This window comes from Marmota monax, unplaced genomic scaffold (assembly GCF_021218885.2).
Source record: "Marmota monax isolate L192 unplaced genomic scaffold, Marmota_monax_Labrador192_F-V1.1 WCK01_AAM20220418_F8-fsc00393, whole genome shotgun sequence".
In the NCBI taxonomy this organism is placed as follows: domain Eukaryota; kingdom Metazoa; phylum Chordata; class Mammalia; order Rodentia; family Sciuridae; genus Marmota; species Marmota monax.
Window position 1 is genome coordinate 222268 of NW_026692824.1, and position 144025 is coordinate 366292.

Genomic DNA, 144025 nt, shown 5'->3' on the forward strand with positions numbered 1-144025 from the left:
CTCACAAGAATGGAATGGAGAATAGAATAGAGAACCTGTCTAAAATAGAACCATTCTCACCTCTTTCCCCTTCCCATTTGCCTTTTTCCCTCAATAGCTCACACCATCTTGATGTCAGTCCTGTTGTTCAGATAGTTCAGATGTATCTCTCTTGAGTTGAACCCCTGTAAGTCCAGCTGCCCACTTGACATCTCCACTTAGACTTCAAATCCAGGATGTTTCACATCAGGACTGTCATCTTTTTCCATCTGAACCTGTTTCTTCTCCTGCATCCCAGTCATCACTTCTAGTCAATTTCATCTCAACAGTTCTTACGTCCATCTGCTTCTCTCCTTTCCCACTGTTTCCACCTTACTTGAGGTCTGAGTGTTGCTCATTTTTACTGTAATAGCTTCATCACTATCATATCAATAGTAATGTTATGCAGATAGATTATGATGTGATAACCAAATCAAAATCTTAGTGATAAGAAACAGGTTTATCTCTTGCTGTTGGCACATGCCTATTACCATCTATCCAGAATTTTTGCCATGTCACTCTTTCTCAAGTATGTAAACTGACAGAATAACCTCCATTTTGCTTTTTGTTTGTTTGTTTTTCCAGGTTTAGATGCAATTTAATAATAGTTCACTTTCAAAATAAAAGTTATCGTAAGTGAAACCATGAAATTTCCTAACACTTGCTTTTAATACATTGCACTAATATTTTAAAACAACTCTGAGAAACCAATATTTACAATACATGGAAGATTTATGAAAAATCTGCCATCGGGTATATTCTTGTGTGTATATATTTGTATATGTAGAACCCAAGAGATTACATGAATGAGGAAATAACAGTCTATATGTCATGTCTTAACAGCAGAACAAGAGTACAGGGTGTGAAAAATTTCAGAGCATGGGGTCTGGAACAGGAGCAGACATCTTGTTTCAAAATTTAAAGTTTTCTCAGGACTGAAGTCAAAATCTTAACTGCCATAGAAAAAGAGAAGCTTTTCCAGCTTTAATTGTTCATCTGCATCAGAAAGTCCAGTATCCCTGAGATAGGAACCACTGCAATATGAAGGGAGTGATAGGTTCGTCCAAAGGAAGATTGTTGCTTAATTTGGACAACTTGCCCTGGTCATTGGGTATAAACTTTTGTTTCCCAGCCTAATGCTTCACGGCACCAAGACATTTCAGTAATGGTTCATCATAAACCCAGCATTCATGGAATAACTTTGTCTCCCACTGAATTTCCTTCTCTTTCCTTTCTCGAGCTTCTGCTCTTTGTCTTTCTTCAAGTCAGTGCTTTGCTTCAGTTGCTGCATCAATGTCTCTGATTTTTAAATTGAAAGTGACATCCTTCCAAAGGCAGTGGGACTCATATTCATTCTGATCTTCCAACTTCCTCACTTTCTTCTTGACTATAGGCAACTTCTTGGTATCTACAAAGACTGTATTTTCCCCTGTTGTGTATTTTGCTTACATTACACCATTCCATTCCCCTTTAATTGAGCAAAAAGACTTCTTGTCATTTGGAGAAAAAAATCTCAGCAGTAATTCTGTGTTTCTTGCCTCCATAGAAAGGTTTAGTGTGGAAGATGATATTTGCACTATAACCAGTTTTGGAACAATTAATATTGCATTCTCCTCCTAGTTCCACCCAGGGCACTGTGAGGTTAGACCTTCCATAACCATTGGGGAATGTGAGAATGTAATGCTCATCATAGTCTAGCCATGAGACACAGCCTTTCCCTATGATGTGCACCCCAATTGACATCCCAAGGAATTTTGATTTAGTCCAGATATGAGCATTGAATTGGATTTTCTTGTTAAAACAGTCAGCATAAAAGGCTGAAATGGGTGGATGATGGGAAACCTGCTCAGCCACTTTTGTTACACTGTTTTTGGAAACCCAGGGAACTGGTCCTTCTGAAACTAGCTCTGTGTTCTCTTCAGTGTCATTTGGTAATGTCCAGTGACACTGAAAGATCTCACCCAAAATGGCTTTTTGGCAACCAATCCTTTCCTTCCTGCATGAAAGGCGGAGAGGTACCATTTCACAACCTGAACCATTCGATCCCTGGGAACTTTCTGGTCACTAATGCTCACAAACAGGTCCGGATGTGCAAAAAAAAGTCTGCATACATCTCTAAAAGAGATCTTCTTTCAAGAATAAATGCTGGAAGAACTACCTTAGTAAGATCCATTCCAAGCCTAACCTGTGACAAGAAGTGCATGATAACACTCTTGTGCTCTTCCACTGATCCTGCCTCCCCATCATGGTCTCTATCAGTGATGTGAATCAAAAAGGTCAGCATCACTTGTACCATTGGACATGGAAGAATTCAGTGATTCTGTGGTATCTGGGCGCTTTAGGCTATTTCACAAACTGCTATGTGTCAAGACTGAGGCAGAACCAGAAGAATCTATTAACCGTTTTGGGGATGATGATAGAATTCATCAGCATCATAGAATTCATCTTCACTGCTACAGTTAGAAAACTCTGGAACTGTATTTGGAGACAAGGTGACATGACATGGAGAAGTTAGACTGCTACTAGGTGGTGAATGCCAACTGCCTGTACTATTTCATGTTGGAGTCTGATGATGTCCCAAGGTAGCTAATTCAGGTTCAATGGGTAAGGAAGACAGACGCTGCTCTGACTTACAAAACTGAGCTGGTTCTGGAGGTAAGACAGTCTGGGAAGGCATTGTGCTGATTACAGGTTCCAAGGGACTGGGTTGATATATTGCATCTACAGGATTAACAGTAGTTTTAGCAATCTGCAGCAACACCATGCAGTATTTAATAGATTTTACCATGCTGTTTGTTGTTTCTTTGAGAGTTTCAATTTTCTTTCTCTGTTCATCATCTTCACAGTTTTGAAGCTTGTCATCAAAAAGCTTTAGTTGTTCTATCAAGATTTGTAAGGTAAGCATCTGCCTATGTTAGTTTCTTGTCAAAGTCTTGGACACTAGGAACAAATCCTGAATCCAAACCTCCGCAAGCGGCCAGCAAGAAAGCCATTCTCCGAAGCCCCAGCCCTGGGTGCCTTCTGGGGCGGGAGCCGGGGGCTGCTTCAGCGCACCCCTCTTCTACTCCCTCAATCAGATTCCCGGACCGCGGTAGAGCAGGCGGCCTAGCCAGAGGTTCAGCCCGTCCCCCGGAGCACCGCGTCGCTCCGCCTCTATTTTGAATATTGCTAGTTTTTAGGGCAGAAGGAAAGAGTAAGTGTGACAAATGGTAAACTGACACTTAAACCTTCCATCCAGAAGAGGAAAACACTCCAAACACTTGTCATTTACCAAAGCAAATCTTGTGGCCACATCTAATTTCAAGGGCAAATAAGCCAACCATGTGCCAGGAAAAGGCCAGAAATATTTGATATGAATGACTACTAACTGCCTTCTTGCCTCCTGTTTTGCCCAATTCTTGTTATCTATACTGCCACCAGAGAAATCACTCCAATATACAAATTTGACCTTCGTACTCTCTTAGCCAAAAATAATAAATGGATTCCATGTTATTAAACATAGAACCCAAACTCTTAGATCAGGCTCCTGCTTTCCTAATTTTACCATTCCAATCTCCTATGACTGAACCACCTAGAATCCTGCAATTTCGTGAAACTACCTGCAAGTCCTGAACCACACCAAGCTCTCTGTCACCTCTAGCCTTTTCTGGAAAAAAAAAAAAAATCTCCCTTGCAATTCCCCTCTACAATCAAAAAATAAAAAATTAAAAGATAAAATAAAAATAAAAAATAAATCACCTTTTATTGTCTACCGCCCCAGTCAATAGTAAGGAATTGAAGATCAGGACTTAAGTTTCATACACTTTTATATTCTAGTGTCTGGCACAGTACCTAGCACAATAGGCACAGTCAAACCTCCACATCCTCAGGTTCTGGGGTTTTGTTTGGTTGGTTGGTTTTGTGTGTGTGTGTGTGTGTGTGTGTGTGAGAGAGAGAGAGAGAGAGAGAGAGAGAGAGAGACTGGGGATTGAACCCAGGGCTTTGCATATTCTAGGAAAGCAATTTACTACTGAGCCATACTCTCAGACTCTGAATGGTAACAAAAAAAATCACATACACGATTTGGAGATTTCCACTGAGGAGTAATTGCACAAGGAAGCCTGGAATCTTCCATGGAAAAACTAATTCAGGGAATTCCCTACCTAGAGAGGATGTGGATTCAGAGAAATGATGCCCTTTCAAAGAACTTGAACAACAAATTTGGACTATAGACTTCTTTCTCTTCCCTCCTTAACTGAAACTAAGGAAAGAACTATTCCAGACTCCCTGAGTGTCCGCATTCCCAAATATGGGAAGGATTTCTTCTTGGAGGCCTGACATTTTTGCTTCCTAATGTCCATGTTAGAGAGGATGCTCTTGTTCTTGTCATAACTTCTCTCAAAGACAGAATTTTTTTTTAATACCAGAGATTGAACCCAGGGGCGCTTAACCACCGAGTCACATCCCCAGCCTTTTTTTGTATTTTATTTAGAGACAGTCTTACTGAGTTCCTTGGGGCCTCACTAAATTGCTGAGGTTGGCTTTGAACTTGTGATCTTCCTGCCTAAATCTCATGAGCTGCTAGGATTACAGGTGGGCAATACCACGCCCAGCAAAGACAAAATATTCTTACCTTGTTTGCTTTTTAACAAAATCAGAAGCCAGATAAAAGTGCAGAATTCGTTGTTTGTTTGTTTGTTTTTCCCCAGAACTAGGGATTTTGATAGGTTAAGAAGATGGAACAAATGGCACAGAAGTCCATGAAACTCACATGTTGCCCCAAGCTGATGGGTGGCTCCCTTCTTTGAGTAAAGCCCCACAAAAAATTTCTCAAAGTGCTTTGAGGATGAATAATGCTTTAGAAATATAAATCAAACTCAATCCAAAACTACTTTGAATTCTTATTTACTGAGGGTTGGAGTTAAAATTCAGTGAAAACAGATTGGTTGAATGAAAAGCATGGCAAATTCTCTCCCTAAAAGTCACCAATATATGTGGACAAAATAAAAACCACCATTTCAGGACTCTAATTTAACCAAAGGCATTTCACACACAGATTTATCAGCAAAGCCCATGGGGCTTTACTGGCTTAAAGCACACTTTCCAACCAATCATGACTGACCAAAAACTTTGCTTTCCCTAGGGGAATACCAGGAAACCAAACTAAAAATAAATAAATAAATAAATAAGGTGGGGGTAGTTCAATAGTAGAACACATGCTTAGCATGCACAATGCTATAGATTCAATCCAAGCACCAAAAAATAAAATGATGAAATTTCTTTTAAAAGATGACTAATCACTAAATGATTATGTAAATGGCTACACACAGCAAGGGAAACATATTTCATAGAACTTGTCCATAAAAGTAATTAAACAAACAAAAGTAGCAACAGTTGCTATCTCTTAGAAATAGGGTGATTATAATTTAGACATGATAGTTTTATCTAAAGTGTCCAATTTTAATGTTGTAGGGACAGACAAGGCAAAGCATTCCAGCCAGATTCAGAAGGCAAAGCTTTTGCTGTAATCAAATAATCCCCTGAACCCCAAGTTAAGGTATTTTCAGAATTTTATACCCAATATGTAAGGGGAGGGGCTCAGAAGTTCACAGTTTGCAGAAGTTCACATAAAAGCAAATTTTTCTTTCACTGTTTTGGGAAAGTTAACCCTTCAAGGATAACACCTGAGAAGGGGACAGCTTCTTCTCCCCTTTCTTTCCTCACCCTGCCAGCTATTATCATGGAGCCCAATTAGTAACTTCTCTTATCTTGGAGAGGTAGACATCTCTTTTATTGCTGAGTAATATTCCATTGTGTATATATGCCACATTTTTTAATCCATTCATCTACTGAAGGGCATCTAGGTTAGTTCCACAGTTTAGTTATTGTGAATTGTGCTGCTATAAACATTGATGTGGCTGTGTCCCTGTAGTATGCTGTTTTTAAGTCCTTGGGTATAGAATGAGGAGAGGGGTAGCTGGGTCAAATGGTGGTTCCTTTTCCAGTTTTCCAAGGAATCTCCATATTGCTTTCCATATTGGCTGCACCAATTTGCAGTCCCACCAGCAGTGTATGAGTGTGCCTTTTCCCCCACATCCTTGCCAACACTTACTGTTGTTTGTCTTCATAATAGCTGCCATCTGGCTGGAGTGAGATGATATCTTAGAGTAGTTTTGATGAATCTCTGTAATTGCTAGAGATTATAAACATTTTTTCATATATTTGTTGATTGATTGTATATCCTCTTCTGAGAAGTGTCTGTTCAGGTCCTTGGCCCATTTGTTGATTGGGTTGTTGTTATTATTATTATTATTATTATTTGCTTAGCTTTTTGAGTTCTTTATATTCTCTGATATAAGGAGGCTGATTCATAGTGGGGTAGGGAGGGGGAGCATGGGAGGAATAAAGGAACTCTAGATAGGGCAGAGGGGTGGGAGGAGAAAGGAGGGGGCAGTGGGTTAACCAGGATGGTGGAATGTGATGGACATCATTATCCAAAGTACATGTATGAAGACACGAATTGGTGTGAACATACTTTATATACAACCAGAGATATGAAAATTTGTGCTGTATATGTGTAATAAGAATTGTAATGTATTCTGCTGTCATTTATTTTTTAAAAAATCAATTTAAAATTTTTTTTTAAAAAAGTAGACTTCTCTATGAAGCTCCAGCTCAAGGCTAGAGGCCTTGTTTACACATTTCTACAAACTACTATACTGGATACATTTTGTGAAAAACTAGTAAGGGGTGTTCAGCACCTGGAGTGCCAATTTCTTCCAGGCCAGTAGCCAAGTAAAATAGAGCAACACAAAAATAGGAAGTTTATCCACATTGAACACTTTTGTAGAGACTCTTTTGTTGACAGTCCTAAAATCAGCCATGGTGAAGATTTCTGGAGGAATCCAGTTAAGATTTTCTGTGGAGAAAGGGGTGCCACTAACATTAACAACAAAAAATATGAAACAAGCAAAGAAATATGAAAATGTGACACATACATGGGAGGGGACAGTCAATAAAACCTGTTTCTGGAGATCCCAGATGTTGGACAAAAATACTTCAAAAGCACTTATTAAATATACTTGTAGTGAGAAACTAATGTGACTCCATTTTTAAAAATAAATAAATAACAGCAGCTTCTACCTCAAAGCCTGTCCTAAGGAAGGGGGCGTAACCCTTGTCCTTGGAAAAACCCACAGAGCACTCCTAAGCACATACCCACTCTGCTGAGTTGTTTGTCTGCAAATAACAGGAGAGGTCTGAGGCGCCAGGTGTCCCTGACTCAGTTAGGCTAGGTGAGGACCCATAGCAACCCCCCTAGCAACCTCCAATCAGTATGAGACAGGGAGAATACCTGGAATGCCAGATGACCCCCAAGTAGTTTATGGTGGTGGATAACAAGTTGGGAAACCATGTAGTTTAGCACGTACACCCCTCTTGGCCTAAACCAATCAGTTCAAAAGAATCCCCTTCTTGTACTAATCAATCACCCCTACCCATCTTGTTCCCGTCATTGAATGTGCTAATCAATGTTTGATTTTCCCACAGTATGGAATGATTTGCTGTGTGATGTAGTGAGGCATAGAGTATCCCCCCAAAACCTATAAAATCTCACTGAACAAAGGACCAGGACTCACTCCCTGGGACCACTGCATTGGGAACGGTTGTGAGTCCAGGCTCGAGCTTCAATAAAGACTCTTGTGTGCTTGCATCAGATTTGGCTCCTGGAGGTCTATTGGGGTCCCACCAATCTGGCATAACATCAGGGCCTGGGGTTGTGGCTCAGTGGTAGAGTACTCACCCTGCATGCTTGAGGAACTGGGTTTGATCCTCAGCACCACATAAATGTAAAATACAGATATGGCGTCCACCTAAAACTAAATATATATATGCAAAGAAGTAAAGAGATAATATCAAAGACTCAGCAAATAAGAAATTTCATTATAAAGACTAAAACAGGGAGCCAACCATTCTGGGGACCGCCCATTTTATCCCAGTTGAGAACGCGCACAGAGCAAGCAAGCCTACCCGGGAGCGCGCGCACGCGCATGCACGCACCCTCGGCCAGCCCTGCCCTGCTCAGGCTGGCGAATCCCTTGGCGGCCAAGCGGTCCTCTAGGCTGGGAAGGTGAAGCCAGGAAGGTGAGGAACCAGAAGAGCCTGCCAAGGCGGTGGGTGCAGATTGTTCAACCCTGAAGAGTGCGACTGAAAGGAGCAGGGCGCCGAGGTCCGGATGAGGCCAGTGGCTCAGAGAAGATGGAGGCCGGGCAACCTCTGCCGGTGCTGCGCTCGTTCAATTGGCCTGAGCTTTCCCGGGGCATCTTCCTCAACTGCAGCCCCCAGGCTGTGCTGCTGGTGTGGCTTAACTTCCGCGGTGAGCCGCAGCCCTATGGGACGCTGCAGCCGGGCAGCACCTCCGCATGCACACCTCCCGAGACCATATTTGGCTCTTCAGAGGTGTAGGAACACACGGTGGGCTTCTGGTTATCTGAATTATTTGTGCCATCTGCCACCGTTGATGGACAGCCTACTTTTGCCAACATCACACTGCCAGTGTATACCCTGAAAGAGCGATGCCTCCAGGTTGTGCGAAGCCTAGTCAAGCCCAGAACTACAGGAGACTGGACATCGTCGGATCACTCTGTGAAGATCTGGAAGACCACCCCAGTGTACAGAGAGACTTGGAGCGGCTGACACAGGAGCACATTGCCAATCAGCAGTTGGAAGAGAAGACTGAAGACAGTTGAAATTAGCATTCTTACGACTCAGCTTTTCAGGGTACTGATGAGACTTGATCTAGATAATAGGACTGGTCGCTTAATCTCATTGCAAAGTGCCTTATTCTTGGAGTAAAATATGCGCCGTTTCTTAATTTCACTAGGAATTGTGATGTTTAGGGGCAAACATCACAAAGTGTCCTTTAAATAACTGCCCTTTTTAGAAGTACTCATCAGGAGAAAGTAGTTGCATTTTCGCACTCTAGTAAGTCAGTAAAGTTTCAGGGTAAGGATGTTTAAATAAATAATCAATGAGAATTGCAGTGTATTTTTAATAGCATGTGATGGTGTCTGCTCTTAATGGATTGTGGTTGATATCTATCTCCCATTTTAGGAAAATTGAAATGTCCTTAAGGCAGGGACAGGTTTCTCATCTGTTTAAGGCTCCAGTGTCCAGCATTTTATGAACAAATTTCTCCTTTTATTTTATTTATTTATTTATTTTTTATTTTTTATTTTTTTTTTGGTGCTTGGGTTGAATCTACGGCATTGTGCACACTAAGCATGTGTTCTACCATTGGGATTCCCCCAACCCTTATTTACTTATTTATTTATTTAGAGTTTGGTTTCCTAGTATTTCCCTAGGGAAAGCAAAGTTTTGGATGAGCCATGATTGGTTGGAAGGTGTGCTTTAAGCTAGTAAAGCCCCACCCTTTGCTGATAAATCTGTGTGTGACTTGGAAAATGCCTTTAGTTAAATTAGAGTCCTGAAATGGTGGTTTTTATTTTGTTCATAAGTATTTGTTGGATGGACAAACCATTGGATGCTTTGGTAGAAAGTATTAGAGGATTGGCCTCTGTTGGGGAGAAGTGGGAGGCCTTAAGTTGTGAGTAAGCAAAAGTCTTAAAGGAAATTATTTTTACAGAAGCAGTTTTTCTCAGTTTCACACTTTTCTTGGTCTGCTCTTATTACAATGTTGTTTTGTTTAAGTTTCTAAACCAGGACTGGATTTTGTAACTTGATATATACACAATATAGCAAAAAAGAAATGTCCTCGGGTTTAATTCTAATATTAAAGCACTCCTGTATTGTAAATAAATTGCTCCCAAGTCTGATATTTTCTATTGCTTTCTATAAATTCATAGCATTACCATTTGGATTTGGTTCAGCATTTTTCTTCAACAGAACCTAGTCACACTTTTCACCCAGGTAGAGGAGAGGCTGAAGCCCTCCATCCTTGGGCCAGAGTGGGTAGATGGAGAAGCCTGAAATGTTTTATAGTTTAATAAATGTTCACACATCCTTTCTTATAAGCTGGACTTAGTCATTAACTCAGATTCAATACTTCTATCAGACTTTTTGTAACAGTTTAAAAAAAATCTTCCTAATTGAGAAAATCTTTAAAAAGAAAAGTAAAAGAAAGTTCTCTGTAGATACACTACTTAAATACAACCATGGTTAACTTTCTGAACCATTTTATTTCAGCTTCTCATAGGGCATATTTTGGTTGGGTAGGTGTTTTGTTGGTTTTGTTTAAGGTGTTGTGTCTAAGGATGAAATCCCTGGGCCTCCCACATGGTAGGCAAGTGCTCTACCTTAGCCCAGGTTGGTTGGTTATCTTGATAGAGTTACTATCATACAGTATACACAGTTGTTTGTATCCTATTTTTTCTTTAACTTTATAATTTAAATATTTTCCCATGTTATTTTAAGCTTTTCATAGACATTGGTATAGTCTTCCTTTTATAATGAATGGTTGGGATATTGCTTAGCATTATTAATTTCTTTGGACACAATCCCATGATCTAAAAATCAGAGTGAAGCAAATTAAACAAGCTCTGCCATTTCCCGACTACCCTTTCAGTGACACCCAATTTTAGTCCCTTCTTTCAACATTCAACAAATAAGCTGGCTTTTTTTAAGCATATTATAGTTTTTATTCAATAACACCACTAATATTTATTTTTTTATTGAAATCTTGGGTAGAGAGACATGTGAAGGCACAGGGTTGCATTTGCTGACATAGAACTTGGCTGAGTAAGATCAAGAGTGGGATAGGGGGGGAAAAATGGGATAGGGGGGGGCTGGGGATGTGGCTCAGGCGGTAGTGCGCTTGCCTGGCATGTGTGCGGCCCGGGTTCGATCCTCAGCACCACATACAGACAAAGATGTTGTGTCGGCCAAATAGTAAAAAATAAGTATTAAAAAAATTCTCTCTCTCTCTCCCTCTCTCTCACTCTTTCTTTAAAAAAAAATAAATGCAAAATAAAAAAGTGTATTTAAAAAAAATGGGATAGGGCGGGGATTTAAAGAAGTTCAACATTGGTTTTATTTTTTTAAGTAGTTCAACATTGGTTTTATTTTTTAAAACTATCTTTGTGTGCAAATTAGATTTCATTTTCCTCTTATTAAAACACAACTTGAATACTTTGTTTCTGTGTTGTCTAAGAAAGGTTGAAAACTTGTATCATGAGTCATTTATGTTTTTCATTTGGAATCTGTGATTGTATTAAATGTATTGTTGATGGCTAAGCTATGGAACCAACCAACCTAGATGCCCATCAACAGATGAATGTACAAAGAAATTGTGCTATATATACACAATGGAAGATTACTCAGCCATAAAGAAGAATGACCTTATGACATTTGCCAGTAAATAGGTAGATCTGGAGAATATGTTGCTAAGCGAAATAAGACAATCCCCCAAAACCAAAAATCGAATGTTTTTGCTGATATGTGGAAGCTAAACCACAATAAAGCAGGGAAAAGGGGAAGAAGAAAAGTTCAATAGATTAGACAAAGGGGAATGAAAGGAAGAGAAGGGAGATGAGGAAAGGAAAGACAGTAGAATAAATCTAGCATAATTTTCCTATGAACACATATGAAAATACCTAAATGCATACCACCGTCATGCCCACCTACAAATATGGAGTTGTAATTAAAATAACATATATCCTATGCTTTTATAATTTATCAAAATGTATTCTGCTGTCATGTATAACTAAGAAGAACCAATGAAATAAATTTTTTAAAAAAATATTGTTGAGGGCTGGGGTTGTGGCTCAGTGGTAGAGTGCTCGCCTAGCATGCATGAGTCTCTGGGTTCAATCCTCAGCACCACATAAAAATCAAATAAAGGTATTGTGTCCATCTACTAAAAAAAAAAAAAAAAAGTATTGTTGAGACTGACATTTCCTATTTTGAATTTTTGTAAAAAGCTGTTTTTTAATACATTAAATGATACTAAGTAAAGGTGGGGAGGAAGGAAGAAACCAAAGGAGAGACTAAATAGAATATCTGGAGTTTAAAAGTGCAGTAACTGAGATTTTAAAAATTCACCAAGGTTAGGAACAATGGTGCACACCTGTAATCCCAGTTACTCAGGAGACAGAGGCATGAAGATCACTAGTTCGAGGCCAGCCTCAGCAATGTAGCAAGGTCCTATCTCAAAATTTAAAAAGGATGGGGGCTGTGGCACAGTGCTAAAGCATCCCTTGGGTTCAATTCCCAGTACCACAAACAAACAAACAATAAATAAATAAATGGTTGAAAGGATGTGGCTCAGAGGTAAAATACTCTTGAGTTCAATCCCCAGTAATGAAGAAGGAGAAGGAGAAGGAGAAGGATCCAGGAGCCAGCATCTGGCAAGGGCCTTCTTGCTGCATTATCCTATAGAGAAGGCAAAAACACAAGAGACAAAAGGGGGGTCAAACTTGCCCTCTTATGAGGAAATGTTCCCACAATTAAGGCATTAATGCATGAGGTCAGAATCCTCATAACTTAATTACCTCCCATTAGGACCCATCCCCTAACACTGTTGCACAGAAGTGTTAAGTTTCCAATACACACTTTTGGGAGGACACATTCAGAATTCAAAATATGATATTTTCTTACCAAACTTCCAGAATTTCAAGCCAATCCCAAAGAACCAAAAGTCGAATGTTTTCTCTGATATGCAGATGCTAATTCAAAATAGAGGGGAGTGAAGAGAGGGGATGGGGTAGGGGGTAGGAATGATAGTAGAATGAATAGGACATTACCCTTTGTGCACGAATGATTACATGACTATGTACATCATGTACAATCAGATGAATGAAAAGTTCTCCATTTATGTATGATGTGTCAAAATGCATTCTACTGTCAGATATAACTAATTAGAACAAATTAAAATATATTTTTTTTAATTCTGGAATTTCATAGAGAAAAAAAGATAAGATATTTTTAAATTCAAAGTTTTCTTTGTAACATAGAAGAAGCCAATAATTCTGAGGTAAAGCCCAATCTAAATGCTGAGATATGAGAGTTTCTTTTCTTTGTGTGTGTGTGTGGAGTGGGGAGCAGTATTGGAGATTTAACCCAGGTCACTTTACCAATGAGCTACATCCCCACCCTATTTTTAAAATTTTATTTGAGACAGGGTCTCACTAAGTTTCTGAGGCTGGCCTCACACTTGCAATCCTCCTGTCTTAGACTCCCAAATCACTAGGATTACAGGCACTCACCATTACATCTGGCTTAACGATTTTTCAGTAGTAAATACAGATCCTCCTGATACTGTCTCATCAGATCATATTCAAAACCTAAAGTTCAACTGTAAGAGCCTAAATGTTTATATGAAACAACATATTGAATGAAACTGGTACCATTATTCAATACTTGGTTAACATAAATACCATTACTTCATTACCTAGTAGTTATAAAATAAAGCATGCTGTTACTTTGCAGGAACAAAAAGATTATAAAGGATAGGGGAAATTTTATGTTCTTTTTAGATATCTATACAAATATGATAAAACTGTTAAAATAAAAAACAAGAAAACTATACACTGCCCAGAGTAGTGAATCCCTTCAAGGAAGAAGCAGTAAGGAGGGACAGAGAAGTGGACACAAGATGGAGTCAGTGGTTTGTTCTAGATCTTGGGATCCATAGTAGGTTAATGAGTATGTGGTGGATCATTAGTGATATAATTTGTACTTGTATGATGTTTATTCTTTTTGTGTATTAAGTTTTGTTAAAAAATACAACTTATATTCCATTGTCATATATAAATAAAATTAATTTTTAAAAATTTTAAAAATACAATTTACAAATATTTATGTGCCTGCCTTTGACCCAGAAATTCTACTTATAGAATTGTGTGTTGGTATACTTGTATGGTATAAAATAGCAGATGTATGAGGATACTTACTGCAGTATTATTTTTAATAGCAAATTATTAGAAATAAAATTAATAAGAGAGTAGTACAATAAGTAAAGGTACATACAGTGGAATATGTATGTAGCCTTTGAAAAGAGGTAACTTCAAACACATTAATATGGAACAATCTCTTCGCAAATGAACCAAATGAGGTAATATGCCTGTATTGTGTTCTAAAAGTAAGGACATTACATGTTTATAGTTATTTATATTTGTACATGTGCCAATTATCAACGTATTGGCTCTCCACTCCAAATTCAACTTCTATAATTTCTCTGCATTAATGGACAGAAATCCTTCAAATATTTCTCCTTTGTAGTAAGTAAGAGAGCTCTGGAAAAACATCACAGGAGAAAGGGGCTTCTCTTCTGAATCCACTGTTGCCAAGTGCAGGTGTAAAGGTAAGCTAGTTATGTTCTGCCCCTTCCATGTGTCTAGAATACACAGCAATCCCACAGCCCAACCCAGCTGTTGATCATCTTCCTACAGCCAACTCAACATAGACACCCCGTGCTACAGATCTCTCACCCACAGTTCCATCTGATCACCTGCAGCCCCAAAAGATTTTCTCCTACAGCTCTCCCAGCTCAAAGAGGACCACAAGTCCTCCCAACTACGGTGGCACTCAGACTCTTTGTATGCCAAGTATCCTCTTGCCAACTGTGGATTTCCTGCTTTATCAGAACCTGTGGACCAGCTCTGAACTAGAAAAACTATAAAACTTTTCTGCTATTCCAGTAAGCTGCAACTACCCCTTCTTTAGTGTAGTGTGAATTCTGCACTGGGAGAAGGAGCTAAACTCTCCCTCAGCCCAAGAGTATCCAATAGATTTATCTTTATACCATATAGTCTTTTTTAAAATTTTTTGGTACCAGAGATTGAACCCAGGGGCACTTAACCACTGAGCCACATCCCCAGTCCTTTTTTGTATTTTATTTAAAAACAGTGTCATGCTGAATTGCTCTAGGGCCTCACTAAGTTGATGAGGCTGGCTTTGAACTCACAATCCTCCTGCCTTGGGATTACAGGCATGTGCCATTGTGCCCAGAATTATAGTTACTCTTATAGTATAGCTTAACAATGCTTTATATTAAACTTCCTGTTTGAAACACTGTGATTTCTGTCTCCTGACTGGGCCTATACAGTATAATAAAAATAAAACATTGCAAGAATATACACCAGTATAATTTAATGAAATAAGAAACTGGTCACAACTGTTACACCTAAGAAAAGGGAATAGTTTGAAGAACAGACATGGGAGGGAAATATGCTTTTTCTTTATGTGTGTGTGTGAGAGAGTAGCACTGGGGATTGAATTCAAGGCTCTTTCATCACTGAGTCCTTTTTATTTTATTTTTTTAAACATTGAGATAGGATTTTGCTAAATTGCCCAGGCAGGCCTCGAATTTGTGATTCTTGGTCCTCAGTCTCCTGGATCACTGAGATTACAGATGTGCACTACCAAACACCCTAGCAGGAAATCTATTTTTTTAAGTATGTCCTTGACTGACTTTTGAATGTTCCAGCTGTGCATGCTTTACCTATTCTAGTGTGTATGTGTATGTGTGTGTGTGTGTGTGTGTGTTTGCATGTATAAAAGAGAAAATTTTAAGCTGCTATAGGCTCAGGACAGAAGTGGCTACAAATATATGCCCCAGTAGGAATCAGTTGCAGTGCTTATTACTAATGGTCAGGCAAAATGGCCATAACAAAGCAGTAACTAAAATAAAAACAAATTTAAATTTATAAACATCTTGTTCCTTATCCACTCCCAAAGTTGCTTTATCCATGAATATTGTATATGCCACAAAACTATCAGAGATTACTAATACATCCCATACTGTTGTGGTTTATATATGAAGTGTCCCCCCAAAAAACTCATGTGTAAGATGATGCAAGAAAGTCTAAAAGTGAAATGATTGGGTTATGAGAACCTTAACCTAATCAGTGCATCAATCCCTTGTTAAGAATCAACTGGGTGGCCACTGTAGGCAGGTAGGGTGTGACTAGAGGAGGTGGGTCATCGGGATATGATTTTGTGGTATATATCTCTCTCTGCTTCTTAGTGCCTGTGTTCTGGCCTGCTTTCCTTTATAACACTCTTCTGCCATGATGCCCTGCCTCACCTTGGGCCCACAGCAATGGAGAGGCTGTCTATGGACTGAGATATGAACTTTTCCTCCTCTGAAATTGTTCTTGTCAGGTCTTTCGGTCACAATGACAAAAAAGTTGACTAAAACACATCCTATAATATAAAGCCAGAAGAATTTCAAAAAGCTAAATTTGGGAGAGAATCAACAAAATGACACAAACCTGAGATCATCACTGAACTGGCTTTGTGCTTGTGCTTATAACCACATTTGAAAAGCATCTATGTAAAATCAGAAAAGATAATGCAGTCAAGGGCTGCAGAATAACGTGGTGGCCAAGGAACTGCGATACTGTGATGTAAGAAATACTTTATCTCTTCTCCCAGATTCTGGCATGGAGCTCCTGAAAATTTGTAATTTTCTAAACAATAGGAATGCTAGGAGAATCTTTATTTCAAAACTAATATTTGATCTTTGACCTTGGTTTCTGACATAGAACTCCTTATCACTTGGAATTTTTTAAATTTGTTAAAAAGAACATCTTTTGGGGTTGAGATTGTGGCTCAGTGGTGGAGCACTTGCCTAGCCTGTGTGAGGTGCTGGGTTCAATCCTCAGCACCACATAAAAATAAATAAATAAAATAAAGGTATTGTGTCCAACTACAACTAAAAAAAAAAAAAAAAAAAAGAACATCTTTTTGTCCTAGTAAGATGTCACTTGAGCTCCTGAATGGGTCCTAGTCACCAGAAAAACCAAACCATGATTAGAAGTTTAGAACTTTCAGCTCCACATCCCACATCCACATCCTGGAGAGGGGCTGGAGATGGAGTTAATAATAATCCCTGCATGATGAAGCCTCCATGAAAGATTCCTGAACTATGGGGTCAGAAAGCTTCCAGGTTCCTGAACACATGTAGGTGCTATTCTCCACTCGGCATGTCCTGGATAGAGCATGGAAACTGTCCCTTCCCACATTCCTTACTCTAAGCATCTCTTCCATCTGGCTGTTCAGCTACATTTTGTATAATACCCTTTATATTAAACTGATAAACCTAAGAGCTTTCCTAAGTACTGTGGATCACTCTAGCAAATGATTGAATCTAAAGGAAGGATTGTGGGAACCCCTGATATGTATCCAGGAAGTCAGAATTTCCAGAGCCTGGACTTAGAAATTAGTATTTGAAGTGCATGGCAGTCTTGTGGGATACCTTAACCTATGGGATCTGACTCAACATCCAGGTATATAGTACAGACTTGAATTAAGTTACAGGATGTCCAGTAAGTGTCCACTGGAGAATTTCTTGGTCAGTGTGGGAGGAAAAACAACACATTTTAGTGAACAAAATTGTCAAGGGTTGGGGCTGGGGTTGTATCTCAGTGGTAACGCACTTGCTTAGCATGTATGAGGCACTGGGTTTGATTCTTAGCACCACATAAAAATAAATAAAATAAAAGTATTGTGTCCATCTACAACTAAAAAAAATTAAGAAAAGAAGAATTGTCTAGGGTTGAGAGCATAGTGGAGAAAACAGCTAAGGGTTTTTTATTTGTTTGTTTTGGGTTTTTTTCCTGTTATACAGGATCATGACCAATTTTGCAGTAGACAGATTGTCTTGAATTTGACTCTTAGGCCTATAAATTCTTACTCAGAATATGGCACCAATATATAATGTTTGTATATTTCTTGCACATTGGGCATTCAGCAGCAGCAGCAGCAGTTAAGTGGTGAATGGAAACCCATGCTTTTGGGCCCATCTGTACCTCCCACCACCATAGCCACTGCTTTCGTGAGCCCATTGTGCAGCATTGGGGTAACCTATGCAGAGGCTGGTTGAAGTGAAGTACTCATTCTCTTACTTGGTGGTTTAGTGCTTCTTCAATTATGGATGTGCCCCCATGGGCATTAGCATACAATACAAAAATACTCACACTTTTTTTGCATTTTCACAGAATCATTCATGTGTCTCTTCCCTGAATTTTATTTTTTGATCTTCCAAACCTTCTCCTTCCAAGCCTTTGGTCAACTAGCTAAGCCATTTGCCACTGTCTATTTACATCTGTTCTTCCATTGAGCCACTTCTCCTTCCAAACAAAACGTATAGCCAGGTGCATCACCCAAAGCCCTGTCCTTTGGGAAGATTTCCCATTACTATTGTCTTCCACAGCTACTTTTGAGTGAGGCTATAGTGCAGCAGCAGTCTGTTTTTGTTTGAATCTTATTTATTTATTTTATGTTCTTATTTTTTGTTATTTTATTTATAACTGTGAAGTTCATTATGACATGTGATACCAGTTTGGTGGAGTTTGGGAACAGGTTCTTGTTCCCAGGGTTGAAGAATAAATACTGGAGAAACACTGAAGCAAGCGTAGCAAGCAAGCTGTATTTAGGAAAGTGATAGAGGACAGACTCCACAAAGAGAAGGAGGCCTTGGAACAAAAAGCCAAGGGGAGAGGGTGCAACTAGCTTTCTTATAAATCCCAATACCCATGTCTTTAATCATTGTCTTCTCTTTCTTCCCTGTATACATGACTAGAAGCAGGAGCACAGGAGATTAATTGATCGTAACCCAGAGTGTCCAGGAACACAATCCCAGTTGACCCAGCAAAACGATTGTTCTTTCTTTGATAACCAGTCATCACTCTCTTGCCCTCCATCCTTCATTACCTACACTGACTGCCTGTCCTTTGCCCCTGCCTCAGTTTGCTGAGGAATGGGACATATCCTGTCCACTTAGGCCAGGCAGGGCCGTAGCCAAATTGCTTTTTGGCAAAGAAAGCATGTGGGGGTCAGCATAGTGGGCCTATTTTATAGAATAATTCTCTCAACCTCATGTTCCCACCATCCTCATCTGTCTGTTTCCTAACACATGTATAGAATATAATTTGCTCCATTTCAACACTCAGTTTTCCCCTCTCCCTCCCCTTCTCCCTCCCCCTACCATCTTCCCCTACTTTCTTGGTCTTCCTTCTATTAATTTATTGTATTTTAATTGATATATTATGGATATACATTAAAGTTGAATTTATTGTGATATATTCATACATGCACACAGAATGATATATAGAACCAGTTTCATTCTGTGATTCCTCCCCCTTCCTGTACCTTTTCCTTCCCCCTTGATTCCCTTCCTCCAATCTTTTTAGTCTTCCTTCTATTTTCATGGGATCACATCTTTTTAAAAATTTCTCTCCAGCTTATAGGTATGAGAGAAAGCATTCGACCTTGATTTTTCAACATATTAATGCAGACACCAACTTCCTTAATGAGACTCCCAAAACTCAAGGAAACAAAACCAAGAATCAATAAATGAAATGACTTCAAATTAAAAAGCATCTTCACAGCAAAGAAAACAGTTTAGACATCCATGCAGTACCCCTATGAATGTGGATTGTGCTTCCCCTAGAACCAAAAGACTATCAAGTATCAGTGGTGTTACCATCAGTGGTACAAAGTACAATAACTTGTCCTTATTTCAAAGGAATGTCCTTGCTAGGAGTGGTGTCACACACCTGTAATCCAAGCTACTCGGGAGGCTAAGGCAGGAGGATCCCAACTTCAAGGCCAGCCTGGGCAACTTAATGAGACCCTGTCTCAAAAAATAAAAAAGAATACCTGGGAAAAGTGGTGCATACCTGAAATCCCAGGAACCAGGAGGCTAAGGCAGAATCTGAGAAAATCTGCCAGTTACTCCTCTGACAGGTGATTAATATACAGAAAGTATAAAGAATTCAAAAAACTTAACACACACACACACAAAAAACCCACAAATAATGCAATCAATAAATGGACAAATGCCAAGTGCAGTGGTGCACACTGCAACTCAGGAGGCTGAGGCAAGAGGATCACAAGTTCAAAGCCAGCCTCAGTAACTTAGCAAGACCCTGTCTTTAAATAAAAAATAATATCAGGATCAGTTAAGCCAATCTATATAGAAATCTTCTAAATATTGTGCCCCTTACCTGAATGCTCACTTTTACTCATTTTATTAAATAGTCACATTGATTACCCAATATCTGTCATAAACTATAAAATGATAAGTTAATACAGATGAACAATACATGGCTCATAGTTTCAAAGTATGTGCTGTTCAAAAATGGAAACCAAGAAACAATTATAACAGCACTCCATGTGTTGCAGTAGAGTTAACAAAGGCATGATGGCTATAGAAAGAAAGGTGTTATCAACACAGAATGCTTTAAGAGAGAGAGTTGGCACTGGGTTCTAAAGTATTTTCATGAAACCTATTCAGTACACAAGTGCATGTGGGTGTGGCACTGACAGCCTAGGGAAGATGCTGAGTATTTTGTATTATTTTGTTTGTATACACCTTTTAAATTTGAATTGTGTTGTAGATAGTAAGATACATGTCAAATGTGATTTTATTAAGAGACAAATACTCAATTTGCGTTCAACAGTGTAAGAAACCCTGTATTCATTCGATTAATGTGTGTTTTAATTATCTATCAGTACCAGCCATTCCAGGAACATTAAAAATGGTATCTTCAATGCAAATAAATAAATAATAGAGTTGGGAATATGGCTCACTGGTTAAGGGCCCCTGGTTCAATCCCTAATACCAACAAACAAATAAACAAATTATCTAAACAGGCATTTCTCATCCTCCTGATGTGAGGAATAGCTTACAAATGGCCAGGAAATATATGAAAAACGTTCAACATCCTTAGCAATCAGGGAAAGGCAAATTGAAACTATACTGAGACTTCATCTCACCCCAGTTAGAATAGCAATCATCAAGAGTACAAATAATATGGGCTGGGGTTGTGGATCAGCACTAGAGTGCTTGCCTAGTATGTGTGCAGCACTGGGTTCGATTCACATATAAATAAATGAATAAAATAAAGGTCCATCAATAACTAAAAATTTTTAAAAAGAATACAAATAATAACCAGGCACAGTGGCACATGCCTGTAATCCCAGCAATGTGGGAGGATCCCAAGTTGGAGGCCAGCCTCAGCAATTTAGCAAGATCTTTTATCAAAATACATAATAAAAAGGGCTGGGATGCAGCTCAGTGATAAAGCATTTCTGGGTTCAATCCCCAGTACCAAAAAGAAAGAAAGAGTACAAATAATAATAAATGCTGGTGAGAATGTGGGGAAAAAACATACACTCATACATTGTTGGTGGGACTGTAAATTAGTATGACCACTTTGGAAAGCAGTATTAAGATTCCTCAAAAGACTGGGAATGGAACCACCTACAACTCAGCTATTCCACTCCTTGGTATTTATCCAAAAGAACTAAAATCAGGGGCTGGGGATGTGGCTCAAGCGATAGCGCGCTCACCTGCCGTGCATGCGGCCCAGGTTCGATCCTCAGCACCACATACAAACAAGGATGTTGTGTCCACCGAAAACTAAAAAATAAATATTAAAAAATTCTCTCTCTCTCTCTCTCAAAAAAAAAAAAAAAAAGAACTAAAATCAGCATACTATAGAACATGAACACTAATGTTTGTTTATAGCAGCCCAATTCACAACAGCCAAGTTATGGAACCAGCCCTGGTACCCATCAACCGTCAAATAGATAAAGAAAATGTCTTATATACATGCAATGGAATTCTACTCAGCCATAAAGAAGAATGAAATTAGGGCATTTACTGGTAAATGGATGGACTAGAGAAAAATATGCTTTAAAAAAAAGCAGTCCATTTTAAGCTCAGACCAATGTCTTGAACTGAACTAAAATTAGCATTTTTTTCCCTCTGTAAACTTGTCATAAAGTACCTCTCCTTCCCACTAAGAAAGATTATAGGTGCTTATAAACTCTTGACAAGCCTCCCATCAGGAAGGATATCTATTTCCCATCCTCTTGAATCTATGACTGGTCTATGGCTATTTTGACCAAGATAATGTGACAGAAGTGACACCATGCCAGTTCTGGGCCTTGCCTGTAAGAGAACTGGCATGGCTCTTGGAGTCCCAAATCACCATGTAAAAAACTTGACTTTTATGCTAGAGAGATCATTTGTAAGGTCCTGAGATAATATAAAGACAGAAAGGTCAAGATGAGCCCAAACTTGCAATAAACCCATCAAGGTGCCAGGATGGAGCAGTCCATCTGTCAGCTGAATACCTCCAAGCGATCCCAGATGACCCATCATGAAACAAAAGACTCGCCTAGCCTGAATTCTTGGCCAATTATACTGTGGGGATACAATGAAGTTGTGGTAGGTTTAAGCCATCAAGATTTGGGAGATTTGGGGCTGGGGATGTGGCTCAAGCGGTAGCGCGCTCGCCTGGCATGCATGCGGCCCGGGTTCCATCCTCAGCACCACATACAAACAAAGATGTTGTGTCCGCCGAAAACTAAAAAATAAGTATTAAAAAAATTCTCTCTCTCTCTGTTTAAAAAAAAATTAATATTTGGGAGATTTTATAATATAATAATAGATAACTGGAACACCTCCCATGAGCCACTGATGAAAGCAAAGGCAGAGATCCTGAGGCAACAGTATGGACAACATGAGGATCTGGGCCACATGCTTATGCACCTCACTTTTGCCCTCCAGTTCTGCTCATGCTGTATCTAGAATGTACTTCTTCTGTATTTCAATGGATGATGCTATGGCCGTGTGACTTTTTCATATTGATTGGTTTGACAGTACCCAGGTAATCATAGGCATTTTGAGCCTCATAGTCATTTGATGCCCCACAGTCAGGAATCCTGTCTCTTATAAGACCCAGTAGCAAGCTGGGAGGATTTCCTAATGGAGTACACTTTTCTAACAGCATAAACTTGAGGTCTATGTTGTGATTTTCCTTTGGTAATGTCACACTGCATCTTTTACCATCACTGATACCTCTAGTATCTAGTACTCTAGAGTTTGTTAGATCAGCTAACCAAAGTAGCAGGGCTGTGTAGAACAGCCTAGAATAACCACAGAACCCTTCCTGCTCTGGGCTCCAGTCAGTTACTAATGAACACTTCCATGCAGTAACCCTATGAATGTGGAATGTGCTTCCCCTAGAACCAAAAGACTATCAAGCATCAGTGGTGTTACCATCAGTGGTGCAAAGTGCAATAACTTGTCCTTATTTCAAAGGAATGTCCTTGCTAGGAGTGGTGTCACACACTTGTAATTCAAGCTACTCAGGAGGCTGAGGCAGGAGGATCCCAACTTCAAGGCCAGCCTGGGTAACTTAATGAGACCCTGTCTCAAAAAATAAAAAGGAATACCTGGGAGAAGTGGGACACACCTGTAATCCCAGCAACTAGGAGGCTAAGGCAGGAAGATTGCAAGTTTAAGGCCAGCCTTTGCAATTTAGCAAGATCTTTGTTCAAAAAAAAAAAAAAATGCAGTTAGGGTCAGGGGCATGGGATGTAGCTCAGTGGTACATACCCTTGGGTTCAGTCCTCAATACTCAATTAAAAAGAAAATGTCCCGGGGCTGGGGCAGCAGCTCAGTGGTAGGGCGCTTGCCTAGCATGTGTGAGGCCCTGGGTTCGATCCTGAGGACCACATAAAATGAAACAAACAAAGGCATGCTATCCATTTACAACTCCAAAATTAAAAAAAAAAAAAAAAAAAAAAAAAAGAAGAAGAAGAAAGAAAGAAAATGTCCCAACAGGCTCCAGACTACTAGATCTCTAAAAATTTTAGAGATGGCCTTGAATCTCTATAGGGTTTATCTTCCACCCACAGAGTGTTTTGTCTTACCAATGGCCCCAACATACTTACCTTTCTATCTCATTCTGTTTGATTAATGCAATATCATCTATATAGTGAAACTATGTGATGTTTTGTGGAATGTCCAGAAGGTCATGTCTAAGAGTATACTGGGGCTAGTTCATACTGCCTCATGAAGCTGATTTTTAAATTTTCAAGAACTTTTGAAACCAGTTGTTAAACAGCCAATACAAAAAATGGTTATTTAAACTTACATTCAAATAAATTATATTTTAAGACAAAGGTAAAAAGTACTTAAACTCATCATTTCCTAGTTATTTTACCATAGTTCACTGTTATCTATGCTCTTGTGGTTATTCACATCTGTAATGTCTGTATAATAAAACTACTATATAAAATACTGCATAGTAGTATGTTACTATGTGTCTCTTTTCAACCTTTTTTTTTTTTTTTTTGAAATGTCACATTGACAGTTTAAAATTGGCCATGGTGGGAATATTTTAGACTATGAAAATCGTAAAATGCTACAAATCAAAGCTTTTTTTTTTTTCAACCTGGAGTAGCAACCATCAGTATCCTTGTCTCTTTGGGCCACATAGTCCAAAAAATCACAAATGTGAACTTATATCTACACTCTGTAAATGTAAATTGCCTCTGGTCCTCTTTCCTGATAGTATTTTAACAGAGCATTCATCAGATTGATGGTTGTGTAACATGGACCTGGAACTATGTTAATAAGACAAAATGACTGCAATTATTGCTCTCTCTTGGTTTAGTTTGTGGTAGCCCAGTCATCTTCCAAGATCCATCTGGTTTTTGTAGTGACTAGACTGGTGAATTAAATGGGGCATATGAAAGGGACAATTAGCCCTGAATCCTTTAAATGTGGCATCAGGCAATCATTTATTTTTATCATAACATTGTTCTTGATTTACTGCATTTGTGGAGAAGGGAGTGCAGATTCAGGGCATCATTTGGCTTTCCCCACTTTTCTATTACTCCATACACCAAAGACCAATGTGGAGATCCTGCCAACTCCCTAGTACAGGCATCGCAATTATGTCTTAAAATAGGCCAATGGGTACATTCACTTGATCTGGACCTGGGCCAGCTGGGCCAGCTGAGCCCACAGGCCCCAGCTGTAATGGAAGAGAGGTATGGTAATGACTCAGCTGAACCATATGAGAGTGAGACTAAATGCTTTAAGTATTCTTATAGCCCTAGGGTGTTATAATTCTGTTAGTATAGTGTGGTCCACCTCAGAAGTGTTGAATGGAAAAATAAGTAGGTCAGTGGATCCTAGGCCAGGCATGGTACTACACACTTGTAATCACAGACACTCAGGAGACTAAGGCTGGAGAATTGCAAATTTGAGGCCTGCCTCAAGCAACTTAGTGAGACCTTTTCTCAAAATAAAATATGAAGGGCTGGGGATGTAGCGCAATGATAGAGCACTTGCCTAGCACACACAGGCCCTGGGTTCAATCCCTAGTACTGAAAATAAACAAACAAACAAAAATGTGGGGTCCTGAGTAGGTGAATCAGAGGCTTGAGGGGGAGAGTTGGATGCTGGGAGTCACTGGAAGTAGAAAGGAGGAGATGCATTGTCCTTATTCTTACTGTCGACAGAGAGAAGCAGTGAGTGACCTTTGTACCTACCACTGTGGTGACGACTCTTGCTGGCATATTTTCTATAGATATTCCCCTGCCCCCTTTACCATCATCAGTGGCTAATTAATTGTCTGTGGGCTGTGGAACCCTAGGGTCTTAACAGAATTAATGAGTTCTTTCTCTCCATGGGATGAGAGTCCTGGGATTGCTCCCTCTACCGCCACACAACATCAACCTACCTAACTCCAGTATCACTAAAGCAGAAGCCAACTTCTCCTTGACTGAGAGGGGTGGTTGGTAGACCTTCTTAGCAAAGAGGTATCTCTGGCTTCTCTTGGCCTCATCTTCCCTGCAGAGATAGGGTGGGCTGTGGTTGGCGAACAGCCAACATACTTCGGTTCACACATCAGCTTGGGTGCTTATTAACTATATTGCCTAAATTTTCTTTGCCTCAATTTCTTCATATTAAAGGAAAGATAATACTAACACATAGAGTTGTGAAGGACAATCAGAGGTATGCTGGTAAATGTTTAACAACCAGTTGGGTTGGGGGAGGCAGAGCCAATTTGTAGTGATGTCCATTTCCATAGTGTAAATACTCCTCCTGTAGCTGATTCAAGCTACCAATGGCTTAATAAGTATCTCAAAAAATTTCTGAAAATTTAATAATCAAAAGATAGCATGAGCCAGCTCTAGCACATCACATATAGAAGTGCTTCAAAAGTGCTTGCTAGTAAATATTAGCAATTCTTGTTAGAACCAGAGATCTAGTTTCCCAATGATGCCTATTCTTCTTAATTTTCAGTTGTTTTGTTTTTCAGGGATAGGGATCTTATCCAGGGTCTAATGCATGCTAGACAGGCACTTTACCACTGAGCTACATCACCAGCCCTTTAGTTATCTTCTTGATGTCCAAGTGGAGACTAAGTGCCAGCTACGAGTTTTGTCATGGTTGTTTGCTGGCAGCAAAGAGATTTTTCTTTGATTAACGGTAAGTAAAATGGTTTTTGTTCTCCTGTGAGCTATCAGTTTCCACAACAGTGAGGCATCATATTTGGAGTTAGAGGGATTTTTATAAGACACATTTAATCAACCTGACAGATTCATCCCTCTAGCTCTGGACGGGAACAGGTCATGGTCAACCACAGCTCCCTAGTGGGCTCCTTCCCTCTGGGCTTTTCTGAACGCCCAAGACTGGAAAAAAGTCTCTAGAATCTTATCCTGGCACTTATTGACTAGGTGACTTTAGAAAGTTGTTATCTTTTCTGAAACTGTTTACTCTGGTAAAACTGGAATAATATCTTCTTTGCAGATTGCTATGAGAACCAAAGGTTCAGGGAGCTGCTTAGTACCACACTTGGCCCATAGGAAGCACTTAACATACAGTAGCCACCAATAGCAATGGCAGGTAATGACTATGGAACTATCGTAGACCCCTTTAGGGAGGATCCCTAACCCGGATCTTCTCACAATCCTGGTACTATGGTCTCAAGAAACAAATAAAAGCACAAACCAATAAATGAATGTATATGAAGAAGAATTATTATAAGAAAAGTAGTAAATGAAAGAGTTTAAAAGAGAAAAAAGTACAGAGTCCCTAAAACGGATATAATCTAAACTGGGTGCATTGGCAGATGCCTGTAATCCCAACTACTCCAGAGACTGTGGCAGGAGCATCACAAGTTTGAGGCCAGCCTCAGCAACTAAGCAAGACCCTGTCTCAAGATTAAAAGAACTGAGAAGGTAGCTCAGTGGTAAAGCACTGCTGGGTTCAATCCCCAGTACTCCTTCCCACCCCCACCCCCCAAAAAACAAGATGTAACCTATGAATATCCAGAAATAAGGTAGAGAAAGAGAGTGAAGTAAATGAATAACCAATTTAAAGAGAATAACCAATTTAAAAATGCAGAAAACTGATTAGGATAATAGTTGACCAATGAATAAGAAATAGTTGGCTATTGTTTAAGTTGCATACAAAGAATTATATATTTCAAAGAAAACAAATGAGGGGTGGCTGCTGACAGGCATGGAGTTTCTTTTGGGGTGATGTGAAATGTTCTGGAGGTAGGTGGTGTTTAATTACATAACTGGTGAATATACTTGAAAACTCTTAAGTTTGGTATGTAAACTCTATCTCAAATAAAAGAAAGAGAGGAAGAGAGAGAATTAAAAATTCAAAGCCAGGCACAGTGGTGCACACCTGGAGTCCCAGCACTTGGGAGGCTGAGGCAGGAGGATGACTTGAGCCCAGGATTTCAAGCCCAACCTGGACAACGTAGCAAGACCCTGTCTCAGCAAACAAAGGAACACATTCAAAAGGTAGTTCTGTGCTGGAAGTGGAAAATTAAGAAGTCAGGGAGGAGTACATAAGAGCTTCAAAGACTCTGAAATATTTGTTCAGTTCCTTAACCTGGGTGGTGGGCATCACACAGATTGACTTCGTTATTTTTAAGACCAAGCACAGTACTGCATACCAGTCATCCCAGCAATTCAGGTGACTGATCGCAAATTCACCTAAGCAATTTAGCAAGAATCTGTCTCAAAATAAGAAATTTTAAAAGGCTGGGGATGTAGCTCAGTGGGTAAAGTATCCCTGGGTTCAATTCTCAGCACAAAAAAAAAAAAAAAAAGTTATTCTTGTTCATAATGCTATGAACTCAGTATTTTTAACATGTATGGGGCCATTCTCACCTCCCGCTGGTAAACTTCCCTTGGAACTAAGCAATTTTCCTAATCAGTCAGCTGAGTGACTTAGGTTGCTAAAGAGGCCCGGGCAACTGAATTGATCTTGCTATGAGTGTGGATCTCTTAAAATGAAAGAAAATCTCTCCCATAGATAATGCATTCTCTCTCAGATAAGCTCCCTTGCAAATGAAGTATAAAATAGAATATGAAGTTCTACAAAATTCATCCAACCAATAAGGAAATAATCAAGCTGACAGAAATAATATATATATATATATATATATATATATATATATAGAACATTCATTCAAAATATATTTATTTGCTATTTATTCCAACAAATAAATTAAGAACAACAGTTAGAAAAGCACTCAGAACATCGGCACCCAATAAACCTCTGCTGAAAGAATGAGTTAACGGATCCACATTTGACATCAGCCTCCTTTGCCCTCACTCAAGTCAGAAGCACCAGCACGAGGTCTCTGACCACTGTCCACCACATTCCATTCCCACTAGACGTTTGACCAGGAGTGAGCATCCAGAGTGTTTTTACAAAACAAGCTGGAACACACTAATCTGACACACTCATCCCTCTAGCTCTGAACAGGAACAGGCCATGCTCAACCAAAGCTCCCCAGTGGGATTCCTCCTTCTGGGCTTCTCTGAACACCCAGGGCTAGAAAAGATTCTCTTTGTGGTTGTCTTAACTTCCTACCTCCTCACCCTGGTGGGCAACACACTCATCATCCTGCTGTCGGTGCTGGACCCCAGGCTCCACTCTCCAATGTACTTCTTCCTCTCCAACCTCTCCTTCTTGGACCTCTGCTTCACCACAAGTTGTGTCCCCCAGATGCTGGTCAACCTCTGGGGCCCCAAGAAGACCATCAGCTTCCTGGGCTGCTTCATCCAGCTGTTCATCTTCCTGTCCCTGGGGACCACTGAATGCATCCTCCTGACAGTGATGGCCTTTGATCGCTATGTGGCTGTCTGCCAGCCCCTCCACTACGCCACCATCATCCACCCCCGCCTGTGCCTGCAGCTGGCAGCTGTTGCCTGGATCATCGGATTGGTGGAGTCAGTAATCCAGACACCAGCCACCCTCCACCTACCCTTCTGTCCCCACCATCAGGTGGATGATTTTGTGTGTGAGGTCCCAGCTTTAATTCGGCTCTCCTGTGGGGACACCACCTACAATGAGATCCAGATGGCTGTAGCCAGTGTCTTCATTTTGGTTGTGCCACTCAGCCTCATCCTTATCTCTTATGGAGCCATTACCCAGGCAGTGTTGAGGATTAACTCTGCAAGGGGCAGGAGGAAAGCTTTTGGGACCTGCTCCTCCCACCTCATTGTGGTTACCCTCTTCTACAGCTCAGTCATTGCTGTCTACCTCCAGCCCAAAAATCCCTATGCCCAAAAGAGGGGCAAGTTCTTTGGCCTCTTCTATGCAGTGGGTACTCCTTCACTTAACCCACTCATATACACTCTGAGGAACAAGGAGGTAAAGAGGGCATTCAGGAGGTTGCTGGGGAAGGAAGTGGAGCCCAGACAAAACTGAGGGAGTGCTGATCAATCTGCTTTAAAACTGAAAGAAAAGGGGCTGGGGATGTGGCTCAAGTGGTAGCGCGCTCGCCTGGCATATGTGCAGCCCAGGTTCAATCCTCAGCACCACATACAAACAAAGATGTTGTGTCCGCTGAAAACAAAAATAAATAAGTATAAATATTTTTTTTAAAAAATTGAAAGAAAAGGGGCTGGGGATATAGCTCAGTTGGTAGAGTGCTTGCATGCACAAGGCCCTGGATTCAATCCCCAGCACCACAAAAAAGCTGGGGGGTTGGGGTTGTGGCTCAGCGGTAGAGCACTTGACTAGCATGTGTAAGGCACTGGGTTCTAGTCTCAGCACTGTATATAAATAAAAGAATAAAAGTCCATCAACATCTTTAAAAAAATTAAAATTTGACATGATTTCATCAGGAAGATTGAGTTTTGCAGCCCTCTGTCTTCTTCACACCCATCTTTTCACAGCAATAGATGATTTTGTGTGTGTGTGTGTGTGTATATGTGCATACACACTCATACAAGAATACAAATAGGGAGATAAGTATCTATGTAAAACATTTATCATGAATCAAATATTTTCTTTTTCTCTATTTTATTTTCAATGATTTGCTCTCACAATCATGTTCCTAATGTTATCATTTCCATTTCTAATTCCCCTCCCTTGTCATATTATCACTATTTCTCCATCTCTAGTTCCTACCCTATTTTCTTTGCTTCTCTTTTTTTCCACTTACTTATATATGTCTGGTTTATATTCTCATTCTGATTTGTCCTCCAAATATTAGTAAGAGAGATGGGCAGCTTGTAAGTTCAGAAACTCACCCAACAACACAGTATGAGAACTAAATAAATTCCAGGACCCCTGACATCCAGTCAGGCAATTCTCAAATACACACTGTTGTTTTCACACACAAAATCAGATACCCTAGTATCCTTAGGCTTGAAGCCAGCACAGAGCCTTGGGAAGAAACTTTAACTTCAGTCCTGGCATTTCTTCTTTACAATGCCAACAACAAGCTCAGGGAAAAGTCTTCATGTTTAGGCAGGCAGGATAATTTGTACATTGAGGATTCTGGTGCCATCTATTGGCCAAATGTGAAATTGCATGTGCCATCCCTGGCTCACGACCTGAAACTTCATGAACATCAGCACACACTGTGCTCTGCTCAGACAGGAACTGTTTTATACCGATTATGAGATTCCAGACACTATTTAATGTAATTTCCACACATTTATGCATTTAACCCATGTAATAACAATATGAAGCAAATAATACATCCTTTTTCAGAAGCAGAAACTAAGACACAGGATTTGGAACCAGGAGAACTGACCAGATTCCACGTTCTTAGCTCTGCCTGTGGGTACAATTATTCCCCTCCCAGCCCAGGTGAGACACCTCAATTCCTCAACAAACTTAAGAGCATCATCCCAGTCTAGCAACACATGTACCATGGTCACTCCGTTTTGAATCTCAGAATACGTTGTAGCTTTTTGGGTTTTGTTTGTTTTTAGTACTAACAATAGAACCCACTTTACCAGCCCTTGTTATGTTTTGAGACCGGGTTTCACAAAGTTGCTCAGGCTGACCTTGAACTTTTGATCTTCTGCCTCAGTCTCCAAAGTTGCTGGAATTACATGTGTGTGCCACCATGATCAGTTGGAATAGTTTTTCAAATGCTTCAAATCATCATCCCATGGCAACAAAAAACAAGAATCCCTTGTAAGTATTTTTACAACTCTGTGCTCCTGCCTTCCTCTGTACTCCTGTTCTTCCACAAGATTTCAGGCTCCCATAAAGCAGAGAAAAATTTGCAGAAAATTGGCACCTGATTCTATGGATAAGTGAGTGAGCAAATGAATGAATCTTACCCTCCAGAGAATGTGTAAATAGTTGTGGAGTCCTAATCCTACAGATTCCTCCACCTAGCTTTTCCATGGAACTGACGGCAATACCAAATTCTATTTCTAAGCTGGACATGATGATGAACACCTGTAATTCCCAAAAATCAGGAGGCTGAGGCAGAAGGATCTCCAGTTCAAGGCCAGCCTGGTCAACAGAGACCTTTCTCAAAATAAAAAAGGGCTGAGGATATAGATCCAAGGTAGAGTGTCCCTGGGTTCAACCCCAGTATCACACACACACACAAAATAAGTAAACATGTACACACACACACACACAAATACACACACTTGGGTTTTTTTGGGGGGGTGGGGGGGGAGTGCTGGGGATCAAAGGGCCTCAGGCTTGCTAGGCAAGAACTCTACCATTGCACTATACTCCATCACCAGTTTTTTTAGTTTTATTTGTGTCAAGGTCTTCCTGTTGTCCAGGCTGGGCAAATTCTCCTTGAGTACATGCCAACAAAGAAAAATGAAAATTCTTGTTTCATTTCTAGTCCCTACATAAAATGGCCTTGATCCAACATTTACCCTGTTATCAGTCCAGAACAGCAGCATTAACTCTATTCTAATCCTAATCTTCATCCTAGCCATTCATGTGTTAATCTTATTTTCTCCTCAGCCTAATTATTAATCTTAAAGTAAGGTCCTCATTTTATGTTTAATAATTCTAATCTCAGCCCCATAAGCAACACTAATGTTAATTCTACTTTTCAAGGCTCTTATGTAATACTGTTTCTCAAGACCTGCTCCATCTTCTCTCACTGGCACCTAGAGACCTCTACTTTTTCCTTCTGTTTATCAGCTCCCTAAACCCAGAAGCTCAACTGTTTCTAGATGGACTCTAGGGGAAATACAACAGAGAATTAAGTGAAGCAGTTTATAGGAATCCGTTTTAATGAAACCTGCTTCATTAAATAAATGCTTTAACTCAGGCATTAGGACTAACAATTCTTATTCTAAATTCATCCAGTATCCATGTGAAAAGTTATACATTTGATACTCTAGAAGAAAAAAACCCATTTAAGTTTATTTAATCACAACCCTAAACAGTAGGGACAGTCAAAGACATATCTCCAGCACAGGTAGCAGTAACACAACTGAGTTGGGAGCAGATAAAAGGTTAAAGGGATGTACAATAAAAGCATATGAAGGCTGGGGCTTTAACTGGGTTCGATCCTTAGCACCACATGAAAATTAATAAAGATACTGTGTGTTTAACTAAAAAAAAAAAATGCATACGGTGTGAGTGCTTGGAAAGGAGGTGTGGTTGGTCAGAGAAGTCTTCATAGAAGTTTGAATCATGGTGGATAACTAAATTAATTTGAAATATTTGCTGCCTACTGTATAGAAAGGAGTAAAGGCAGGGCTTATACATGTTACCCATTAAGATGGGGAGGTGTGGGCTGGGGATGGCTCAGTGGTAGAGTGCTTACCTAGCATTCCTGAGGCACTGGCTTTGATCCTCAGTACCAGAAAGAGATGGGGAAGTGTACAGGCCCTATACACTGGGCCCTCTGTGCTAACCCCTCCCCAAAGTTTTTTTAAATTATTTATTTACCTTAGTTTGTTATATATTACAGCAGAATGCAGTTCAATTCATATTACACATGTAGAGCACAATTTTTCATGTCTCCGGTTTTACACAAAGTAGATTCAAACAGTTCGTGTCTTTAAACATGTACTTAGGGTAAAAGATGACCATCTCATTCCACCAACTTTCCTACCCCGACTCCTCCCTTCCCCAACCCAATTTTTAACAAGCAATTTACATACAGCTCTGCCTGGCTTAAGTCAACAGGATATGTTACATTCCTCAGAAAACAACAAGTTATTTGCAGGAGGAATGTAGGCCTGAAATTCCAAGAACACAAGTTACCCTAAAGGGGGAGACTTTTGTGACCTTTATGCAGACCGGATTCCAGAATTCAGGGAGATGAGAATTCCCCCAAACCATAAAACCTGTAAGAACAGGTTCCAATTAGAACCAGTTATCATGGGCCAAAGTGATCTAGAGTTGTCATGCATAGTGGAAACTTGAAAGTCTGAAGTCACCCTGCCATCAGTCAAAAGTTAGGAAGTAGACCAGAGCAGAACTCTCTGGAAACTTCCCTGAGACCCCAATAGAAATAGGAGGGCAGGAGAGGCACACCATCCCTGTCTTCTCTGTGACCCAGTCTCGCCTTTGAGAGTATCCCCTTTTTCCTTTCCATATTCAGCAGTAAACTCATGCCTGCTACTCTGAGCGATGTCTGAAAGTTTTCTGGCATGATTGCAAGAACTGAGGTGAGAGAGGGCTGCCATGGCTGACTCAGCTTGGTGGCATGGTATCCTGTAACACAGGTGGAAGCTACTCAGTCATTTAAATAGATAAGCAGGGAAAAGATAATGAAGGGTAACTGAAAGCCACAGGGAGGCACATCTGACAGATAAGTACCTGGAAAATGGAAGCTTGATATGTTAAAACCTCACCCAGCCTTAATAAAGAAAATATTATCTCTTGTAACCAAGTATCCAGAAACTTTTTTATCACCAATACTAAGTCACAACCCCCAACCTCCCCATAGCCAAAACATCAACCCTCACAAAGAAAGCTTGATGGGAGTTATTCAAAAGATAAAAAACTGATTAAGGACACTGAGTCAAAAAGAGGGGAACTTGATAACAACCCCATTAAGAGGACAGGAAATTGAGGCAAAAACAGGGGACTCAATTTCCTTAAAAATTCCAACTCTGAGCATAATACCTCTCTCTTAGAGGTAGTCCATGCAGTTCACATACTGTCAAAAAAAAAAAAAAGTCTAAAAGTGGACTTGGGCAGGGCTCTGTAAACTTCCCCAGCTCCCAATAAAATCAAAGGGCAGGATTCCTTCTAATAAGACTCATGCCTGTAACTCTGAGCAACGGGCCTGAAATCTTTCCAGCCTAATCACAGGAATCTGGGGTTGAGAAGCCGTTGCACTACTTGTTTCAAGAAGGCCCCAGCTATTTAGGAGGCTGAGGCAAGAGGATCCCAAGTTCAAAGCCAGCCTGGGCAACTTGGTGAAACCCTATCTCAATAAATTAAGGAGGACTGGGGATGTGGCTCAGTGATAGAAGGATCTGGACTCCATCCCAACACTGCAAACTAAGTGGGGGAGGGTAAGTATAAGGAGTTATGCCAGGGAGACAAAGGATTAAGTAGGAAAGTATTTTAGAAATGTACAGAAGTTACTGGATTGGATTCAACTAAAAAAGCGGGGGATGGATCCCCTCAAATGTTTCAAGCCTACAGGATTTAGGATGCCAGAAAGCATGTACTTAACTATCCACCTAATATAATACTTGTGTTTAAAAAAGGAACTTTATTCCAGAACCTTGGGGTTTAGCTGAGGTTCAAGTCAGGTCACTAGCCCACTGACAGGGTCCAGCTCCTGTAGTATCCCGCAAGGACCCAGCATGAAAGCAGCCTTCCCAATTTCTTCAATGCAGAATATCACACCCCTCCCCACCTAGAAGAGTACCAGAATAGCTGCTTCAAAATATGCCTCTTTAGCATATGGATTGAGCTAAAGGTCATGAGAACCAAAGGGCCAGAGAGAATGCTCTCAAAACAGGGAAGAGATTTTTCCTTTGGTAAAGGAAATTTACATTTGTAAAGGTATAATTTTATCTATGGAGAAAGCACTAGCTCAAACCTGCATAACAAGCATCACTAACAGAGCTTTCTACCCAGAAGCCCCACCCCCTTCTGCTTTGCATAGCCTAAGACAGTATAAAGCCCAGATTGTTACCACCACTTTGGTACTAGTGGTAGTCCCATGTTACCCAGCTTGTACTGCCTAGGTGACCTGGCTGAATTTTACCCCACCCTAATATTTGAGAACAAGATGTCTGAAGGCCAGAAGTCCCTCTTCAGGTAGGCTATCAAACAACATGCTAGGGAGAGCATCAAATGATCTCTAACTTCATTATAACCTCATCTGCTTGCTAAATGACAACCCTCCCCCCAGCACCATGACAACTGATAACTGTGCTTGAATTCTCAGAAAATCTCCACCCATCCCCAGAAGATATCACCTCCTTCTCCTTCATTTCTTTTGCCCTATATCTATAATCTCCCAACCCCCAACAGGTAAGAAGTTGCTTTGCAAGTTCATCTCCCACTTTTCCTATTCCTGGCCAATAATCAAGTCTCCTCCACTGCTCAATTGGAGCTTAGGCTTTATATTGGTTCAATAATTCTAAGAGGTAAAAAGGATCCAGCCTTTGGGGTCAAAAATTGGTAATATCACAGAGTGTAGTGGTACATGTCTATAATCCCAATGGAAGATCATAAGAACAGCATCAGCAATTAGTGAGCCCCTGAGCAACACAGGGAGACCCTATTTCAAAATTTAAATTTTTTTTAAAGAGCTGGTAACATAGCTCAGTGGTAAAGTGTCCTAGGATTCAATCTTTAGTACCACAAAAGGGAAAAAAAAAATGGTAATGCCATTTGTACACATACAAAGCATGTTAGTAAACTTCTATTTTGGATTTTGGCACTAGGAATTGAACCCAGGTGTATTCTAGCACTGAGCCACATCCCCAACCCTTTTTGAGACAGGGTCTTGCTAAGTTGCTTAGGGCCTCACTAAGTTGCTGAGGCTGTTTTCGAATTTGTGATCCTCCTGCCTTAGCCTTCAGAGTTGCACCACCATGCCCAGCTTTCTCTTGTTAATGTCTTTTACCAATCTAATTTACAGGGTCTCAGCTGGGGACCTAAGATGGGTAGATGGGTAGATAGGCATAAGAAAAAGATTTTTTCCCTCTCCAATACCCTTTGACACACACACCTCAAGAAGCACATGCATGATGCATAAATGTTCCTCACGTTGCTGTACCCACAGTCCCTAGAAGTGTCCCCATATAGGCTTTCACCTGTGTTCCACCGCAGCTGCCAGGATGCTAGGTATCATCTGCCATGAATCATTACTGTGGTTCCATAATTCTAAGAGGTAAAAAGGATTCAGCCTTTGCGGTCAAAAATTGGTAATATCACAGAGTGTGGTGGTACATGTCTCGCTCCAAGGAGCATATAAGTGGATTCCATATTGTTTAAGTATTTTGAATATCACCTATTAGAAGTCCAGCTATCATGTGATATGAAGCCCATGTTGATTGCCCTTAAGTTAATGGACCATGAAAAAGCAAAAAAAAAAAAAAAAAAAAGAGAATTCTCTGCTCAAAAATCCCAAGAAGAAAAAACAGTTTGCCTGTCTAGGATGGCCTAAAACTAATAAGGACCATGGGAGGATCCATAGTTGACAGGGCCATCTTCAACACTGTAGACAGAAAGGCCAGGTATGTGACAACAGCTGGCCCTGAAATTTCCACAAGGAATAGGGGGCCTCATAAAAGACTGAATGCCAGCAAATAAACAGACTGGGGTGGTCAACTTTGGAGGAGACAAGTAGTGGAATGAGCCATAAAGAACACTGGCTTTGGAGTAAGCAGGTTAGACCCATGGATTATTTTCTTAAAGGAGGCTGCAACAATATATTTATCCCACTCCATGTGTGGTGTTTATGGTGTGATAAATTCTGTATTTCTACCCCGTGAATCTGACACAGGCTTATAACTATGCAGACCAATAGGGCAGAAGCCCTGCTAGTCATTTCCAAAGCTTCAACAGGAAAAAAGATAATACATACTCTCTCATTCTCTTTTCTGTATCTCTCTCGCTGACACTCACCTTTAGAATTCAGTCACCACATCATAAAGAATCCCCAGGCCACACAGAAAGCCACGTGTAAAGGTTCCAGCCCACAGCCCCAGTCCAATTCTCTGCTGAGCCAAAACCCACCTTTCCACACTGAAGGAACTTTCACATGACTCCAGTTCCCAGTCTTCAAACCTTCTAGCCACTGTGGAGTAAGTAGCCTGTCTCAATTTCTGACCCAGAAATTTTTTGTTGTTTAAGTGACTTTGGGTAATAGGTTACACAGCAACTGATAATAATGCACAGTTTAAACACTGATTTTTTTTTTTTTCTTATTAGCTGTATGACACTGCACAGGATTCTTTCTTTCCCAGGCCACAGTCTCCTTGCCATCTATTGAGCATAACAACCCCCTCCCGCCAGGGTTGTCCTGAGCACTAGAGCTAATGACAGAGATGCCCAGTGTTCCTGGTTGGTCTCTTATACTATCTCAGTTTTTTATTTGTTCATCTTCACTGGTCATCATCCCATCTTGGGAACATGTGTCCCATGCAAACCATCTTGTTCACTTCTCTGCTTCAGTGCCTAAAAATGCACCCACCACAGCATCTTGCCCAATCAACACCTGTTGATGGATGGAAAAGACAATGAAAATCACACAAGAGCAAGGTGTTCATGAAATGCTCCCTAGTGAGGCATAGTAATGCATGCCTACGGCCCCAGGGGCTCAGGAGGCAGAGGCAGAGGCAGGAGGATCTCAAGTTAAAGCCTGTCTCAATAACTTAGTGAGACCCTGTCTCAAAATAAAAATTTAAAAATAGGCTGGAGATATGGCTCTGTGGTTAAGTGCCCCTGGGTTCAATCCCCAATACAAGAAAGAAAGAAAGAAATGCTCTCTATACACAACAGGAACTAGGGCAGGGAGGCAAGAGACCAACACAGAGGAGAGCAGAGAATACCAAGTCCTGGCATGCAATCAGGAGTCTGGGATGTTTTCAAGTCAGAAAGAGACCTGATGCCAAAGGGGGAGTCCTACCCTGAAGCAGTGCAGGCGATGCAGAGCCTGCCTCAAGACAAGAATGAGGGAAGCAACTAATGCCTGAACTACAAAGCAGTAGCCTCACTGCCCAGCAACTCATCCCCTCACACCTTTTGCATCAGGCACCTCTGCCAGTTCTACTATTTGGCTTTGTTTCTGCCCTCCTGCTAGCAAAGAGTATCTGGTTCACCCTAAGCCACAGAAGAACAACTGACCCTTTATTTATAATTTACACCCCATCTAAGTGCAATGCAAGTTTGAAGAGGTAATTTGGATCTTTTAGGTTCTACCCAGGCCTGATACATAGCTCCTGCTGCTGTTTCTAAAGCCAACTGTTCATTTTCACGCTGCAGGTTTCTCTACCCCATAGACTTCTTCCCCTTTCCTCGAGAATATTCCACTGTGGGAAGAAAGGAAACTCAAATTAACTCCAACTGATCTGAGGTGGATAATCACAGTGAAAGGTTTTTCAAATACTGACCTAAGATTTAAACTACCCATAAACAAGACAACGAAATGACAGGGTCCAATCACCCTTACAGCTCTTGTGCAAAAAAGTGAGATGAAAATCAATGCCCAAGTGAAAAGGAAAAGTTATCTCCAAAAGGACACAAAGACTTATAAAGTTCCAGGCAATTTTTTTTTTCTCCCTTGGCCATTTAAATTTTTTTTTTTTTCATTTTGATTGCAAATTCTTCCCAAGATGATCAGACTTCCTTAAACAAAGATGTATAAGGTTGGAAGCACTCAGGCCAAATCATCCAAAACCTTTGAGCAGTCATCATTCTTTTGTTCTAACTTCCTGGGAAGGAAGAGTGCTCACATCTGTTCAGCCACCTGCTCCAGGCTCCCAATACATACCCACACTGTCAGGGAATCCATGAAACAGTAGTGACAGAGGTTAGCATTTACCCAACATATAGCATGGGCCTGAATGCATAATTAACCTAGTCCTTGCATCCACCATATGAAAAAATATATGGCTGTAGTTACTATTCTATCTTCACAAATGAGGGCATGAAGAATAAAGATAAAGGATTTTTTTTTTAACATATAGTGGGATCTGATACCCTAGCAGTCTGATTCCAGAGCCCACACTTTTAACCAATAATGTCATCTTTCACTAATCTCATCCTTAATCATGTCCTACTTTGCCCTGCTAAGTCCTTAGTGGATCAATAAAACACCTCTTTCCACCCCTTTGCTTCAAAGCCTTTTCATTAACTTGGAGCTCTCTGAGCCTCCGTCCTTGGATGGGAGCCGGCTCTGTTCACAGTACAGAGGGTGAGGTGCTGAGTCACACTGTTCACTGGTTTATTGAGATTCAGGAAGATCCTTCCTAGAGAGACACCACAGTGTGAAAGGGGCGCCACCTCCCGCCCCATAGGTCCATCTGTCCATCCAACAGTCAGAGGTACCTTCCATGGTCGGAATTCTCTTCATCTATTCACTGGAAACAGTTCCCCAAACCTGCCCCCATTTTTTTTTTTTAGATTCCACAAAAAAATTAAAAAAAATTAAAGGGAGCAAAAAATCATCCTTGAGAGGATGATTGTGTGTGCAGATTTGAGGGTGGTGCAGGAGTGAATACCAAGGAGGGAGGGGGAAGTATGAGTGGAAACTGAACATGACAAGCAGACAGTGAGGATGGCCCTAGCAAACACGGATTGGGGGAAAGTGCATAATAATGTGCAGGGAGGTTACATATGGCTCTGCTGGAAGAATACTGTGGTCTTAAGGTGCAAAGGGAAGGTATAAGGGTACATTGAGGGTAGGTACACAGGGAAAATATAGATAAACATGAATGTGTGCAAGTAGAAAGACAAAGTTTAGCATGCTAGACAAATGGAACATCCTACCCAGACCCACTTGAGGCAAACCCATGACCACAAGAGGAGGACACATAGCTGTGACTGCAGCATGACAAAGCACATGGGTCAAGCACACGTGCACAGGAGCACCAGTGGCACAAGCAAGAGAAGAGCAGATGCATAAGAATGAGCACACATAGAGTAGAGGCAAATAGCATTCAAGCTCTGGGGGAAAAGAATGAATCCCCAAAAGAAGCAAAATTTAAAAGGAAAACATGGGAACATGTGGAAGGGCTAGTAGGATTGAGAGGAAGGGAATTATGATGGAGAAGCCCCTGCTGGGGTGGAAAGAGCACTAGTGGGGAGAGACCCCTGCTGACAGAAGCAGAGAGAGCATAGCACAAACAGGATAGGAGCTGCAGGGTTGCCGTGGTAACTGGACAGAGGGCTGTCATGGGAGACAAAGATGTAGTGAGGCTGCTGAGGAGTCATGACTGAGTAGCTTCAAGTGAGGCACAAACTAAATTATAAAATTGTGAAATAAAATTATATCAATGAATAAGATAAAAAGATCTATTTCCCAGAGTATTTGAAGACTCAAATAACCCCAGGACTCACAGAGGGACATGAATTTACAAGAGATGGAACTGACAGCATGTTCTTTCCAACTGAGGATAGGGGTCCCCTGCTTCCAACCCAGTTCCCCACCCTCTCCCCTCTTCCTTTCCCTCCCCTACTGGCCTGTCCTCCCTGATACCCCTTCACTTGTAAAGCAAATGGACTCGACTCCCATCACAGCTAAGACGGTCAGGGGGCTCTGGGGGTCCTCTAGGTAGGCCCCCAGAGGGATCTGGGGGTGTTGGGGGATGGCGCCGGGAGCGGAGCTGCTGCCGAGACTGGAGCTGATGGCGCAGTTCAGAGACTCGCTCCTCTTTCTGGAGGAAGAAACACATTGGGAGAGCAGGAAAAGGGGAGGTCGTGAGGCAGGGGAAGGGAAAGTGAAGAGTGGGTGGGGGATAGAATAAATTGAAAGAAAAAAATTAAAATGTGGAATCAAGAAAAGAACATAACAGGAGCACCAACAAAAGAAAAGAGATCAGGAAAATGAGATTAAAACAAAAGGAGAAAATGGAAAAGAGAAGAGTCAGTACACAAAGGCTCTAATAAAACACATGGATATTTATGTAAACCCAGTTGGAATATCTCCCTCTTTGGCACTGAACTAACCCCTAACTGCAGCTTGGGGCACAGTGGACACTGTGGGCACCTGCCCAGACCTCCTTTGCTGTGGGCACATTTAACACCCAGCTGTGAGTATTGGCTGCTAATGGTTCACAGCTGCTTCCCGCTGACAGCCACCCCTTGCCTCAGAAGTGTCAAGTCAACAATGCAGCTCCCACTCCACCTGATCAGATAAACACTAGATTTTAGCTAAGACAGACTATTGCTCAATCCTGTTCCCTTCCCTATCCTGCTCCACTCACTCATTCCCTTGCAGGGTTTCTGAGACCCTCCCTCCATAAAGCATGAACACTTGAACCTACATATCAGGCTCTACTTCAGACAACCAGACCTAAGTTAAAGTCCTTCTGGACCCTGGCCATCATCCACATACCTCAGCAATGATCTTTTCCAGTTCACGGTTTTCCTTCTCCAATAAGCGGGACTTCTCCTCCTCATTGTTGTTGGTAGATGACCCTGTCTTCATGGTGTCCTGCGCCTCAGACTGCCATTCCCCTCGGGTGATAAGCCTGCGCATCTGAGGGCAAATGTTTGGGCATGGGATGGCGGAGCAGGGGCTGTGTCAGTGATCAGAGGGTGGTGGGTAGGAGTAGGAAGGAATGAACAAAAGAGGAACAAGCTAGACCCAATACAAGGGAAGGAGTGGGAGGAGGGTTCAGGGAAGGGCAGGGAACAGAGTCCTGGGAAGAAAGGATATAAGGGGCATGGGACTACAGAAGGAGGAGAAGAGTCAGAAAATCACCTTGGTGTGGAATATGATATGTCAAGAAATTTGTAATGTTTTGAACAACCCACAATAAAAAATTAAAAAAAAAAAAAAAAAAAAAAGAAAATCACCTTGGGCACAAAGAGCACAACCAGAGTAATATAGGAAGAGAACACGATGGCAAGAGAAGCGAAGGCAAAGGCTGCATCCTGTTGGCTGGACAGAATCATGGTGACAGGGGCAGTGATGAGGCACAGGACCTGGGGATCAGAACATATTTAAAGAGACTCAGATCTGCAGGCTCAGATGTGATCTACTAGAGTCTTCTTCCCTCAGGAAGGATCCTATGAGGATGAGATCCTGGTGAATTTTCCATAAATCCAGAATCATTCTCAACTCTAGATTAACAAAAATGCCAAAGCACAGTGGTGCATGCCTGTAATCCTAGCAACTCCAGAGACTGAGGCAGGAGAATTACATGTTTAAGGCCAGTCTCAGCAACTCAGCAAGACACTGTCTCAAAATTTAAAAAAATAAAGAAAAAGGGTTGGGGATGTGGCTCCATGGTAAAAAGCACCCCTGGGTTAAATCCCCAGATCCAAAAAAGAAAAAAAGAAAATTAAAGTTAAAATTTTAAAAATGCCAAATAAACTGCGCCAAACAAGTCCTCAACTCTAGGTTAACCCCTCTCCCCAAGCAGAAACTCCCAGGATCTCTCTGCACCCATTCAGTCAGCCCCTGGGGACTCCTGGGAGGAATAGTGTACTCAGATTTCATCCCACGAAACACAGACAAGCAATTTAACATCTCTGCTTGTTTCCTCACCTATATATCTATTTCACTGGGTAGATGCAAGAAAATTAATGATATAATATCTATACTTAGCTTTGTAAATCAGACATAAGCAAACTTTTCAACACCTCCACACAGTGATACCAGAAATGGTGCCTGATTCTCCCTAGGCCACCACATCTCAGTTGCCATCCATGATCATCATACAGGATCAATGCCAGGTATCCAGGGAGCTTACCGCCACATTGTAGATGGCCATGCCAACAGCCCTGTGATCGTTGATCTTCTCAGTGGACACGCTCTTGGTTTCATAAGCCAAAAAGATTCCCAACAGCAGCAGCAACCCCTTGTAACCATAGAAAATACCTAGGATAGCAGGAAAGGGTCACCTGGGCATCAAGGACCTTCATGCTACTCACTCAATCTTTGTCCTCTCTCTTTGCCCATCACTCACTAATGCTCCTTCTTGGAGCCTCTCAATGGAAAGGGAGATCTCCTCTCCAGTCTAGCTCCTCTGACCTAGCAAGCACTCCCTGTGATGAATGGACACATTTCACACCAGAAAATGGTGCTCATCAATATCTGTCAGTCAGGCAAAAGTCTGATTGGCCAGCAGGAAATGGGCCAGATTAGGCCATATATAACGTCTCACCCCTTTCTCTCCAGGGGGGAAGATGGCTTTCCAGGCTAAGGGCATATTTACCAAGTGTGGTTACAGATCAAAGAAATGTTAATAAGGCCAAAGGGAGCCTAAATCCATGCATGACCTCACAATCCTGGTCTTACTTGAAGAAGGTGACCAAATACAGATGGGGGTCAAGCCAGGGGATGGGGTTATCTCCACTGATAAAGAACAGAAGTTCTTCTTAATCCCTGCTTTGTATCCTAAGCTCTTCATAGCAAAGACCAGCTCCCCACTATTCTCAAAAAAGATTAGCACAATAACAAAGAGAAGAACAGTAAAATTGGTTGACAAGCTCTCTGTCTCTTCTCCCAAAGACACTTTTCCCTTCAAACCTAATGTCCTTGCCCATTCCTCCTGCTTCTGCTGCAATTTGCCCTCCTCTCCTCCACATTCACACACCAAGCCATGTATTCATCTTCTTGGAGCTGCAGTGCTCCAGCTGGGGCAGAATAGAGACGTCAATGTCTTCCTTCGGTTCCTCCTTGGCAAAAGTCTAGGGGAGAAAAGGGACCACAAGGAAGATGGATGGTTGCCCTCCTCCCCTACACTCTCCATGTGTAGCTTTGTCCCTCAAGAATACACACAACCTTGGGGACACTGACAGACAGGGGCTCAGCCTCCTGACCCCAATACCTCCTCTCAAGTGGTACCTCAATGGTCCGGTGCAAGGGGTCCACGATCTGCCAGATGGCAAGAGTAACGATATCCATGCCCACCAGCAGGCCCACTGTGGCATACAGCTTCCAGGGCTCCAGAGTCTGAGCAAACATTCAGAGAAGGCAGGTCAGGAGAAATTCTCTAAGCCCCTAGAGCCAAGGAGCAAAGGCTGGAGACTGAGAAGCAACTCACCTTCCTCCACTCCTTCTTTTCCTCCTTCTTTGTGAAGACTGTATGGACCCACCAAATCTTGGTGAACATGGAGCCATAGCCCAGACTAAAACCCAGGCCTAGGAGCCAGAGGCGGGCCTAGAAAGGGAGAGAGGGCTCAGACAGAAGCGGGCAGGATAGGAGGTAGGGCTTTGGTGAGGATGTTCAGGGCTGTAGGAGGGAGTGTGGGCAGTTAGCAGATGACAAAGCAGGCAGGACGCAGTCACCAAGTAATGAGGTGTGTGGGGAAAAGAGCACAGGGCAGGTCTCCCTACTTCCTACCATCCCTCTCATCCATCTTATAACTTCTCCACAACCAGAGCAATTTTACTAAAATTACTTGATTATTCCCCCAATGCCTACAGGTGACAGCCTAAACACCTTCAGATGTGACAAGAACCCTTCACAACATGATCCCATCCACCTGTCCGGACTCATCTCCCAGGCCCTCACCTACTGCATGCTCTAGCCACAATGACCTACTAGTGCTCTCCTATCTACTCTCTTTTATATCTTTGCTGGACACATGACATTCTCTGTTCCTGCAATAACCTTCCTTTATTTCTCCAGCAGAGAAATCTCATGCAGGCTTCAATACACAAAGGCCACCACCTTCATGAAGCCCACCCAGCTACTCTGACTGTAAGCTGCTTCCCTTCTTTGCTCCCACAGCACATTCTGCAGATCCCAATTCCTGTACCTCTCCTACTGCACTGCAGCTAGTTATCTCCCTTTCTGGCTGCACTCTGATTCTACTGGGAACAGATAATTCCTGATGAACTGCATACATGTGAGTGCAGATGCCATGTGCATAGTACGTGATCAGTTCAGGAAAGGGAGCAGAGGAAAGCAAGAGTACGGATAGGCAGAATCAGGGGGAAGCGTGGGTGTTTCCTGCAGCATAATAGAGAACCACTCAAATATCATTGTTGAAGCCAGCCTTTTCCCACAGCCTCAGAATCTTTCATATACTTAAAGTCCCAGAGGCCCTCCTCCCTGTGTGATGGCACCCCTTCCCCCACCAGCTCTCTTAGCTGACAACTTAGACTCTGCCTTCATTTTTCTAAACCCCAACAAAGGCTCCCACAGGAAGCCCACAGTTCTGGTACTCAGCCCCCACACCACAGACGAGCCACAATTCTTCTTTGTGCAGACCCCCTTCCTTGGTCCTCAGTACCTCCCTCCTCCTGGTACTAGCAAGTGAACTGCAGAATGGAAAAGGTCTAGAGGCCCAGAGAGAAGGGACAGAGCCAGACAGAGACCAGAGGGGTGATGACAGGAGGAAGCAACAGGGACAAGAGTCAGGGAAAGATAAGAAGAAGGAAAGGCAGGGAAGTATACATGGTGGAAGGTGCTCCTGAGAGGGGTGGGAAACCACATTCTGCAAGGTATATGCCCTCCTCACCTGACAGACAAAAGGGAACTGGTTTCTTCCGATGTGGTAACCATCCAGACCAAGGGGAAAGACAGCAGCTAACGCCAGTGAGCAGCCCACGGCAGTCAGATTGTTCAGGTTGGGCTGGGAGTTCTGGATATAACTAGGGCAGAGGCGGAGAGGGTGGGAGAGGAAGAGAGCAGAATTACCCCTCTTCTCCAAGGAAGCTCAGCCCTCCAAATGTCATGCAATAGCATGACCTCAACTCCAGGGCCGTAGGACTACTAAAAGAAAGGTGGCAATCTTGAGAGACAATGAGCTGGCTCATGGGGCTGAAGATGGAGCTGTAGAGGGCTCCCCTAGCACAGGCCCTCTCAGAAATACAATCTATTGCTCTAGAGCCCAACATTGTGTTACCTAGCCCCAGAGGGGTTTGTTTTGTTTCCTTTCTTCCAGTTGGCTGCTTTGGATCAAGGGTGGGGGTTACACCTGGATCCCCCTCTTGCAATCTCAGTAAGTCCAAATGGAACCTTCTATAACAGATGGTTTTAGGAATAATAAACTCAGGTTTTAGTGTCACTCCCTCTAAGGAGCATGATCACTACCTTAGAGAGGCAGACAGGACAAGGATCATGGGAAAAGAGAAACTTACCGGACATGGGAGTTATAGATGTTAAAGGACAGACAGACCACAGCAAGGACAATGCCCAGGCTGGAGAGAACGGAGACGGAGATAAAGAGTTTCTGTGACAGGAAGCGGAATGTCTTGATGACCAGGGTCTGGTCAGCTGGAGGGGACCCTCCTGCATGCACAGGGAGGAAAAGGGTAAAGAAGAGATAATGGAAAGGGGTGAAGGACAAGGATGCCGGCAGAGGACTTAAGGCCCTCATACTCTGCACAGGTGTGACTGGCAGAATGAATGCTCACAGACACTGGGGCCCTTGGGGAGTAACCGAAATAAATGAGAAAGATATAGTGAATGCTGGGGCATTTCACCAAAGTTGCAGAGTCTTGTTTTGTTATGATTTGTTCTTCCTGCTTCTCTGTTTTTCTTGCAGCAAACAGCAAAGGAAAATGGGAGAGGAAAGAAGGGGCTAGCTAGCTGAGAAATAAACTTATGAGGTCTCTTATCACCAAATCAAAAGCTGCAAAAGACAATTACTCCGTGAGAAAGCTAAAAGGGCCTCAAATATCTAATGTGGCCTTCTAACCTTAGGCAAAACAAACAAAAAGAAACTAGTCTGAAATCTTAACCCTGGCAGAATGATATTCCCTAAAGTGTTTTTCAGTTATTATGAAGGGGAAGTTCAAATTTGTCAGAGTTCACCAAAAAAGCTAATTGCAATTTGCTTAATTAAAAAAAAAAAAAAAAAATTAGGCCATGCAGCATTTATGGCAGTACAGAACACTGTCCTAAATTCAAATTTTATTAAAAGAAAAAAAAAATGAACTCTAGCAGTGCTGGGAACAAGTAGGTTTTGTTGGGCAGGGCCAGGTAGCAGCTGCTACCTTCAATAGGTACTAACCCCCTTCTTTTAGCAGTAGGTCCTTCCTTTTGCCCACCTCCAGGATCTTTCAATTTCTTATCATTTAGCCCACTAAGTACACTATCAATAATTGCTCACTTTCCCCTTTTTTAAAAGTACATTGTAGCAGATGACAATGATCTGAGGTTTTGTGTCCTCTTCTATAGTTTAAGTAATGTTTTCCTGACAGAGACAATGAGACAGCTCTAGGCTTAAAGTAGCTGGTTCAGATATATCAAGGCACCAGGACATCTGGAAACCAAATGGAGTTTCCATTTCCCACCCCCTGCCCGCCCCCTGCCTCTAATCCCCAGTTTCCCCAGCAGTGTGCTATTAAAAATAGTACTACCCACCTCCTAGTCCCTCTCCAAATACACCAATCTCCTCTCCCCTCTTGGAGGTTATATTTGCTCTCTCTTAATCCCTGCCTGTGGCCCCTTTCCCTGCCACATTTCAACCCTATGGAACCTACCACCCCACCCTCATTCAAATGCATGACCATTCTCCTCAATTATTCAGAGGGATTAAAAGAAAATATATAGGAGAGCACTTACCAATCCACTTATCTGTTTTGGACCAGGAAAGATCATCCTTGGTGCTGTCATAGTAGCCAATCTTTTTGTAGCTCCCACCTAACAAGAGGAGTGGCCATTGATAGGTAAAAAGCCATGCTGGGTATTGCCAACTTACCACACTCCTAAAGCTGCTTTTCTTGACTGCATGTGACACTATCTTTATCTAAGCAACTAAAGGACACCTGGAAGGACACAGAAGTTGCTTGAAACAATCTCACTTACAAGCAGTATAGGAGCTGGGGTTGTAGCTCAGCGGTAGAGCGCTTGCCTCACACATATGAGGCCCTGGGTTCAATCCTTAGCACCACATAAAAATAAATAAATAAATAAAAATAAAAACATTGTGTCCATCTACAACTAAAAAAAAAAAAAAAAAAAAAAGCAACATAAGGTGGTAGCTGGGTGCAGTGGTGCATGCCTATAGTCCCCACAACTTAGGAGGCTGAGGCAGAAGGATGGATAGTTCAAGGCCAGCTGGGTAACTAAGCAAGGCTCTATATCAAAATATAAAATAAAATAGGTTGGGATGTAGCTCAATAGTGGAGTGCACCTGGGTATAAAACCCAGTACAGAAAAGGAAAAAAAAGTGATTCCTAAGGCACTTGAATTAACATCTTATATGTTTAAAACTCTTCATTGAGGAAGGCGCCACAGTATGTCTGCCACCTATTCCACTGCCTCACAGCTCTCTCAGCAAGATGTCTCTCACTCTGATTCTGGCTTGGAAAGCTTTAAACATATTTCCGTTTATTCTCTCATGATGGACAGAATCACAGAATCTATTTTCCCAGTGGCTTTCATTTTAATTTTAGAAATTTCTCTCCCGTTGGCTTGGGTTCTAATTCCTTGGATAAGTTACATCTGCCTCTTAAAGAGCCACTATGTGAAATTCGGTCACTCCTAATATTTCTGTTCTAAAACTGTCCCAGTTAACATAACTTTTCTTTCGAAAGCCAATTCACACGGCTTTCACCAATGAATCCATTCCCTCTTGTCTTGGATACAAAGAAAAGCTGAGAGAATGTGGGAGTTCGGGAGGAAGGAAGAAAGAAACTTTTCACAGAAGGCCAAGAAATAGCTCTCTTGTCCATCCCATAAAAGGCTGCAAGTGAGAAGGAACTGAAAAATTAACTCACCAAAGTTCTGCAAATACTTAAGTATGCTAAGTTATAAGAAAATTCAATCCAGAAAGGTCAAACTACAGAAAATTAGGAATGTTACATAGCAAGAAAATTCAATGCATTCCCTTTAAAAAACTAGCAGGTTTCCTAGATTCAGCTTTCCTTGCATCTTTGAGGAGGCACTGACAGCTCCTACAGGCTTCAGAAGGGAAATTTTGTTTTCTTTTTTTCTTCATGTACTGAGGATTAAACCCAGGGCCTCAAGCATGCTAGGCTCTACAACTGACTTATATTCCCAGCCTTTCAAAAAAATTTTACTTTGAGACAAAGAGTCTTGCTAAATTGCCTAGGCAGGCCTCAAACTTGCAATCCTCCTGCCTCAGCCTCCAGAATAGCTAGGATTACAGGGGTACACCACCACACCTATTAGAAGGCAAACTCTGAGACTGAAAGAATAGAGAAACGCTGCTTTTAATTTACATGCCCTTAAAGAACACAACTCAGCAAGAAACCCAACTCTATTTAAGTCAGGGTGGGGAACCAAGAATTGAACTCAGGGGCACTTGGCCACTGAGCCACATTCCCAGATCTATTTTATATTTTATTTAGAGATAGGGTCTCACTAAGTTGCTTAACGTCTTGCTTTGCTGAGGCTGGCTTTGAACTCGTGATTCTCCTGCCTCAGCCTCCTGAGCCGCTGGGATTACAGGCATGTACCACTGTGCCCAGCCCTACCTAAGCTTTTTATTAATATTATTTAAAAGCTTGTTGAACACAGTTGAAAGAGAAAGGCAAGAGACGAGGCACCAGGCAATCTCGTGATGTCTTGAGTGTTCTTCCAAGTAGGGACCTGGCCCAGTCCCAGCCTCCGCCACCACCACCCTGCACCTCCACCCCCATGCTCACCCTGTAGCTGCTCGATAAGTGTCCATGCCATTCGGGAGCCACTGGCATCAAACACCACATGGCCCTGAGGGGGAGAAACATGTGGAGGAAGCAAAGGGGATAAAAGCAGGAGTGAAAAGAGAACATCAGGGACTTTCTGACTCCTTCTGTTTTTGATGTAATTGAGCTTCTGAATGAATACTATTTATGGCATTTGCCTGCATATAGGACATACCCCAGATGCCCATACCCTAGATTTTAGAAATATTATTCTTTTGAGAAGAAGCTTCACCCGTGAGATTTGAATGGGAAAAATCCCCAGACAGAACACCAGGAGACCTGGCTTCCAGCTGTGTGGCCTGAGCAAGTCACCAAATCCCATTGGGCATTTATTTTCTCACTTTAAAAGGCATAAGGAGATAAACTTTTGGGTTGTTTCTTCTTTTAAAATCCTACAGTTCTCATCTGACTCATAAATACCTGGACTTGTCTGAAAGAAATGAGAGGAAGGGTCGAAAAATATACAGTTTTATTCTTTTGTAGTCTTTTGTGGGATTTTCTGGTTTGGGGATCCCCACTCCCCTCCTCTAAGACTAACTTCTGCAGAGAAGTAACTGAGAAAGATGGGGAATGCATGCTTCTAAAGGAGCCTCTGAGGGGGTGTCTGTCGATGCGAGGACAGGGGAGCATGAAAGGGGCTATAACTCACAGAGACACCCTCAAAGGACGAGGAGTTCATTGCCCGGTAAATTTGGTCGGTAATGGTTTGGTTGTTGTAGTTGAAGTCCTCCAGGCGCACACCCGAACGGCCACCTCCTCCAGATGTCTTGTTCAGGGCCAATGCCAAGGCCCAGATGGCATCATAGGCCAGCGGTGCTTCCTGGAAGCCACCTGTCTCTTCAGGGTGTCTTTTGAGTCGCTTGGTTAGTTTCTCCACAAACTCCTGGGATGTCTGGGGAGAGAAGAACAAGAGAAAAGGATTGGAATGTGTGTGGGTGCAGGGGGAGGGGACCATCCAATTTTGGCTCAAACACTTCGACTTGAGCGGATGGTTTGTGTTCATGTTGTCAGATGAAGCATATGTACATTCAAAATCTCTAACTATGCCCATGTGTCTGTCTTAGGTTTGAAGCAACTAGACTAGAGCAGAGATTAGCTGAGCCCAATGGTCTTAGTGTGTATAGCTGCTAGCTCAGAACTACAAACAGAGAAGTCTGATGAATAAACACTCTGGTAATGAGTGGCAAAGGAGAAAAAGTAGACATAGAGTAAAGGAAAAAACACAGATATTGCAATGAAGAGTTGTGACACTGATGTCCTCTCATCCTTCAGACTCTCAGTAGAGCTGACCCAGGATCTAACAGCTCCTCCAACACTGAAAGTTCCTAAAAAAGGCAACACCCACAGCCTTTGTCACTCTGCTTGTCAACCAGGAAGATTTTCTTCAGTGTGTTAACTTCTTGCCATTCTAGTTGCCTTTTAGAGATTTTCCAAAAAACTGAGAACTGCAGAAATATCCTTCACACTCTGTGTATGTGGTGCTGAAGATCAAACCAAGGGCCTCATGCATGCTAGACACCCTCTGCCACTAAGCCACATCCCCAGTCCTGCCCTTTACACTTCTGAAGTCCATCATTCAATCCTACTCACACCACTTCTCAACACTCAATATTTTTCAAGAAAGCTGAAAAGAATGATAGTTCCTTTAACTCTTACATAACAGGTCAAGAGACCTGACTTTGCATACTTGATTTTAACCCCGTTTGGTTTAATAACCACAGATGGTTAACTTGAAACTACCTTCTGTATAATGGAGAAAATCTCATCTTCCTTTCCTCACCTCCCAAAAAGACATAAGCAAAGGCTCAGCAACGACTTGCTTGCAAGGCACAAATAATACACAGCAGCACTACACAAATGACTATTTGAATTTGGAATGTATTAACAGAAGGAAGGAAGGAATAGATGAATAAAGAATAAACAAATGTTCTCCATGACATGACCACATTTTTTTTTTCTATTCAACTTTCTTGAAACAGCCTGAGATTTGAAGACACACATGGGCTCAGGCTCTACTATTTCTGAGAACAGAAACCAAGTTTTATTTCTTTTTCTTAGCACCATAATGTACAAACAATAAATGTATATTAAATTAGGATAGTGAAAATAACTGTGCATGATACTATAAGGACAGAAGCATGCCATTATACATTTTTTTCAAACCCACAGAATATACACCACCAAGAACGAACACTTCTGTAAACTATGGACTTCGGATGACTACAATGTGCCAGGTTAATCAACTGTAACAAATGTACCATTCTGGTGGGGTCTGCTGCTAATGTGGGAGGCTTTGCACATGTAGAGGTATACAGAAACTCTCTAAGCTCAATTTTTCCTCACACTTCAACACTGCCCACTATATGAGATTGAAACCTTAGAATCACCTTTGACCCTTCCAAATCACCAAATCCTCTTTCTTCTTTTATTGAGGTGTTTCATTAGTATCATCCCTCTCTATATAGGATGATGATGATGATGATGATGATGGCAGCAGTGGCTAACATTATAGTGTCCTTACTGTATGCCAGGCACTTTTCTAAGGCACACATATCAATGTATTTGATCCTCAAACCATTCAGTGAGGAAGATACTATTATCCCTATTGTGTGAAAAAAGAAAGTGAAACATAGAAGCTAGGTAACTTGCCTAAAGTTATACTGCCAGTAAGTGGCAGAGCTAGGACTCAAACCCAGGTAGTCTGGCACCAAAGTTTTATTTATTAATGCAACACTGGGGACTGAACCTTGGCATAAAGTGCTCTACCCATGAGCTTCACCTTCAGCTCTTTAAAATTTTTATTTTGAGACAAAGTCTCACTAAATTGCCTTGTCTGGCCTTGAACTTGCAATCCTCCTGCCTCAGCCTTCTGAATAACAAAGTCTATACTTTAACCCTCTACCCATACTCCTTCTATACACTGAAATGCCTCTATCCAAGAGCACCTGCTCAAAGACAACAGCTAAACTGAGACTTTCTGAGTAGTCCTTCAGCTTCTAGGTCTATCTAATCCTCAGTTCAAAGTAAAGATTACATCAGAAAATCACCCAGATGGGAAGGGATTAATCTGCTCAGCATGATACTATCCCCTGCCCAGATCTTCAAACTCTCAGCTCACCTCTAACACTCCTGGCCAAAGGGAGCACTGGTGTCCCTATTACTAAAGCAATGAAAAAACAATCTTTCCCCTTTCAATCAGCAAAGATATGGTTATTAATTTCCAAAGAGAAATTTTACTGTGCTGCTGAGAAAAACTGAACAACAAAAGTTCCACAATTCACAGAAATTAGTGAATTAACCAAGTGCAAATTTATGATCCTCATTTTTTATAAACAGCTCTGTCTGGTTGGCTCCATGTGTGAAAATGGATGCTTGACAATGATCTGTGTATCCTGAGGTAGGTTTTTAGTTTGTTTTGTACCCAGGTCTGATGAGATCTCCTTCCCAATCAGGATAAATTCACAATCTCATCTCCAGGTATGCCACCTCCCATCTTCCCCTCTAGATCATAGCTACATTTCTCCAAAACCATTCTAATTCATTCTCCATTTATTTATATTGTACCTAAAGATTCTTTCTCTATATCATGATTTCTCAAATCTCCACACTATTGGCAATTTAGACAGAACAGCTTTGCTGTCAGTGTTGAGCTGTGCATTTTAGAATATCTTTTTTCCAGTACTGAGGAATAAACCCAGGGATACTCTGCCACTGAGCTACATCCCACCCCTTTTTATTTTTTTGAGACAGGGTCCAAGTTGTGCAGGCTAACCTAAAACTTGCAAACCTCCTGCCTCAGCATCCCAAGTAGCTGGGATTACAGGTGTGTACCACCACGCACAGCTCACATTACAGAATGTTTAGAAGCATCCTTGGTCTATACCCATTAGACACTATGAGCAGCTATCCTTCAGCGAAGCCCTCACCCCAAGTTGTATCAATCAAAAGTATCCCCAGACATTTCCAACCTCTGGTTAAAAACTACTACCCTAATAGTGGTAAAAGTGTGATTTCCAAAGAAGTAACATCAGTATTTCTGGGAACTTGTTAAAAATATAAATTCTCAGGCCCTACTCCAGATCTTCTAGGGGAAACAGCTCAGAACTTCTAGGGAAACAGCTTAGTAGTCTGTGTACTAACTACCTTTGCAGGTAGTTCTTTGGAAACTAAAGTTTGGGAAATACTGATTTAAACAAATGTGAGGCCATTCTGTGGAGTGAAAGCAACTCAGCTTCTTTATAGCTCTGTCCTGCTTGTTTCAATCCTTGCTTCTGATTCACTTCTCTTGGTGCTATTTGATTCCCTAGGCAGTTGTTAGGGCTGCTTCTATTCCTCTATTGAAAAATCTTGGCTTCTCTACTTGGTGTTTTAGCCCAGTGTCACTAGAAGCCCTATGGTCTAGAAGGCAGGCACCATCTTCCTCTAGAGTCCAGGAGCCAGAAAGAGACCTTCTAACATCCTACTCCAAAGCTCAAGTGTCCCTCTATATCTGTGAACAATTCTTGGCTTTCTGTCTGCCTGCTCTAGCTTCCTGCTATGAGACAGCAGCCATTATTGGCAGGTCCTGGGCTCAGGATACCAAACAGTCTTCCCATCTTCAACAACCAGCACCACTAATTCCTCAGTTCTGGAGGATGACTCACCTTTCCAGTACTCTATAGGGAGGTGAACCTCCAGAATTTTTTCACTCTATTTTTCAAATAAGATACATTAAACATAGAGTTCCCTTTAGAAAGTCCCAGAATAGAGTCTATGATCAGAGTCCATGAGGCAGTTCACCACTCATCATAATTCACTGACACAACCAACTTCCTAAATTATTATTTCTCCCGTGCTCAAAAACTGCCATCAGCTGAACAGTGCTAGCACAAAAAAATACAAGATTTCAGTCAGGCTTCATGCTTACCCTAGAAGTGATGGAACAGAGCAGTTTGGAATTAGATTCAATTAGGAGGCAGTTCCAGCAGGACAACTCAGTAGCAGCATGGAACAAGTCACTAAATTTCTCTGAGTCTTAATTTTCTGGTATATAAGATGCAAATAATAAATATACATCAGAATATTGTTTAAAATCTGATTTTAAGGGGCTGGCATTGTGCTCAGCAGTAGAGCACTCACATAGCACGTGTAAGGCCCTGGGTTCTATCCTCAGCAGCACATAAAAATAAATAAATAAAATAAAGGTATTGTGTCCAACTACAACTAAAACATAAATATTAAAAAAAAATCTGATTTTAAATTCCTAGTTTACCAAATAAAATCAATTGCTACTAAAACTCCTTTAAATAAACACTTTGAGGATTTTGCCATCATTAGTTCACCCCTAGCCTTCTCTCCAAAACAGGCATTATATACCTTAGGATGTACCTGATATAATAAGTAGACATGCTGGTTACCCCATTGAGCTCACTAAGATTTCTGTGCTCTAAGATGTCGTGCTGAGCAGCAGTGAAGCTCTTCCCCCACACCCACACCCACATCCACACCCACTTGTGCTCCCACCTGCAAGCCTGCCCCAGTCCTCCCAAGTCAGGCAATGTGCTTCTAGTTCCAACTCTGTCACTAACCAGTTATCTGGGACTAAATGATTTAGTCATTTTTACATCTAAAATTCTAAAAAAAGAATCATTTAAAAAAAAAAAAAAATTAAGATCCAAGCTAATTTCATCATGAGTGAATATTAAGCAACTCTAAGATACTAATGTAAGTCACCAAAAAAATAAAATGCATTTCTGCCCAGGAACAGTGCTTTGGTAAAGGTGTGCTTGCATATACAAGCGTCTATATTATCATTAACGCCTCTCCCTCATTTGACTTCACACCAACTGCTCCTTGTTTCCATGGTAACAGCCCTTCTACTCATCAGGGGCCTACTGAACATACCACTCTTATCATTTCTCTCCCTCCCTCTCCCTCTCTCTCTCTCTCTCCTACCCAAGAAAAGTCACAACAGAGGTAGAATCCACAGGAGACATGATGCTAACAAGCTCAGAGTGGGCACAGACCCCTTTGTCTTCATAAGTTCAAACTCTACACCCTTCTCCCCTCCCCTGAGAAGCTCCCTCAGTCTCTTCCACCCACTCCTCCCAGGTGTCAGCCTCTATGCCCCATAGTCTCACCATGTTAGAAATGCTGCGGGTGTTGGCAGGGTTCAGCATGACAATCTCAGTGGTGATGTGGCCCTCTACTGCCTCGGTCATCTCATCCACTGTGCAATTGATTGACGGATCATAGATTTTGAACCAATTGTCAGCATACCACCCAATGAGGAACCAGACATACTTCTTCCCAAAAAGACGTTCCTTGTACACCTGCACACAAAGAAGGCGGCTGGGGTACAGTTTAGGGCTTTTTTTTTTTGGTGGGGGGGGGGCTGTTGTTTTTTGTATTATCTCAATGGTAGCTATTCAGTCTATTAGAAATCACAGAAGAGCAACAGAATAAGTAAAAGAAATGTACACGTCTTAAGGCTGGGGCATGTCTCAGTGGTAGAGTGCTTATTTAGTAATCCACAAGTCTTAACAGTGATAGGAAAGTCTCAAGTTCCAAGTTCTTCCCCAGACCCTCTGAGTAGCCTTTCCAGTCAGTCAGAAGAGATGGCATTCATGGACTACTCAGGGAAGTTTTTTTAAAAAGGGAGGAAAATTAAATATAACATGTGTGCAGGGAGTGTGTGGTGTGTGCAATTTGTGTGTGTGTGGAGAAGGGATAAAGTCAGAGCCAACAGATAGAGACATCATATTAATCATCACCTCAGATCATTTGCTATTAATTTCAGCAAAGATGCAATGAGGAGACTCTGGGAAAACACCAAGGCAAGAAGCCCACCCAGTCCCCCTCCCTCTTCAGATTCCAACTTCACCTCACAAAAAACTTTCCGGGCTTCAGTCTCATAAAAAAGTCCCACGATGATTCGGGCATCTTGGCGCTATAAAACGGAGACAGAAACAGAGCTCCTGAGGGACACCTAGGAGCGCCTGAGGGGCTAAGCCAGGCGCTTTCACAGCTTTGATTTCCCATCCCAGAGTGCTTAGTGCAGAGTAATGTTCAATGGGCAGTGGATAAATGTCAGCTGGAAGATGGAGCTAAATCTCCCCAGGAGACACTGCTGCCTCACAGAATCAGTCAGTCCCCACCTGACTCTCCTTTCCAGGAGACCTTGGTTCTCCAACCCAGCCCCTCCACAGGCCTAGCCCACCACTCCTGGCCAACCCACCTTCAGGTTTTTGACAGGCACGGCTGGATCTGAGAAGAAGCTCTGGCGGAAAGTTATCTCAATTCCAGCCTCCTTCACTCTTTCCTCTAGGTCATCCAGAGTCTTGGGTGGGAACGAGAAATGTATAAGAAAAACATGGGGCGTGCGATGGGGTAAAGCAGAGATGTTAACTGCCTTAACTGGGGACTGAAATCTCAAGAGTGACAGAGCAGTGTTCTGAACCTTCCTCCAACCTCTCTGTCCCCAAAGCTAGAAGAGTTCAAAGGAAAGCATCTGCAGTCTTAGAAGGTGGCTTCCCAAGTGGAACCGCACATAATGAGCCCTTCCTCAGGTCTGTGTCTGAAGGAAGCCACTCCACTGACCTCACTCCTACCACTCACCCTACTTCTACCCCTAAGGGGAAAACAGAAGAACCCAAAAAAGACCCAGAGGCAGGTAAGCAGACAGACTAAAGGATCAGAGAACAGCCTGAGTCACTGAGAAAAAGTGAGGAAGGAGGATTAAAGGGCCACTGAACATTCGAGTGGGTGGAGGACCCAAAGAATACAATAGAGGGGAGGGAGCAGACTGCTTTCTTTGGATGTAGAGCCTTGTATTTCTTCTCTATTTCCACAGATTTCCTGAGGCTCCTTCAACCTCTATGTCTATGGGCATTTCTCTCCCAGTGTTAACTACCAGACCTATGTCTCTTGTCTGTCTGCATCTACCTCTCGCTCTGTGCCCCATCCCCCTCCCAACCAGTAGCTCCACCTCTCTGTCCCCATTCTCACACACACCCAGTGTCTTTAGAATCTACTACATTCCTGGGTTCCTATTTTATATTCCTTCTCTCCTCTTGACTCAATTTGGGATTGAACCTACTTTAACAGAACTGAATGTCATTTTGAGCCTATCTGTCTGGGGAATACAGCATCAAAAGGAAAAAGAATTATAATATCAAAAAAATGGAGAGGATCCCAAAAACTCAACTCACTCATTCCCTTAGCTACGGAAAGTACATGCACTTAACCCACTTGGAATGGGTTCTCTTTCAATAAAGAACCAAGATCTTCCCCCACAACGAATGCTATGTCACATCTCTCTCCATTGACTTTGAGTCGATGCCCCCTTTTACTTTCTCCCTCGTCCCTCCTCACCGAAGTGAAGACCTCTGTGGTCTGCTGAATGGTGGCAATCTTCTTCCAGCCCCACTTTTCAAAAAGTTTCACTCGGGTAGGATTGTGGAGAGTGGCTGATGGATGTGTTCGGAAGAATGTGGGGAAACGCTGCCGGTTTGACAGGGCTGGTGAACTGGAGCCATAGGAAAGCTAAGGGGACAAGGAGAATGGACTCCACTGAGGGCTACTAAGAATTCCTTTGATCCCTTCTTTGCCTCTAGAGTTTTCTCCTCCACTCTCTCCAAACCTCCTCACTTTTGTCCTAGGAAAAGTGATTCTCAAAGACCCACACACTCCTCACAATTAGGATGCTCCTTCTCTCATCTAACTACCCAGTTCCTTCTGATGAAGACTGAGATCAGCTTAAGTATGGTTAAGCACTGCTGCTGGGAGGCCAACCAGCTCAGGTCTGAAGAGGGTTCTGGATCCTGGAAGTAGGTCCCTCCCTCAATCCTCTTAAAACCCAAACCTACAATCCTCCCTTAGTACAGCCCAAAAGGAAACCACCCCCACACCCCTTCTGACCCCCATACCCTTGCTTACCACAATAAGGTTCCACATCCTGGCAGCCTCAGCCACAAGCGTGGAGACAGAGCTGCAGCCGGGCATGAGGATGATCTTGATGGGATCATTGTAGAGCAGTTCATACAAGTACTTGGTGGCTTGGCCTGGGTCACACTGAGTGAGGAAGGAAGGGTTGGGGAGCCCCTCAGGGCTCTTAACCTTCTATTTCAACTGTCTTATCTTTCTTGGACAACCTAGTTCCTTCTTCAATTACCCACTTTCATCACTATTACCATATTCTTCTCCCTGACATCTCTTCTTGTCAAGTTTCTTGCTTCTCCTCTTTCAATTACCTCTATTCTCTGTCTTCCATCTGGCACTGAATCCCTCTCCTCTCCTGCATACCCCTATATCAGTATTCATGGATATGTTTCTTTTCTCCTTTAGTTCATCCGCTGACATCCCCAAGTCCACCTCTCCTGTCACCCCTGCCCTTCACCCCATGTTTTTATGTTCCAAACATCCCTGAGAAGAAAAGTCTGCAGAAACACAAATTCTCTCCAGGTTCCCAGACAGCTTCCTCAAAAATCATATTATGAAATTTCTTCCTTCACCTCTAAGAACTCCCTCTTTTCTCCTTCATTTTTTTTCCTCCCTCTTTTCAGGGCTAGTGATAAGTAAACAAGAGAGAACAGGAACAAGACCAGTAGGGGGTCTGCTCAGCTCACCCATCCCCTCCTGCTGGGCCCTGACAATTGACAGGTCCATTAGAAAAAAAAAAAAAAAACAACACTCAAGGGTAGAAGTAGGAAAGAATCTAAGATGAGGAAAGAACAGGGAGAATAAACAGAATGGGGATCTCAAGAATGAATGATTTCAGGGGTGTCTAAAAGAGAGGCATGGCACTGTGTAAAGTAAGTAATGCAGAAAGCTAGAGAGGAAAGGGAGGCTGGGAGGAGTGGCAATGGGGGGGAGGGAGAGACAGTCATGGGTCTCCCACTGCCTATTCCCCTCCTGCTGAAATGTGACATTTCAGAAGCTGCAGGAGACCCAAAGGAAGTGGAGAATAAATGGCAGCCAGTGGGGAGCCTGGGAAGAGGGGAAACAGACAGGAGACACAGGCAACTGGGGAGGGTGAACTGGGGGGGGGGGGGGTACAAGTAGAAAGGAAATAAAGAAAGCTCCCTAGAGCCTGCTCACTCCCCACTGAGGCCTGACATTTGGGACACAGTGGGAAGTTAGAGTCCAGAGAGCCAGGGGAGCCAGGGGAAGCTGGTGGAAGCTAGAGAACACTGAGCCCTGATGCCCACCCCACCTTCACCCCCTGCTCAGGGTATTGCTCAACTGCTTTGAAGACTTTCTCTTCATGTCTCCCATTTGGGCATCTCAATATATCTTTACTATTCTGGGGTCCAAACATCCTGAATTTTCTCAGCATCTATTATTCCAGATCTTGCCCCCAGCTTCTCCAAAGCCTCCTCAGTGCCCCTCTACTTCCTGTCTAAAGAAATGGTTAATAAGAACATGTGGACATCATGGCAGATCCCCTTTCCATGAAGTTCTCCCTCTTCCTATTGCTCTTGCAAGGATCTGGACTTGCAGGCAGAAAAGAGGCACATTCTAGTGGACACATTCCAGTTTCTGCCTTCTCATCCCCTCCTTGTATGCCTCTGCTAACTTCTCTAGTTGCCTTCTCCTGGGTCCCCCAGCTGCTCCCCAACACTTCAGGGAATCACCTATCATGGTGGGTAAATTCAAGCTCACAGACGGGCCTCCCCTACTTCCTTGTGATGCCCCCTCATAAAGCCTGCCCCCATCTCTCCCAATCTTTTTCCCCCACACTCATACCCCTGCCCCTGACCAAAAACTCTCGAAGTCTCCCAAGTCTGACCCCTCAGATAGATGTGACCCTCTATTTCTCTTCATGCCTTCCCTACCCTAATACCTAATTCTTTTCCTGAACCCTGCTGCTCTTTCCATAGGCATCCTAGTGTTAGCTACAACTCAAGCAGAATTTCTGTTGGTAAAAATGTAGATAATTCTTGGGATTCCTCCCTGACCCAGGAGTTAGCATCTGTATTTTTAACAACCCCTCTGGTGATTCTTATGTATACGGACATTTGAGAAATACAGAGAAGGTAACAGTCCAAAAGGATTTTAAGCTCTGTCTCCAAATGCCTACCAATCCTTATGCTCTCCTCTCCCCAAGCACCCTGCCTGCAGCCCCACTTCTATCCCCTTTCCTTTTCCCCCACTTACTTTAGATATATATTGATGTTCTAGAGAATGGATATAAATCCTCAGCACACTCCAAGTGTAAAATCCCCAAATCTTCACCCACTGTACCCTACCTCCCTAACCTAGTCCCTTAAATCTCTGGAGCCACATGTCAGAGAAATTTAGGAGGATCCCAAATTTCCTTCCTTCTCTGTGTCATACCTTCTCCATTACCCAATTATTCATGTAGGGGAGTGGGAAGGTAAAGAAATCTTATCAGAGATCATCCCTAACACCCCTAGACCCAAATTTCCTTCCTTTCCCCTCTTCCTTCTCTCTCCTCTCTAACCCTACATCTCACATCTAAAGGCCATAATGCTAAAAGAGAAGATAAAATCAGGACCCCCAAGCTCCACAAGATGCCCCAGGATTCCTCACTATCCCCATCCTGCCTCTTTGCCCCCCTCCCCCACTCCTTTCTTTTCTGTTCTTTCCTCTCCCTGTATTAGGGATTCCTCTCCATCACCATGTTATGGTGGGGGCTCTTCATGTGGACCCCTAATCCAATTTATCCTCCAGTGTCTCTGTCCACCTCTAAACCATTATCCTTCCCCAACAGCTATAAGCCATACATTCTCACAGTCCAGGAATCTTCAACAGGACTGGGGATGGAGGGATAAGGAGTCAGGTAGGGCTAGAAGCTACCTTCCTGTTTGTTTTGATAAATAAACTAGAGCTCTCAAGTCCCTCAAAATTTTCTCATTCTCTCCCTATTCCTTCCATCCTTAACATACACCACACTTACCTTGTTACCATGGTAAATGTAAACCCCTGATACAGCTCCCCACCTCTGACATTCCCTCCTGCCCCCAACCCAGTCCTGGGTTAGTTTACTCCCTCAGAAGGCCAGTATTAGCTAGGACCCTAAACCCATCACCAGTTTTCTCAACACCCCTGCACTTCCATGAGTCTCTCACTGCAGGGCAAAGGGTTTGCCTTACAGCGTGATTAACCATGATTAACCATCTTGAACCCCCAGACCCTCATCTTGAACCTCCAGCCCCTGATATTCTCCCCAAGCTCCTGCACTTCCAGTCCGTCTCCTGCTAGTCACACAAGGGAGGGGTTTGCCTCCCAATCTCAAAGCGACTCAGACTCAGGCGCTAACACAGCTGGCCCCTTGCCCCCTTAAGCCCCCACCTCTCACCCACTCCCTTGTCGGGTGCTACCTTGCTGTCGTGGTGGATGAGCTTGAGCTCATAGTCCGGCAGGATGTCCCTGCGGCTATTCACGTCCTCCAGCGCCATCTCCACCGCGGGCTGGCAGGCCTGGCCCCCTGGCCAGCCCCCGCTCATGGGAAACAGCGCCCCGATGTACACTGCGCGTCGTTCTGAGGAGGGGTGCGGGGGGACCCTCGTGTGAGGCCGTGGGAGATGAGGGGAGTGAGAGGCCCACACTGGAGCCACCCCAGCTGCCATCACCACCAGGAGAGGCAGTGGCCACCCCACTCGGGAAGAGGGGGCCCCGGGACCCATGGCAGGGAGGGGGCGGGGGTGGCAGCTTGGGGAGCTGGGAGCTCAGGGGGGACACTTTTTCTGGGGAGGGCTGCTGAGGGGGTGTCGGGCAGGCACCTCCATCCCCGGTTTTGTGGGGAGGAGGGGGCTAGGGCCCCCAGGGAAGCAGGGAAGGTGGGCTTCCTACTCCCGCCACCGCTACCGCCACCGCGGACTCTCCTCGCGGACTGACTGACCGAGGAAGGGGAGGAGGAGGGAGATGTGGGGCTGGGAGGGGGCTCTGACGTCACGAGCGAGCGGCACGGCAGTGGTGGGGGGGGGGCAGGAGGTGGGGCGGGAGGAAGGGGGCAGGGATGAAAGCAAGCTCGAGGTGGGAACCACAGCCAGAAAGGAGGGGAGGGTTAGGGAAAGAGGGTGCAACCTCTCGAGGTATAGGGATGGATGGAGGAAAGGAAGAGGTTCACCCACCCAAGGGGATATTAGTGGGAGGAGAAAAGAGGAGATGGAGCGTGCCAGGAGGGCAGGGTGGGCGGAGGGAGCAACGCGAGAGGCTGAAGCAGCGAGAGAGGGATGGGGAAGGGAAGGAGAATGGGACAGGACAGAAAAGGGGCTGGCGTCCGAGATCTGAAAGGAGATATGAACTGAGGGTGCTGAGAGAGGGATAGAGGTGGGAAGAGTTTTGGAAGATAGAAATGGGTTAGGAAGGGAAGACTGGTATAGAGGGCAGTGTTGGGGATAGAGGAAGGGAACATGGGGCAGGTAGATGAGAAAGGGTGATGGGAGACAGAACTGAGAATAAAGAGGAGTATAGGAAGGAAAGAATTGGGGGAAGCGTGAGAGGCCCTGGCCAGGGTTGGAGGTGGGTGAAATGGGCTGATGGAGTCCATCAGGTGAAATCCTAAAAAGGGGGCAAGCAGGAAAAGGTTCCAGAGAAGGTCGGAAGGAACCCCATGGGGAAGACGAGGTGGAAACTCAGGTTCACAGCACGCTGCCGCCCCCTGCCGGGGCTCTGCCATTTGGCCAAGAAGCAGAATCTGGGAGGAGGTGGAGCCCAGGGAAGTGCAGCCAAGCAAGGAGATGGGAGGGACCGCGGAAAACCGGGACTGGAGGCAGGAAACAGGTAGGGAAAGAAGGGGACGGTCGCAAACGGGTGGGTGGGGGGAGGTGGGTGAAGGAGGACATCCATAGCCTAGGGGCAGAACTCCTGCGGGTGGAAGGTGAAGACTTAGGGGTAAAGGGATTGCTGTGCACGCGATTAGGGTTTCTGATCTCACCTGAGTGTGGCGTTCGATTCACTGGCAGCAGGAAAGACCGGGATCAGAGAAGAGTTACCACTGGCGCCCAGCTTCCCAGGCCTGATCCCCAGCCCCCTCCCACACCTCTCCATGCCGAAGACGGGGGAGGGCAGAAGCCTGCGATTCTGAGGGGAGGGTGCCTGGGGATAAGAGCAAGGTGGGGCTGGGGGTCAGGACTTGTTGGTTTTCTTCCTTTATTTTTCATAGGACATAGAAATTGAGACAGGAGGAGCAACAGTTAAGGCAGGGACAGATTCTGGTTTTGTAGAGCCTGAATATTACAAAGTATAAGGGTCTCTGAGAAAAAAATTACAATGGATTTTAAGCAATTACTGTTAAAATACCTAGTTTTTGCAATTTTGACAAAAGTGAAGTAGCATGTGAACACATTCTTAAAGCCCACTACATTATTAGAGCACAGGAAAAGGGCCTGGTAAGTGAGGAACCCTGAAGCTTAAGCTTTGTTAGCTTAAAAGTAAATCCACCCCTGGATAGGACAGCCATTTCCGGGATGGAATGGTAAACTAGAAGTGGAATAACTTGAGTTAATTGAAGAAAGACAAGGCCAAGGATCTTGAAATAGTCTACAGAGTAGCAGAAGCATGAGGCATAGGAATAGATGCCTACATTCTAGAAGAGAAGACTGCAGAAGGAGAGTTTGAGTGCCCAGAAAAAGGAGAAGTTTGCAGAACTAGATGGCAAAAAAGGTGGTAAACACAAAAATTATTCCCTCAGGGAATGCTGGAAATTGTCTAGGAGGGACAGAAAAGGACTATAGTCTTCCCATTCCATCTCTGAGTTGTCAATGTTCTGATAATTCTGCACCCAATTTTAAATCATTTTACCCTGATATATTTCCACTCTTGGAACTCCTCTTGCCAATTTTTCTACATTGTGCATGACTTTATATTTACAAAAATTCAATTAAAGAATGAATGGTGACGAGTCAATTCTAGAAGAGGGTGATGCATACAAAGTTCTAAATTTAGAGAAAGCGAATGGATCTAGGGAAACTTGGAGTATTTAAACCTTGTGAAGGTAAGGGAAGTTTCGATTCATAAAGGAAAAAAGAAAATGTAAGTCCCAAGAACTGGAAGCAGGGACTTTACAGAAAGAGGAAAGCAAAGAAAGGACATCCCCCAACATAGGGAAATTGAATACTGGGGATAGCAGAAGTTTGAGGCAAGTGGATGGTGGAAAAAATTGGACTTTCATTTTTGCCTTCCCAAGGCCCTCCTCCAAGTTCTTCATAGGACCCCATCCTTTCCCACCATCTATTCCCACTCCACCCCGCTCCCTTTCTTGCACAAGCATCCTCATCAGCTGCATGCAGGCAGCTATTCCCCTCACCCTGGCAGTGGGGCTTGGGGGTGCTCCACTGGCCCTGACTACAGATGCTCCGGGAGCTGCCCACCAGATGGAAGTCGGGGTCACACCGGAAATCCACCCGGGCTCCGTCCAGAGCTGGGAGGTCCCCACCCGTCAGGAAAACTTTCCCATTTTCCAGGGTCAAATAAGACTTGGAGCAGATTCGGACTGTGGAGAGATAGGAAAATGAGAAGAGATGCAAGTTGGAGAAGGCTTTTTTCCCTTAACAGAGAGCAGGGGGCTTGGGTTCGATCCCACAGTATCTTACTCTACAGAAAATAAGCTGTGAAAAGGATTAGCATCCCTACCTTCTACTCCCCCCTTAACCCTGAAAGCATCCACACATTCTCAAAAGAAAACAAGAAAAAGTATTTCCATTGTAGGAACCCAAGATGGAGCTATAAGCACACAAAATGGGATCTCTCCACAATCCACTATAGTGGGCGGTTCTCTATCTTTGAAATGTGTGGATAACTTTGAATGCACAATCAGATTTGCTTTTCTTAATATAGTTGGTTAATATTAAATTGTCTTTTGTTCCCTGGGCATATAGTCATTGGAATGGACAGGTGTTGGGCAATGTATTGAAATCATTTTAGCATTTTTTTGGCATAATCTGCTACTAAAAATCCTTAAAGAGAATAGCATAAGACAAAAAAATCAAAGTTATTTCATCCAATGATCACTGGCCTAAGGAAAGGATGAAATGAAATGTGCAAGCTGCGTGCTTTGCCACCTCTAACTACCCAGCAACATCTTACATAGTAGTTGTTCATTAAATGTATTTGTAAATTTGGTTAAGCTGACTTGGAAACAGTAATGCTAAACCTAAGGCAGGAAAAGTAATTAATGGTCTTGAGAAGGGGTGGGGCCTCCCAAGGCTACTCACCACAGCGGCTGGGTGTGTCCATATCTGTCCAGGAGCCGTTGGCCAGGCACTTGCGCACCTTGGGCCCCACCACCTCGCGCTCCCCCCGGCACACATACTCAATCTCATAGTCCACCGGCAGGAAGTTGATAGCCTTCACCTGGTCCCGAGTCAGGCCCCGGTACCTGATGCCCCCTTCCCAGGGAGGGTGTATGATCTGGCAACCTGAAGGGTGAGTTGGGGAGGCAATACTGAGAGGAATGGTGGGAAAGAGGGAAAGCCCAACTTCTGCTGGGGAGGCAGGGGAAAGCAGGGTGTGGTCAGTGGACTGGCTGGGAACTAGGGGGAGGTTAGGGACTAGACAGCAGATGAGAGTGCAGATACAGAACCCTGAGCTAAAGGACAGTGAGTAATGGGCTAAGTTAAAGCTGACGACAGAGCCCACCAGTTGGGAGGGAATAATGCTGGTTGGGGGTAATGGAGAAAAGCAATTAAGAAATCGTAAAGGATATGAAATATGGCAGGAGCTTGGTTTAAAAAACGGGGGCTAAACGAGGATATTTGATTTAAATTAAAAAAGAGGGGGACCTTACAAGACCATCTAAGTAATAAAGTGGGGCCAATGTGGGAAAGGGCAGTGGGTCTGAGAAAATGATTCGGGGTCACAGAAAGGTGGTATAGCCTAGTAATGTGGGGCAGAGAAAGGGGGTGCTAAGTAGTAATGTGGGGTGATAGAAAGGAGGTCAGGAGTAGTATAGTGGCGCGGAGTAAGGGTTGGCTATCAGGATGCTCTAGAGGGCTGAGGGAATAGTGATGAGGAGCAGAAAGGAGGAGGTGAAGGGAAAGGGTAAGTAGGGTCGGATGAGGGCCCGAATCACCGAAGGGTGCACCTTCTGAGGTGGCGTTGGGGGTCTGCGCCCCGCCAGCGCCCAGGGGGCGGAGGAAGAGAGGCGCCAACAGCAGCAGCAGCAGCAGCATCTAAGTGAGAGGCGACAGTGAGGACCGGACCGAGCCTCGCCGGAGCGGCCCTGCCCGACCCGACCTGGCCCGGCCCGGCCCGGGGAGGCGACCTGGCCTCCCTCCGGAAGCCTTACGAGCTCCGACCCCGCTCAGTTTAAGGACGAGGAGAGCGCCCAGCGGAGGAGGCGGGGGCGGAGCCCCGCACAGGGTGGGGGGAGAGGAGGAGAGAAAGCCTGTCCCCACCCTCCTCCTGCCTCCCTCGGCCCCCCACCCTCCCGGGACTCCACCTCTCACCACCTCCTCTCCCCCGGCCCCCGCGGCTCGCTGGAGCCCGGTTTACCCACGCTCCCGGGTTCGGCCGCCTTATCACTCCCCGTCTCCATCCCCGCAGTTCCTCTCCCCCAGCCCCGATCACCGGCTCGGCCCTGCGCCCGCCGGCCCTCCCCCGCGCGCCCCTCTCCAAGCCCTGCTTCCCCGGGGCCCTGGCTCTTACCTCGGCGCGCCGGCCCAGCTCCCCGGCTCTCCCCGGGCCTCAAGGCCCCAGGCCCGGCCGCTCCTCCCCGCTCCCCCCTCCTTTCTCCTCCACCTTTCCCCTCCTCCTGTCCCTCCTCCCCTCGAATCCGGGCTTCAGCCCAGCCAGGGTCTCTCCCCTCCTCTCTCGCTTCCCCCAAACCCCACCCCCGTCTCTTCTTCCCCGGGGCGGCGGCGGCCGCGGGAGCGCGAAGCCGGGAGGGAAGGAGGCGGCGCCGGGGACCGGGAAAGCTCTCGGGCGGAGGGAAGAAGGAGGGTGCAGGGGAAGACAGGGCGGGGGGAAGAGAGGGGGAGACCAGGGAGAGGGCGCCTCCCACAACCCGAGCCCCGGGAGCCGCCCCGGATCCCGGCCCCGCCCTGGACCGCCCACAGCGCGGGGGGAGGGAGCGGTGGCTAGGCGCGGGGCTGAGAGGTAGAAGGGGGAAACTGGTGCTCACGCGCACGGGTGGGGACAGAGCACCGCCGAGCGACCTAGGGGCGAGACTGCTGGAAACCGGGGTGGAGGTGAAACGCCCCCAATCAAAGACCAGGGGAGCTGGCGCTGAGACGGAGCTTAGGATGAAGGTGGAGAAAGACGGTTGCACAAAGAGAAGGCAACACTGGATCCTGACGAGAGGAGAGAGGGAAGAAAAAGGCCAAGGGCCAGGAGGAGAAGTGAGACCAAGGGAGAGAAAGGAAAAGCCAGGGTCAGAAAGATACCGGGGACGAAGGGGGCCGCCGGGAGCTAACTAAGCACGAAAAGAGTTGGGTGGGGGAGAGAGCTGGAAACCAGAGCGACTCCATGGTACAACAGCTCTGCTGCCACTCGCCTAGCCTGCTCGGTGGAGTGAAGGGCTGGGGCTGATTGAAGGAGGACATCAAGGAGAGAAATTAAAATACAGAAAAGCGCGGGGTAAGGAGGTCATAGGAATAGAAACCTCCAGATGGGCGGAAGCCAATATTCTTGACTCCAACAGAGCCTGGCAATCAATAATTCTTGTCTAAGTTCCAACTGGAAGCTCTAAAGATGGTAGGGAAGTGCAGGCCTTTTGACAGCTCCTGAAGGCGTGTGCAGTGTTGTTACGGTCGTGGTTGTTGATGATTATGGACCTGAATTTGGGCAGGGAAAGGAGAAGAACAAAAAAAAGAAGAAAGAAAGCTTCCTGGCCAAATGCTGAGAGACTGACTAGAACCTAGAACCCAGGCTCTCAACCTTCAACCCTTTTTATAAGCATTTTGTAATGACCCTCTTCCCATCATGAATTGAAATTCATAGATGGTATAACTTCCCTACATACATGACTTAAAAAAAAATCACAATGCTTCCCTAGCTGTAATATAAAGGGGGGATGAAAGAACAGTTACTTGTAATAAAATAACATAAATATTATTTTAATGTGTGAGTGCAGGGCCCAGCTTCACTACATGCAGGGGGATGCTTGCACCCATCCATAGATTCACAGAGATGTAACTGCTACCAACACAAGCTAATACAGGTGCAGAGACGGTGACTCAACTACCTCCAGCATGTTGCCATCAATGAAAAGACTTAATGAAATGTTGAGCAACTCCTGGTAGCGAAGTCAATCTTCTCTACATTCACACAGAACAGTAATTGCATTCCTAGAAAGTTCACTTATATTTAGACCAATTTTTTTTTTAAATTGTATTAAGTTCTAGACTCAGATAATTAAACATGAGTTTTTACGTACATGAATGTCCTAGGAGACTTCTGAGAATCTGGATGAAGGACAACTCTTCATTGTGCAAACTGTGCTTTGAAGAATAGCTTATGCCCATGCCCTGCCAATAAATGACAATAGTGCCCCCCTCCACCACTGTAATTACAGAAAGGAAACCTGAAGTTTCAGAATGTTCTCTAGGGAGAGGTTGAGAGCCATTGAACTAGAAAAGAACAGAAGACAATGGGAAGGATTTCTAACTACTCAAAATGATAGTCACCCTCCTCTGAGTAGCCTGTCCTCTCAGCAGGACAGAACCAAATAAATATAGTTATCAACTAAGTTAAAATTATTAACACCAGGGAAAATGTCATGATGATGAGAAGTTTCCCATATTGCTTGGGGAAGTTTCCTGACTGCCCACTCTGCAGACTGGTCTGTCTGTCTGGCAGTACACTATCCCTCAGTGCTCCTGTTTGCTCAGAGTACTCACTTCCTAGACTCAGCAGTCCATTCTACAGGGGAGTACCTGAGCATGTGAACTCCCAGGAGCCACAAACCAGCTTTCAAGAGCCTTATCTAGCCAGGCATAGAGTTACACACCTATAATCCCACACTTCAGGGATTGAAGCAGGAGGATCACAAGTTCAAGACCAGCCTGGGCAACTTAGACCTTGTCTTAAAAATAAAGGGCTGAGGATATAGCTCAGATGGTAGAGTGCTTGCCTCACATGCAAAAAGCCCTGGGTTCAATCCCTAGCATCAAAAAAAGAAAATTAAAAATTAAATAAAGGGGGCTGGGGCTCAGGCTCAGAGGTAGCACACTGCCTTGCATGTGTGAGGCAATGGGTTCGAATCTCACTACCGCATATAAAAATAAAATAAAGGTCTATAAACATCTAAAAAAATTAATAATAAAATAAAATAAAGAGCCAGGAATGTAGCCAGTAGAGCGTCCCTGGGTTCAAACCCCAATACCACACACACACACACACACACACACACCTACCTTATCTGGTCATTCATTCTTGCAACTTGTTTCTGGCTTCCCTGAAGTCTTTCCTGGAATGAGGGATATAAAAGAAAAGACTCTTCCTTGAAAAGATAGTCCATGAAATTGAAAGTTCAGTGATATTCATTGCCATACTGCTGATGCTAAATCAGAAAAGGAAACAACATCAATGTCCAAATCACAAACACTGACTCCATAAATTAGAATGTGCCCATTCAAATGAACAGTTTTGAAAACATGTCTGAAAGAGTATCAAATGATATTGATATGGGAAAGTGTGAGAATTTGGGGGAGGGGAGATAAGATATGGGATATGTACAACTATGGTAAATACAGATGTTAAAAAGCTATAAGAAATGCAGAATGTCTTCTTTGATATAAGGGGGGCAACCCAAAACAGAGCAGGGAGGAAGAGCATGAGAAGAAGATTACCATTAAATAGGGATGAGAGGTGCGTGGAAATGGGAGAGAGAAGGGGAATTGCACGGAAGACCCTCATTGTTATGCAAAATTACATATAAGATGGTGTAAGGGGGAGGGGGGGATAGAAGGGCAGCACAATACAATAGACACTAGTATGGCCCTATGTATAAATGTGGCTGTATAACCAATGTGATCCTGCGATCTGTACACGCAGAAAAATAAGATTGATTACGTACCCCATTTGAATCAAATGTATGATATGTCAAGATCATTGTAATGTTTTGAGCAACTAATAAAAAAAATTTAAAAAACGCTAGAAGAAAATAGATCATTGCCCCTGGGTTATGAATTATTGTATAACTTTTTTGTTCAACATTTGTTCAAAATTTTCACAAGTGTGAAAATTACAAATCATTTTTAGAATTTATTTTTAAAAACCTTCCCATGCAAGTTGAATCAATGTAACCAAAATCTATTATTCACTGGGACAGAGGCATCTGAGACTGCAGACAGGGGCTCCAATTATGCTCACAGTACAAACTGCTCACCCTTTAAATCCACCAGTAGCTTTAATTTTCTCCTTTCACACTTCTTCATTTTCCAATGTCACTTTCAGGATTCCTGGTCCTATTTCTTAGAACATTTATTGAGGTCCTCCTTACCATCACCACCACCACCCTACTTCAGTATCCTGACTCTACCCTCCCCAGAGCCAATTTGTTTTTGTTGGGGGGAGGGGATGATATGGTGCTAGAGATGGAACCCAGGACCTCTCACAGCTAGGCAAGTGCTCTTCCACTGAGTTATACCTCCAGCCCTCCACTTCCTTCTTTTCCTTCACATCAAACAAAACTTTTCTCTTCTAGAAAGTTCCCTGGGCTGGATCCTATCCTCCTCTCAAAACTTTGTGCATTTGGCAATGCCATCTGCTTTTAGAGTTTTACTGTGGTGTATGGAAATGGTGGAGCTCCTATTCAGATTGCTTGAGAATGGCTAATTTTGTTCATTTTATTTCCCATACTTTCCTTCTTCCTCTTTTCTGCCTAATCTTCTGCCTACCCCTGAGAGCCTATAGCCCAGAAATTAATATTGCAGAGCCCTGAAAATATATTAATCAAAGTAGTTCAACTTATTGATGATCAGCTAGATGCTAGGTACTCTTCAGGGAACATCTAATTTAATTCTCACACAAAGTAGATATTCATGTACTTAATTTGGAGCTAAGTAAACTATGATTTAGAGAAAAAAAGCAAGTCAGAAGTCACACAACTATAAAGTTAACAGAGTCAATACCTGATCTCAAGTCCGTTAGTCTATTTCTAAATTCTTTGCACTGAATTCAGAGATTTAATTTTAAGACTCTCACCAGTACCCACCACAAGGCATTCTCTATCAAAACTCATACTGTTCTTCTGTCTATACTTCCCTGCTGCTTTCTCACTTGAAGTAACAGTGGCCAGTTTATGAACAGAAGATATATGTGTCCTGTCCTATTGAGGTTCCTGTCTTCAGGAACAGTTATCTAACCTACTTAGCACCCACCACATATACACTGTGGTGGAGATCAAACCCACGGTCTTGTGCATGTTAGGCAAGTGTTCTACCACTGGATAACATCCCCAGTTCCTCTACACAGCTCTTGCTATTTAGAAAAATGTATGAGGCAAAGGTGTTATAAATATCAAACATTGAGCCAATCTCAGAGACTCACAAGGCTGAGGCAGGAGAATCTCAATTCAAGGACAACTTCAGCAAATTATCAAGGCCCTACCTCAAAATAAAAAACAGAAAAGGCTGAAGATGTAGCTCAGTGGTAGAGTGCCCTGGGTTCTAGCCCTAGTACGGGGGGGGGGTGAACACTGAAGTTATTTAGACTCTAGGGTCACTCTGGCTTTATAATAAGGGCTTAAACTCTTTTCATCATATTTTACTATCACTAACACTTTCCTATTTAACTCTTCCCCTCATTTTTCATTTGTGTGTTTTCTTTCTTCCTTTCTTGATAGAAGTAGGCACTCAGAATGACTGAGCCAGGGATTTGGATATAACTGAGTTGATAGAGTGCTTGACTTGCAAGCACTAGGCCCTGGGTTCATTCCCTAGCTCAAAAAGAAAGAAAGGAAGGAAGGAAGGGAGGGAGGGAGGGAGGGAGGGAAGAATGACCAATGACTGGGCCAGAAGAACAAAAAGGATTGAGGAAAATCTCTACCAAATCCCCTCAATTGTTCTTCATGCACAATTCTAGTTTGGTTTTTATCTTAGTCTGTTGGGCCACTATAACAAAATGTCTTAGATTGGGTACCTTAAAAAAATAGAAATTTATTAATGACATTTCTACAAGCTGTAACTCTTATCCTCAAGGCACCAGCAGATTCTGTCCGGTGAGAGTCCACTGCCTCAGATGGTGCCTTCTAGCTCTGTCCTCACAGGTGGAAGGGGCACACAAGCTCCCAGGGGCCTCTTTATAAGGACACTGATCACCTCCCAAAATGTCCCACCTTTTAATACCATCTCATTGGGAATTGGGTTTCAACAAACTAATTCAGGGAACAGACACAAACATTCAAAGCATAGCAGGTGTACAATTCTTGACACTTTTAGTCTTGGTTCTTTGTCTTAGTACAGGGACAGGAAATTACAAAGTTATTGCTATTACATCTGCACAGGCATGTAAAGGAGACCCTTGTCTGAAATTCACAAAGCTTCAGTAAAATAAAAAAGCCACATTGTGATAATACCTGTTCTAACAGTGACCTTCCCCACTGACAAGATGCCCAGTATCTCTGCCACCATCTTAAGAGTACTCAGAGTCAATAAACAGATTGCAAACTTGACACTGTGAATTGTCTCTATAAATAATTTCTCCATAAGTAAACTATTATTTATTTATTTATTTAATACTGAGGATGGCTGTGAATTTGTAATCCTCTCATCTCAGTGTTCCAAGTCCCTGGGATTATAGGTATATGCCACTGAGCGTAGCCATAAGTAAACCCTTATATAAGTGAATGAACACAATGTAATTAACCTAAGCAATAAAAAGGAAAGTAGTAAGCTTATTTGTCTCTTCTTCTACAATTTGAGGTACATGAGGTCAAGTTAACAGAAATGATTCGATTCACATAAACACAAGTTATATGAAATTGCTACTATCGTAACTATTAAAAAATTAGATTATTTTAAGAATTCAAAATTTAAAAGTATTGCGTTTAATTAAATAAATAATTAATTGTATATTGATATAAATATATATAATTATTCCCAATCTGAAAAGCATATGTATCATAGCATGTGCAGTTGATTGGTAGAGTTTTCATTTGTTTATTTTATTGTAACAGATTTCTCTCTTTCATTGTGTTCAACAGAGGTACCTATAATGATTGTTCATTTGTTCAAAGCACACTAGGCAAATAATACTCAGAGTAAAAAGATGCACTGCCCAGATTTTTCTATGAGAAGTTTACAGGATGCTGAAAAATTCATCACTTAATACAGGTATGCAGATCTGAAGCCCACAATAAGCACAATTATATTTCTGTATTAAAGGTAAGACTTTTGGTGTACACAAAGACTACAATAGCTTCACATTTGGTTTTTCCACAAAATGAATGTATGTCGGGCCAGATTTTGCCACCAAATGTGTTAGAAACAAAACTTTAAGTTTTCAGCATATTGAAAATTGCAGAATTGCAGAAAAAGGATGTGTGGGCTGGGCATGGTGACCTATGCCTGCAATCCCAGTTACTCCAAAGGCTAAGGCAAGAAGATCTAAACTTTCATGCCAGCCTGAGCAATTTGAGAGATGCTGTCTCAAAATAAAATCAAAAGGACTGAGGAGGTAGCTCAGAAGTAGAACACTTGCTTAGCATGTGTTCTGGGTTCAATCCCCAGTACTGAAAGAAAGAAAAAAAAAATGTGTGGAACTAAGTTTACAAACATGAGAAGATATTTACAAATCAATGTTTTGGAGTCAAATGAACAAATTTGAGGCAAAAGACTGGAAATTCTATCCATGAAAATACCATCAAACTGCCAGCAAGGATTCCATCAGGCCTTAAATGAAAATCTAATTGCATCCATACCCATGACCCTATTACACCAGGGCAGATGGGTCCTGCACTATCCTAGAGAATAACATACACCATTTGGATCCTAGCAGAGGAGAAAGCCAGGAACAGATGTGAAGCAAGAGCTTCTTTTAGCAATTGAGAGTAAACAAACACCTGCTGAATTTACTCTTCCTTCCCTATCTTTCCAAACCATCATTCTGAAATTCTAAAAAGCCCGCATGACTCACACACACCTTCAGATGCTTTCAGTATTTGTTACACTTAGATCTGCACAGAAACAGAATACCTTAATGGTGCATAATTTACAAAGAACTCTCACATTCTCCTAATTGTTTCAGCTGTTTCTGTATGGCAATATCTCCACTTCTCAGACAAGAAGACTAAAGCTCAGATAAAGGACCTGCCCAAAGTCCCATGGCCAATAAATAGCAGAGCTGGATCTCAAAGCCAGGTCTCCCTTGCTGGCTATGCTCTAGCCATTCTGGCCTGATTGCAGATTGTTTTGTGTGTTTATTTTCCTGGTACTGGAGTTTGAACCCAGAGGCACTCTGCCACTGAGCTACATCCCCATTCCTTTCATTTTTATATTTTGAGACAGGGTGTCACTAAATTGCCCAGGATGGCCTGGAACTTGTGAACCTCCCCTTAATTGCTGGCATTATAGGCCTGTGCTACCAGGCCTGGCCCAATTGCAGTTCGTTAGACTTGCTCAAATACTTTCAACTCAGCAACCAAGCACACTAGTTCTCTCTGTCTGGATATGCCCTCCTCAGCCTCTTCCTCAAGCCATCTTCATGTGAACCCAGAACACATGCTAAGGAAGTGTTCTACTTCTGAGCTACCTCCTCAGTCCTTTTGATTTTGAGACAGCATCTCTCTAATGGCTTAAATGTCACCTCAATGAAACTTTTCCTGAATTCTCCAGGGAATTAGACCCCTGATACCCCACATCCTTCTAGCCACCCTCATAGTACACATCATTCAAAACCTTTATCTCAGCCTGCACATGCCTGTATTCCCAGTGGCTCAAGAGGCTGAGACAGGAGGATTGTGAGTTCAAAGCCAGCCTCAGCAAAAGCGAGGTGCTAAGCAACTCAATGAGACCCTGTCTGTAAATAAAATACAAAATAGATCTAGGGATGTGGCTCAGTGGTTAAGTGCGCCTGAGTTCAATCCCTGCTACTCAAAAAGAAAAAAACCTTTATCTCAGTAACCAAGGATGTAGTTCCGTAGAATAGAGCATTTGCCTAGTATGCAGAAGGCCCTGGGTTTGATCCCCAGCATTACAAAAAACAAACAAACCAAAAAACTTAGTGGTAGTTAAAATAATTACAGAATTATTTATTTATTTATTTATTTATTTATTTATTTATTTATTTATTTATTTTAAGAGAGAAGAGAGAATTTTAATGTTTATTTTCTAGTTTTCGGCAGACACAACATCTTTGTTTGTATGTGGTGCTGAGGATCGAACCCGGGCCACACGCATGCCAGGAGAGCGCGCTACCGCTTGAGCCACATCCCCAGCCCCGGAATAATTTATTTAATATCTTCCCTTCTGACTGGCACTAACTTCCACGAGGGCAAGAACCTTGGATGTGTTGCCCACTACAAGAGCTGTGAGGTACCTGTCACCTGGTTAGAAGCTTAATAAAAGAGCAACCAACCAGGGCTGGGGATATAGCTCAGTTGATAGTGCTTGCCTTGCATGCATAAGACAATAAATTTAATCCCCAGCACCACACACACACACACACACACACACATACACACACACAAAGATCAACCAACCAAAATGCTTTTCAGACTCAAAGATTAGTTTTCACACCACTTTCCAAAACTATTAGCCTCCTATAAATGTTCTGAGCTTTTGTCTTCTTGTCTGACAAGTGGAGAAAGAGTTGAAAGAATTACAAGAGAGAAAGAGAGTTCTTTGTAAATTATTCACCATTAAAGTATTCTGTTTCTGTGTAGATCTAAATGTAACAAATAGTGCAACCAGGTAGTTCTTTGTCAAAGGTATTATTTGTCAAAATCCTGCTAGGTGTTGGTGAAATGGAAAGCTTTTTCTATGGTTCTTAATAGTGACACATTCTGCACACAAGATACTGTATAAAAATAATAGCATTTATTTTGCTATAACCTGTTTGGGGTGTGTAGATTGTTTGGCTCCTTATGACATTCTCTGACATCGATATTATTACCTCCATTTCATAAGTGGGTAGAATGGAACTCAACACATGTTTAATAATCTGTCCTATGTCTTACATATAATAAGCAAAGATGAAGACACTGGCTCCAGAGATCCTGCTCAGCTCAATGGGCAGCTTTGGGAAGCATCTCCAAGTCATCCAGGGGTCTGTCTTCTCAAGAGTCCTCTGTGCATATTTGATGCTGCTGTGGATGAATACACTGGGTAATCATTACCTGGTAAGAGTTTTGTTGGGAATAGATTCACCCTGCCATAGAGCAGGGCTTTGGCTGGGTTGCAGACAGAGTCCTCTTCAGATACTTATCTAGCATTTATCTGCATTTTCTTTTCATCTTTATTTATTCACCCTATTTGTAGATGTTGTCACTTTGTTGTCAATGATGTTTGTGTGCCCCATATCCTTATCTTACTACTCAGCCAAGGAAGCTTCCTCACCAGCATTAGGCCCAGCAGGAATTCTGTGCATCCCCCTCCACTGCCCATGAGTCCTCCAGTGGCTATGCAGTTAAGATTTCTAGTGCTTGCATAAGTTCTACTCCATATGGCAGCAGTAATGGTAACACAAGTTGGACTACTAGTACAGCCAGCTATTACTAGGAAGAGGGTCTTATCACTCTTCTTGCACTCTCTTTATTTTTTTAAATATTTTTTTTAGTTATAGATGGACACAATATCTTTATTTTGTTTGTTTATTTATTTATGCATACATGCATGCATGCATGCATGCATACTGGGGCTTTGTGCATGTAAGGCAAGCACTCTACCAACTGAGCTATATCCCCAGCCTTATTTATTTATTTATTTTTATGCAGTGCTAAGGATTAAACCCAGTTCCTCAACACATGCTAGGCAAGCGCTCTACCACTGAGCTCTACCCCAGCCCTCTGCTTGCTCTCTTATAGCGTCCATCCAAGGATCATTCTCCTTGATCTTTATCCTAAGATCTTGCTATGAAATTAGGGATGCAGGGGGAGAATTTCCATCTGTGCCTGGAGCCAACTTTTATTCTGTCCAGATAACTACAAGTAGGATGATAGAGTATAAAAAAAAAAAAGGATATCATAATCTGATGGACCATAAAAGGAAACTTTACTTTCTTGTCTCTGGTTGCTGTCAAGTCACCAACAAGGCAGACTGGCCAAGGAGTCTTCTTTCATCCTCCTCCTGTGCTTCTTCCCTAAATTCTAGAACTGAAGACTTGCCATGCCCAACCCAAGTGAAGCCACCAGGGGGAAAACATAAAACAGCAGGGGGAATGTACCAAGCAAGTGTCCCTGAATCTATTAGCTTCTTATCAACATTTTTCTAAGGAGATTGGGGGTAATGTTGCCCCTAATTCTTGAGGCCTATGACCCAAGAGTACAAAGTGAGCTGGGGTTAATGTGTGGGAGGGAGGATGAATGAACTCGTGAGAGAGGACAATGAAAATGTTTCAAACTGCGATAAGCCGGCCTTCTGAAACTGTTCTTGATTTTAACTCCTGAGAGATTTTCTCCTCTGGGCACTAACGGGTCTCACACTATCTCCAAATTATTTTTTATATATTTATATTTTTAGTTGTAGATGGACACAATACCTTTATTTTGTTTATTTAGGTTTTTTATGTGATGCTGGGGATCAAACCCAGTGCCTCATGCATGCTAGGCAGGCAGTCTACCACTGAACCACAATCCTAGCCCCAAATTCTATCTTGAAGTTATTTCAGTCTTAGAGAAGAAAAAGTTTGGAACTTTTTTCAGAGAATCAGTTTGCTTTTAATTCAAGGGCAGGGTGGATGTGTCTTTGAGTGAGTCCAATAAATGTAAATTAGAAATAGAATTACTTTGTTTCAAAGAGATTTATAATAGAATAAATTTCTATTTATCAAACTTCAGGTTTATCAGATGAAATGTAGATTATTCAATTTATAAAAACATAGTTATAAGAAATTTTTATACCACATTGTAAAGTACACCTATAGTCTAGCCTGTTTATTTATATGTAGTCTTTTTCACATGTATTTTCAGTGGAGAAGTAAAGAGAATGCTGAGGGTTGTGTTTCCTTACTTGTGGGGAGGGGAATGAATAGGTTATTGACTTGCCCACTTTTCTCAGTTATGTAATTGTTTCTTAGACAATGCAATTTAGGTTCATTTATTCCAGAAAAATGAAAAAAAAAAAAAAACAAACTAGAGGGCTGGGGGAATAGCACTTTCCTAGCATGATTGATGTTCTGGGTTTGATCCCCAGCACCACAAAACAAGCAAGCAAGCAAACAAACAAACAAACAAATCTAAAATCAGCTAGACAGAGTGGTGCAGGCCTGTAATCCCAGCAACTCAGGAGGCAGAGGTAGGAGGATCACAAGATTGAGGAATTTAGTGAGACCTTGTCTCAAAAAGGTGTGTGTGGGAGGGTATTGGAGATATAGTTCAGTGGTAAAGCACCCCTAGGTTCAATCCCCAGTACAAAACAAACAAAAAACACTAGAATCAAATCTGCTGCAGCATCCTAGAAGCAGCAGCCATTATAGTGAGCAACTTACCCTCTCTGATTTTCAGTTTCCTTACCTATTAAAAAATAAAAAAGATCAGGCCAAATGGCATCTGCCTATAATCCCAACTACTTGGAAGCCTGGGGGAAGGCTAAGGCTGATGCGGCAGGATTGCAAACTCAAGGCCAGTCTGGGCAATTTAGCAAGACCCTATCTCAAAATAAAAAGGCCTGAGGATGTCATGCAGTAGCAGAGCATTGCCTAGCGCGTACAAGGCCCTGGGTTCCGTCCCCAGTGCAAAAAAAAAAAAAGCCAATATCATGAGCCTTAACCAAGATAAAGTACTCTATACACTGAAAAAAAAAAATAGTAATTTTTTATGAGAGAGAAATTCATAGATATGATCCAGGCCTCTAAGACACAGGGAAATCAAGGGAAAAAAATGTTTGTGTATAGTGTTACAAGCATAGGAGGCATTTATTGAATTTTTGTGGTTGATTTAGAAACAGAAATATGGAGTCTTTTGAATTTCCCAGCCCAGAATATGTACTTTCTCACTTCCCTCCACCAATAACCAAGATGTCAGAAGCAGCAAGCTGAAAGATGCTCTCCTTTTTCTTTCAGGAACCTCCTTTCCAAATCCTATACTCAGATTCTTGGGTCTTCACCATCTCTGAATGCTGCTCCAGACCGTAGTCCTGTAATAGTCAATATGTACCCCACTACAAGCACTCTAAGATTTACCAAGCATTGCTTTAGCCTCTTAGTACCTCACTTTCCCCATTCTTAAATAGGAATAATAATATGTACTTCCTGGTGTTGCTATGGGGATTATAGGAGATACTCATGTATGTAAAAGTGCCTAGCCCACAGGGGCTCTCAAAAATTGTTAGCTCTGACAAACAAAATAAATGAAATACTATTTTACTCACTAAGGGTTTGTTAAATACAAAAAGGTAAAAAAAAAAAAAATCTGATAAAATCAAGTGTTGACAATGAAGTCTGATATATATGCTGTTAGCATGAATATATATTAGTGCAACCACTCTGGGAAAGAAATTTATATTATAGAGCAGAATACAAATAAGAGAAAAATAATTAATTCCCCTTCCCCTTGGATTACTCTCCGGTACCTCACGATAGATATAGGAGAGATATCCTATAGCATAAACACCTGGAAAATCAGGCCAGTTGGGTAACCTTGGGTCCTGGATCTTGCTATGACAGTAATCACCTGGCTGACTCATTATATCCCCTCTGGCCTTGGTTTCTTAAAGTGAGAATAAAATTAGTTTATCTGATTATCTAACATACTGCTGTGAGAAACAGATACAATGGTAGAAACATGCTTAAGAATGTAAAAATTTCAAATGAACACAAATTAGTACTCCTTCAATTGGCATTCAAATGGTATGTTTTACCACCAAGTCCTTGGATGTCCTTAGAGGTGAGTGAATTGGAGTGTTACTATTTCAGCAAGTAAAAACTGTGTACAACTTTTTTAATTTTAGTTATAGATGGACACAATATCTTTTTTTTTTTTTAATTTATTTTTATGTGGTACTGGGGATCAAACCCAGTGCCTCCTGCATGCTAGGCAAGCGCTCTACCACTGATCCACAACCCCGGCTCCCTAAACTGTGTACAATTTTAGGGAGTGATTTTTGTATGCTGTGTCTCCCCCTCCCCTTTGGCATTTCAATGAATGTTGAATTTTCCAGCATCCTTCCCTGTGCCTGTGACCAAATTCAGAGCAATAACTTACCTTAACCATTAGATGGCACTAGTTACAAAGGAAGCTTAGATCTCTTCAGAAATTGACCATTTCTAAGGAACAAATGCTTTTTCAAGTTTGTTTGTTTTTTAAAAAATCATTATTATAAAGGCCATATGCTCACTGTGAAAATATGTCAAGCAGTGAGCGCAATAAAAAGTAAATACTCCATTTCTGGTGAGCCTCAAGGAAGTCTCCTGGCCTTGATTTGAATATAATAGTATACAGCCCTGAGGAACCCCAATTAAGCAGAAAGCTGTGCTGGGCTAGTTGAAATGCCTGTAAATGTCTCAAGGCCATCCCAGAAGGATAACCAGAACAAATCCTAGATCACTGTGCCCACCCCTAATCACCCACATATCCACATTCAACTCCACCCACAAATTTTAAGGGTTTGAGTTCCTTTACAGTTTACCAGGCTCCTTACAAAGTTCTCCTGCTTCTCTGAGTGACAGTAGTAACATATTAAACCAGTTCAAGCCTTATGGTATTACTAAACCAGTAACTGAATCAACAGTGTCAAGAAGCATATTTTAAAAATTACAGGCAAATATACATATAACTTAACATAACAGAGGTTTTTTTTGCCTTCCACAAGAACTTTTATGGGATAAACCTGTAACTATGTGTGAGTTTTTTTGTTTGTTTTTAAGAGGTACTAGGGATTGAACCCAGGGCTTCATGCATGCTAGGCAGTGCTCTACCATAGGGATACATCCCAGCCCTTTTTAAATTTTATTTTGAGATAGGGTCTCACAAAGTTGCTCAAGCTGGTCTGGAACTTGCCATTTTTTCTGTTTCAGCCTCTGAAATGGCTGGGATTACAGGTGTACCCCACAATAACCAGCTACACTCACATGCCTTCTTTATCCATTGACTTGCCAATACCAACCATTCAGAATGCTGCAGAGAACCAAGGGCAAATGGAAACCAAATTACTCTGATTAATCAAAACGGCTGTTGTGAAAAATGACTAAGTGTGATTTAACTTGGTTATGTTCAATATTTTTAAATCTTGGTTGTGTTCAATATTTTAAAATCAGTTTTCATGTCTGACACTGGGAAGATTATTGAGTAACCCCCAGAGCTGAGTGCTGTAAGTCCAGAAGCATCTAACAGATATAAAGAGATGATGGATTGCCACTGGTGAGAAAAATCAATGTGTCCTCTTTCTGGAGCAGAAAGGAAAATGACACAGGAAGGAGGATTCAGGTCCTGGCTTTTTAGAATCTTGGAAGCTGTGGAAGTGGACATGAGTAAAACCACTAAGGGAAAGTAAAGAAAGATGGAGGAAAGGCACTAACTCAGGCAGTCACGGCAGCACACACCTGTAATCCCAGCAACTCAGGAGGTTAAGGCAGGAGGATTGCAAGTTTGAGGTCAGCCTTGGTGAGGCCCTACACAACTCAGTATCTGACCCTCGAAAAGCAACCAAAGCTGTTTTGTGTGGTTCTCTCCTGACTCTCCAATACTTCTCCAGAGGACTAGGGATATAGTTCAGTGGTAGAGCCCTTGCCATACATGAGAACCTGCGTTTGAATCCCAGCACTAGGAAAAAAGAAGACTTCCACACATACCTGAAGTTGCTCATCAGGACTCAGAGTTCTTAATCAAGAATCAAGTGAAAAGTACAAACCTGATAGTTTGTACTGATAGTTAACAAATTGGTATGATCGGTCAAGTAAAAGTATAAATATTGACCTAGGACCTCAGTGGTAGGGTGCTTGCCTAGCATGTTTGAGGCCCTGGGTTCCATTCCCCAAAACAAACAAACAAATGATAAGTAAATATTGACCTAGAGGTGTTAGAATACAAGAAGGTATCTTCTTGCAAAACCGCAACCTAGAGATTTAAAGGTGTATGTTTTAATTTATCATTCGTTCTTTCAACAGACTAGGCTATGTCAGTCCTCATTATTTTCATTACTCTATTCCTAACAAGACATATGTATGCCTTATGGGCGAACATTCTATGTACAGGTTCTGTATAACAGTTGTTTTTTTGCTTTTTTGTTTGTTTGTTTTGGAGAATCAGACATAGGCCTACCTATGCACTTTATGTACCTCCTCTCATTGAAACATTGAAATCTGTCACATGAAGTGACCAGTATAATCCCCATTTGTAGATAAAGAAACTGAGTTTTCTTTAAACTATCTGCAGGAGTTCACCAGTCTTTTTACAGGACAGCTAATTAGTGTTCCTTCATCATCTAGAAAAGTGTGGAGCAGGTATTTGCATCTGAGCATTCCAGGCTTCTAGTAAATATCCTATTATAAATGCTGATGCCAGGTCCTCTATATTCTGAAATAAGGATATTATAAGTCTTTAAAGAGCTCTAGAAACTCTAGATTACATAATCAATCCCTTCATATAGTTTTCCCTGCTAGGGGAACAAACACAACAAGAAAATCAACTGTGATTGCCAGGCTTCATGATAATAAGGAAAAGGACAGTTGCGCAGCTTCAAAATAGCCATTAATACACATTCCTCATGTTCGAGGAGCCTCTAGTGAAAGAAGGGCCATCATTATGTGGATCCTCCTCCCAGGGACTGGACTAGGGTGCCAAAATGGCCACTGGGTCTTCCTGTTCCAATACTATAGGATGCAGGCTTCTGGGCCAGATTAAAAGAAAAAAAGCAGCTGCGGAAAAGCAGGTAACCAAGGGCAGAGGGTGTAAAGTAAAAGGACAAAGGCTTTGCCAGTAGGGACTGAGGTTCCAAGCACCGCGCACAGACACCTCACTCAGAGGGTTTGTGACCGCTGCTTCTTCTCCTGCCCCCAAGCCTCCCTGCAACCTATTACTGGTGGTGAAGTGGTTGAAGTGTTGCTGGGCAGACTTGGGAGCACCTCCTTCCTTACCTGCAAGATTCAGCAGTCAAAGTGGTGAAAAGTGAAGATGACAGGGAAATGGAAAGGAGGCATGGAAGAGCAGGAAAAGAAGTGGATTTAAAAAAAGGGGGTGGGGGGAAAGCTTAGGGTATTCTAAAGAAACTTCTGTTCTATGCTGGCGGGAACATCCAGGAATGGGAAGCTCACTCCAGCAGTCCATTCCCACCTTGGACAGCTCTGGTGGAGAAAGTCATCTTTGGACTGGGCTGAAATTTGACTTAGATAGGCCTACAGAACTATCTAATGCCTCTTCCACACAACATTCCATAGCACTTGGTTAAAATCCACAAAACCCCATTCCTATTTAGGGAGTGAGGTGGGAAGGGAAGCAAACTGATTTCATCAGACTCATAACAAGCTGAATTCTTTCCCTTGAAAATATGAAAATATTGGTGAATTTCAGAATAATAACGGGGAACACACAAAAAATGAAAAAACTGCCAGACACAGTGATGCACACACCTGTAATCCCAACAATTCAGGAGGCTGAAGCAGGAAGATCGAAAGTTCAAGGAGCTTCAACTGAGACTCTACCTGAAAATAAAAATAAAAGGGGTTGGGGAGGGGCTGTAGCTGTGGTTCAGTGGTAGCACACTTGCCTGGCATGTGTGAGGCACTGAATTAGATTCTCAGCACCGCATATAAGTAAATAAAATAAAAGTCTATCAATAACTTTAAAAAAAATTAAAAAAAAAAGAAGGTTGGAGAGGTAGCTCAGCTCCAAGATGATAAGCAAAGTGACAGTTGCCCAGTTTCAGAATGGCCAGTTCAATCCTCAGTAGAATTTATTTATTTACAAAAATAAATAAATTTTAAAAATTAAATAGTGCTGGGGATGTAGTTCAGTGGTAGAGCATCCTGGGTTAAATACTCAAGATCACCCCCAGCCTGAAAACAAACAAACAAAAACATGTTTTTATTTTTCTAGGACTCCTAAAGCATCTGGCTAAGTGGAAACATTTTGTAGTCTGTTATTCTCAGTGGACTAACCAGAATAACTTAAGTACACAACTATTATGTGACCACGACAGTTGCATAAGGTCCCATGCCTACAAGGGGACACTAAGTTAAAATGTTCTGTGGTCACAGTCACATCTTGGAATTCTTTTTTTTCCCTGGCACTGGAGATTGAACCCAAGGGCACTCTATCAATCACTGAGCTACAGTCATAGCCCTTTTTTATTTTTAATATTTTTAGAAATTTATTTTCTCACAGTTCTGAGACTATAAAGTCCAAGATCAGTGTGTCAGCAGGGGTAGTGTCTGGTGAGAGGGGCTCCCTCCTTGAATTGCAGACTTCTTGGTAGATTCTCAAATGTTCTTTCCTCATTGTGAATGCAAGATAGTGCATTCTAGTGTGTATTCTCTCTTATTTTTTTAACATTTATTTTTTAGTTGTAGTTGAACAAAATACCTTTATTTTATTTTTTATGTGATGCTGAGGATCAAACCCAGGTCTTCACACTGTAAGGCTAGCACTCTACCGCTGAGCCACAACCCCAGCCCTATTTTTTATTTTTTGAGATAAGGTCTCCCTAAATTGCTCAGACTGGCCTGGAACTTGCCATCCTCCTGCCTCAATCTCCCAAGTTGCTGGGATTCTAGGTATGTACTTCCATGCCCAGCTACACCCCAGATTTCTGTATGTGGCAAACCTGTTGGCTTCATTTTGCTGGTGGCTTCTCTCCCTTCTCTTATATACATCAACTTTGCTCAATAACCATGCCATCCAATGGACTTCTCATCATAGCTCCAGGAATCCATTCTCTTTCAGGAGATATGAGGTATCTGAAAGCACAGACAGAAGTAAGGTGACTCATCAGGTGCCCTGTAGTGTAATGGCCACAGATGCCAATGCTGAGGCTAGAAAGCCTGGCTTGAAATCCCTGTTCTGTTGCTGCCTAGTTGAACAAGTTACTTTACCTCTTTTGTTCCTCAATTTTTTGAGGAATAAAATATTTTAATGTTTGTTTTATTGTTATGAAGATTAAATGAGTTAATCTATATAAATTGATTGGAAGAGTGACACATGGAAGCATTCAATAAGGTGGTAGGATTTTTGGTTTTGATTTTTTTTTTCCAGAGATGTTGTGATTTCCCCAAAAGGGTTTTGATTGGCTGACTAGTTCCTGATCCACTCTGACCATCCCAACACTCCCATTCTTCCACCCCCATCCTGATCTCTCATCTAGCTTTTGACAGCTGGCCTGGTGCTGAACCATTACAAACACCCTACCATCCCTGCCTAGAAAAGCATCTTCTGCATGACTCACCTACTGAATATGCATCATGGAGGCAGAGCATCCCAGGCCACTTGGGTTCTGGAAAGAGAATTTCCACTTGAAAGGAAGTCAGCAGATACATTGTGCCTCCTTTTCACATGAGATTCACTCCCCTGACCTTGACTTTCAAGTTTAGGACTCCAAATTAGCCAAACCCTAGTTATGCCCAAACTCATCTATCTTGCAGGGAGAAAGAATAAGCAAGTTTCACATTCAGCTAACTATAATCTATCCTTCTAGCCTGTTATGCCTGTGTCAGACAAAAGCAAAAATGTATGCCCCACACATGCTTCTACCCATTACTTCCCAATGTTACCTTCTGTGTGCCTGACTAACTTTTTGTGATGATAGAAATGCTCTACATTTGTGTTGTCCAATGTGGTAACCACTAGCTGGGGTGCTATGAGCTTTTGAAACAGCTTATGCAATCAGGAACTGAATTTTTTATCTTATCTTGTTTTAATTAATTCTAACTTTAATGGCTCTTTGTAGCTAGTGATTACCATGTTGGACAGCTTGGCTTTAAATTGTCTATCCTTCTCCTTTTTCTTATTTGATGAGGCATTCTTGCTTTAAGATTGGGAAATAGGGCTGGGGATGTAACTCAGTGCTAAAGTACTTGCCTAGCATGCTTGCAGCCCTGGATTTTATCCCCAGATTAATAATAATAAGAAACTTCGTGTCAATGCTGGTCTCACTGTGCAGTTCTCAGCTGAGTCTAAGGTAAGAAAAAAGTTCATATTCATTTCATACTCTCTTTCCCCTGTGACACCAAGGAAATCAGAGAACAATACAAGGCTGAGGGATGTGTCCTGCATGCTGGCTCTGTCCCTGATGCCTGTGTTGATCATCAGTTGCTGATTCTCTTCCTCCATGCTTGCCTCTCTGGGCAGAGATGATCATCAGTTCCTGATGTCCACCTTATAACTTTGCCAAGCACATTCTTTGGGGGTAAAAGACTAACTAAGCTCAAGAAACCTGTCCCATATCTGAAGCATAAGAAAGGGAGCTGGATTTGTAGTAGAACACAGGGAATTTGACATCAAGAAAAATGACCTGGTAATGACAGTTGTGAGACAATAGAAATAGGAAGCCAAGGCTAAATAGTCTTTCCTTGTCCTTGTCCTCTTTCTCCTCCTCTTGCTGCTGATCCTCTTCCTTTAAAGAGTCAACAATAATCATGCTCCCTTCACTAATTCCAGGAGGTAAGAGAGATCCAAAAAAACTTACAGGCTCCATGAACAAGCCTCTTCTGAGGTCCAGTGATGATCGATCCCACTGGCCCCTAGATGCCCTCTCTAAGGCTAGCTCACTGGGAGGTGGTAAGAGAGGAAGGTTCAGTACCAGGCAGACACTGCTCCATTGCTCTGAGGGGGGTGGGGAAGGCAAATCCTGGTCATCCCCTTAGTCTGTAGCCCTTTTGTATAAGTGTCTGGCAAGGGTGACGTGGAGCTGTTCCTAAGGGCACAGCTGCAGCAGTGGCCAGAGTGGAGGCAGGGCCCTGGGCAGTACTGCCTCCCAGATCCTTCCTTCAAGCTTCCCAGGGGTAAGGGACATGCAGCCCAAGGGTCTTTGCTTGGCCTGACCCCATCAAGGGGACTCTCTGTCCCCAGTAACAGCAGAGATGGCAGGTTTATCAAGCTTCTCTCTACCCAACTGTGTCCTCACCTTTCTCTTCCTTCAGCTGTCTTCCAGTTATGCAGGTAAGATTTGTTTATCCCTGCTGTGTGGAGTTCCAAGAACAGAAAGGGTAGTTTCCCAGGGCTCATCTCCAATCATCCTCAAACAGCTATATGAGTTATCTTTCTAAAAACTTAGATCTACTAACACAACTCTCCTCTAAAACCTCTGTGGCTCCTTTCAGAATAGAATCCAAACTGTGTGTGTGTGTGTGTGTGTGTGTGTGTGTGTGAATTCATACATGGCATGTTCACATGCACATGTGTGGTGCTGGAGGATCGAACCTGGACCTCAAACATGCTAGGCAAGTGCTCTACTACTGAGTTATACCCCTAGCCCAGGTTTTGATTTTTCACCTCTCAAATGGGGATAAAATTATAACTTCTTGCAGTTGCTGTTAATGTTAAATAAGATGAGATATGTAACATGATTAGCAATGCCTGTAGTAAATTCCAAATAAATGTTGAGTTATAACATATTGTTATGTTTGAGAACTTGCCCTGCAGAATTAGGCACCAATAAGTTTTCATGGGGGAACTTTTTTATCCCACGTAGAGGAGAAATAAAAGAAACAGAAGTGGTGCTTGCTTCAGCAGCACAGCACAGCAGCATGTATACTAAAATTGGAACAATTGAGACTAGCATGGCTCCTGAGCAAGGTTGACACGCAAGTTCATGAAGCGTTTCATGTTTAAAACAAAAAGAAAAAAAGAAACAGAGAGGCTAGGGGTGTAATTCAGTGGTAGTGTAACTGTATAGCATGCATGAGGTCCTGGGTTCAATTCCAAGCACCACAAAGAAAGAAAAAATGCTGATTTCTTTTTCTTTTTTCTTTTTGGTACTGGGGATTGAACTCAGGGGAACTCAACCACAGAGCCACATCCCCAGCACTGTTTTATATTTTATTTGGAGACAAGGTCTCACTGAGTTGCTTAGTGCCTCATCATTGCTGAGGCTGGCTTTGAACTCTCGATCCTCCTGCCTCAGCCTCCCAAGCAACTGGGATTATAGGCATGCACCACCACATCTAACTAAAATGCTGATTTCTTTAAGTGAGGATATAGCTCTGTGGCAAAGCACTTGCCTAGCATTCTTGAGGCCCAGGGTTTAATTTCCAGTACCATAAAGAAAAGAAGACAGGGCTCCAACCTCAGGGAGACCCCTGACTCACAAATAGGTCCAGTCTAGATATTCGCAGGAGAAATATTTTCAGATCTCTGAAACCAGAGCCCATCCCCAGGATCTAAGGAAGAAACCAGCCTTATCTGGTAGCTCAGAGTCTAGCTTGGAAAACCTGTCTTCATAGGAAAAAGACTTGTAGATATTAAGGCAGGGACAAGATCTGGAATGTGGTTGAAGGTACATTGAGTAAAGAAGAGTGAGGTAGAGCCACCCCTAAAAGATCTTAGAGTAGAATTTGGGGAACAGGGTGTGAACAAGGACAGAGTGCTGAGAAGTCATAGAGAGTGATGAAAGCAAAACCTCTGGGGGAAAGGGGACCAGTATAGCTAGGACAAAACAGGGAGGTGCATGGGAGAACTAAACTTCAAGATACTGGACCACATTCCAAGGTAGAACCTAAAGGATTGGTGGGAATCAGAGATGGATGCTGCTGGCAAAAATGTGGGCAGCAGCTGTCAAGATGATCCCATACTAGAATATTCTGTACAAGACAATCAGGACATCTCTATGACTAGAGACTGTTTTGGTATATGCTCAAAAGGAAAAAATGAGCTCCTCACTGACTTTTGAATTCCACTTAACAGTTGAGTGTATTCCTCCCTTTCTTGTTCGAAACAGCTCTTCCCATGTCAAGGGCCCCTCTGACCCTCAGTTTCTTCTCTTTGGTGTCTTGGACAGGACAGTTCAGAGTGATAGGTCCAGGGCACCCCATCCGGGCTCTGGTCGGGGATGAAGCGGAGCTGCCATGTCGAATATCTCCTGGGAAGAATGCTACAGGCATGGAAGTGGGGTGGTACCGCCCCCCCTTCTCTAGGGTGGTCCATCTCTACAGAAATGGCAAGGACCAAGATGCTGAGCAGGCACCTGAATATCGGGGCCGGACAGAGCTGCTGAAAGAGTCTATTGGTGAAGGAAAGGTGACTCTCAGGATTCGGAATGTAAGGTTCTCAGATGAAGGAGGTTTCACCTGTTTCTTCCGAGATCACTCTTACCAAGAAGAGGCAGCAATGGAATTGAAAGTGGAAGGTGAGTCATCCAATGAAATACCACATTCATACCCACAAAGGAATTCACTGTAATAGGATTTGATCAATTGTGACTCCCTAGGAATGATGTTTTCCTTTAGGACAAATAAAAGAACATCCCAAAGCAAAACAGAAAAGTTCCCCTAGGATACTTAGATACATTCATTCCATCTTAGGAAGGTTAACTTAAAGATTATTCATATTTCCCTCTAGTGATACAAAATCATCATAGATGGATTATTCTGGATTTTTGCTGCCTCCATTTCTCATCTTTTCTATTTTCCTTTTTCTTTTTTTCTCAAATTGTATCCACAAATGTACACATTATATAGACTTTTATATCAATGAATAAGAACAATCATATGGATAATTATGGGCTTTTCTTTTTTATTCTTTGGTTGGGTCACACTTCTATTCTCCCTCCTGGAGAGAAAGCTCTTCTACCATAGTAATTCATATTAACTTTCTTGTTGATATTCTTTCATATATATGAAAATATATATATATTTAATATAATATGTAATATTATATAATATGTATATATGTGTATGTATGTGTGTGTGTATATAATGTATATATTCACAAACCCAAGGTCACAAGGTTTTTGTTCCCTACACTCTTTAACTTGCTTTTATCATGAAATGCCTCCAAGCCATATAGTATAGTTCTAAAAAAATCTTTGTGTGTGTGTATGTGTTTGTGTGTGTATGTGTGTGTTTCATTGGGTGAGAAACATTATTGAAAGCCATATTCCTAGTAAAACATAGTACAACTAAATGAACAAGCAAAGCAGATATCTGAATATAATTACAGAAAGAGATACACCTGTAGGTTTTACCTTATTTGCTTCAATTCTGCAGAAATCCATTTTCAGTATGTTTTCTGTGATGGATGATTTTGGAGTTAGTTCATTCATTCATTCATTCCATCTTAGGAAGGTTAAAATGTGGCAAGGTGAAGTGGACAAAGGGGAAGCTTTGAAGATTAATGGCCATTTAATTAAAGAACAAAAATGTTCTGAGTTCCTGAGCCTCCAGTCCTTTCCCCTCCTCACCCTCCCTCTTCCCCCACCTGCAGTGCAAACATCAGACAATCCTTCACTTTTGTGTCTGGGCTGGGGGTGACTGTTGCAGTGTAGGAACCAGAAGATGGCATTGTGTGCTGAATAACAATGCACTATTTCTAGAAACGAACTGCAGGGACATGAAAATAGCTCTGTGTGTCACAGAATGTTCTTCAAACAGCTGTTTTTACTGGGGAATTTTTACCCACAAAGATGTCAAATAGGAAGGATTTCTGTGGTTATAGATTTTCATCCTTCCTGTTCAACAGCTTACTACTTCTGCCTAGGAACTGCCTCCCCAACTCACTCCCTGAGGCCCACCTCACCAAAAGAGAAAGGGAAAAAAAGAATTAAGAGAATAATACCCTAAAGCTTTGCCTCAGGGGAGAAAGTTTTCCTTTGAGCTGGTTTCCGCATTCCAAACCCCTCCTCCTTCTCTTGGTCTGCATACCTAAGAATCTGAAAACAGGATTGTTTTACAACTAAGTCCACTTGACTACTCTGAGGAGCCCGGAAGTGAAACAAATATAGGAATGAATGCAGTAACCATGTTTTTTAAATATAGAAAACTCCTTCTCCAAAAAGTTTCCCATCTCTCTTTTTGACTTTTTTGATGTCATTTTACAGTCTCTAATCATTTCTTTAAACTCAATATGAAAACTTAAAAACACTTACAAAAGTATAGAGAATATCATAATGGACCTCCAAGTACTCTGCTCAGCAGTTATCAAACCAACTACAACCAGATTTACCTGATTCCTGTTCATTGCCACTCCCTAGCAACTTGCTGAAGCAAATCCCAAGCAGCATTATCATTTCATTGCTAAGTGCTTGAGAACGTATCACTCAAATATAAGAGCACTTTTTTTTAAAAAGAAAACAACCACAATTCTATGATCATGTCTTTAAAAATCAACAAAAATTTCTTAGTATCATCAAATAGTGTTCTATTGTTCAAGGTGTTCAAGGTTTCCTTTCATAAATGTATTTTTACAGTTGGTTTGTTTGAGTAAGATCCAAACAGACTTTCCACATTTGTATTTGCCTATGGGGTTTCCCATAGTCTGAATTTTGCTGACTACATTCCCACATTTCTGATTAACATGCTCTTTATTTCAGGTGAACTGAGAAATCTATGCAAGATCAGACTCAGGTTTGATTTATTTTGGCATATTTCATAGAGGCTGATAATGTCTGCTTTTATCTCTTTCTATGATTCTAATCTTTTGTGAAAGTATAAGAAGTATGCAAAAAAGAAAGAAAGAAAGAAAGAAAGAAAGAAAAGTGTGCACAGTTAGCCTTCCATACCCATGAATTTCACTTCAGTGGATTGAATTACCTAGAATCAAAATTATTCAGAAAAAAAGCCAGACATAGTGGCACACACTTGTGTGTGCAACTCAGAAGGCTGAGGAAGGAGAATTGCAAGTTCAAAGCCAGCCTTGGCAACTTGGTGAAACCCTGTCTAAAATACAAATAGAAAGGGCTAGACCCTGAGTTTCAGCACTACAAAAAAAAAAAGAAAGAAAGAAAAGAAAGAAAAAAAAAAGTTGAGGATGTAGCTCATTAGTGGATCTCCCCTGGGTTCAATCCACATACCATCATCATCACTATCATCATCATCATAATGGTGATGATGTCTGTATTGAGCATGTAGAATTCTTCTTATAATTATTCCCTAAACGATACAGTAGAACTATTTACATAGTATTTACATTGCATTAAGTATTATAAATAATCTAGAGATGACTTAAAGTATATGGTAATGCACAAATACAAAATAAATAAAGTATATGGGAAGGGGCTAGGGGTGTATCTTAGTAGTACAGCACTTAACTAGCATGCTTAAGGCCCTAGGTTTAACCCCCAGCATGGCCAAATAAATAAAGTATTTGGGAAAATGTACATAGGTTAGTTATATGCAAATACCATGCCATGTTATATAAGGGGTTTGAACATATGTAGACTTTGACCTCCAAGGGGCTTCTGGAACAATTCCCCTGTGAATTCTAAGGGATGGTTGAACCTGCTTAATTATATAGCTACAGGTAACTTTCAATAAGAACTTAAAAGTAGCTGGACGCGATGGCACACATCTGTTATTCTAGCAGCTCAGGAGGCTGAGAAAGGAGAATTGGAAGTTCAAAGACAGGCTCAGCAAAGGCAGGCGGCGGGCGGGCGAGGTGCTAAGCAACTCAGTGAGACCCTGCCTCTAAAAGAAAATACAAAATACAGCTGGAGATGTGGCTTAGTGGCCCTGAGTTCAATCCCCATTATCAAAAAAAAAAAGAAAAAGAAAGAAAAAAAAAAACCTTAAAAGTAAAGTATGTGCTGCATTTTTTTAAAATGGAGAATACAATAATAGACAAAAGTCTTGTTCTACGTTTCTTATTCCATTTCTTTTTCAAAGCTAAGCTCAGGTGTCAATTCTGTGTCACCTTCTTTGAATCTTGGTGATATTTGTTTCTTTATTCAAAACAGCTAATGGATGCTGTGCTGGGAATTGAGGATACAGCCTGGGTGGTATCAATTGTTCCTTTCAGATCCCTTCTACTGGATCAACCCTGAAGTTCTGGTCCTCATTGCTGTGCTGCCTGTGCTCCTTCTGCAGATCACCGTGGGCCTTGTCTTCCTCTGCCTGCAACACAGATTGAGAGGTACAGGACAGAGGTTGGGCCCATCAATATCCTTCCCTGTCAGTAGCTAACCTCTTAGAGTTGGGTCAGTTAACATTTCCTTTTGAGAGACTTTCAAGATCAGAATTACACAGTGATAAATTTTACATCTAACCGAATGCTTTCACATGGTATAATAGGAGCTTGCATTTCCCTAGGAGGTGAATCTGACATGTAATGGCCTCATATACAAAGAGGCAACTGAAGCCAAGAGAAGTTCAGTGACTTGCTCAAATTGACACAAGTTGTAAGTGGCAGCGCTCAAACTTCTGTACCATATCCAGTAGCTTCATGCATCAGGGAGAGTGAGCTTCAAAGTCAGGCAAGTCTAAGCTATTAGGAGTTTTAATGAAAATGAAGGTCCCTACCACAATAGTATGTGTTCAAAACCAGTTTCCCTCCATCTTTTCCATTCAACCCTAAGGCCTTGGGTTCAGCTGTCAATGAGGCTCTTTTTTTTGGGCGGGGAGGCATACTGGAGATTGAACTCAGGGGCACTCAACCAGCTGTATTTTGTATTTTCTTTAGAGAAAGGGTCTCATTGAGTTGCTTAGTGCCTCGCTGTTGCCGCGGCTGGCTTTGAACTTGCTATTCTCCTGTCTCAGCCACCCAAGCCACTGGGATTATGGGCGTGTGCCACCATGCCTGGCTCAATGAGTTTCTTCTTTTGTGCCACCACTTCCATTCTGAGCCTTCTCCCCACTGCCAAAGTACAAGGACTTTGACCTATCACTTTCTCCTGCTACTAAGAGGATAAAGTAACAAGGAGGGTTTGGGTATACAAGGGAGAACAGGTATTAGTGGGATCTTGTGGGGTCTTTTCTGTCATCTTGAATCTATCTCAGATGCTCACTTCTCCCACCTGAAAACAAAACAAACAAACAAACAAAAAAACTGCCTTAATGGATCTTAGTGATTTGGAAGAATGAGAATGATGAAGTTGGGCAACTTGGGACTGAATTCTGTCTTAGGCACTGAACTATGACCAAAATTCTTCAGTTCTCCAAGCCCATTTCCTCATTTGTCAAGTAACCTTTCTCCCTCCTAAATTGTAGGGAGGATTAAAGGAGATAATGTTATGTAAAGTGCCCAATAAAGAACCAGTCACAAGGTAGCTGCTCACTAAAGATCTAGCTCCTCCCTTCCTCATTCAGATGGAAAGTGGGTTTAGATTTACAAAATGACAACCCAGTGGGGTAGAGTGACAAGGTGAACTAAGAACTACCAGAAAAGGAACAAAGAGCAGTGGGAGAGGTAATAAAGTCCTAGGATGATTTGGGGCATTGCTGTTTACCGAGGTTTTTTTTTTGCCTGGCGGTGGGAAGTGTTGAACCCAGGAGCAATTTACCACAGAGCTTACACTCCCAGGCTCCCATTTTTTTGAGATGGAGTCTAGCTAAGGCTGGCCTCAAACTTGTAATTCACCTGCCTCAGCCTTCTGAGTCATTGGTATTAAAAGCATACACCAGGACTGGGGCCATGGCTCAGTGGTAGAGCGCTCGCCTAGCATGCATGAGGCACTGGGTTGGATCCTCAGCACCACATAATAATAAAATAAAGATATAGTGCCCACATATGACTAAAAATAAATATTAAAAAAAAGGCATACACCACTGTGCCTGGCTTTACTGAGGTTTTTGAGAGCTTCTTTGGAAGTTCTAGCGGGGAACATAGATACTCATGTACCCTTGACCGAAGAACATCGGGGCTCTCCTCTTCAACTGAGGGTACAGCTTCTGGAGGAAAGGGACACCTGTCTAGCCAGCTAGATCAGCTGAATCAACATTGGCAATCAATGGGGTGACAGATGTTTGCCCCTCACATCCTATTTACTGAAGTTCTGGACTAGAGAAGTCTTTTGCATTGTTTCACTATTCAACCCAGACAATATCCAGGGACAGAGCCAAACCCTTGGTTTCAAATCTAGACCTTTTCCTGCTCTCCTGAAGACACTCTTAGGCTGTAGAGAAATAGCCTGCGCAAAGGGCTACGGCACTGGGTATGGACAGACTCCTATCTAGTGCCAGAGCAGGAACTAAAAATGTTGCCTTTTTCTGTTTTAGGAAAACTTCGAGCAGAAATAGGTAAGTTCCAGCTACCCTCCCTCCTCAATTCCTCTTCAATTGGGAAATTCACTATTTATAAAACAATAACCAGCCATGAATTGTAGAGGGTCTTCCTCTCCGTGCCTTTAGTCAGAGCAGAAGTAAAATCCTATAGCTTTCCTTCCTCTCCTGGGTCAGGACTAGAACAAATTTTAAGTGATTAAATAACAAAGACTCAAGAGAAGAAAACAAAGACTCAGAGAGAAGAAAGGAGCCTCTTAGATTGCCCTATTAAATCCATTGTTATTTGTTCTTCTTTTAGAGAATCTTCACCGGACCTTCGGTAAGTACAGGTATATCATGGTAAGTACAGGTGTATCACGGCCCTCCCGGGTCAACTTAGTTTTTCAACCAGGTTCCAGTCACCTGGAGGAAAAAGAACCTTTGGTTTCTGATGGGTATTCTCCCTCTTTTTTCTATCTTTAAATATGTCATCATTTGCATCTAGGATTGGTTAAAATAGCAAATACTATTATACCATGTGCCAGGTACTATACCAACAGCTTTACAAAATTTTTAAAAATATATTTTTTTAAATATTTAGTAATACATGACAGTAGAATGTATTTTGGCAGAATATACATACATAAATTATAACGTATTCTGTTTATATTCCCACTCTTGTACTCATACATGATGTGTCGTGTATACAAATACAGGGCTAGGAAAGTTATGTCCAATTAATTCTACTGTCTTTTCTATTCCTTTACAAATGTAAAGTGTTAAATCCTTACACATTTTTCTTTTAGGAATTACAAAGGAAGGTAAACACATAAACTTTGTGTATAGTTGGAGAGGTGAAACATACTTGAAATAACAGAACAAAACAAAACACACACACATCTACTGTACTTACATGGCAGAGTGAATTTTCATAAGTGTAGACCAAGTAACCATACTCAACTAATCAGGGAAAGTTTTTTGGAGCAGTAATGCCACAAGCCCCAAGAGAAAGTTGATCCCTTGAGGATATGGTCTCTGTCTTTTTCATTTACTACAGATTGCTCTGTGCCTAAGGACAATGCCAACAGAAGAGCATCCAAATATTTGTGCTGAAATGAATGAATTTCATAGAAATTAGAAGATGGCATTAGGCAGAGCACAGGCATTCCCTATGCTGAGCAGCCTTTCCTGCTGCCTCATACACATGTAAGAGCAAGAGGATCTTTATTTTGTAGGATTTTAATATCAAAGGTCTGAACTCTTTTTGTACCACGAAAGGATCCCTTCTTCTTCTTCTTCTTCTTCTTTTTTTTTTTTTTTTTTGTTGGGAATTAAACCCAGGGCCTTGCACTTGCTAAAACAAATGCTCTACCACTAAGTCACATTCCCATCCCCAGAAAGTTTTTAAATGTACACATAACACATAGGATTACAAAGAAAATCTGTGTTGGAATACAGCTATCAACACATAAACAAACTGATATATTAACAAACGTTCCTTTAAGTAACAAAAGTAACGCATAAATACAGTAGCAGCAACTCTCAACATAAACAGCACCTGGAGATTTCTGTAACAACTCCAATGGGATGGAAAACATCTGTGATTTCCATTGGCAATGAAAGTACAGGTACTGCGATACTGTGATGTGAATAAAGACGTGGTGCTTCTCATCCAAGTTTATGGACTCCCTGGACTCTGTCCTGAGTCCTTTGGTGTTCTTGGACCAGAAGCCTCAAAAGGAGAAGGGTGAGTATGAGCGGAAATACATATTAACCCTGTTTGTTCTGATGAACAATTCAGATCCCCACTTTCTGAGGGTGCCCTGCTGGAAGATAACCCTGTTTGTAATCGTACCAGTTCTTGGACCCCTGGTTGCCTTGATCATCTGCTACAACTGGTTGCATCGAAGACTGGCAGGTGAGGTGGTGGGGAGGAGACAGTAAATAGAACCACTAAGCAGTGGGGGACCCAGGCAGCCCTGACTGGGAAACAGTGCAACCAGAACCCTGGAATTCCTCTTCTGTCCTCATGCCCATCGGCAGGCTCCTCAGAGGAGTTGCTAGGAGATTTGCTTACGAAATCTGTGGGGCCCCTCAATGGAAAGGGAAGGGTCATTTTGAGTGTCCACAGGGAGGATGTGAGAGGGGGTAGCCATCTTCCATTGATCATCTATTTATTTCTCTTGTTTGCAGGGCAATTTCTTGAGGAACTAAGTAAGTTCTCTTCTCTTTCTTATAAACTGAGAACAAAAAGCCAGGAAAGGGAAACTGAAGCTACAAAGAAGGGGTTACTGAAGACGCCCAATCCCAGGACAGGAGGGGCTGGAAAGTATGGTGGAGGAGGACTCACCCTATGAGGGAGAGGGAAGAAGGCAGTTGTCAGATTCAAGTTTACAGGTGGCACAGAGGGAAGCTGGGCTGCTCCCATCTACTGTCTCATCTGCTCTACCCGCAGTGCCCTCCAGTAGGAATCTCCCCTCCCATTCTCAACAGCAGCTGCCCAGTGCTTCACCTCCAAGACCAACTACCAAGGCAGCCACAGAAATAAGATGACCTCAGGGGTCTTTTCATTTCCCAGATTCAGGGGTTTCATGATAGAAACTTCTGACATTGATTTTTCAAGTTATTTTCTCCTTCTTCTAGGAAATCCCTTCTGAGTGCTGTGGCATTTTGACGAGGTTGGAGGCGAGCCTGGTGGGTCCAGAGACTGATCCTTGGGGATGTCTCATCCATCAAGTTGCACGCTCACTGGCCACTTCTAGGAACATTCTGAATTCAAAATAGAACTGATTTCCCTTCTGTCATCTACCTTTTTTCTTCCTTTCCTCAGCTCCTTCCCTCCTTTGCCATTTTTTTGCTTCCCATGTTTCTCCTCCTCTCCATCTTTCACTAGGAAGCCCTCTCTGGCTAAAGCCAGGTGGGTCTCTTCTTCATCAGAGGACACCTGTGCTGGAGAGTAACACAGACAGGAGGAGTTCTCCCACAAACAAGACCAAGATCCTCCTCACTGCCAATTACAGAACATCCAATTTGCAAATGGTGGTTGTTTCTTCCAAGACTGAGCCCTTATTGAGCAGAGTGAGAGGGTAGAAGGGAAGGAATAGGAAGAGCCCAAAATATCAAAGAGGGAGCTGAATGAGTTGCAGAGTGAGGATGTAGGGAGCCCTAACCAAGACCTGGAAGTGGGGAGAGAACATAGAATACCGGCCAGAGCTCCGTCTCGTCTATGCAGCCTATGGAGGGCCACAGGAAGCAATGCATGGGAACTGAGCAGCACATCCACTTTTAGAATGGTTTCCCTTCTACTTCCACAACTTCTCTGCATCCCTCGAACTTTCTCTCCTCTAATCCCTTTCTCCCATCTTCATACCTATCACAGTAGACATTGTTTTAGTCAACAAATACTACTTGATGATCTATCAGACACAAAGAAACAAGTTAGGTGCTAATTAATAATAATGAGTTTCTATATGCACACATCCTTTCCCTTTTCTTTGTTTATTTTATTCTTCATCCATTCACCTCTCTCCCTCTACTCAAGCCTCCTGACCCTGGAGGTCAGTCCTCAGGAAAACCAAACACAAAGACCTCTGTTGCAAAGGTCATTTATTTATGTTTTGAGATCCTCACTGCCTCCTTCGCCTTGTCTCCTTTGCATGCCTTCTCCCATATTGCATCTCTCCTGGGGATATGGATTCCTGAAGATCTATTTCCTCCATGTCTCTAATCCTTCCCAGTCGCGGGGAATCATGAAAGCAGCCAAGGCTCTGGCCCAGGATTACCCAGCATATATGGGGACTGCCTAGGTACTGTTCCTTGCCTTTATAGCTCCTCCAGTGATTCAGAAGGTCCTCTTTCTCCCCAAAGCAGAGGTCACAGATGGGGCATCGGTAGATCTTTTGTTTCCAGTGAGTCTGCTGGTGCTTGGAGAGCCAGAAGGATGAGCTGAAGGACTTGCCACAATAGAAGCAGCAGGTAGGCTGCTCTGTGAGGTGAACCTTCTGGTGACTGGAGAGAGAGGCTTTGTTGGTAAAAGTCAAGGGACAATGTGGGCAAGAGAAGACCTTGAATCTTGAGGGTTGCACTGTAATAGAGTTGGATCTGGTATTCTGGTAGGAGGATCTACTGTCTGGTGCTTGTGTCCTGGTCACAGAATTCTTAGTTTTAAATCTGGGTTCCTGGATCCTAGCCACTGGTGCCTGGTTCACAAGTCCCTGGATGGACTTCTGTCTCGTGACAATGGGCTCCCGCAATCCAGCTGTGGTGCCTGGAATCCTCACAACATGCTTCTGGTTTCCAGCCACTGGCTCCTGGTTTTTGTGTATCTTCTGATGGCGTTTGAGCTCAGATCTGTCCCGGAAGCACTTCCCACAAACGGGGCACGAATGAGGCCGGTAATTCAAATGAACACGGCGGTGCCGACTCAGTCCAGAAGCATCACAGTAGGTCTTATCACAGAGTAAGCAACGGAAGGGCCTCTCTCCATGATGTCTGCGCCTGTGGTGGCTGAGGGCCTTGCGGCTCCAGAACAACTTTCCACACCGGTTACAGATGTTAGTCTGCTTAGGGTTGTGAACAAACTGATGACTGGAGAGATGGCTGTGGAGGTAGGAGCTCTTTCTGAAACACCTGCCACAGGTGTTGCAGAGAAAGGGTGGTCCAGGTTGGGATGTTCGGAACATTGAGATCCTGCCAGAAGGTGGTCTCTGGCTTGTCCCTCTGTGAAGAAGGGAGACTTTCTTGTCATCACTAGCCCCCTCATTTCTTAGATTCTGACCTGGCTCTTGAAGTTCTTCTTTCTTGTCTCCTGTAGCAAATGAGGAAGTATCAAAGACACAAGATTCACAAGGCGAAGGCCAGTACAACCTCTCCCTCCAGAGTGAACCACTTCCCCTTCTGCCATCACTTTCCCACCTGCACATTTACCCCCACCCTTAAACTTCATAGGATGGAGACAAGAATAACTTTAGGCTTTTCAAATTATAAGCAAATAGGGCTGGGGCTGGGGCTCAGTGGCAGAGCGCTTGCCTAGCATGTGTGAGGCACTGAGTTCAATCCTTAGTACCGCATAAAAAACTAAACAAATAAAGGCATGCTGTCCATCCACAACTATAAAAAAAATTATAAGCAAATAAAAATTTAACTGGAATCTTCCAACAATGTCAGAGATCTATATTTTAACTTATGGCCACATTTCTTGAAATTTATTTTCTCATTCCAATATTGTCCACACTCCCACAGACACTTACTCCACAGATATCCACAAATATCCACACAATGTATAGTAATCTACCATATTTGTGACTTCAAATTTCATGGTTTCAGTTATCCACAATCAGCCACAGTCCAAAAATACTACATGGAAAATTCCAGAATTTGAGAGAGAAAAAAGACCATATTCACAGAACTTTTTTTATAAGTGTTCTATTTTACTATTATTGTTTAATGCCTTACTGTTCCTAATTTATAAATTAAATTCAGCTGGGCAAGGACTGGGAATGTAGCTCAGCAGTAAAGTGTCCCTGGTACCATTACTGAAAATTGAACCCAGAGATGCTCTGTCACTGAGCCACATCTCCAGCCCTTTTTATTTTTTTATCTGGAGACAGGGTCTTGCTAAATTGCCCAGGCTGGGCTCAAACTTGCAATCCTTCTGTCTTAACCTCCTAAGTTGGTGGGATTACAAGCTAATTCCACTGTGCCTGGTATCCACAGGGGGTTTTGGAAGACTTTCCTGTGGATAAGGGAGCACTCTACCCCTAGCCCAAGGAGGACTACTATATCATGCAAATTGGAACATTTGAGAATAAAGATATGTTATTACTAATTAAACTGGAAACCAGGCATGGTTGCTTAGGCCTGTAATCTCAGTTACTTTGGAAGCTGAGGCAGAAGAATGGGAAGTTAGAGGCCAGTTTCAGCAACTTAGGGAGACCCAAATAAAAAACAAAAAGGACTGGAGTTGTAGTTCAGTGGTAGAGAGCCCCCTGGGTTCAGTCCCTAGTGCTGCTTAATTAATCAATTAATTAATTAATTAAGTGTAATAGGAATAAAAAGGGATAGGGATATAGCTCAGTGGTGGAGGTTTGCCTAGCATGCAAGGAGCCCAGAGTTCAATCCCCAATACCTCCAAAAGAAAAAAAAAATCTATCAAGTTGGCATGAGAAGGACAGTTCTAGCAAACTGGGAGATGTAATCAGTCTGGCTTGATATCTTCTTAACTCCTTATTCTACTCCCAGGAATAAGTCTTCCCTTCTACAATGCACCCTCAACTTTTCTCTCCTGCTTCTCTTTTCTTTTGGAAAGAAATTTTCATCATAGGGGTATTAGCTGACAAAGCTACTCAGATAAGACATTATTTGTCCTGAAAGGCTTAGACATTCTTCACCAAGTCAAGGATTCAGCCTTTCATCTCCAGGTCTCTTTTAGCTCCAAGTCTAACCAGGCTGGAAAAATGGATGATATACAGAGAACCTTGATTCTCTCAGTGAGCTCTCCACCTTTCCAGGGATTGCCCTGGGCCCTTTTGATTTTGTCTCCTTTGCAACTCTTACCTGAAGGGAGGCCTTCTCTGTTTGGCTGATGGAGATCTGCCCTCTTCTGTCTCTCTTCTTGCTCAAGCTTGGTGACCACATCTGATTTAGGCAGAAATATTCCTCCTGGTAAGTGGGAATGAAAGAAAGAGTAAAGCTGGGCCCAGGCTTGGACCCTTCACATCTGGTCAACAGGTTACTTTTTGTATGCTTGTTTTAAGAACCTTAATCTGGAGGGCTCTGCACTTGATGAACAGAATGTGACAGAATTTATGATGTGCCAACTTGCAAGCTCAGGCCTTAGTAAATCGGTAGCTACCACATCCTGTCCTTTGAAACATCCTCTCAGCCAGGCACCATGGCTCACACCTGTGATTCCAGAGACTCAGCAGTCTGAGGCAGGAAGATTGCAAGTTCAAAGCTAGCCTTAGCAATTTAGTGAGGCCCTCAGCAACTTTGCAAGACCCTGTCTCAAAATAAAAAATAAAAAGGGCTGAAGGTGTGACTCAGTGGTAAAGCACCCATGGATTAAATCCCCAGAACAACAACAACCAAAAAAAAAAAAAAAAACCCTCTTGCAACCCATCTTCCATGCTAGAAGGGAGCTCAAGCAGCCCTATGGAAAATTCTACAGGAAGAAGAACTCAGGTTCCTGTCCAAGCTTCCAGTCAAAAGCTACTGTGAATTTATCAGCCACATGAATGAGTCATCATCAAAATGGATCCTCTAGCCCCAATAGCCACTCCAGCTATCACCATATTAAACCAAAACAAGATTTCCTTGTTGAGCCCTGCCCAGACTATAGATCTGTGAGTCAAATAAACAATTACTGATTTAAGTCCTTAAAAAACAAAACAAAACAGAATTTAATCTGTACACTTAGATGCAGAAACACATTGCAAAAGGCCAGATTCTAAGTGCCTGGCACATGAGTGACATAATAAATATAGGTTGGACGAATAGACAAATTTGCATATTTTGAGAACTCTGTCATCATGTTACAAGTGTTATGTCTGCCTTTATGCAGATTTTCATTTCTGGAGCTTAGTGACCCAGATTTTCCACATCTGGAAGGCACAGAACTAGTTCAGTGAAGCTAACTGTGCCCAGGTAATGACTCAGGACCCCACCTCTTACCCACAGACTCCAGGTTTTTGAAGGTTTCTGACATAACAACCTGGTAAAGAGCTCTCTGACTGGCATCTAGACAGTCCCACTCTTCCCAGGTGAAATTCACTGCCACATCCTCAAAGGTGACAGGCATCTGGAAGAGTAGAACAGATTCAGAGTGTGTATATACATGACACTCAAGATTCAGAGAACTGAGCCAGGCACAGTGGTGCACGCCTATAATCCCAGTGGCTCAGGAGGCCAAGACAGGAGAATCACAAGTTCAAAGCCAGCATCAGCAATGGTGAGGCACTAAGCAACTCAGTGAGACCCTGTCTCTAAATAAAATACAAAATAGGGCTTGGGGATGGGGCTCAGTGGTTGAAATGCCCCTGAGTTCAATCCCTGATACGCCCTCCCCTACCCCCCAAAAGATTCAGAGAACTAAAACCTAAGAGAAAAATAAAACCATGGAAGGAAGAGAGAAATTTTAAAAAGATAGGTACTAAGCCAGCAACTGTGACCTACAGAAAGGAAAGGAAAGATGCAGAAAAATGAAAAGAAGATGTGGTAGGAAAGGGAGTGGGATATGCATAATATGAATAAGAAAGAAAAGCAAAGACCCACAGGCAGGAGAATAGATGAAAGAGCTCCTGGAGAGTAGGACCTGGTCCCTCCCTCTTTCTAGCTAGTTCTCCTTACTTTCAACCACAATCTCTCTTCTTGGCTTCCTGAAGGGATGTTGCCACCCCACCCACCTAAGGGTGCCGTACCTTCTCTTCTGTGGTGTCTCTTTCTTGCTTTCTCCACTCCTGGCCTAGCCCCCAAGGAAGACTGTACTCCTTCTTGGAGCTCTCTACCTCCCCAAAACTGGGCAGATGGAGAGGCCCTGCAAAGTCTGGAGGGTTTGATATGGCTTCCCGTAACAAGCACTTCTGCTTCAAGGGACTGTCTTCTTTCTTTGTTGTGCCGTCCAAAGTCTCCTCTTTTACCATTGAGAACACCTTTGGTTCCCTCAAAGTCTGGGCTGCAGAATTCAGGGACCTGGTCATCCTTCGCTCAGCTGCCATTGTCCAGTAATGCCAGGCTGAAGGCAGGTGTCTACCTTCTGTTTCAGCCTGCTTTATGGAATTGGCTGGTGCCTACCTCTAGGAACCTGAGGTCAGAGAGAAACAAAACATATGAGGAAGAAGGAGAGTAAGAAACAACTCCTTATTTGGTCAGTGAACACCAAGAGTTATTAACCCTCCACTCTGTATCATTGAAACCTATTAGCAATGCCCATTGAGGTAACAATTATTGGCACCATCTTAAAGTATGCAAATATAGAGATGCTGAGTAACTTGGAGAAGACACTCTTGATCCATGGGAAAGTTAAGTGTTGAAACCCTACTCAGTACCACTGAAAAGCATATATCTAGGGCATCCAGATCTGAATCTTCTGAATCTGTCACAAACCACCTCAAATGAGTCTCTTCATTTTCTCTGACTTGGTTTCATTGGAAATGTGAAAATAAAGAAGACATTCTCTAAGATCTCTTCCAGAGATAAATACACACACACACACACACACATATATATATATATATATATATTTTTTTTTAATGAACTGTGACCAAGATTTTCTTCTTCTCCTTCTCCTGGTGCTGGGTCTCAGACCCAGGGTTTTTAGCAAACACTAAGCTACATCCACAGCCTGTGATAAGTTGAAAGTCTTAAATCAGAAATGCATTTAATGCACCTAACCTACAGAACATCTTGGCTTAGCAACAAAGCACACTGCAGAGTATCAGTTGTTTCCTCTCCTTATCATGTGCCTGACAAGAAGCTGAAGCTCACTGGCACTACACAGCTTCAGGACAATATCAGAGGCAGGGCACAGTGGTCCATGCCTGTAATCCCATGGCTCTGGAGGCTAAAGCAGGAGCATCAAAAGTTTAAAGCCAGCCTTAACAGCTTAGTGAGGTCCTAAGTAACTTAGCAAGCAAGACCCTATCTCTAAATAAAATATAAAAAATGGTTCGGGCATGTGGCTCAGTAGTTGAGTCCCCCCTGGGTTCAATCCCTGGTACCAAAAAAAAAAAAAAAAAAAAGAGAGAGAGAGAGAGATGAGAATATCAGAGTATTATATGCATATCACTAGCCTGGGAAAAAGATCCAAATTCAAAATCCAAAGTACAATCTCAACTGAATGGGTAAGGCTTTCCTAACACTGCAAAGTCAAAATACATTAGTTAAACAATCATGTCATTGTGAGCCAGAGAGCATCTAAACAGCACGATGCTTGTAAAGAATAATACCGACAACAACACAACAGCTCTCACGTATTCAGGGGTCACGATGTGCCAAGCACTGTCGCTCCCTGCTCACTTTGAAGAGTTCTTGCTCTAATGCAAACATGCTAGAACACCAGTTCCTGCTAACAACCACTCACCCACATCTTCCCTCCCTTCAGATGCTAAGAAAAGTATATTAAACTGTTGACTTTTTTTTTCCTTTCATTTTTTTGGAAAGGTAATGAAAGTAATAAATGCCAGCAAGGAAAATGACATTTGAGTAAAAGTGAATTGGATACCGCCAAAGATGTGATGATAACTGCAGTCCTAGGATCTGAAGTTGATTTTCTTCTTCTTTCCTCTCTCCTCTCTCCCTTTTCTTTTCAAGGCTATTCATAAGAAAAAAAAAAAAGAAAGGATAAAAAAAGGACTATTCATTGGTGAAGGCATTCCTGCACTCACTGTCTGACAGGGTCACAGCATGGGGGATGCTGCTGCAGGTCTGCAAGGCAGGAACGACCTACAAGGCAGTACCAAACTGCTCCACTGCACCACCACCGCACCACATCAGAACCATTAGGAATGTTAAGTGTTATGCCATGGTCCTTCAGGACCACCATGGATCCTCACTATCCCCCAGCGGGGCTGGACCTGGACCTCAGCAATTTATGATCAGCTGGGTGTGGTAGTGCAGGCCAGAAATCCCAGCGATTTAGAAAGCTGAGGCAGGAGGATTCCAAGTTCAAGGCCAGACTAGCAAGACCTTGTCTCAAAAAACAAAAAGCGCTGGGATGTAGCTCAGTGGTAGAGTGTCCCTAGGTTCAAGTCCCAGTAACAGGGGAGATAACAAGACTATTCATGGCCATTTTTATGAAGTAAAGAGATCTATTTTCCAGCCAATTGCACTTTAAACGGCCTCAATGATAATGTCCTTAAAGACTTGCCTTTCCACTCGCCAGCATGGAAGAACTCTGCTGTCATCAGTACTTAAGATGGCTTTTGCTGAGAGTGGCAGGAAGAGGTCCTTGATCAGGATTCTATCTTCTGTCAGGGTTGTCTCTCTGGCGGCCTACAAGAGTACTTTCTTTGTCCACAGGACCCCGGAGCTCAACAGGGGTCTGGAGTGGAAGGAAGCTAGATATGACTCACCAGACTTTTGGCTATTAAGGGGCCGGAAGTCACAGCAGGCTTACACGTACCGGCCAGTCCCCACCCTTCCAGAAAGCAATTCCTGTTGGAATGTGTCGCCATTTTCCAGTCCTGACCAAATCAGTCTCTCTCCAAACCAAAACCCTATCATAATTTCCCACAGGAAATTCTCAAAATGCCCCTTAAATCCCCAACACACCCTCAAGGCTTTGTGGGATGTGCCCTCGAGGTCCCAAACCCGGGTCTTCAGCCACGTGAATATTCTGCCCTTCAGCGAACCGCCCAACACTCGTCCCTCTAATATGGCCTTTGGGTCGCTGCTCAGGCCTTCCAAGGATACTGTCCAGTCACTGTGCCTCCCAGGCCGGTCAGATCACGGCTCCTGGTGGCTGCTTGGGGCCCCGACTATTCACTCACAGCGTTTCATAGCGCTCTGGAGGGAGCCGGGCTGTTCTGCTCACCACTGCGGCGCACAGCAGGGTCTAACATTCACCGAACCAGCTTCGGTGCTCTGAAATAGTCTCACTGACTTGGACGGCACTGCCCGATGCCCGTCTGTCCTGAAACCCTCTTTTCTGGGATCACAACTCAACACGTGCCAGGACCCTTTCCTTGGCGCAAGCCCCCAAGGTGGCGGGAGTGGACACTGCACCAAGCCACACACACCTGGCTAAGTCTGGGATCCCACAAGTTGGAAGTTCCCCCAAGATTAGGGCCTCACCCTGCCGAGGTGAAGGATGGAGGAATACCGGACAAATACCCTCCATCAGACTCCACCGCAAGGAGCGCCACTCTTCGCTGCCTTACTCACCAGTCCAGCCCGGATCTGATTTCCGCGCTTAGCGTCTTTGTAGCTGGTAGCTGGAGCACTCCGCCCAGGCACAAAGTCCAGAGCGCTCGCAACCCCGCCCAAATCCCGCCTGCTTCCGCTGGTTAGCAGTGCGCAAGCCACCTCTTACGTAGCCAAGTGACCTAGCACAGTCGGTGGTCTAGCCAAGGTCAGGAGTTTGCATCCCAATTCTAACGCACAGAGAGCACCGCCTTGCCCTACCAACTCGCTCCACCTACCAATTGACTTCATGCTTGGAAAAATTTTTTTCCAAGCTTCATGCTTGGAAAAAATATGGACCAAATTACCTCGATTAAAATCACGAAACCACTAAAACTTTGGGGGCATTGACTTTTTTTTAACTTTAATATTTATTTTTTAATATTTGGCGGACACAACATCTTTGTCTGTATGTGGTGCTAGAGGATCAAACCCGGGCCGCACGCATGCCAGGCGAGCGCGCTACCGCTTGAGCCACATCCCCAGCGGGGGTGGGGGGGTGGGGTGGGGGGTGTTGACTTCGTGAGGGAAAATGAAAATTTTACAGCCCCTCAAGCACACAGCATCTTAGAAAAGTAAAAGTTAAGGAGTGAATACAATGAGACTTGATTGATGCCCAGACACTAGATAAAGGCGGGGAGAACCATGGACCGCGTCAAGATCAAGTCCTAGAGCCAGCGCATTGGCGCACGCCTGTAATCCCAGGGGCTCAGGAGGCTGAGACTAGAAGATCCGGAGTTCAAAGCCGGCCTCAGCAACAGCAAGGCGCTAAGCAACTCAGCAAGCCCATCTCTAAATAAAATGCAAAATAGGGCTAGCGATGTGGCCCAGTGGTTGAGTGTCCCCGAGTTCAATTCCCAATACCCCTCCCCCCCCCAAAAAAATAATCAAGTCCTAGGGTCCAAGTCTGGAACCCAGTCCTCTGTGATCTTTTATTTTATTTTTAAAAAAATATCTTTGGGGCTGGGGATGTAGCTCAAGCGGGAGCACGCTCGCCTGGCATGCGCAGGGCGCTGGGTTCCATCCTCAGCATCACATAAAAATAAAGTAAAAAGATGTTGTGTCCACCGAAAAACTAAAAAAATAAATATTAAAAAATTCTCTCTCTCTCTCTCTCTCTCTCTCTCTCTCTCTCTCTCTTTCTCTTTTTAAAAAAAATCTCTTAAACAGCTCAACTGAAACCACAATTTCCTTTCATTAGCATTTTAATTATAAACTCATCTCGCTTTGTATTAATGATTGTTATATTTTACATTAATATGAAGTTTTACAATTTACACAACCAACATTTTTGTAAACAAATACTCCTTGAATTCTCACAACTTCTGGGAAGTAGGCATTACTATTATTATGCTTTTTGTTTTGTTTTGTGTTTTTTTTTTGCAAGTGAGGAAACAGATCCAGAAATGTTGAGCCTAGTGAAAGACCATGACCCACACTGCACCAGGACTTGAAACCAGACTCTGCTTTCAAACCTCCACTCTGATGTCTTGGCTCCATGGGAAAGCACTGGGTAGCTGGCAAGTGCAAGTTTTGAACCTCGATGTTCTCAGGTATGTGACACAGTGTTCTGTCCACAGTGTTTCAGGCAGACAGTGGATATCTATGATCTCAGGCAGCATCAGAGCAAAATAGTTGGCTGGGAGGGAAGGTTGTGGAAAGCACAATGAAGCATGTAGATTACCATTATCTTTAGACCCACAAGAAAACAGGGTGGTAGTGGAAGCAGAAAAAAAATGCTTTCCATTAAAAATAAATGTTTTCCATTACGGAGAACTAGACCAGCCTTTCAGTAAGGACAGAATCCGGCACACATTTTTGCCCTTGCATCACCCTAATCCTACCCTGATTCCAAAGCACTGTATTTACAAACCTGAGCTGCCAGCCCCTGGACTATACTTAACTGATTCAATTTAATCCTTAATTCTTGAGAATCAGCAAGGAAGTAAGCAATGTAGGGATCCAGCTTGTCATGATGAAAGCTATCATGGCTGTAATCACTATTTTGCCAACTAGGTGGCTATGGCACATGTTCCAAACCCTATAGGATAGTCAAACCCTATAAGATAGCCAAGAATTTCTTGGTGGTTACTAGCACCTGGACAGTTTCCTAACTGACATTGGACATGTGAATATCGGTCTGTCTGTATGTATGTCTGTCTGTCTCTCTATCTATCTATCTATGGTATGGGAAATTGAACCCAGTGGCCCTCTACTATTGAGCTTTGTCCCAAGCCCTTTATTTTTTGAGATAGGGTCTCCATCAACCGCCCAGGCTTACCTAAAATTTATAATCCTCCTGCCTCAGCCTTGCAAGTTGCAGGATTACAGGCATGCATCACCACACTCCTGACATCCTTTTACTACAGGATTTTTTGGGGGTGGGATTTTGTTGTTTTTATTTTGGTACTGGGGATTCAACCCAGGGGCACTTAATCACTGAGTCACATCCCCAGCCCTTTTGATCTTTTATTCTGAGACAGGGTCTCACTAAATTGCTTATGGCCTTGATAAATTGCTGAGACTGGCTTTGAACTTGTGATCCTCTGCCTTGGCCATCCAAGTACCAGAGGTGCTCTACTACTGAGCTACATCCCCAGATCTTTTTATTTTTCATTTTGAGACAGGTGGACATATATACATATAAAATATATAAATATATAAAATATGTTACAGGCACATGCTTGTAATCCCAGAAATTTGGGAGGCTGAGGCAGGAAAATTGCAAGTTCAAAGCCAGCCTCAGCAAAAGCAAGGTGCTAAGCAATTCAGTGAGACCCTGTCTCTAAATAGAATACAAAAAAATAGGGTGAGGCTCAGTGGTTGAGTGCCCCTGAGTTCAGTCCCCAGTACCTTAAAAAAAAAAAAAAAAGAATGTTGGTAACTTGACCAAAGAGATGAACTATCAGGACAGAAAGATCTCTCTAGATCTCTACTCCTATCAAACAATGCATAGTAGATGGTGACTGACCTCAGTGGCTAAAACCAGGATGACATACTTGTCCACCAACCTGTGTTGATTCTAATCACAACTTCCTTTTGCCTTAATTTCTTAAAAATTTACCATACTCATCTCCACCTAACTCTAAAGAAAGTACAATAGAGTTAAGATGGCATTGTAGATGTGGAAGGCTGTTATGATTTGGATGTGAGGTATTCCCCAAAAACTCATGTGTGAGACAATGTAAGAAGGTTCAGAGGAAAAATGATTAGGTTGTGAAAGTCTTAACCTCTTCAGTGAATTAATCCCTGATGGTAGTAACTGAGTGGTAACTACAGGCAGGTGGAGTGTGGTTGGAGGAAGTGCTGAATTGGGGGCATGGCTATGGTATATAATTTGTATATGGATGGTGGAGTCTCTCTCTCTCTGCTTTCTCACCACCACTTGAGCCCCCTCCCTCTGCCACACTTTTTTGCCATGTTATTCCTGTCTCACCTTGAGCCCTAAGGAATAGAGCTGGCTGTTTTATGGCTTGAGACTTCTGAAACTGTGAACCCTCAAATAAACTCTTCTTCCTCTACAGTTGTGCTCGTTGGGTCATTTTGTCACAGTAGCAAAAAAGTTGACTAAAACAAAGGCGCTTTGAAAAAAGCTCCATGTGGCCCTCGGAGCACAATGTGGCATAATTATTAGAATCTCTAGCTAAGATGATAGCATAGCCCTCATCATGGAAAGTTTATCCTGAGACCTATCAACTTACCATAGTCTTATTTGGAGGATTGAGTCTTAAAGCTCCTTAGTCCCCATACCTCTTTTTTGTAAAAATATTTTTTTTTAGTTATACATGGGCACAATATCTTTATTTGTCTATTTATTTTTTTTGCGGTGCTGAGGATCGAACCCAGGGTCTCACACATTCGAGGCAGGCGCTCTACCACTGAGCCACAACCCCAGCCCCCTATTCCTCTTAAGTACATCAATAATCCTTCCGGAAACCAGCTCTGTGAACCCCTCCCTAACCATGCCCATCTTTCTCTTGCTGACAGACTCAGATTGAAAACAAGAAACAACAAGTAGAAACAACTTTTGAGAGGCTGCAGCAGGAGCTGGAGGACCAGCGGCATCTCCTGCTGGCCAGGCTGAGGGAGCTACAGCAGGATCTGGAAGGAGAGCGCTGAGTACATCATTAAGGTCTCTGAGGAGGTCACCCAGCTTGGAGTCCAAGTCAAGGAGCTGGAGGAAAAGTGTCAGCAGCCAGGAAGTGAGCTTCTAAAAGTGAGAGATGCCCCACCCCCTCTTGGGAGAGCAGAGGGCTTCCACAGGAAGGGGCACCAAGTTGTGAGCTGGAATGTGCTGGAGAGAAGCAGAAAGGGAAGTGAGGATTATCTCTAATGGGAGGGACCAATGCTTGTCTAGTTCCTCCAGCCCAGAGAGTCTGTGATCTTGTTAAGAACTATGGATGGATTCCGACAGCCCTGGGTTTGAATGTTGGCTCTTCTAGTTGTATCACTAGAGGAGTCTCTTAACCTCTTTTATGCACGGGAATAATAATAGCACTCCTTTGTAGGGTTGTTGCAAACATTATAAGAAAGAATTCACGTGAAACATTCCACGTGGGCTGTGACACTCAGGGAGAATTCCATAAATGGGGCCTGTCATGGTCTCCTGTCACGTCCAGCTAAGAACTCAAAGCTGGTCCCGGCTCTCCACCAGCTCTTAATCTTTGGAGGCAGAACTTACGCTTTAAGACTGAAACAGAGAAATTATCACAAAAGAACTGGCTGCAGAGTCCACATTAGCAAGGAAACATGAGGTAACAGGACAGTTTAATGAGTAGGTAATGAGTGTACAACTTACTGGGGGAAAAGAGTTTTCAGCTGACATTTGAAGGAAGAAAGGAGGTACAGAATTCCTGATAGGAAGGATATGTGGAAACTAAGTGCATGTTTTGGTCTTTATTTTAATAGGATGTCATAGTCAACCAGAGCAGGTAGGTCACACTCCCCAGCCCCTTCTTAAGCGTTCCTGAGACACAGCTACCCACCTCCTCCCTCTGGATAGCCACCCAGAAAGGCAAAAACACTGGCATAAGAGCCACTCCCTAACACACCAAGTCCAAACTCCCTGAAGTTTTGTATTCTAAAGGTTTAGTTTTAAACTGATAGGCCAGTATTGGGAACCTATTTTTATTCCTAGAAATGGAGTAATAAATAATAATTGTGTTTTTAGGTTGATCTAGGAACATGTTTAATCCACACTATTAGTAGTACTCAAAGGGAAAGTATGGTCATAGACTATGACAGGCATGGAACCTGGGAAGACTAGCCAGATTTCCCCAGATCCATTTCTCCTGCTTCCTGCAGAGTTTTTCAATGCTACCCAAATGGGACAGCAGCCAGGTGCTGAAAGGCATTGTAAATGCATGCTCCTTTCTTTCCTCCCTGCTGGGTGCATTAGCAATCCTCACTAAGACTCAGAATGGGGAACACTTGTTATATCCTGTGTGCCCATTCATGGAGGGGGTGGGGGTAGGGATAATCCCAAATGTCCATGAATCAGGAAGTGTCTCCAACATGTTTTCAAAGAGTGTCTGAATCTGAGATCTCAGATCTTCTAGTCTGATGCAGAAGCTGAGACCCAGGGGTAAAATGTGTAAGTTCACACAGTGACTGACTAACAAGTGACTAACAAGGTCACACAGCCAGTAGCTAATAAGGGCTCTACTAGAACCAGAATCAGGGGCTTTCTACTGTAATGTGTATCAATGTATACTTTCCTTCATGTCCTTTTTCTTTTCTTTTTTCTTTGTTTTAGATACTAGGGATTGATTCCAGTGTCTCAGTGTTGTACCACTGAGCTACATCCTCATCCCATTTCCTTTATTCTTCCTTCCTAGTCTCTTTCCTCTTTCTTTCTTTCTTTCTTTCTTTCTTTCTTTCTTTCTTTCTTTCTTTCAAGATCAGCACACAAATTAGAATAATTCACACCAGGCATAGTGGTTCACACCTGTAATCCAAGCAGCTCTGGAGGCTGAGGTAGCAAGATTGCAGGTTCAAAGCCAATCTCAGCAACTTAGTGACACTGTAAGCAATCTAGTGGCTTTGTCTGAAAATAAAATATAAAAAGGGACAGGATGTGGCTCAGTGATTAAGTGCCCTTGGGTTCAATCCCTGGTACCAAAAATAGAAAAAAAAAAGTTAAAACTAATAAGAATCTTTTTCTAAAAAACACAAAAATTTTTGTGAAATTAGATTAGATTAAAATATATACATATTTATGATGATGATGATGATTAATATTATTTGCAGGACTGGAGACTGAACCCAAGGGGGCAATCTACTATTGAATTACATTCCAAGCTATTTTCTTTTTTTTTTTTTAGTTAATTTTTTTTAGTTGTAGTTGGACACAATATCTTCATTTTATTTATTATTATTTTTATGTGGTACTGAGGATTGAACCCAGGGCCTCACACATGCTAGGTGAGCACTCTACTGCTAAGCCACAATTCCAGCCTGCCATTTTCATTTTTAAAAATTCTGAGACAGTGTCTCACTAAATTGTCCACCCTGACCCCTCACTAGCTATCCTCCTGCCTCAGTCTCCTAAGTTGCTGGGATTTTAGGTGTGGATCATTGCACCCAGCTCTTGTTTTACATTTTAAACTTTTTTTTTTTTTTAAAGAGAGAGAGAGAAAGAGAGAGGAGAGAATTTTTTAATATTTATTTATTTTTTAGTTTTCGGCGGACACAACATCTTTGTTTGTATGTGGTGCTGAGGATCGAACCCGGGCTGCACGCATGCCAGGAGAGCGTGCTACCTCTTGAGCCACATCCCCAGCCCAAAAACTTTTTATTTTGTGCTCTTATTAGTTTTTTTTTCCTAAGACGGGCATAGTGGCACCAGACTGGACACTTTATGAGACCCTGTCTCAAAATTTTCAAAAACAAAATAAAAAGGGCTGGAGATATAGCACAGTGGTAAAGTAACCTTGGATTCAGTCAACAATACTGGGGGGAGAATTTTTTTTTTCTTTTTTTGTCTAAATCAGGTATAGTGGAGCATATCTATAATCCGAGAGACTCAGGAAGCTGAGGCAGGAAGATTGCAAATTTGAGGTTAGTCTAGGCAACTTAGGAGACCCTGTCTCAAAATTTTAAAATATAAAAAGAGACCCAGGGTGATGGCACATGCCAATGTTCCCAGTGGCTCAGCATGCTGAGGCAGGAGGATCAAAAATTCAAAGCCAGTCTCAGCAATTTAGCGAGGCCCTAAGCAATTTAGTGACACCCTGTCTCAAAATAAAAAAATTAAAAAGGGATGGAGAATGTGGCTCTGAGTTTAAGTGCCTGTGGGGTCAACTTCCAATACCAAAAAAAAAAGTGGGTGGGGGCGGGGGTACCTGGGTTCAATATCTAGTGCCAAAATAAAATAAAATATAAAACAAAAAAGTGATGGAATAGATTTAATCAAGATTAAAAATGAACTTAAAAAAATGGTATTGGGGATTGAACCCAAGGGCCCTTAATCACTGAGCCACATCCCCATTCCTTTTTATATATTATTTAGAGATAGGGTCTCACTAAGTTGCTTAAGGCCTGGCTAAGTTGCTGAGGCTGGCTTTAAACTTTGGATCCTCCTGCCTCAGCCTCCAGAGTGGCTGGGATTACAGGCATGCACCACCAACCCCAGCAGAAACTAAATTTTGATAAACATAATTGAGGAAATAAAAAATGCAATTCACAAAAGGGAGAAGAGTTTGCAAACATATATTTTCCAGAAGATATAAATAATGCTTACAACTCAATAAAAAGGGAAAAGCAATCCTTGTGTTCATGCACAAAATGTTCGAAAAACACAAAAGAAGATATGCAGGTCACTAACAAGTACCTGAAAAGATAATCATCACCACCAGTTATCAAACAAATGCAAATTAAAGCCACAATGTATACATACATCTAGAGTGGATAACACTAATAAGACTTATAACAATATTAAATATTGACAGGATGTGGAAATTACAAACTTTATATTTTAGCTGATTGGGGTGGCACATGCCTGTAATTTCAGTGACTTGGGTGGCTGAGGCAGAAGGATTTCAAGTTCCAGATCAGCTTCAGCTATTGAGCAAGGACCCAAGACACTTAGTGAGATTCTGTCTCAAAAAAAAGGTGGCTAGTGATGTATCTCTGTATGTATTTTGCCTTAAGTGGGGGGAAATCAAATTCAAAGATACATCAGATAAATAAAATTAAGAATAAAGTAAAGAAACTAATTTCTCCATTTTCCTTGTGGTGGTAGTAGCATGATTCTAAGAAAAATACTAATATTCAGCTAGGTACAGTGGTGCATACCTATAATCCCAGTGACTAGGGAGGCTGAGGCAGGAAGATCTCAAGTTCCAGGCTAGCCTCAGCAAGTTAGCGAGGCCATCTCAAAAAAAAAAAAAAAAATCCTGGGATGTGGCTCAGCGATAATGCATACCTCGCTTTAATCCCCAGTACTGAAAAAAAAAAATACCAATATTCACCTGTGGAATATATATATTGCTCTCTGTCACCAATTCAGGCACAGACCTCCTAAAACTCTAGAAATTTTTTTTTTTTTTTTTTTTTTGGTGGTGGTGTAGATTGAACCCAGGGCCTTATGCATGCAAGGCAGGCAATCTATCAACTGAACTACATCTCCTCTAGTAATTTTTTAATGTGTGTGGTTTGTTTGTTTTTGTATCAGGGACTGAACCCAGGGTGCTTAGCCACTGAGCTGTATCCCCAGCCCTTTTTATTTATTTATTTATTTATTTATTTATTTAATTTTTGAGACATTAAATTGTTTAGGGCCTCACTAAGTGGCTAAGGCTTGCCTCAGGCTCCCAAGTTGCCAGGATTACAGGTGTGCACCACAACACCCAGTAGGAAACTCTAGTAATTTTCTGAGTAATAAGTGTGCTAGGACAATTTTTTGTTCTAATAGTTGATGTTTGACCCCAGTTCCTGACATAGCTCCTGAGAACTTTGTAACTTATTCCTTCTTTTCCAGTGCTGGGGTTTAAACCCAGGACCTCATGCATGCTAAACTAGTGCTCTATCACTTTGTAACTTTTTAAGCAGTAGGAGCATCTGACATGGAGGTCATATGTCCCTGGGAATTTCCTGAGTGATTGGGGTATCTTTTCCTTTAGTGAGGTGATTATTGGATTGGAGCTGGTTCCAGGATGATGAAGCAATAATTAAAACTTGGAACTTTTATTCCTACCTTCCATTCTCTGGAAAGGGCAGAGGAATTGCAAATTGTTGTTAATTCATTATGCCTATGTGATGAAGCCTCCATAAAAATCCCCGAAGTATGGGGTTTAGAGAGATTTCTGCATGGTGAACAAGAACACATCCATGGGCGGGAAGGGTGACTTACCCCATCTCCATGGAAAATAGAGCTCTGGTGCTCCAGATTCTTCTGAATCTCCTGCTAGGTCTTTGTTTATCTGGTCATTCATTTGCACGCTTTTCTAATAAATAAGTAACTATAAGAAAGAGTTGCCCTGAGTTCTCTTAGCCATTCTAGCAAATGAATGAACCTGAGGAAGTGATCTTGGAAACTTCCAATTTATGGTAGAAGCACAAGTAAAACAGCCTGGGATTTGTGACTGGCATCTCAAGTAGGGGGCAGTCTTGTGGGAATGAGCCTTTACCTGTGGGGTCTGTAGTAATTCTAGTTAGTGTCAGAATTAAACTGAGTTGAAGGATGTGCACCCGATGTCCTGAGAGTGAGCCAAGAGTGAACTGAACACTCAAAAACTGGACCTGAAAACCCCAGAATGAGGGACTAGGGTTGTGCCGAGGTCCAGCCCCAGGGCGGGGAGTGATGGCCCAGGGTGGTCCTGAAGGGGGAGTTGCGTGGGCGAAAGAAGAAGAGTCAGATGACAGGTTGTAAGTTACAAGCAATCTCCAGAAGACATCTCTGCCCCTGGAGAGACCTTTAGTTTTATACCTTTTTTACAGGTATTTTTTCAGGTAGTTAATGGATAGCTTCAAAGCCCGAAACTTTTTTGATTTACATAATTTTCAGGAGTTACAATCTTTTCTGACATATATTGATTACCTAAGATATTGAGTACATTGTTCAAAATATTTTTCTGTAACCTTAGACAATCACGATTAAGCTTTTACGTTTTCACATCAATCACTAGGTGCTAGGCAACAGCAACTAGACTACATGACTCCTGACCTATTATTCACTTCTAACTTTCAAGCATACCTATAATTATTTCATTAACCTTTAACTTTAAAGCATACTTATGATTATTGGTAAGCTTTCTTACTTCTAAAATAAAATCCCAGTAAAACACACTTAAAGTAGTGAAAGTCTATTATTTAAAAGTCTACTACTCTGAAGTCCCTCTAAAATATATCTATATTAATTTTACATTATTCTATTTTTAATTTCCAAGGTAATTTTTTTTCATATGACCTATTCAACTGCTTTCTTAAAGAACTTCCTTGACCCTTGGTAAAAGCACACTAATTCTTATGTCTTTTTAATCTCTAACTAAAGGACAAGCTTTACACTTCAATTCCTATGTCATTTATATTAACTGTGTGTTTTCCATTTTCATCATAAGTTTCTGCGTAAAGCAAAGGAGGGTCTATTGGTTGGGAAATGTATTTTTATTAGCCTCTTGTCCTCAAGGGGATACCATAAGCTACAGGTGGTCCTTGTACTGTTGGCACAGCAATTGTTTTTCTGTAGCTAGGATATTGTATAGGTTGTGGCTTCCGGATGGGGTTGGGGGGCTAGTGTAAATTGTTAACCATGGGATAAATATTTCTTGTTCTTTAAGCTTGAGGAATAACACCATTGTTTGTATCCTAAGAGACATTGAAATTCACCTCATGGCATGTCTCAATTGTATCCTTAGTTTCATTCTGGGAATTTTCCTGCAATCTCGGGCAATACATACTTTTATTATTGATTGACGTATGCCTGTTATCCATATCATGAGTATCATAAACAAAACACTTAACATTCCTAATGGTTCCAGTTTCCAGATTGTGCGGCCTTGCCACAGAATCCCCCACGCTGTGACCCTATCAGACAGACCCTATCAGACAGTGGGTGCAGGAACACCTTCATCAGGGTTGGCCTATTTATGGGAAGCACAGGTCTTACTCTCAACTCCCCTATAGGGCCCTTCAATTTCCCTGTAGCCCCAGCACGATAAAATTTGGGGAATCTGAATCAAGAAAAGGGAAAGAACCTCCTAAATCTCCCCTCATCTTCTCTTTGTCCCTTTATCTCTCTGTGTGTAAATTATACTGTTCCTTTAAGTACCTAAAACTTTAGTTTACCAATCAACTGTAAAACTGATACTTCTGTAATTATTAGTCACAAGAAAACAGCATCCCAGCCAGAAGTCCCTGAGACTCTCCTCAACAGAATCCACCTTTCTTGAAGGGGTGTCCACTAAATGATCCTTACTCTGTCCCTTTCTCTTATGTTTCTCCCACTCCGTGCCTTTTGGTCTTCCTAGCAGGTCCTATTTCTTCTCTATTTTGACTTCTCCAGGTGATTACCCATCTTCCTAGGCCAATACCCTGGGGATGTCCTCATCCACCCCTCTTCCTAGGAATGGGGAATTCGGGGTTGGTTCCCAGAAGGAGGCGCCTTCATCCCTGGAAGCAGCAGCAGAAACAAATGGCAGTATATCTTGGGTGAAACTCCCAACCTAGGAATCAGCCATTACAACCTGGAGACTCCTCTCTGCTTTGAGGCCAGAGTCCACCGTCACCCAGTGGAGAGGAAACATGTGTATGAGTGTAGATTTAGAAATGCTTCAGTCTCTGAACCTGATGCAGGACTGAGGCCTCCCTTTCTGTACATGGCCCTGCTAGTTGCTGGAAGCCCAATGTGACCCTGGGAAGGCCCCCACTTGAGGAGTAGGCAGGAGAGTTCCGTTCTTATGTACTAAATCCCATGGCCACACGAGGGCGCTTTGCCTTCCGGGATTCTGATTGAGCAGCCAGCGAGAGGATTGGGCTGTGGTCTGAATCAGGTAGAGATGGCTGATGAGGAGGCAGGGCATCATTGTGGGGAAAAGATCCTTCTGAGCAGCCCTGTACTACACAGGAAAGAAGATCTTCTGAAAGGAATCCTATCCTACCTCTGAGGATTCCATCTCTTCTCTCAACAATCTCTAGTCCCTTCATGACAATATCCCAGAAAACTAAAAAGTGTAGTTGGATACACACATACACTCATACTCATGTATATATGTGTATACATATAAAAGAGTATACATACATATGCTACTGTATTCATTTTCATGTGGACAGTTATTATATATTACGATGTTATGGAACAAACTCAGGACCTCTCTCATGCTAGGCAAGTACTTTACCACTGAGCTGCACCTCTAATGCCTGAGGGTTACTTAAAAAAATTTTGAGGACTATTTAAAAAAATAATAACCGTCTTAAATTTAGACTACTTTTAGGTTTACAGAAATGTTGCAAAGGTATGACATAGGTCTTGTATAGCCTATCCTCAGTTTCTCCTATGGTAAACATCTTTATTATACATTTATCATATCTCCTGAAACAATATTGATATATTGTTACTACTCCATATTTTATTAGTTTTTTTTTTCTTACTTTTTTTGGGGGTGGGGGTGCCAGGTACTGAACTCAGGGGCACTCAACCACTGAGCCGTATCCTCAGCCCTATTTTGTATTGTATTTAGATACAGGGTCTCACTGAGTTGCTTAGCACCTCACTTTGGCTGAGGCTGGCTTTGAACTTGCAATCCTCCTGCCTTAGCCTTCCAAGCCTCTGGGATTACAGGCATGTGCCACAGCACCAGGCCTGGCTTCTTCATTAGCACATATTATTACGAGTTTTTTGGGTTTTAAATTTTTTATTTTTTAGTACAAGGGATTGAATTCCTGCCTCAGCTCCCAAGCTGCTAGTATTACAGGCATGTGCTGCAGCATCTGGCAATTTTTTTGATTTGTAACTATTATTGCAGGTACAAACAGTGTATCATTGTTGTCCTTGCTTAGCATCTGGATGGCCATCTTAAGTGACAGCTGCCATTTTAAGGAAAAAGTTCTACTTTCCTGCCCAAGGATGTTTCCGAGAAAGGGCACCCCACCCCCTCATATTTACCAAACCCTTAATCGCCCTCATTAGGATCTACCCAGCTCTGATTCCTGAACCTTCCCCATAAAAGTCCCAGAACTCAAGCCTCTTTTGCCTCTCTCTCCTATAGAGAGATGGCCTTCATTTGTCAGCTCTGACAAATAAACTCTAGTATGTATCTCTGCCTGGTCTCGTCTTTCATTTCTTGCTTACCAGTCTCTTGTTCCTGTCTTTCCCTTCATTGTCTTCATTTGCATTCCCTAATCACAAATTATGTTGAGTATCTTTTCATGCACTTATTTGTCATCAGTATATCTTCTTTGGAGAGGTGCCCAGACTTTTGATCATTTTTAAATTGTATTATTTGTTTTCTATTTGCTGAATTTTAAAGATTTTTCATTTATTCTAAACATAATAATTTGGGGGGGAGGGTACTGGAGATTGGACCCAGGGGCTCTTAAACACTGAGCCATGTCCCTCATCCTTTTAAATTTTTATTTGGAGACAGGATCTCACTAAGTTGCTTAAGGCCTCCCTAAGATGCTGAGGCTGGCTTCAAATTTGATATCTTCCTGCCTCAGCCTCCCAATTCACTGGGTTTACAGACCTGCATCATCATGCTTGGCTAAATATAATTATTTTATCAGATACATAATATGAAAATACTTTATCCTATTCTGTGGCCTGCATTCTTTTGCTAATACAACAACACACATTAATGCAAAGACATATATATTTTTTTATAGGAAGAGAAATGAGCAATTGCTATATGTGATGGTTTCTGCAATAGATGACTAGGGGGATTGGGGAACAAAGGAGGGGGATACTGTTATCACAAAGAGCCCAGATGGACACAAACTTCACAAATCCGCTTAGCTCTTTTATTCAGGAACAAAGTATCACACAGGAATGGGGTGCAGGGACAGGGTGATGCTGTTTGGACCCACTTTCCTGGTGGAAAATGAGCCACTGGACAGAGAAAGGGACTAGGCTTTTAGTGGCACCCCCTTCTCCACAGAAAATCTTAAGCATCTCCAGAAATCTTCACCTTAATTGAGCTTAGGACTATCAGCAAAAGGATCTCTGCAAAAGGGTTCAATGTAGTTAAGCTTCCTATTTCCTGTTGCTGTATCTTATAATAATTAAATTTGACCACAGGCCTGAAAGAGATCAGCACTCTAGGTGCTGAACACCCCTTTACTAGTTTTTCACAAACATTTATGGACTATCTAGTATAGTAATAATATATATAATAGTTTGTAAAAGTTTTCAAGCAGGAAGTGTGTTTGCAAATACTGAGTATGATAAGAAGGACAAATTCTTTAACCAGGCCTCTGGCCTTGGCCTGAGCTTCACAGAGATGTTTACATTTCAAAGATAAGAGAAGGTGTTATTAATATGGCTCCATGGTAACAGCTGGCAGAGGGAGGGAAGAAAGGGGAAAAGAAGCTCTCCCCTTCTTAGGTATTGTCCTTGAAAGTTAACTTGCCCAGAACAGTGAAAGAAAGAGCAGCTTTTGTGTGAACTTCTGAGCCCTTCCCCCTACACACTGGGTGTAAAGTTCTGAAACTTCCTGAATTTAGGGTTCAGGAAGTTTACAGTGAAAGCTTTTCCCTGGAATCTGATTTCAATTATAAATAAACAATAAATCTGCTTCCTGCTGTCTTTGGTTTATCATCTTGTCTTTCCCTCCAACAGGCTATACTGAGAGGTGATTTAGTGAGCATGTCAGTTTGGGCACTCAGGAAGTTGAGTTGTTGGTTTGGTTGGGGTTCCGTGGCCAGCACCTGAAAAGGAGTTATTTTGGGAGAGATTAGTGTTTCCTAGACTGTCACTCTAGGTTTGATGAAACACTTTTTCCCACCTGCAGCCAGAATCTGAAAGGGATTGACCTTGAGAAAGATGAAAGCTATGATGTATGGCTTTCCTTTTTACTTCTTTTTCTTGGGCCTCGTTATTTTTTGGGGGGGGCGGGGGTTATCTTTTTCCATATCTAATAGATACAACATACTTATCTGTGTATCTATCTGTGTATCTTTTGAATTCTTTTTTGGCATGAATCCCTCTCTCTCTCTCTCTCTCTCTCTCTCTCTCTCTCTCTCTCTCTCTCTCTCTCTATATATATATATATATATATATATATATATATAGTATTTTTTTTTTTTTTAGAATAGTAACCTGATCATATCTTAAGACTCCAGTTCTGATCATCTCCTCTAGGACCATGATCTTTTCATTGAACTATCTTGAATTAGAATCTCCATTTCTGGAAAAAAAAATATACTATATGGACAAGTCTTCTCATTGAAAATAGCTAAAAATGGCATAAAAAAATACAAAAACATCTTCATAAAAGCCCTGGCTTTTTGTAATATCTGCAAACATTTGAAAGTAAACCCACTAAGAAAGATTCCTTTTTTTTTTTTTTTTTTTTTTTGGTACTGAGGATGGAACTCAGGGGCACTCAACCACTGAGCCACATCCTCAGCCCTATTTTGTATTTTATTTAAAGGTCTCACTGAGTTGCTTAGTGCTTCACTGTTGCTGAGGCTGGCTTTGAACTCCCAATTCTCATTTCTCAGCTTCCAGAGCACCTGGGATTACAGGCATGCACCACTGTGCCCAGCTCCCTTTGATTCCTTTTTAGAGTTATTTCTTTGCCTCTATTAAGATTCTATTTGCAAAGCAAGAATTGTAGATTTTCATTCCTTTCCCCCCTTCCTCTTGTTTTCCTGTAAGCCATTCATTTTCAAAGAGTTGTGTACTTCCTTCTATCATGACTGTAAAGAGACAGAACATCTTAGACACCTATATTGTTCTGAATTTGTCTCTTTATATCAGGAAGTAAATTCCTGACCAGGGCAGAAATTAGATTTTTGTGCTCAGGTGCATCAGGATGTAATGCAGTGTATTATGAAAAACTCCTATAAATCTTGCAACAAAGGCCTTGAGTTGTCTCCCTCCTTCTGAGTACTTAATTCAACCTTAGGCCAGTTTATCTTAAGAGAGAAAGCTTTTAAAATTGCTCCCATCTGGCCTTGAATGTCAGCATTTAGTTGAGGTACTTCCTGGTCATTGCAGGGGGGTCAGGGAGAGATTCTAGCCATTTGTCTCACTGAGTTGTTTATGGCCTTGCTAAGTTGCTGAGGCTGGCTTTGAACTCACAATCCTTCTGCCTTAGCCTCCTGAGCCTCTGAGATTACAGGTGTGCACCACCGTAACAATTTTATGGTTTATGACGCAGAATTTTAGCATGCATCAAGAAAGGCATAAGCAAAGATTTATTTAGGAAAGCAAGCAATACAGCAAGATATCCAAAGGGAGAAGGAATAGGGGTGCTTGAGAGTAAGATGTGCTTTGGGGGTTATAGACTCTTCCTTTTAAAGGAAATTTTATATGGGAAGTATGTGACTATGATGTCAGCATGGTGAGTTCAATTCTTTTTTTTTTTTTTAATCATGGAGCATAGGGTGGTTCTTAATAGTCTAGCTCTCTTCAGGGTCTTTATGTTAGCATCATCCAGTCAACAGAAAATGTCTGGAATACATCCATAATCTTAAATCTCTAACAATATATTTTTTTGGCTTTATTTAGTCTGAAAAAAATATGTCATGTAAGCTAGCAGCATATTTAGGCACTAATCTACTAGACTCACAATACTCTAATTTTTTTTTCTTTTTTATTGGCATATTATAATTACACTACAATAGTGGGATTCATTGTGAATATATTTGTACATGCACACGACATAATTTGATCATTCTCATTCCTCACTATCTCCCCTTTTCCTCTCCTCCCTTCCCCTGATCCCCATTCTCCACTTCACTGGTCTCCCTTCTATTTTTATGATGCCACTTTAAAATTTTTTTTCTCTCTAGCCTTCACATACAACCCTTGACATTCTGAGTACGGTTTATCTTGCTCAACATGATGCTCCCCAGTTCCATCCATTTATTTTCCTGCAAATGATATAATTTCATTCTTCTTTATGACTGAATAAAACTCCACTGTGTATATATACCATCTTTCCTTATCCATTTATCTATTGAGAGACACTCAGGCTGATCCCTAACTTGTCTATTGTGAATTGTGAATTGGGCTGCTACAAAGAGATTAATGGGCTTTTAAAGAATTTATGTCTGGAGGAAAATAGGAATGGGGACTAAAGGAAAGGGTGTTAATGGAGTTTCTTAGCTTTAAAATGTTGGCACATGCCTGCAATCCCAGCTACTCTGGAGGTTGAGGCAGAAGGATTGAAAATTTCAGGCCAACCTGGACAACATAGTGAGATCTTCTCTGAAAAAATAAAAAGGGCTGAGGATTGGAGCTCAGTGGTAGACTGCCCCTGGGTTCAATCCCCAATACCAGAAAAAAATAAAAGAGTTAAAACTAATTTATTTTTTCCTTCCCTGTTGGTGTCCTTTATGCTCATCCTTAATTTTTCTATCCTATCTTAGTCCAGCATCCCCTCTCCTAAGATGTAGAACAAGATAATGTACCTAAACCAGATTCATTCTCTCTTCTCTGTTTTTTCTCTCTGTTGTATGTGTGTGTTACTGGGCATTAAACCTGGAGCCTCATGTGCTGGGCAAGTACACTACCACGAAGTTTCAACCCCTACCCTTGGATTCCCTTTTTCAACAGCATGTTTTCATTTTTACTTCCTCACCTCATAATTCAAATCTTGCTAGTAAAGAAGAAAAATTTGATTTGGACAGAAATCAAGTCCATCAATTTGTTCAAGACTTAAGTGGTACCAAGTGTAGTGGTCCATGCCTATAGTCCCAATGGCTCAGGAGGCTGAGGTGGGAGGATCACGAGTCCAAAGCCAGCCTCAGCAATCTAGCTAGGCCTAATCAATATATCCACATCCTGTTTCTAAATAAAATATAAAAAGTGAAGGCAAAAATAACTGAAATGGGGAACAGACTTCAATGGATCAGCAAGTTTTCTTTATTAAGCAGCAGAATGGCACATTTCCAGGAGAGAAAATGGCAATTGATTATAGTAGAACTCTGATTTTTATAGAGTTTAAGTGAGATTTGATTCATAACAAATGAGATTTGAATCAATTGTAAAATGTGTCAGTTGGGAAGTCATGGGGAACAGTTGTGTAAGTTCAAAACCCAAATCAGGAACAAATGCAAAATTTAAAACCCATTGTTTGGCTGGAGACATAGTTCAGTTGGTGGAGTGTTTGCCTCAAGTGCACAAGACCCTGGGTTCAATCCCCAGCACTACCAAAAAAAAAAAAAAGTTGTCCCTGGAAAGGGGTGAATGAACATCCCAGTTATACTGTCCTTCTTTCTTCCTGGGGGTTATTATTTTTCATATCCTTCAAAAAGTGGTGGGGATGTGGGTAAGTGGTGAAGTTCCCCTGCAAACAATCCCTGGTTAAAAAAAAAAAAAAAAAGACTTAAGTGCTAAGTGCCATGAATTCCTTTGTATTCCCTCCCTTCTTTGTGGTACCAAGTCCAGTCTCCATTCTTACCTCAATTCATGCTGATATACAGTACCCTGGTTTATAATGAAGGTCAGCCTTTTCATCATGGACCATAAGACCTGACAAGAACAATTTTAGAGTTCATGGGTTCAGAGGTTTTATTCCATAGAGGGCCGGCTCCATTGCTCTGGGCCTAAGGTGAGGCAGAACATCAGGGCAGAAGACTGTGATGGAGGAAAGCATCTCAGAATACGGCCACCAGGAAGCAGAGAGACTTCTCACTCTTCAAGGACAAAATATAATCTCTAAAAGGCATATCCCCAGTGATCCACCTCCTCCAGCCACACCCTACTTGCCAGTTACTACCAGGTTAATTCATTCAAGCAGATCACTGATTAGGTTAAGGTTCTCATAACCCAATCATTTCACTTCTAAACTTTCTTGCATTGTCTTCTACATGAGCTTTTGGGGAACACCTCATAACTGACCTATGACAGTGATTAAACTCTGCTCAGTATTTTTTTTTTTTGTCAGTACTGGGAATTGAACTCAGGGGCACTCTACCACTGAGCCACATCCTCAGTCCTGTTTTGTATTTTATTTAGAGACAGGGTCTCACTGAGTTGCTTTGTGCACCTCACTCTTGCTGAGGCTGGCTTTGAACTCAGAATCCTCCTGCCTCAGCCTCCCAAGCAGCTGGGATTAGAGACCTGCATCTTTAACTCTTTAAATTGTCATTGTAACACTTTAGCTATACTGCTATCCCTCCCTGATGATGGAGACACCTATTCCACTCTGAATGGAATGCAAGGAAGAGAAATGGGTAAGTGAGAAATGAAAGATGTGAAAAACCAGCCTAACCCTTGTCCTTGGAAAGACCCAGAGAGCACTCCTAGGCACATACCCACCCTGCTGAGTTGTTTATCTACAAATAACAGGAGAGATATGCTGTGCCATGTGTCCCTGACTCAGTCAGGCTAGATGGGGACCCATAGCAACCCCCTAGCAGCCACCAATCAGCATGAGACAGGGAAAATACCTGGGATGCCAGATGACTCTCCCAATAGTTTATGGTGGTTGATAACATGTTGGGAAACCATGTAGTTCAGCATGTACTCCCCTCATGGCCTAAACCAATTAGTTCAAACAAATCTCCCTCTTGTACTAGCCAATCACCCCTGTTATGCTCGAATTCGGGACCCCCAAAAGACCACCAGAGACCAAGATCGATGTAAATAGCAAAGAGGTGTTTATTGCAAGCTAGCTCGGTCCTCCGAGCACACACACAGTAACTGGTGACGCTGAGAGGCCCCAGCCCAGGGTTTGAAGCAGTTTTATACATTCTTTGGAGAAGGCAGGGACCCCCACATACATCATAGCATCTCTTAGCAAATCATCACACACCGCGGGAAAATCAAATAACAACTCTAAAACATGATTAGCACATTCACTGGCAGGAACAAGATGGGTAGGGGTGATTGGTTACTACAAGAGGGGGATTCATTTGAACTGATTGGTTTAAGCCAAAAGGGGTGTTCGTGCTGAACTACATGGTTTCCCAACACGTTATCAACCACCATAAACTACTGGGAGGGTCATCTGGCATCCCAGGTATTTCCCTGTCTCATGCTGATTGGTGGCTATTAGAGGGTTGCTATGGATCCCCATCTAGCCTGACTGAGTCAGGGACACCTGGCACAGCAGATCTCTCCTGTTTTTTGTAGATAAACAACTCAGCAGGGTGGGTATGTGCCTAGGAGTGCTCTGTGGGTCTTTCCAAGGACAAAGGTGATGTCCCTTCCTTGGACAGGCTTTGCTCTAAGGTAGAGGCTGTATAGCTCTACCCAACTTGTTCCCACCAACAAATGTACTAATCATGTTTTAGAGCTGTTTTATGATTTTCCTGTGGTGTGTGATGATTTGCTAAGAGATGCTATGTGAAGTCCCTGCCTTCCCTAAAGAGTGTATAAAACTGCTGCAAACCCTGGGCTGGGGCCTCTCAGCATCACCAGTTGCTATGCTCGCGGAGGACCCAGCTAGCTCGCAATAAACACCTCTTTGCTGCTTACATTGATCTTGGTCTCTGATGGTCTTTTTGGGGTCCCGAATTCAAGCATAACAGATGGAGACCAGGCAGAGATATACATGACAGTTTATTTGTCAGAGCTGACAAATGAAGGCCATCTCTCTATAGGAGAGAGAGGCAAAATAGGCTTGAGTTCTGGAACTTTAATGGGGGAGGCTCAGGAATCAGAGCTGGGTGGGTCCTAATGAGGCTGGTTAAGGTTTGGGTTGGTATGAGGGAGTGGTGAGCCTTTCTCAGAAAAGATCTTGGGTGGGAAAGCAAAACTTTTTCCTTAAAATGGCAGCTGTCACTTAAGATGGCCATCCAGATGATTAGCAAGGACCTTATACACTCCATAGGATTGACTCATAGTTACAGAAGTGGTTTTGAAGGAAGAGGATCTCTCATGATATCTCTATAGATAACTCAGATTATTTCTTTTGTGCAATGGCTCTTGAAGAGAATTTTTAGAGAAAAAGACAATAATTCCCTATGTGAAACCCTTGAGGCATACTCTGCCCACTATAAAATCAATTCATGTTGTGGAGGTCATTGCTCTTACTAGAGCTTACACTCTGGCAAAAGGAAAAACTGTCACTACTTAACATTGGCACCAAATCTGCCTTTGGAGCCTGCCAAGCAGTTGACAATTTGGAAATCCTGCAGATTTACTTTAGGCTGGTACTCCAATTACCAACATGTAACAGTAGTCCACTTTCTGCTTTGAATATAGCCCTTACTGCTGTGCCACTGTGACATTTTTAAAATGGACATGTTTGTTTCTCCTCTTTTCCTACTCCTTCCTAATATCTTCCCCTCCCTAATCTCCGGGGAAACAGGATTACCTTTCTTCCCCATCCTAGGCAGATTTATCTGTCCTTGAGCACATACCAACCACAGGTACAAAGTAATTCAGATTTTAGGGGTGGCACCAGAAGATATCAGAAATTACCATTTCCTGAATTAACAAGTGAATTGCAACTTAGAACTGAGAACACATTGAATGTAGCCTTTGATTCACCTCTTTAAAAACTACCAACTCTGCCAGGCTCAAGCCTGTAATCCCAATGACTCTGGAGGCTAAGGCTAGAGGATCTGGAATTCAAAGCCAGCCTCAGCAATGACAATGGTGAAGTGCTTAGCAACTCTGTGAGACCTTGTCTCTAAATAAAAATACAGGGCTGGGGGTGTGGCTCAAGCGGTAGCGCGCTCGCCTGGCATGCGTGCGGCCTGGGTTCGATCCTCAGCACCACATACAAACAAAGATGTTGTGTCCGCCGAGAATTAAAATAAATAAATATTTAAAAAAAAAATAAATAAATAAAAATACAAAAATAGGGCTGGAGATGTGGCTTACTGGTTGAGTGCCTCTGGATTCAATTCCCAGTACCAAAAGCAAACCAACCAAACAACAACAAAAAACTCTCTGTTCTGGGCTGGGGTTGTAGCTTAGTGGTAGAACAGTTGCCTATCACATATGAGGCATTGGGTTCAATCCTCAGCACTACATAAAAAATAAATAAATAAATAAATAAATAAATAAATGTATTGTGTCCATCTACAACTAAATAAATAAATAAATAACAATTAAAAAACAAAACAAAACTAAACTTCCGGTTCCCCAAGATGGGCAGAATTACAGCTTCTAGGACAGGAGTTCCCTATGTTTCTCCTTTGCTAGCAAAACAATAAAATTTCTCCTTTTTCTCAAAAAGATGTCTTCATTATTGGATTGGTACTGGGGAAAAGCACCCAGTTTTTGGTAACAAATTTGGTACCCCAGTGGCACCCAAGAGCAGGCCCTGCTCTGGCATTTTGGGGGGCAGGCTTGGCTCTCCAAGAAACCCCACTTACATGCTGAGGATGCAAGGTGGCTGGTAAACTTGAGAACCTAACTGTAGGAGAGTTAGGAGATGGGTGAGTTTGCCTCAGGTTAAAGCATCCCAGCAGTTGCTGAAGCTCCTTTTGCTTTGAGGAACTCCCACCTCCTCTCCCTGAATGGTACCTGTTGCTCCATTTTGGTCCACTTTGAAAAAAAGGAAACTGAATTCAGTAAAGTTGAGACAATCTTGGCCATCTGGTAAGACTTCAGTGTGCACACCAAGATCCTTGATTCCACATATGTGGTTCCTCTTTGCGGGGACATCTGTGGTACAACTCGTATAGGAATCATAGTTAAGTGGGACTTCATAATCTAGGGACACTTGCTCCTATCTGGTCTATTTTAGATTCTTATCTGTTTGTTGGTTTCATGGATCCTCTCTGGTTTGTCTGTCTCTGTGTTTCTTTTTCTTTTCCTTTTTAAAATGAGTTACTGGCCCTTTAAGAAATGGACCATGCTATATTGATCTTACTGATGGTTTCCTTGGGTTTAAAAATTCCCTCTTGTTTGTCTCTGTGTTGTTTTTATTTTGGTACTGGGGACTAAACTCAGGAGCACTCAACCACTGGGCCACATCCCCAATCTTATTTTGTATCTTATTTAGAAAGAGAATCTCACTGAGTTGTCATTGCTGAGGCTGGTTTTGTACTCAAGATCCTCCTGCCTCAACCTCCTGAGCCTCTGGGACTACAGCTGTGCACCACCATGGCTGGCCCACTGTTAGTCTCTTTGGTCTCTTGAGAAGAGAGATCTTGGCTGAATGGGCCATCTATAAATATAAGCCTAAGGAAAAGATGTTTTACTATAAAAAAATTTGGACTTTGAATGGTTTTCTGAATTATTGTAGAAATTTGCAGTTGGAATTGATCTGTCAGATGAAATATAAGTGGAAGAAATTCTGTATGTGCAGCTCTCTCTGTTTTAAAGGATCCCATCTGTCAGCCATGGTTTCATGGATCCTCTTTAGTTTGTCTGCCTCTGTGTATCTTTTTCTTTTCCCTTTTTAAATGTGTTACTGGCCTTTTGAGAAATGGACCATGCTATGTTGATCTTATTGGTGATCTCCTGGGAAAAAAGATCTCGGCTGAATGTGCCACCTACAGGTATTGGCATGTATAAGAGAAAGATGAGGACTTTGAATGATTTTTCTGGATTATCATACAATCTTGCAATTGGAGTTGGTCTGTCAAAGGTAAAACATATGGAAGAGATTCTATATATACAGGCATTTATGCAGTTGCATGATAAGGAGTCATAAACTAAGCTGAGGGTGCAAGTAGTTACTGTCTCTCATGTGCAAGGATAGCAAGACACCAGAAGAAAGGGTTAAAAAAAAAGATTTAAATTTTTTAAATGCAGTGATGACAGTCCCAGCACAGTTTCTCAACCTGGTTCTAGATCATCTTGCTATGGGTTAAGGACATTTGCCCCTCATGAATTAGAGACCCTAAATCATAGGGAATAAAGGGCAATTATAATCAACAGCTATTTCCTGCTGATTAAGTGCATAGGCCTATAGGATATGTATCTCCCATCCTTGTTATCTCTCAGTCAAATGCTTCAGATTATAAGTAAGTTTTGTCCAGGAGACCATGAGTAATTCTCTGGTTTAGTAGAAACAGATTAAAGGCATCTGGGAGGCAGGTGCTCTATGAATAAAACAAGAAGACATAGGTATTGGACAAAGATTGATACAACAATAGTCATACACCAATGATATGATAATGACTATAGATATTAACAGTTTCTTCCAGCAGGAAGTGTCAGAAAACCATGAGCTAACAAGTTGATCCCAGGATGAAACAGGTGAGGACATAGCATCTATTTGAAAATGTAAATCTTTGAAAATGTAAATAATTTAACTAAAATGTTAAATTGTCACATTGTTGTCAGGAATGTAAACACAACATTTAGTCTGATGGCATAAGTGCCACCATGAGCTGCAATGTGAACATACAAAGCCATCTAGTTTTGTAATGCAGCTTTTTCATGAGTGTCACCTCTGTGTTAAGAAGAAAAATCTGAGTCCTTCTTTTATATCCTTATTCTTGGTGGGGCTGACACAAATGTACATCTTAAGTTATATTAAAAGAACAATTGTCTTTCCTTTTAAATGCCCAGATACGGCTGTGCTTTGGTTATAACTTTCTTTCCAGGTATTTAAGACGAAGTTGATCAAAATTTACCTGTTCCTATTTATTGTTAAGACTCAGCTGAAATTCCTTAGGGGGTCACTCTTGCAAAATTGGGAAAAGCCTCTTTGCTCCTTTAGCTTTCTCCTGCCAGTTGTTCCAACTGCCAGGCTGGGTCAGGGTCTTGTTTCCCTTGGAAGCATAAGAGACATAATCCTTTCCAATGACCCTCCTCTTTGCAGCATGTGCACTGGTTGGCTTCCTGTTCTCTAGGGTCTCATTGATCCCTCTGATCAGGAGGTCATGTGGCTCAGAGTTGCAAAACCCTTAGAGAAGTCCTCTTGTTCCCTGGGTTCAAGCTGACCTCAGAAGGTAAGAGCCAAATATTGGCTATTTCTTTCTTGGCCCTTTCATTTCCTTAATTTTTCCTCCCAAGTGTTGGTTTTAAACATCTAGCAAGCCAGTTTTACCAGTCTTAAAGTAGGAGTACTGGGTTTTACAGTTATTTACCCCTATTTGTATTTTATTTAATTGGGGTCAATATTAGTATTGGAAGTCAGCCTTATATCCTGTCTGTCCTATAGGTGATGGCTTATTTTCTTAAATTAACTTAGGTTGTTGTATTAGAAGCTGTACTTCTGCAAGGCACTAACAGACAATAGTTATAATGTTTACAAGGAAAATACAAAATGAACTTAACAAGAGTAAGAACATATTTAGTTCATATAATGCTACGAACTAAGAAACCCAATTTTTATAATTCCAAACCTTTACTTTAAACTTTAATTTGAAGAATACCAGCTTGGTAAAATGTTCTAAGCTTTATATTTTAAAGATCTATATACTTGGAAGATATCAATACATCTAGTATACAAAGAAGCCAGAAACAGCACCACAATTATACTGATGTTCTTATATTAGCCAAGTTTAGGTTTTAAAGAAGAATTTAGAATCTGCAGTGTAGCATAATACTCTAAAATGACAGTTGTTTAACAAGAGTTGTACAAATGTTAATCTTTTTAAGAGTAGTTTTCTCAAATAAAACCCAACAGACACAAGAAATTATCTTGTTAGATAAGAGCAGACCATTTTTGGGGGGGAGAGGGGGACTGGGGATTGAACTCAGGGGCACTCAACCACAGAATCACATCCCATAACTATTTGTATTTTATTTAAAGACAGGGTCTCAGTGAGTTGTTTAATGCCTCACTATTGCTGAGGCTGGCTTTGAACCCACAATTCTCTTGTCTCAGCCTCCCTAGCCACTGGGATTACAGGTGTGCACCATCACACCCAGAAAAACCAGGCCAATGTTTTAGGAAACCCTTGTTACTCTAATACACAGAGGATGAAATTCTGGTTCATATCAGTACACTAAAAACATTAAATAACTGATTGTGCTAATTATATCCAACTTAGTCACACACAAACTTTTTGACATTTACCCTTCACAAACCTTGTGTAACTTATTTAGATGTTCTACAACTTGTTTACATCCTTAGTTTTTCCACTTTTTCACAAGAATATTACTTTACCAGACAAAACACCCTCTGATCCAAAAATGTTTCTTTTACCTTCTCATTTTCCATACCAAAAATATATTTCCATACCTATAACTTTCCTTTATCTTTTTCAGTTTCAGACCACTTTTTAAAACTTATATTCTGAAACAATCTTTTTTTTTTTTTTAATATTTTTATTTTTTAGTTTTCGGCGGACACAACATCTTTGTTTGTATGTGGTGCTGAGGATCGAACCCGGGCCGCACGCATGCCAGGCGAGCGCGCTACCGCTTGAGCCACACCCCCAGCCCAAATGTTAATCTTTTTAAGAGTAGTTTTCTCAAATAAAACCCAACAGACACAAGAAATTATCTTGTTAGATAAGAGCAGACCATTTTTGGGGGGGAGAGGGGGACTGGGGATTGAACTCAGGGGCACTCAACCACAGAATCACATCCCATAACTATTTGTATTTTATTTAAAGACAGGGTCTCAGTGAGTTGTTTAATGCCTCACTATTGCTGAGGCTGGCTTTGAACCCACAATTCTCTTGTCTCAGCCTCCCTAGCCACTGGGATTACAGGTGTGCACCATCACACCCAGAAAAACCAGGCCAATGTTTTAGGAAACCCTTGTTACTCTAATACACAGAGGATGAAATTCTGGTTCATATCAGTACACTAAAAACATTAAATAACTGATTGTGCTAATTATATCCAACTTAGTCACACACAAACTTTTTGACATTTACCCTTCACAAACCTTGTGTAACTTATTTAGATGTTCTACAACTTGTTTACATCCTTAGTTTTTCCACTTTTTCACAAGAATATTACTTTACCAGACAAAACACCCTCTGATCCAAAAATGTTTCTTTTACCTTCTCATTTTCCATACCAAAAATATATTTCCATACCTATAACTTTCCTTTATCTTTTTCAGTTTCAGACCACTTTTTAAAACTTATATTCTGAAACAATCTTTTTTTTTTTTTTAATATTTTTATTTTTTAGTTTTCGGCGGACACAACATCTTTGTTTGTATGTGGTGCTGAGGATTGAACCTGGGCCACATGCATGCCAGGCGAGCGCGCTACCACTTGAGCCACATCCCCAGCCCCTGAAACAATCTTTATGAATGTTTTTTATGCCTAATTTACACACAAAAAAAATTTCATTCTGGGAGAGGGATCAGACAATCCAGCATATACAAAAATTGTGCCTTAATCTTTTTCAGAGGTTTCATTCAAGGATTGGAGCATAGGATATTTGGTCCTGACCTGTCTCCCTTATCATTATCATAATGTCATCAACTTTAAAGAGTTTTTCACCATCAATTGTACCCAGTCTCCTTTTTTGGGCCCTTTTTCCTTATACCAGTCATATTGCTATCTAGTGAAAGAGGCCCCAGTGAGGTGATCTGCAGCTTCCTGGGCCAAGCTGAGAAACAGTGCTGGGACTGCCAGCACTCGATTGAAAGGATTCAACTCTTTGAAACCCATTTTTTTGGTGTTCTGCTATCCTTGCATAATAGAGACACTGCCTTTGGCACCTTCAACTTAGTTCCTGACTATTCAGACTCCTTATCATATAATTGGATAAATATCTGTATGGAATCTTCTATATACTTACCCATGACAAATTCCAACTGTAAGACTGTATAATTATCCAGAAAACCATTTAAAGGCCAGATTTGTTATAGTGAAACATCTTTCTCTTAAACAGGTCCATACTATAGATGGCCCATTCAGTCAAAAATGTTTCCAAGATACTACTGGTAAGATTAATGTAGTATGGCCTATGTCTTAAAGGGCCAGTAAAAGATAGGAAAAACAGACAATAGTGGGTCACCAAAACAAGGGCTGACAGATGGGAACTGTTAGACCAGGACGCAAAAAAAGACCACTGACTCCAATTAAAATCAAATTAAAGCAAGCTTATTATTTCCACCGGCCGGGCTGCCTTTCCCACCCCAAACCGCAGGAACAAGACAGCAGCCGCATCTTTCCTGCAGCCCAGTTTTATAGCCCAGAAAGTTACACAAAGGGGGGTTACAGATAACAAAATTCTGACGAGCATAACATTTTTGCTGGCCCCGGCATCAGAATTTATGAAGGTCATTAGAGCCTCAGAGAGGGTCTTTATCTGGCCAGGGAAGGCCAAGATTTATGAGGCATCACTAAAGTTTCAGAGAGGGCTGCTATCTGGTCAGAGAGCCAGGCATGGGTGAGTTCAAGGCAGGGCAGGCATTCCAAGCTAGTTCAGAATTTGCAGTAATTTATAGTAAAGCCAAAATTATCTTTTCATAGCTTTGTGGAGAGATGGCTCCCAATTTAAAGAGAAAATCAGGCTGGGTCTATCAGGAACCTTTAAAATAGACAAACTAGCACATACAAATTTTTCCTTAGTATGGATAGTGATGGACACAGGGCATGTGGAGAAGTGGGAGCCACTGCAGCTGTCTCAGATTCTCCTTCACTTTCATTGTTGGCATTATTCTTGGAGTCAGAAGTCTTTGAGTGTTGGCCTTTAGGAAGCCTAAAGTTTGAGTCAGAATACGGAAGGCTTCCTGTGTCCAAATAAAACAACAGCATTAAATCATCTTCTTAAATCCAATAAATGAAAGTAGAATTTTAAACCTTAATCACCTTGCTTTTAGTGAAGATCTATAAACAAAGCAATCTTAAACTGTCTTTCCACTGACCAATTTTTAAAAATTTATAAATGTTTATTCCATTTATATTAAATCTGATTTACTCATTTTTAACTTATGAAAATCAAGTTTTTAGTTAACATTTTAAGCCATCCTTTTCTGTTGAAGAAAAAAATCCCAGAAGCAATGAACATTACACTTTAAACATTTTATAGAAAACAACACCCTTTATTGGCTAATCACCTAGGAAAAAATGTGTGGGTTAGTAATTTCAAAGATGTTTTAAAATCTTTATCTTTTTAACTATTTTAAGTCATATGAACTGAAAGGTATTTGGATCCATTCTTTTAATTTTATGGGGGCTCTTTATATGCCAATTTTTGGTACCATGTACATAATATATAGACACAAGCCTACATGTAGATACAGCATACAATACACAACTGTGCACCCATATATATGAAAATCATCACAAAACAAAGATTTTATAGTTTTTTTTTGCTAGATATGACTTCCAAGGTAGGATACAAGAGCTATAAGGATTTATTATAATAGATTGTCAGATTTAGCCCTTTGTAAGGATGGGCCTTAGGCCTTAGCCTAAGCAACTCCATTTTAAAACTACAGTTTGAAACCTTCAGTCTCACCAGGCACACCTACTGAACCCTCTAGTATGGCCTTCAGGCACAAACAAGTCAGTTCTCCCCACCCTGACAAACTCAGTGAAGTCTCTGGCATGTTGCTCTGGCCCTGATAAGAGCAAAAAGCAAGAAAATCAGGGTGGGGACCACCAGACCAGATGCTGTAACCTCAGGATAAATGACATCACTGAGAAATCTGGTAACAGCTGATAGGAATTGAAAGGGTGGTCAGAAGTCCCAAAATTCAGTATAAATGATGGAGCAAATGAACAGACATTCAGCCAGCCGACACTGATGCACACAAGCCTGAGAGCCTGATGAGGACCTGGACTGACATCCTAACTCTTCTCATCTGGTTGATACTCTGCATGTTCCTCACCACTCTCAAACTCTACAGCAGCCTCTTGACACTAGTGAGAAAAGGACTTCTCCCTAAGATGACTTCCTCAGCCAGCTGTCAGCTCCACCCAAGGAGAAGCCTGCCTTGGTTCCTGATCTGATCACCATGGTCTGAGTGAGTGTGTATCTGCTGGACTTAGAGCCTAAGTCTTGAGACTTTTAATCTGACACTTGAGCTTAGCTTGCAGAGGGAATGTCTGTCATGAGCCTGTCATGATTAAGTGTGTTTGCAGTGCTTATAATTAATCTAGAATTGTTTGCTGTGAATTGATTATGTCTATTGCAGTGCCTAGCATTAAGGATTGTAATTTTCTTGATTAAGAACCTATAGAGTGAAATTGTATTGTGATTTGAGTGAATAAAGCATTGAAAAGGGCAGAAGTGCATGGACATTCTTTATTTCTCCCCCTTGACTGCATAAGTCGCACCATTTGCCCATTGTGACACCCTTAGGAATTAAAATAGTGCCTGTGGAAGTTGGGAATACTAGGAATAAAGTCTTGTTAGTCATGGTTGATGTTGAAGTCAAAGGTTCAGCTGGCCTTTCATCCTTTGTGGAGGCAGATTTACTACCATTTATTTTTCTACTTAGGACTCTTCAAAGGAGAAGATCTTTTTCTTTTTCTAGAATATTTGAGCAATGGGCCTCTGAATAAAGATAGCAGAAAGAAAAACAGAGGACAATAAATTTCAGTTAGACAAAAACAAGACTAATTGGTTCAGAAGAAAAGGTGAATTCGTCATTAAAAAAAAAAAAAAAAAAAAACAACCTTGAACTCAGAAGAAGACAAAGACTTAAAACAAAAATGACATGGCCATAACTACTCTTGAAAGGGTGCACATAGAACAACTTTATCAGACCAGAATGTGCTTTTGGATCAGATTAGAGTCAGCTCAGATATCTAAAGAATGTGGGAGCCTGTGAAATCCTCAGAATAAAAGTTTTTTAAGAAAAAGAAAATTTGCACGTTTGAGATCTTTCCATTTTTCTTCCCTGTGTCCATCTGGAGAGAGGAGAAAACCATTTAGGGAGGAACTTATTGAAAGAACAGAATCCTAGAACAGAATCCTAGAAAGGAGAAAACAATCTTGTATGTTCCATAGCTTGGATTTAAAGTGACACTCCCCCCCCCCCATTCTGCCCAGTGTCAATGTTACAAGACAGACAAGGGTCAGTCATACAAAATACGCAATCCAAAAGGAAATTAGGTGCTTCTTGGTTGAAAGCATATAAACCCTGGGCCTGGTATATCATACAAAGTTTATCATACAAAGTCATCATGTAACAACAGGTTAGGCCTCACTTGGACTCCATAGCACATACGTTGGAGCCACATTTAGTTTCATGCTCACTATCACATTCATTCAGGAATTTATATATTACTTCTAAGAATTTTAACATTGCTTTCCTTGTCTCCCCTCTTTCCTGGGAGCTCAGCCTGTACTCAAGCTGTTTTTCTTCCATCCTTTCCTTTACAGCTGCATTTCCACTCCAAACCATCCTAGAGTGTACTTATGCTGCTCCAAGAGTTGATCACTCTCTCCTTCTGTTCATAGGGACAGGCCAGACTCTGGTCCTGGGACATACCTTATCCTGTGGCTAATGGTTCCTGGTTGAGCTGGTCTGTTCCTCCTCTGAGTCTGCTTAGGGCTTGTTATGCGGAGTCACCTCAGAAGAATTCAAACAAAAGAGAGCTTTATTTACCTGGCCAAGGACTGTCTCCCAAGGTAGAGACTGATGCTCTGTGGGAGAACAGCAATTTCCTGGCATGGGTCTCAGGAATTTAAGGATGAAACACACACACACACACACACACACACACAATTCAAGGGCTTTTCTCAGCATCATGCAAGCAAGCAAGTTACAGAAGCTAAAAAAAAGGCAGTTGGTTATTCGCATCTCCAGTCAGAACAAGTGTTAGACAACCGTATCCTGAGTTTCAGCTGAGCAGGGGTAATAATCTATTTTAAAGTCATGTAGACCCAAAAATGTACTCAAACCCAGGATGTAGCTCACCAAAACCACCACCATATCCTAAGTTGGGTACATTCTGTGGGATACAAAGTACAGAAAAATATTTTTTTTGTGTTTTTTTAAAGAAGACAGCTTTCTTTCGTTTCTGTTTCTCAGAAATGGGTCATGCAATTCCCTCTTCACAGGAGTAGTAATAGAAAAACTAAGATGGAGTCTAGAATAGCTAAGATGGAGTCTCTACAGCCACAGTTTTTGTTCGTATAGCCACAGTGACTCCATTCCTGCTATCCCAGTATTAGTAATTTATTTGATGCTTGTAGTTATCTCATTTACTCATCATTTTACTACTGATATCTATAAGCCTTATGTCTATATGATCAAGCTAATACAATTGCTTTCAACTATATTGATTTAACCTTGTCTATATCTATACTGACCTATCAGCCTATGTTTATCTATAAGTATACTGGCATACTGACTTATCACCTTTCATTGTTCTGTATCTTTTTCCTGTGGCTTAAATCTTATGTCTTACAGTTACATGTTATTGTTACTATTACTTATGCTTATTCCTGATGAACTTATTTATAAACTTATGTCTTACTGTTGTAGGGACAAATGAGGCAAGGCACTGAAAATAGCAGGAAACAGTTTTATTTGGCTGCAGCTGGGTTCAGAGGGCACAGCTTTTGCTGTAATCAATCAATCCCCTGAATCCCGAGTTTAGGGAGTTTCAGAATTTTATACCCAGCATGTAAGGGGAGGGGCTCAGAAGTTCATATAAAAGCAGATTTTTCTTTCAATGTTTTGGGCAAGTTAACCCTTTAAGGACAGCACCTGAGAAGGGGACAGCTGCTTCTCCCCTCTCTTTCCTCCCCCTGTCAGCTGTTACAATTGGTAACTTCTCTTATATTAAAAACGTAGATATCTCTGTGAAGCCCAGCTCAAGGCCAGAGGCCTTGTTTGCACATTTCTTCAAAGTACTATACTGGATATGTTTGTGAAAAACTAGTAAGGGGGTGTCCAGCACCTGGAATGCTGGTATCTTCTCGGCCAGTGGCCAAGTAAACAGGGTAACATGAAAATAGGAAGTTTATCTACATTGAAATCTTTTGCAGAGACTTTTTAACTGACAGTCCTAAAATCAGTCTGAGTGAAGATTTCTGGAGAGGCTCAGTTAAGACTTTTCAATGGAGAAAGGGGGTGCCACTTCATTACTATTGCTTATCCTTGTTATCTTACCTTATTCCTATAATCTTTAACCTATGTCTATGACTTATTGATTATATTGATCAGTTCACACCACAACAAGCTCAGCAGTCCTGGGGGAGTGAAGTGTCAGCTGAAGGTGTAATGCCAGATTTGTGGGACCCCAAAAGGCCTCCAGGAGCTGAATCTGATGCAATCATACAAGAGACTTTATTGCAAGCTCGAGCCTGGACTCACAACCATTTCCAATGCAGCAGTCCCAGGGAGTGAGTCTCTGTCCTTTGTTCAGTGAGATTTTATAGATTTTGGGGGGATATTCTATGCATCACAACACCACACAGCAAATCATTCCATACAGCAGGAAAATCTAACAACAACTCTTTTTTTCCCCCCCGCTCAGTGCTTTATTGAACTTTTTTTTTTAATTGGTTGCTCAAAACATTACAATGCTCTTGACATATCATATTTCATACCACAACTCTTAACATTGATTAGCACATTAACTGGCAGGAACAAGTTGGGTAGGGGTGATTGGTTAGTACAAGAGGGGGATTCATTTGAACTGATTGGTTTAAGCCACGAGGAGTGTACATGTTAAACTACATGGTTTCCCAAAATGTTATCAACCACCATAAACTACTGGGGGGTCATCTAGCATCCCAGGTATTTTCCTTGTCTCATGCTGAGTGGTGGTTGCTAGGGGGTTGCTATGGGTCCCCATCTAGCCTGACTGAGTCAGGGACACCTTGCACCGCAGATCTCTCCTGTTATTTGCAGACAAACAACTCAGCAGGGTGGGTATGTGCCTAGGAAGGCTCTGTGGGTTTTTTCCAAGGATAAGGGTTATGCCTGAAAGACCTAAGCAACCTCATTCTACTTGGGACCTCATTTTGCTCTGAAACTTAACCCCTGACCTAATGCAGTCCTAAAGTCAGGAAAATACCACAGAAAAGCTCTGTGGAAACAGTTCTTGGAAAAGCCACACATGGTGATCGCCTAAGATAGGCCAAGATATCAAAATATCTGAAATTCCAGATGGCCCCCACCTAGGTGTGGTGACCAATATCTAAACTAGAAGCCCTGCAGCTTGGCACTTACCCCCCTTATGACACCCTCACAGTTTAAACCAATCACTTTTAAATGTGTCAACCCCTTGAACTAATCAATAATCGTTTCCAGATTCTTTCCCACCACTTGATACACTAGTCATGTTTTAGAGTTGTTTTTTGATTTTCCTGTGGTGTGTGATGATTTGCTAAGAGGTGCTATGATGTATGTGAAGTCCCTGCCTTCCCCAAAGAGTGTATAAAACTGCTGCAAACCCTGGGCTCAGGGCCTCTCAGCGTCACCAGTTGCTGTGTGCACATTAGCTTGCAATAAACACCTCCTTGCTGCTTACATTGATCTAGGTCTCTGGTGGTCTTTTGGGGATCCCGAATTTGAGCATAACAATGCCCCCTTCCTTAGGACAGGCCCTGAGGTAGAAGCTGCTGTTATTTATCTATTTTCAAAAATGGAGTCACATCAGTTTCTCAAAGGGATCCATCAGGTAGTGTACTCTCCAGTCTGTCTTGGTGCTCACTCCCTCCAGTTGGGCCAAGCTGATAAACCCAGCCTAATTCCCTCTTAAGATTTGGAGCCATCTCCCAATCTTAAAAAGTTAAAAAAGTTCATTTCTGTTTTCTGTAAAATATTAGGATTTCTATTTGGCCTGACCATATTTTGATATTTTAAACTCACTTGGAATGCCTGCCCATGCCTTGAACTCACCCATACCTGGATTTCCCTGACCAGATAACAACCCTCTCTGAAACCTCAGCAGCACCTCATAAATTCTGATGTTGGGATTTGAATTTACTCCCTAACTTGAAATGTTGAGCCATGTAGATCATTAACCTACTATCTGCTTTTGTATTATGCTTGACAGAATCCTGTTAATTGAAAGCTCTCAAGACACCCACCCCACCCCCCTTTGCAATTTTTTGCACTTAAAACCTCTTTCTTGGAGAGCTGGGAGGTTGGTCTCTAGCCCATATTAGGAGAGACAGCTGCTAATCAGCTCTCTTTGTGTGCTCAAATACAAGCTTGCTTTAATTTGTTTAAAATTGGAGTTGGTGGTCTCTTCTTTGTGTTGGAGTTCCACAAAGCTACTGAAGCAGCAGCTTCAGTGGGCAAACATCCTGGGCCCTCCAGGAAGTGTTAAGGAAATCACACACAGCAAGAGACCAAGCACCACTGGAGGATTGGAGAACTCAGGTTTATTTATGCTGGGTGGATCAAGACAAGCTGTAAGGGTAAAAGAAATTGAAGTTAAAGCGTAAAAGTTAAAGGGTAAAAGACCGGGTGTTGTAAAAGTTTCTAAGCTGCAAGGTCTGAGTTAAAATGTAAAGGAGGTATTGTTAGGTTTCTATGCTACCTGCAAAACCTGAAATTTCTGTAGCTGTTAAGACAATGCTTAGAACCGCCCAGTAAACATTTCCCCTGATTGTCTGGTTGTTTAATAACTGAAGGGGTCTGTGTGGTTGCACGTAGGCCTTGCAGGGCCTGAACCAATCAGTTTGAATGTGTACTCTCCTTAGGAATGACCTATCACTCCAGCCTGACCTGTTCCCGCCAATGAATGAACTAATCATGTTTAGGAGTTGTTGTTCAATTTTCTCGTGCCTCATGATGATTTGTTCTGATGTATACAAAGCCCTCCGCCCTCCCGAAAAAGTGTACTTAAGCAGTGCTCAGCCCCTGCTCGGGGCTCTGGGCTGCTTTCCCTTCTTGAGTGGGCATGGAGCCCCAGCATGCTGGTTCAATAAATCCCCTTCTGCCAATTGCATGAGTGGTCACTTGGTGGTCTCTTTCTCCGACATTTCGTGGGACCCTTACAAAGCTAGTGCTCTAAAGTTCTGGGGCCCAAGGTGAGGTTACATGTGGCTTTTATAGGAAACTTGACATTATTTCTTAACCATTATAACCATTATTGGTGAGTTTGAATTCTTGGCCTACTGTGACCAAAGACCATGGACAGGGAATTTGTGTTAAGTAGTTCACAGGTGTGGAACAAAGACAGTAAAAACACTTGCAAGTGGCCTTCATCACAGGTGGCAGTAATTGAAGATAACTTGAGTTTACTTCCCTAAGAACTATACTCCTAATAACTAAGCCTATAAGATTATAGTTTAGGGCTGGGGATGTGGCTCAAGCGGTATTGCGCTCACCTAGCATGCGTGTGGCCCCGGGCTTGATCCTCAGCACCACATACAAACAAAGATGTTGTGTCCG

At 42.1% G+C, this 144025-nt stretch overlaps 4 protein-coding genes, 1 long non-coding RNA gene, 1 other non-coding gene and 2 pseudogenes across 12 annotated transcripts; 4 read left to right on the forward strand and 4 right to left on the reverse strand.

The window, feature by feature from the left end:
- Positions 1-1151: 1151 nt before the first annotated feature.
- LOC124095413 (oxysterol-binding protein-related protein 9-like) lies at positions 1152-3011 on the reverse strand (annotated as a pseudogene).
- Positions 3012-8045: 5034 nt separating this feature from the next.
- LOC124095427 (von Hippel-Lindau disease tumor suppressor-like) lies at positions 8046-9827 on the forward strand (annotated as a pseudogene).
- An 18740-nt stretch (positions 9828-28567) lies between these two features.
- LOC124095405 (olfactory receptor 2H2) lies at positions 28568-29506 on the forward strand. The gene has a single exon (XM_046448525.1). It carries the CDS (start codon positions 28568-28570, stop codon positions 29504-29506), a length of 939 nt encoding a protein of 312 aa, XP_046304481.1.
- Positions 29507-30702: 1196 nt separating this feature from the next.
- Gabbr1 (gamma-aminobutyric acid type B receptor subunit 1) lies at positions 30703-67471 on the reverse strand. 6 transcript variants are annotated; one of them, XM_046448494.2, is made up of 24 exons: positions 67371-67471; positions 66808-66895; positions 65939-66142; positions 65032-65217; positions 63661-63681; positions 62102-62262; positions 58695-58829; positions 58131-58301; positions 56995-57096; positions 56641-56706; positions 55898-56089; positions 50428-50670; positions 49740-49803; positions 47692-47769; positions 46263-46413; positions 45641-45773; positions 44218-44334; positions 44019-44126; positions 43768-43861; positions 42922-43049; positions 42023-42151; positions 41559-41702; positions 40701-40878; positions 30703-37718 (listed from the first exon to the last, which is right to left on the reverse strand). In XM_046448494.2, exons 2-23 carry the CDS (start codon positions 66893-66895, stop codon positions 40705-40707), a joined length of 2889 nt encoding a protein of 962 aa, XP_046304450.1. In that variant the 5' UTR covers positions 67371-67471; the 3' UTR covers positions 30703-37718; positions 40701-40704. The 6 variants fall into 6 exon arrangements, with proteins under 6 accessions (XP_046304450.1, XP_046304449.1, XP_046304453.1 ...); XM_046448493.2 differs by having other exon boundaries at positions 40685-40878; XM_046448497.2 differs by lacking the exon at positions 65032-65217 and having other exon boundaries at positions 40685-40878.
- Positions 67472-69405: 1934 nt separating this feature from the next.
- LOC131424324 (uncharacterized) lies at positions 69406-87582 on the reverse strand. Its single transcript, XR_009227107.1, has 5 exons — positions 87437-87582; positions 86198-86245; positions 85580-85712; positions 84387-84458; positions 69406-70131 (listed from the first exon to the last, which is right to left on the reverse strand). It is a non-coding gene; the product is annotated as an uncharacterized LOC131424324 (long non-coding RNA).
- Positions 87583-87652: 70 nt separating this feature from the next.
- Mog (myelin oligodendrocyte glycoprotein) lies at positions 87653-103000 on the forward strand. Of its 2 annotated transcripts, XM_058580659.1 has the most exons (8): positions 87658-87909; positions 89747-90094; positions 93700-93813; positions 95895-95915; positions 96199-96219; positions 97681-97797; positions 98073-98093; positions 98523-103000. In XM_058580659.1, the coding sequence occupies exons 1-8, from the start codon at positions 87831-87833 to the stop codon at positions 98534-98536; spliced, it is 735 nt and encodes a 244-aa protein (XP_058436642.1). In that variant the 5' UTR covers positions 87658-87830; the 3' UTR covers positions 98537-103000. The 2 variants fall into 2 exon arrangements, with proteins under 2 accessions (XP_058436641.1, XP_058436642.1); XM_058580658.1 differs by having other exon boundaries at positions 87653-87909; positions 98073-103000.
- Positions 88471-88581, forward strand: LOC124095433 (U6 spliceosomal RNA). The gene has a single exon (XR_006852458.1). It is a non-coding gene; the product is annotated as a U6 spliceosomal RNA (small nuclear RNA).
- Zfp57 (ZFP57 zinc finger protein) lies at positions 99469-106190 on the reverse strand. Its single transcript, XM_046448519.1, has 5 exons — positions 106099-106190; positions 104297-104679; positions 103551-103677; positions 102435-102539; positions 99469-100686 (listed from the first exon to the last, which is right to left on the reverse strand). The coding sequence occupies exons 2-5, from the start codon at positions 104591-104593 to the stop codon at positions 99506-99508; spliced, it is 1710 nt and encodes a 569-aa protein (XP_046304475.1). The 5' UTR covers positions 104594-104679; positions 106099-106190; the 3' UTR covers positions 99469-99505.
- Positions 106191-144025: the final 37835 nt, after the last annotated feature.

Bases quoted from the DNA above. Each gene is read 5' to 3' on its own strand.
- LOC124095405 (XM_046448525.1), top strand. From the start codon at position 28,568: ATGCTCAACCAAAGCTCCCCAGTGGGATTCCTCCTTCTGGGCTTCTCT.
- Gabbr1 (XM_046448494.2), bottom strand. From the start codon at position 66,895: ATGCTGCTGCTGCTGCTGCTGTTGGCGCCTCTCTTCCTCCGCCCCCTG. The intron at 56,707-56,994 runs GTGGGTTGGCCA...TCCGTTTTATAG, and splicing joins TGCCTGTCAAAAACCTGAAG to CGCCAAGATGCCCGAATCAT. The intron at 42,152-42,921 runs GTAAGCTCCCTG...TCTGATCCCCAG, and splicing joins TGGCCATCTACAATGTGGCG to GTCCTGTGCCTCATCACTGC.
- Mog (XM_058580658.1), top strand. From the start codon at position 87,831: ATGGCAGGTTTATCAAGCTTCTCTCTACCCAACTGTGTCCTCACCTTT. The intron at 95,916-96,198 runs GTAAGTTCCAGC...TTCTTCTTTTAG, and splicing joins AAAACTTCGAGCAGAAATAG to AGAATCTTCACCGGACCTTC. The intron at 96,220-97,680 runs GTAAGTACAGGT...TGAACAATTCAG, and splicing joins GAATCTTCACCGGACCTTCG to ATCCCCACTTTCTGAGGGTG.
- Zfp57 (XM_046448519.1), bottom strand. From the start codon at position 104,593: ATGGCAGCTGAGCGAAGGATGACCAGGTCCCTGAATTCTGCAGCCCAG. The intron at 103,678-104,296 runs GTACGGCACCCT...CTACTCTTCCAG, and splicing joins GAGACACCACAGAAGAGAAG to ATGCCTGTCACCTTTGAGGA. The intron at 100,687-102,434 runs GTAAGAGTTGCA...CATTTGCTACAG, and splicing joins CAGAGAAGGCCTCCCTTCAG to GAGACAAGAAAGAAGAACTT.